The following is a 142313-nucleotide window of genomic DNA, read 5'->3' on the forward strand; positions in this document are numbered from 1 at the left end:
AATTTGCTGTCCAGGTCTCCCCTCTGATCCAGGTCCATCTGAGGGGAGAGTGAGGAAAGAAAGAGCTCCAGAGCCACACACAGCATAGGGGGAGCCAAGTCACGCTCCTCCAGGAACTACTCCAGTGTGACCATCTTCTGCTCAGGGGGCACAGGGCCGCCCCCAGGCCTGGGACTGAGCCACACCCCTCTTCTGGATGCCTCCTGGTGGGGAGTCCTCCTGGCGGCTGAGGGTCCTGTGTCCTGGCATCTTGGGGCGGGGCAGAGTGCTGTGTCCCTGCTGGGCATCAGCTCCTCACTGCAGAAGCTCTTCGGCCTGCGGTGGAGCAGGCCGCATCGGAGGAACCTGGTGTCAGGGTGAGGGGACACAGAGGGACACACGTCAGACTCTCACTCTCGCTCATCTGCCTCCAGTGGGCTCTGTGCTGCCTCCTGCTCACAGAGCAGAGGGAGCCCTGCTGGGGAACCCAGAGCACACTTCTCCCAGGCTGGCATTGGGGATGTCAAGGGCATGCTGGAATTCTCTAGAAGTTCACAGTGGGGTTTAAAAACAAAATAAGGTGCAAGCAATATGCAGAGCTTCTATTAAAGCTGAAATTAGCCACAGCTGTGAGGCCCCACACTCCTTAGCCCTTGGAACAGCGCAGACAGACCATCTTCTGCACCATTAACAAGCTGAAACACCGTAAAGGAATACACTCACCCTGTATCCTATGACCATGATGGATTGGAACTACTGGACCTATCCCCATCTGGAAGCTGCAGGAACCCAGCAGAGCCCATGGAGGCCCAGATCTGCCCCTGCTCTGGTGACTGCCACCTCCTGCCATCACCTTCCAGCCTGGAGCAGCCTCGTGCAGGCGTCTTCTAGATGGAGGGCCAACAGGAAGGGAAGGAAGGCATGGGGAAGATGAGTCAGGGTTCAGACTCAGGCCCCCAGTCCTGGTTCAGGCAGCATCAGTCTGCGGGATGGCTCAGCAGCCCAGGAGACAGCTCCACCTGCCAACTCCTGGCCCATGAAGACATCTGGATGCTCAACTTGCCAGAGACACAGCCTGCTGTTTCACATGCTAGTTAGGAGTCACGTGTCCTGGGATTTGTCCAGGAAGACCTGCGGTCACTAACACAGCAGGTACCATTTATCACCTGATTCCCGTGTGCCAGGCACTTTGCTAGAAACCACAGGTGCATTTGCAAAAGAACAAAACAAAAACCACCCCCAACTCATTCAATTCTCAAAGCAACCTCGCAAGGCTGTATTAAAACAACCTTCAACAGGTAAGGCAAGTGAGGTCACAGTTCAGCCGGTCCCACATCCAGAGAGTGGCAGGTGGCAGTTGAACCCACCGCTGTCTGGCTCTGCAGCCGTCCTTCACACCACCCAGCCCCTCTCTGCAGTTTTAAATCTTTGGCACCCATCTTCATGAGTACACCCGCCCTGGCCCATCTTGTGACACCCTCTCCCAGCATCAACACTCAGGGAGTGGAGGCATGGGCAGGGGCACGGTTGTGAATCCCACTTCCTCAGGCCTGCTCAGAGGTGTCACGTTAGTGGGGGAGCACGCTGGGCAGAGGGAGGGAGGGGGCTCTCAGGAGGGAGCATCAGCTTCCACAACCAACTCCTACAGCGAGGCTGCTTTGGTCTCATTGAGGCTGGGAAGGGCCAGGTGTCCTCTGAATCGTGTACTGTGCTTTTCCACACACAGTGATGCCGATTCTCAGGGAGCCCCACCCCAGAGCCCCCGAGCCAGAACCCCCGGTTCCAGCCTGTGTCCAGGCAGCCCAGGTGAGCATGTGGCAGGCTGCAGTCTGAGAAGCACAGCATCAGACCATGATCTCCAGGGCAGGGCTTTGGTTTCTCTCCAGCCACCGGTGCACAGTGCTCTGTAGACAGAAACAGAGATGATGGGAGGCAGAGACCATGCACATACAGGCAGTCCTCAGGTTACATCGAACTCGACGTACGTCGTTTTGTGGTTACATCGCCATCACCCATCTATAATAATAAAAGCCTAAGTGACCATCACAACCAAAGGGATGACAGAACAGGTTGCGTGGCATAACCAGGCCCTCAGGGGGGGTTAGTGAGGGGTGACCAAACAACTGAGCAGCAGGCTGCATTGGATGACCAGGCCAGCAGAGGGGTTAGTGAGGGCCAACCAAATGACTAAGCAGCAGCCTGTGTGGGGTGACCAGGCCCATAGGAGGGGCAATTGGCACCAAGCAGGCTGGCCGGGTGGGGGGGAGGTTGGGAGGGGCGCAGTGAGGGGCATCCAAGCCTTCAGAGGAGGGCATTGAGCGGCAAGCAGGCTGGCACGGGGGCAATTAGGGGCAATCAGGTTGGCAAGAGGTGACTAGGGCAGCAGAGGTGGCAGTTAGGGTGATCTGGCAGGCAGGCAGGTGAGCAGTTAGGAGCCAGTGGTCCCAGATTGTGAGAGGGATGTCCAACTGCCTGCCAGGGGATCAGGCCTAAACCAGCATTTGGACATGCCCTGAGGGGTCCCGGATTGGAGAGGGTGCAGGCTCGCCTGAGGGGACCCCCATGGACAAATTTCATGCACTGAGCCTCTAGTATATATATATAAAAGTTCCATCATTTCGATGTATGTACATACATATGTGCTTGATGTATTTTATTATTTACTCTATTTACCCCTAGTAAAACTCAGGAATTGTTATCTCTCTTTTAAATTCTTTTTACATCACTGCTGTGTATGTGCTCCCTGTGAGTGACGTCGGTGCTTATGTAGGTGGGTTCCGATTCACAGCGAAAATCCCGTTAACTGGCGCTGTAGGAGCAGATCACCAAAGTAACACAAGGACCTACTGCATTGCCTTCAGGACCAACCACAAGACTAGGGGCTTAGCAAGTATGTGACAAAACTTGCTGTTGAACAGGTTTCCTTTGTTTTTGGGGGGTGGGGAGCAGGCATCATGCGTGCTGCCTAACTCATAGGACACGCTCAATACGTCTCTACTGAGCAAAGAGTTTGTATTCTGTGTCACCAGGCTCTACTATTGCAGGCCAGAGAATTTGCTATGTGGCCAGAGAAAGCTCAACCATGTATGATAAGGGGAACAAGACAATCACGGGAGCACTAAAACCCTCCAAGGGTCCCTCTGTGAGGAGGGGACCATCACCGGTGCACGGAGGCACCGGCTCAGTAACAGGCGCACGTGCAGCTTCAGGAAAGCTCCACGGAGACATGAGGGTTTCCTAAGGCAGCTGACATCCAGGGCTCAGAGCTGCAGAGCAGCGCTCAGCAAACTCGCTCTGTGGGCCCACTCCAGCTCGCAACCCTTTTTTTTGTTGTTAATCCTGATCCAAGGATATTTTTTTCACTGATTTTTAGAGAGAATGGAAGGAGTTAAAGGGAGGGAGGAGCAGGGGAGAGAAACATCAATGTGAGAGAGACACAATGATTGGATGCCTCATGCACAAGCCCTGACCAAGACTGGTGGATCGAGCCTGCAACTGAGGTACATGCCCTAGACTCGATTCCAACTTGAGACCCTTCAGTCCAGGGGCTGATGCTCCAACCACTGATCCACGTCAGCTAGGATGTGCTACTCACTTTGTATGGCCTGGGAGCTGATAAGTCTGTACATTTTAAATGATTAAAACAATTTTTTAAAAGCATGACATTAAAACAACTCTATAGAATTCAAAGGACAGTGTCCATGAGTAAAGGGTCATTGGAGCACAGCCTTGCCTGTTTATTGACAGAGGGCCTAGGACCACCTCCTGCCCAGCGGCAGCAGAGAGTCACTGCAACAGAGACTGCATGGCTTAACCTTCCATGTTGGCACTTCTGCCGCTCCCTGCACAGATAGAGAGAAAGCCTCCCAGGTCTGCACAGTCCTTTTTGGCTAGTGGTTATGTCCCCATCCAGCCAGCTCTGCAGCCAGGTTGCCAGCCCCGCCCCATCCCTGTCTGTGAATTTGCTGTCCACGTCTCCCCTCTGGTCCAGGTCCATCTGAGGGGAGAGTGAGGAAAGAGCCCTCCAGGGCCACACACAGAGTAGGGGGAGCCTGGTCACGCTCCTCCAGGAACTACTCCAGGGTGACCATCCTCTGCTCCGAGGGCACAGGGACACCCAGGCCTGAGGCTGGGCCACACCCCTCTTCTGGATGCCTCCTGGTGGAGAGGCCCATTCTGGGTGGCGGGTACTCCTGGCGGCTGAAGGTACTGCGTTCTGGGGTGCTGGCATCGTGGGGCGGGGCAGAGTGCTGTGTCCCTGCTGGGCATCAGTTCCTCACTGCGGAAGCTCTCGGGCCTGCGGTGGAGCAGGCCGCATCAGAGAAACCTGGTGTCAGGGAGAGGGGACACAGAGGGACACACGTCAGACTCTCACTCTCACTCACCTGCCTCCAGTGGGCTCTGCGCTGCCTCCTGCTCACAGAGCAGAGGGAGCCCTGCTGGGGAACCCAGAGCACACTTCTCCCAGGCTGGCATTGGGGAGGTCAAGGGCATGCTGGAATTCTCTAGAAGTTCACACCGGGATTTAAAAACAAAATGAGGTGGGAGGAAATGCAGAACTCCTGCTAAAGCTGAAATTAGCAACAGCTGTGAGGCACCACACTCCTTAGCCCTTGGGACAGCGCAGACAGACCATCTTCTGCACCATTAACAAGCTTAGACACCGTAAAGGAATCTCACTCACCCCGTGTCCTCTGAGCATGATGGACCGGAACTCCCAGCCCTGTCCCCATCTGGAAGCTGCAGGAATTCAGACTCGGAGGATGGGTAGCTCACCCAGGTGCTCAGAGCTGGTCAGTGAGGAGATTGGATCGGAACCCAAATCCGTGAAAACTCCCAGGCCTGAGCCTCAAACTGCATGATGTGCCCTATGGAGGCAAACCCATCAAGCTTTGAAGAACTTGCTAATTGTCTTCTTTAAATCATATGGATAACCCCAAGCACAGAGCGGAGATTCAAGGGCACTGGAAAGTGCCCAGAAGGAAGGCCGACTTACCCTTCAGGCCGCGAGGTGAGCGGTCACTGGAAGCATCCCTGCGGCTCTCTAAGCTGCCTGGCGGGGACCCTGGGAGGAAAGGACCACCCTGAACCAAAGGGCCGCTGACCCAGTCTAGCCCAGACTACGCCATCCAGTCTGCAAACGAGACAGAACAGAGTGATTCTGCCACAGCTCAGGGAGCGCCCTCAGAAGGACAGACCCGGGTTCTGGAGATGCCCCAGGAGGGGTCCCGCCTCCCCTGAGCTCCAGGCCCCGTGCACAGTGGGCATGGGCTGTGCGGGATGAGAGCCTGTGCTTCTGTGTCTGTGAGGTCTGGGGCTGGGGCTCAAACAGTGTTGTTAACAGAGGAAATTTCAGCCAGAACTCTGGTATAGACCAAACAGGGCGGCTCTGGGAAAGGAAGGGTTGGAGGGTGGGGAGCCCACCCTTAGGACACATGGAACTTCTAGAATATGTGGAAACATGCTGCCTAGACCAGGACAGTGGCACCTGGTGAGGGCGGGAGCCAGGACAGGGCAGAGTGTGAGCGCCCACGTGTGCACAATAGAGCTGGTGCCCGCTCTAGGGGCGGCTTCACCTCGGTGGTCTGAGGGGGCGGGTACTGGGGCCTCAGGAGGAAAGACTCCCCTTCACTGGAGGGTTGTAAGCAGGAGCTGCATGCTTAGGCCCCTAGGGGAGGCAGGGAAGGGGTGTTGAGGAACTGTGGGTCCCCATTCTCACTTCAGCATAACACCTCCACTTTCACCTCCTGTGTGTGTGGGACTTGCACACAGGCCTTACTTGAAGGACAAGCACTGTTGATGGGAACAGGTGTGAGAACCCAGGCTGAGGGGCACCATGCACCGTCCACTCCCCGTGCTGCCTGCGGTTGGGAACTCGAGCGCCCGGAACCGCTCACAGGGGCTGTCCTCTGAAGTCTAGCCCGCGGGGAACATAAGGCTGGAGAGTCGGCAGACCTGGAACATCCACGGGGATCCTGGGCCTTTTGCGAGACAGCCACCTCTGACTCTGGCCCAGCCCCTGAGTCCTGGTCGTGTCCATGTCCTGGAGGAGGGAGGGACAGGTGGACCGTGCCCTTAGGGAGCCTGTGCCTGCCTGTCCTATCTCTCCCCTGTTTCTCCTGCCGGGACAGCCTCACACTCGGGACTCTATCTGACTTAACTTTAAGTCACACTTCCGCCTGCGCAATGACTGGCACTCCAAAGGACAGCAGTGTCCTGGCCTAAGGGCCATGCAGCACGGACAGCTGACACTTAGTGTCCCGGGAGCCCCTCCCCCCTCCAGGGCCAGCTGCACCAAAAGCAGGGCCCTGAGAGCAATTCTCTCCCAGGGGCCTGGGCTCTCCAGGGGCTGGAGGAAGGAAAAGGAAAGAACCCCCACCTGAGGGAGGATGCGGGCTCCCTAGAGACTGAGCCTGCACCAGCAGCTCCTCCCAGCAACGTCCAGTATCCATGGGCCACCAGTCACTGCTCTTCCCTGAGAAGGACTAAGATGCCCCGGGCCTCAGGCCTGCCAGATGCTCTCTGACAGCAGCCCTGGACACCCTCCACACTGACACTTGGGTCTCCATTTTGCAGACAGTTCTAGGTCCACCTGAGCGTGAGCACTGGGCTGCCAGGGAATCGCCATGAGCAGGGCTGGGTGTGCAGTGTGAGGGGCCCTCGGGCAGGCTCCGCAGGCGTCTGGACAGGCCTGGGCTCTGGCTCAGGATGGGATCCAGGCTGAGACAGCCCGAGGGTTAGCCTGGAGGGCTGGGTCTGGAGCCACACAGGCCGCTGGCAGGCCCAGGGGAGGTGGTGCTCCCGGCTCCTGCTGGAGCCCAGGCAGGGCTTCTGCTCTGCCCAGCCTGGGAGACCTGACCCACTGCTGAGTGCCCACAAGGGACACGGAGTAAGCCCGCCCCAGCCACACACGGCACCGAGCCCCTGACACCCAGCAGTGAGTGGCTGCTGTTTCAGTGTCTGGCCAGGAGCACAGAGGCAGACACTGGCCTGCCCTGTGCTCACTCACCTCATCTTCTCCCAGGGGTGCTTCTGATTTGTAAACAAGGGGCCAGGTCCTGAAGCTGCCCCAGGCAGCCTTGAGGGCAGGGACCCTGTCTGTCTTTGCTGGGCTTGTCAAACCACGGTGATGCATGCCAGAGCTTCCAGAACCTGTGGGAGGTAAGATAATGAAAAATCATAACCCCGTGTCTTCTCGTCAGGTTCTAACACCCCGCGACAGTCACTTTCAGCTCTTTCTGCTGTCCTCAGATATTTCATCTCTGGGTTAGAAGCAGAATGTCTTTTTAAGTTTTGAGCTTTATTTCTCCCTTTCTGTTGCGTATTTTAAATTTCCAATTGCTCTTCCCCAAATGCTCCTTTTCATAGCATCCTGCTCTGGTTTCACCGTGCAGAGTGGCTTACTCTGAGGTCATGACGGGCATTTTAAAGCTTCTGTCTCTGAGCCTAATGCCCGCTGGCTCTGTTGCTCTCACATTGGTTTGTCTCTGGTGTTGCAGGCGCTCCTCAGGTGTCCGGGGACCCTGTCCTCTCATGGGCTCCCCCTGGCAAGATGTGACCCCACTGCTCTGCTGGGAATGTCTCCTGCTAGTCAGATGCCTTGAAGAGGATGTAACGTCCCATCTAAGATGCGAGCACACATGGCTACTGGCATCTGGGAGACATCCAACCTGTCCACCCCTTCTGAATCCCCTTGTTTTTCAGTCTAGGACAACTGCCCTCCACTCCATGGACCGGCCTCCAGTGCAGGGACCCTGTCAAGTCTCCTCCCTGGAGAATAAACCTCCAGAGTTGCCTGATTTTAGCCCAAACTCTGCTTCACCTCCGTTCGGGAGCCACTTGGTGCCACCAATTCCTGAGCAGTGGTGTGGGTTCCAGGGCTCAGGCCCCGGTCTCCAGATGGCGGAGTTACCCTCCCAAAGTCGCACAGCTGTAGGCGGAGCCGAGCTCTGAACCTGTGTCTGTGGAACACCAAACCTGCCCACAGCTTCACCCACTTGCTGACCACCTCTCAGTCTGAGAGGCGCCTCCTGCCCCTGTCTTTGGGAAGGACCTCGGGCCAAGATGCTCATCCCTCTTGGTTCTGGAGGGACCCATGACTCACCGTGCCGGGTCATGGAGGTGGAGCTGGAAGGAGCTGTAGTGATGGCTGCGGATGAACTGGCCCCAGAGCCCAGCTCTGATGGCCGGGGCTTGGTGGCTGGGTCAGCAGAGGCATCCGTGCGCTCAAGGCTGCCTCTGGGTGGGGCCACTCCCTTCGGTATGAGGTCCCCAGGGCCTGGGGCAGAGAAGGACAGTGAGAAATGGGGCTGCAAAATCTCATGCCAAGGTGGGGCGATCACAATGAGGCCTAGAAGCAGAGGCAGCAGGGCCCAGGGAGCCCAGGGACAAAGCTGGGCTGTGTGCCCCATGGGCTGGGGTCTAAGGGGAGGCCCTGGCGGCAGCCTGAGCTGGAGGCCCCGGGCGGCTGGCCCTGGCTCTACCCATGGCTCACAGAGTGAGCCCCCAGCAGCTGGGAGAAAAAGGATGAGCTCAGGAGGCTCAACAGAATGTTGGTAAAAGTCCAACATATTAACTACTGGGCCCAGCTGCCGTGTCACTCAATCCCTGATGTAAGAAGACCAGGCCTGTGGCTTCTCAGGACACCCCTGACCTGTGGTCCAGGCCCTCAAGGACCAGGATGTGCACCCTGCCAACAGGCTTCCCTTATGATTTCAGAAAGAAGCTCATTGTCACCCAAAGAGTCATTTATTTAAGGAGTCTTCATCGCTACATGGTGACTTTGACTCAAGAATGATTTTTACCTTCTATTTATTGCAATCTCTGAATTTTCTACTGTGAACATATACGCTTGGCAAAGTTAAATAAAATACTAGTAAAATCAACAACAACATTGGGTGGGGGGAAACATACCTAAAAGACCTTTAACTACCTCCTAGTAGGAGAGTGGGATGGGCTCTCCAAATACAAGTGAAAAATGAATGCGGTTGGAGATCCTGGGAGCATCAGGAAAAAGCTGTTTTGCACAGTGTCCTGCCCCAGGCAGCTGGAGGGCTATGGACCCAGACCCACGCCCACTGTGGGGATTCGGGCGCCTCCACACTCTCCCAGGACCTGACCCCCCCCCTGGGCCTCAGACACCCAGTACCTGGACTCACAGGGAAGTTGTAAGCACCTAAGCCTTGCAACTTGAAATCAAGGGAAAATTTGGATTCTGCAGGATAACCTTGATGAGAAGCAAGATTCAAGTCTGGTGGGATGAATCTGACAGGCGTCCACAGCGTGAGGTCAGCGTGAGGAGCGGCGGAGAGGCGGAGGGGCGGAGGTGCCAGACAGCAGCCAGGGCAGAGAGACCGCGTTTCCAACAGCATGCTGGGCAGGCAGGCGGGGGACCAGCACGTGGCAGCCCAGGAGTCAGAGCGGTGCATGCCACGAAGTCAGTGCCACATCAACTGACAGCAACAGTTCAATAGTCACCCGTTTACTTTTATGGTGACCTTGTGCTTATAGTGACAGTGGTTTTCCACTCACAGGACTGATAAACATCTTCCCTTTTAAAGTGGAAATGGCAAGTTGATTCAAGGGAAAGCATGCAATAAGCATACAGGTGATACAGACTTTGCAAAATGATGGAGATGGTATGAGGATGGCTGGAGACAGAAAACAATGCAGTAACTAAAGGCCTCTGTGGACCAGCGCTCCCGGCGGATGGTGACTGTGAGCTGATGTCCTGTCTGTCCACTGCTGCCCTCACAGCAGCATCCAAGACGTCAGAGGACCTCAGCACGGTCCTACAACGTCACTCTGAGCTGAACCCTGGCTCGGCAACATCAACCCAATTATTTGAGATGCTGAGTGGAGCGGTAAATTCTTCAAAACACAGAACACATCTAAAAAGGGACTGCTCCGCAAAAGCCAAGATTCTGTGCTCTGACACAGGAAGTGGAGAAAAGGGCAGCAGGTTTAAAGTTAGCTGCCCACAAATGAGTCTTAAAACTATCTCACTTGACAGGGACCACAGAGTTTCGGAAGCCTAGTGACCGCTGATCAGTTCTGCGCTGCACAGGGCCATGGTCTCTAAGCTCGCAGGTGCGAGAGAGGGGGCGGAAATGGTCCCAGGGACCTGGGCATGGATGCCCGAGGCTCCCCTCACACTGGCTGCCCTGGAATACGGTCCAGAGGCTGTGACAACTGGTCTCTTTTGAAGTCAGAATCCACGTTGGTACTTTAAGCTTGGCTTGCAATTTGGGTCTGGAGGAGGGGTCCACTATGGGTCATCTGGCCTTTAGTTACTATTTTTCTGTTTGTTTCTTTGTTTGAAATTCAGGCATGAAGGAGGGTACATCAGGAAGACACTGCTGAAGCCAAAGGATTAGGAATCCTCTGTGTCTGAGAAAGGGAGAGGCTAGTCAGAAGCGGGTGCGATGTCAGAGGAGGACCAGAACCTCAGGCGTGTAGAGAAAGCCGGGCGGGCAGATAGAGACTTGGCCTTGTCCTCGATTCCGCGTCTCCAAAAGCGATTCTTTTTGAGCTGAGTTGCTAAATTGTTAAACCCCCGGATAACACGAGAGAGGAAGGAAAAACAGAACAAAATAGCAAATAAATAAAATGAGTCATAACAAATGACTACATTAGCTAAATGTTCTTGGGAGATCAGAGTCTTGTCCTGCCCAGGAGAGTTGGAAACTATACCCACGGCACAACCAGAATCAGGACTCAGTGAACCGTTATGCCCTGACTCCACTTAATTCATTTAGTGGCATCCTTCTGCCAACGCTTTACTGAGCACGTGAGAAGGATTCTATATTGCTCTAGGAGCTGATGCCTTAGACTATTTTTCAATGTCAATGTGTTAATTAAATAAGAATTTTTATTAGTTTAGGACCTGGTTTTCTTACTCCTCCACCCTAACGACAAGCTCCCTGACAACTTGGCTCGCACACAACTAACTCCTGCTCCTGTTCAAAGACCTTGGAACACTTCCTGGGATGCTTCTTGCTGCTGCAACAGGATAGTCTGAGCTGCTCACTGATAATCCTTGTACATCTAACACAGCCTCTCATGGAAGGATGAGTTTGAAATACCTCTGTTTCATACCAAAACCCTGTGAACACATTGAGAATTATTCCCATTTGGATCCCTCCGCATCCTCTCCTGCAAACCTATACTTCGTGACCTTTGAATTATGGAGTCTTCTCAGAGCAGACAATTGGCCTAACTTCCTGAACATGTCATGTAAATGGGCATAACTGGTTTATCTGATTTCTGATTTAGGATTCAAGTCCATAGCAGGACCCCTGTTATTACTCTTTCCACAGCACCAACTGGTGGCCACAGCTCACACCACAGGAGAAACGACCCACTGTGCAATGTTCCAGGCTTGGTCAGCACCTTCAGGGACCAGAGCAGCTTTAACTGCAGGCAGTGCTCACAGTGGTTATGAGTTCAGGCTCCATAATCTGTCAGCCCCGAGTTCAGATCCCAGCTCCACCCCATATCCTCTGGGCAAGTGCTTAACCTTGTCCAGCCTCACTTGCCCAGCCCTGCAAAGGGGATAGGAATCGTGGCTGCCTCACATGGCAGTTGGAACTAAAGGAGAGACATAAAGTGGGAAACTAGCTAAAGGGTGCTGAGCCCAGAAAGAGCACCTATTACATGGCTGCCGTCACTAATATCTACCACTGACCTGCTCACTTATTACATGGCTGCCGTCACTAATATCTACCACTGACCTGCTCACTCACAGATCCGAACAGTTGTTTGTTTTGTTAATCCTCACCCGAGGATATTTTTTCCAGAGAGAGTGGAAGGGAGGGGTAGTCAGAGAGAGAAACATCTATGTGAGAGACACATGGATTGGGTGCCACCCACACACCTCGACCGGGCCGAGCATTGAGCCTGCAACTGAGGTACGTGTCCTTGACCAGAATCAAACCCTGGACTCCAGTCTGAGGGCCGACCCTCTAACCACTGAGACAAACTGGCCAGGGCAGTCAAGCATCTTTTCTCTGAAAGTTTTGCTAGCTCAGCTAGGCTGGTTATCGTTAAGTCAACTTAGAGAATCACGCAAGTAGAAGTGGTGAATGTAAAATAAAAGTTTGTAGCCTGAATGAAAACCTGAGGCCAAGACGCCTCTAGATCAATGTTAGTAAGCTTCATTATCATTTACCTGCATGTGAGCGTTTTACCTAATCAACTCCTATAAAGACTGGGAATGCAAGTATGAGTCCCTAACACTGGTATGGATGCGTGTGCACACTTTGTTTTTTGCGTTTCGAGGGACACACCAGGACCTGCCGTGGTGACTGTCACCCAGAAAGGCATGTGCACAGGTCACACTCAGAAGGCGCTGGTCACGGGCCCTCGGTGCTGTCACAGCCGCTCCTGAGAGGGCCCGAGTCCCAGGCATGGGCTGGTCTCAGGAAGCCCTGGTGTCCTTCATAAATGTAAATTCTCAGGGTGCACGTCTGGCAGGCTTATAGGTAAGTCATGTAGGACATGATATTTAAAAGTAAACTTCAAAACTAAATCATGTTTAAGGCAAGTAAGATGCACTTTCCCCCTCTCCCAAACCTTAACATCCCTGAAATCAGGATGCAGCTTCGAGCCTGTCTCACAGTCACTGTTGGCCAGGTGGCAATTCTGACAAAATCGTCACTGCCACAACCCACTTATCTTCCTTTTATGTGAGCACCCTTGTCCTGACAGCCTCTTAGAGTCCATGAAATACATACAGCACGTGCAACTAGAAATCCACTTCAGAACCTAAGGCGACTCCACACGACAACCCTGAATGACGAGTACAGTGCACCCCGTGGTGGCAGGACTCAAGGCCACATCAGGCTGGAGAAGAAACCAGACCCGCTTTTCAAAGTGACAGAACGATCAGAGCCACAGGAGGCCTTGCTGGAGACCTTGCCGCTGTCCATGACGCGCTCAATGCACCGCGGAGCTCCCTACAGAAACGGCCTATTGTAGGCCTGGAGGAAACCGGGAACCCAAACACATCCGCAGTGGAGCTTGTCTCTGCGGCAACTGTGTGGACATCAGCTCTGGATATGCGAGGCCCTCCCACAGTGTCCATGATGCGTGAGGCTCCTCATGCTAAAGGACCTGAATTGTTCTGGGACGAAAGTGCAGCAACACTGACGGGGTTTACATTTTCTACTTGGGTGTGCACATACCTCAGGAGGCAGATGTGCATGTGTGGAGCATGCCCGCTTCAGGCTCCTACACACACACACACACACACACACACACACACACACATACATGTGCGCACCCAGCATGCACTGGCAGTGTCCTTGGTTCTCCCCTGTCCCTGAGGGCGACCTGAGATGCTCCCCTTCACTTCCTGCCTGCAGCCAGGTCCGCCCCCTACCTTTTCCCTTGCACCCCCTGCGGGCGTCTTGCTCTTCTGTCCACTTTGAGCAGCATGGGGTGGCCTCCAGGGGCTCCAGCTGCGATTGAAGAGGCTGAGAAGTACTGGGCGAGGCCTGGTCTGGTTGTTCTCTGGAACCCCCTTTCTTTCCTTTGATGAATTTCATAATTGCTTTGGCTCCAATCCAGCGCTTCTTCCTGTAAGAGGAAGGTTTTTAGGACACAGCCAACCCTCACTGCCTCCCCGGGTGCCCTACGTGAGCTGGGATTTCCTTCACCAGCCTGGGAAGGCTGCGGTTAATCTGGTTCCGAATGAGGGTGCTCTTCGCCATCCTCGGGGCAGGAACCCACACTAGCCCCTCGGGGAAACAGAACCTCCAACCCAGCTCTCAGCTCTCCATTCCTGTGCCAAGTGCAGGAAGCGGTGCTGTGCTGACCTAATCATGCTGGTTGGCAAAATTCCACCAAAATGCCATTTTCAGAAAGGGTCAGGGACCTCCTCATTTTCCGTTAGAGTTAATACTACGTGGAATAGGCTGGTATACTCTGGCTGTTCCCGGCATTGAGGAGTCTGGGTGAGGGGAAGAGGGCAGGAGAGTGGGCTGCTTCAAGTAGACACAGTGAACCTGGGCGGGAGCCCAGTGGTTGGGGTGTCGGCCTGAGCACTGAAGGGTGGTGGGTTTGATTCCCCCGTCAAGGGCACATACCTGGGTTGCAGGTTCGATCCCCGGCCCCGGTCGAGGTATGTGCAGATGGAAACCAATTGATGTCTCTCTCTCACATCGATGTCTCTCTCTCTCTCTCTCTCTCTCTCTCTCTCTCTCCTCTTCTCCTACCTCCCTCACCTCCCTCCCTCCCTTCTACTCTCTTCTAAAAATCAATGGGAAAAATATCCTCGGGTGAGGATTAAAAAAATAAGTAAATAAATAAAAACAGTGAACGTAAAGGTAATATATTGCAGCTCACAGGCATTCTAATGTCACAAGGACCACAGCTGGGTTCTGATCCTGGCTCTGCCATGAAACAGCACTGTGCTTACACAAGCCACTCCATTTCCTCATCGGTGCCTCAATTTCCCTGTCAACAGCAGGGTCAGGCGGAGGTTCTGAAATTCTGTGGTTCTGTGATTTCTACAGAGAGGCCCTGCCGGATTCATGGGGATTTGACCTCAAGGCTGGGCTGGGACAGGACAATGGGAAGGTCCAGCTCCTGGGCTCAGGCCCGGGCCCAGGGGAAGCCCTGCTGGACGGAGGCCGGCAGTCTCGGGGACTGAGCCGGCCCACCACCGGGGCTGCTGCTCTCTGCAGAAGGGAACTTGTTTGGGAACCTGCCCTGGGGGGGTCCAGTGAACCCAGAGGAATGGAGGTCTGAAGAAAGGGTTCCTGTGCTTGAAGACGGGGATGCGGGTCCAGGCGTCTGACCCAAGCTTCCTTCCCAAAACAGAAACATGGTTTTCTAGGTCCTGCAATCTTGAGACCAAACCTGATACGCCTGTTTTAGTGGCTCTAAAAGCCCAGACTCTCTGCCCCTTAAACAGGCTCCTGGCCAGCTGGCCTTCACCTTCCCTCATAGGGTAACCCTGAGTAAGGAGGGCGGGACCGAAAGAAAGTAAATTCGTTCCGTGCTGGGAGGGACCTGCACACAGGGCAGCTGCCATACAGCGGAAGGTACAGGCCCAACAAACTGGTCACTGCTCTAGATGCTACAGCTTCCCTACTCGTGAAAGAGCAAGCTGCTGTTCCGTGTGTAAGTTACTGACGCTTAGATCAACTCACTTCTTTGGCGCTGGATCATGGAACTTGTGCTGAGCCATGCTTTTTTCTCCAAGTCTTTCATTTTGTCTCTGTAAGTCATTTACTTTGTCTCTAATAGAGGAGAGAAAGAAACAATCTGGTTTTTAAAATTGACTCATCAGCCCCGCCTGGGACCTGGCCCAGAAGGAACTGGTGTGTTTCTGGGACTCAGACATCACAGTGCTCATGGCCACCATGACCACCGAGTTGGGAATATGGGGGTGGAAGCAGGTGACGTGGGTCCAGGATGCCTAGCACATCGAGGGGACCGGCTGAACACCTAGGATCAGGCTGTCTGTCAGGAGAGCAGACCCCGAACCATCTGAAACTCAAGCTGGGGAACCCCGAGGATTCCGGCCAGGTCAGCTCAGGGTGTTGAGCACTCGGGTCAGACACAGGGCTGGGCTAGCTCCTGGGGGTGCAGACCAACGATGCCTTCAGTGGTGTGGAGTGAGGAGGGGGGGGTCTTCCCTCTGTGAGTTAGACGGGCATCACGTGAAAAAGGTCAGTTTAGCAAAGTCAGACCTCCGACCTGGACCCACTGCAATGTTGGGCTTCTGCTCACACTTCCAGGGAAGGAAACTCAAAGCCTTTCGGGGGCCAGACAGAGAAGATAAGGAGCAGAGCTGCCTGGGGGGACCGGAGGGGGGTGGGGCCTGCGGCGAGGCTGAGTGCATGGTGCCACGTGGGACCTAACGCAGGGCCTGCAATCGGAGCCCCGCTCTCCGTGTGGCGGAGCTTCTGATTGCCTTTCCCGAAGGCTCCAAAAGCCCCGATTCTGAAGCAAAATCTCTTAATTTCTAAGTGTGGGAAGTCAGTTCACATTTTCAAAAACACAGAAAGGACCAGAGAGACACCCCTTAAACCTTGGGCTGCGAGAGGGCACCCCTGCTGCTGGGAGAGGGAGCCTGGCCTTCCTGAAGCAGACGGCTTGGCACGCTTTCATTCTGTGCGTCTAGGAGCTCTGCACGCCGTGCTCTCTGTACAGCGTCCCCCACTGGGCCGCCGGCTTCGGTCCTCTTCCTGCCTCTCCTCATCCATGTGGCCTTGACAGCTCAGACCCCTGCTTTCCTTGCTTGAAAGTGAGTCCTCGGCATCGAGGCAGCTGCTCAGGCTCCGTAGGTCATAAGGTGCCCAGGCCCCCCCTAATCCGAGGGCTTTCCTGCGAGTTCACCGCGAAGTGAGCCCCCGTGAAAAGTGATCGCTTGCTAACCACTGGGCCCGTGGTCCCTGACCTGCTCTGCTCCCAGCGCCCTTGGCTCGGCCTCTGTTCTTCTAGTCAGTGGTGTTCTGTTCCCACGGCCGTCCCCCAGCCCCACAAACTCATGGCCCAGCTATCCTAGGGCTGGGGAAGTCTCAGCTTAGAGCAGGCTCAGGAAGCCTGCCCACTCCCTGGCCCCCAGCAGACACTTTCCATGCAAAACCATCATCAGATCATCCCCAAAACAGATTAAGAAACGTCAGGCAGGGGGCAGCGTCTCTGAAAAGCCAACAAAGCCAACCACCCCTACTTGCAGAAATCTAGAACCATTCCAGGGAAAGTGAGAGAAGGATGCGCGGGTAAGATGGTCTGTCCCCTTGCCCTGGGAACACCACTGCACCCAGGGGGTTCTCTGCTGCCCAGAGGGCACGGTCTAGTCCTGGAGCTGGAAGCCACGCCCCCTCTGTTGAAGGGCATCCGTCAGCCCACACCCCTCCCACGTACTGCTGCTGCTCCTCGTGGTGCTGGTCCTTGTCCTCCACGTCCTCCTGGAGAAGCCTCTGGTTCTGCTCACTCAACCTGTGGACTTGGCTCTGCAGGTGACGGTTTTCTCTCTCCAACTTCCCCTTGAGACTGGAGAGCCGCTAAAACACAGATGGACAATGTCTCAAACACCACACACTCCGTGATTCCACTGCTGGGAATCTACTTCCAAAAGAAGAAAAAGGCCACGTACACAAAGATGGCCACTCTGGTATTGTCTGTGTCAGCTGGAATGACCAATGCAGCCAATGCCATGGGCATGGCCAAGCCTTCTGCCACTGCACCTTCCAATCAGGCAGCCGTTGGCCACGTGTGGCCGCTGAGCTCTGAAAACGCAGCCAGTCTGAGCTGAGACGGGCCATAAGTGCAAAATACATAGTAGGTTCTGAGGTCTTATTAACAACTAAACACTAATGTAAAATATGTCATTAACAAGCTGCCCGACGCTGTGGCTCAGGTGGTTGGTTGTCAACCCATGCACCAAGAAATCAGCAGTTTAATTCCTGATCAAGGTACATGGCTGGGTTGCAGGCTTCATTCCCCAGTAGAGGGCATGCAGGGGCAGCTGATTGATGTTTCTCTCAAAAAATCAGTAAAAGCACCATTTAAAAAATCCCACTAATAAACTTTTGGAGTTACATGTGACATTTTAGATATAATCCTATCTAATAAAAGAGTAATATGCAAATTGACCATCATTCCACACACAAGATGGCAGCCCCCATGTGGACACAAGATGGCCACCACAAGATGGCCAGCAGGGGAGGGCAGTTGGGAGGGACCAGACCTGCAGGGGAGGGCAGTTTTGGGGGAGATCAGGCCTGCAGGGGAGGGCAGTTAAGAGTGATCGGGCCAGCAGATGAGGGCAGGTGGGGGTACCAGGCCTGCAGAGAAGGACAGTTGGGGGTGACCCAGGCCTGCAGGTGAGGGCAGTTGGGAGGGACCAGGCCTGCAGAGGAGGGCAGTTTGGGGCAACCAGGCCTCCAGGGGAGGGCAGTTGGGAGGAACAAGGCTAGCAGGGGAGGGCAGTTAGGGGTGACCAGGCCTGCAGGCTAGGGCAGTTGGGGGGGGGGCGTGACCAGACCAGCATGGAGGGCAGATAAGGGTGACCAGATTGGCAAGGGAGGGCAATTAGGGGTGACCAGGTCAGCAGGGGAGGGCAGTGAGGGGTAACCAGGCCTGCAGGTGAGGGAAATTGGGGGCGTGCAGGCTGGTAGGGGAGGGCAGTTAGGGGCTACCAGTCCAGCAGGGGAGGGCAGTTAGGGGTGACCAGGCTGACAGGGAAAGGCAATTAGGAACAATTGGACTGTCAGGGAAGCAGTCAGGCATAGATCAGGCCGGCAGGCAGAAGCAGTTAGGGGCAATCAGGCAGGCAGGCAGGCGAGCCTTTGGTAGCCAGCAGTCCTTGATTGTGAGAGGGATGTCCATCTTCCCAGTAGGATCGGGCCTAAACGGGCAGTTGGGCATCCCTCTAGTGGTCCCAGAATGGAGAGGGTGCAGGCTGGGCTGAGGGACAACCCCCCCTCCATGCACGAATTTCATGTACTGGGCCTTTAGTAGTTAAATAAAATAGACCATTCCATTAATCCCACTGTCTCCTCTTACTTTTGAATATGGCTACTATAAAGTTGAGTATTACATATGGTGGCCTGCATTATATTCCTGTTGGACATCTCTGCTCTAGGAAGGGTTGGCACGCTGTTCCTGTCAAGAGCGAGGCACTAAATATGTTAGGCTTTCCAGGCTCACAGTGGTCTCTGCTGCAACTGTTCAACTCTGTTACTATGGCAGGAAAGGTCCGGAGATACAATGTACAGGCCTGGGTGTGGCTGTGTTTAAATATCAAACCAAAAGTCTTTACTCGAAGACACGGACTTTTAAATTTCATATCACTTTCACTTGCCACCAAATATCATCCTACTTTTGATTATCCCCAACCATTAAACACTGTGAAAGCTATCCTTGGTTCACAGCCTGACACAAGCTGGCGTGGGGCTGGACCTGAATTTGGGGCTGAGGCTGGCCAGCTCCTGCTCTAGAATATCATCGCGGTTGGTGAGCAGGAAAGTCCCCAGTTTGGCTTCATACAAATGGAGTTCCAAACAGTTACTTAAGAAGGACAAGAATGGGAACCCAGCTCACAGATCATTGTGAGAATTCAATGAGATGACACAGAGAGCAGAGTGCTTAGCCAAGAGGATGGAAATAAAACGGTACTCGGCTGTTTCCATGTACCGCCCCGACCCTGCAAAAAGCAAAGATCGGGTGAAAGGTGTTCTGTGCACACCCCTGCCAGTCATGGTGTTCATCCCAGCCACATGCCTCTGGCTTCCCCTCCGCCTCTGTGTGACATTCACACACACCCTTTGAGCAGAGATGCCAATGAGGACTCATTCAGACCAGGCTGAGCCCAAGGCCTCAGCCCAGGGAACAGGCCCACCCAGGGTGCTGTGCCCTCCAGCCCCAGCCTCACCTGGCAGTGGTTGTCCAGCTCCCTCAGTGAGATGTCCGTGCTCTGGAGCTCCTCCCTCAGCCACTTGCACTGCGCCTGCCAGCAGTTCACCTCCCGCTGCCTGTCGTTCAGGGAGGTTTGCAGCTTCTTGGTGTGAGTCTGCAGCTCCTCCTGCTCCCCCTTCAGACCCTTGCACTGGGCCTGCCAGGGGTTCACCTCCAGCTGTGTGTCGTTCAGGGAGGCTTGCAGGTCCTTGGTGTGGGTCTGCAGCTCCTCCTGCCCCCCTTTCAGTCCCTCATACAGGGCCTGCCAGTGAACCACCTCCAGCTGTGTGTCCTTTAGGGAGGTTTGCATCTCCTTGGCCTGGGCGTACAGCTCCTTGCTAAGGGCTTGCTGCTCCATGGTGAGGGCTTGCAGCTTCTCATGCTCCCGCTTCAGCCCCTTGTACCGGGCCTGCCAGCGGTTCATCTCCAGCTGCGCGTCCTTCAGGTTGGTTTGCAGCTCCTTGGTGAGAGTTTGCAACTGCTCCTGCTCCCCTTTCAGTCCCTCATACAGGGCCTGCCAGCGGTTCGCCTCCAGCTGCGCGTCCTTCAGGGAAGTTTGCAGCTCCTTGGTGTCGGCATACAGCTCCTTGGCTTGCAGCTCCTTGGTGAGAGTTTGCAGCTGCTCCTGCTCCTCCTTCAGCCCCTTGTACTGGGCCTGCCAGCGCTTCACCTCCCGCTGCTTGTCTTTCAGGTTGGCTTGCAGCTCCTTGGTGAGGGTGTGCAGCTGCTCCAGCTCCCCCTTCAGCTCCTTGTACCGGGCCTGCCAGCAGTTCTTCTCCAGCTGCCTGTCATGCAAGGACGTTTGCAGCACCTGGGTGTGGATCTGCAGCTCCTCCTGCTCCCCCCTCAGCCAGTTGCACTGGTCCTGCCAGCAGTTCATCTCCAGCTGCTTGTCGTTCAGGCTGGTTTGCAGCTTCTTGGTGTGGGTCTGCAGCTCCTCCTGCTCCCGCTGCAGCTGCTGGTGCAGGAAATGGGCCCTGGTGGTGGAGAGACACAGGGCCGAGGGCTGAGGAGCACTCCCAGGCTCTGCCCCAGTTGTGCAACCTTAATCAAAACCACAGCCTCTCTGGGCCTCAGTGTTTTTTTCACTCGTTAATGAAGGGTTGAACAAAATCAGCAGTTTTCAAACTGTGTTCATTGCGGTTCTATGAGGGAGGCTTCCCCAGGTGCCACACTGTGGGCTGGGGGAGACAGGACAGGCAGGCCCGGACACCACTTCCACAGAGCATCCCTGTAGAAGTCCTCCTATGTAAGGCTTTGGCACAGCTGCCTACTTGGATAAAGGGTTCTTTGATTCAAACACTTAAACACTGAATCAGAACATCTTTGCTTTAAGACTCTATGTCTATGCCCAGCTCTTCTCCCCAATTCCAAGCCCCTTTCTAATTTGAACACCTGAGATAAATAAAATAGGAGATTCTGCAGTGTTACGTAAACTCACTGAAATGATCACCATCATCATCATCATCATCATCAGAACCCGACTGGGATTCCTGGGGGAAGATGTAGATCAAAAGGCTCCTAAGACCAGAGGCTCATGGACTCAATTTGAACAGAGGTGTGTGAAGTTTGGCCCACACAGCTTTTTTAAAAAAAATTTAACATTTATTTTATTTCATTTTAAAGTGTGTATGGTTCTATTAATTGATGTCTCTCCAATAAAGACAACTACAAAAAATAAAATAACATAAAGAAAGCAAACAGAAAAAGATGAAAAGATTCCTCCGTTGTTGTCCTGTGAATACTCCCGGGTTTAGGTTTAAGGGTCCCCGGCCTCAAAAATGTTTCCAGGTCATCCTGGTCCTCTGTCTCGCCCAAATAAGCAGCTTTTTTTTTTTTAAAACAAACAAACAAACAAACAAACAAACAAAGTAGGTAGTTTATCGGCATTCAAAAATTTTAAGTTTCACATCCACATTCAGATATCTTTTCCTCAGGGGAAAAAAAAAGCATAAAGAAAGATAACCTGAAGCCTGGCCTGCCTCCCAGCTGACAGCCTGGGTGTGTTCTCCACCAGGGCCTGGTCTATGGCTGACTCTCCTTCCCCGCCTGCTGGACCTACCAGGCCACTGCAGGCAGCTGAGTTTACAGCCCCACAACACATGTTCAATCAGGGCTGTGCCAAGGAAGGCTTCATATGGTCCCGTCTCTGCGTTGAGGCAAGACCTGAATTTGAATCCTGCCTGTGCCACTAACTAGGAGCATTGACCATGAACAAGTTGTGTCATCTCCCTGAGCCTGTTTCCTCCTCTGTTGCTGCGGTTTTTAAAGGATAACAATAGCTCAGCTAATTCTCATGATTCCCAGTATACTCTTGTATCCAGCCACCGGTAGTATATACACTGTTCTCACCGGTTCCTGGGAGTCTCTGGCCACATTTTGTCTACTGATAAGACATAAAGACGCCTCATGTAATACACTCACAGCCAACAGCACCGTACCTGGGCCCGAATGACCCTTGTGTGCCACTCGTATATTCCCCGTGAGGCCCAGTGCAGCCTTGCATGGGAGAACACTAGACAGTGTTTTAGCACTCCATTTGGGGGCCATTTCATACGAGGAAACGCCCCCGCGAAGCACAAATAGAACACCATGGCACTCAATGGACCACGGAGAGGACGCTCCTTTGTGAGAGCTGGAAGAAGGCCGGGGTCAAAGGCCTTGTTCAACCTCAGCTGCAAATGTGCACATCAGGCGACTCCAGTATCTCCCAAACTGGGCACATCCGTGAAAGGCCACGGGCACCGATTTGGGGGTGACCAGTAGATTTCGGCGAGGAGGTGAATTCACAAATGGGAATGGGTGAATGCTGAGGACAGAGCCTCTCTCCCTCAGGGAGCGCTGGTGTTAGAGGATGCAGGTGCCCATGCCCAACAGTCATTGGCACCATAAATGCGGGAGGGGAGGTAATCCAGACCTAGACAATGTACCATCCCAGCTGCCGGAGTCCTTCCTTCCAGCCGCCAGCTCGAGTCCCCTCTACCTTCTTACCACCAGCTGTTACCAGGGCAGGGTTGGTAAAGATGCACCATCACCAGGGGTCTCCCTTGAGCTCAGCTCAGTGGGTGCTGAGTGAGTGGGTGTGAATGACATTCTGGCAGAGGCGCTGCGGGGGCCTGCTGGTTACCTGTCCAGCTCTCGCTGCAGCCTCTGATTCTCCTCGGCGGCCATGGCGCTCGTCCTCTGCTCCTGCTGCAGAGCCTCCTGCTCCGTGTTCAAGAGCCTCCCCAGCTGCTCCAGCGCCGCCTCATGTTGGAGCTTGTCCTTGTAGCTGTTGAAGGGAAACACACCCGCTAAGAATGGACACCCCGAGAGACTGCCAAGCCTGGGTGAGCGGCTTCTCTCTGTAGAGCTGAGGGAGAGGGGGATAGGTAGGGTGCGGGGCTGGACAGAGAGAAGGGGCAGACACTGGGCCAGCTCTGGGAGTGTCCTCCAGCCCAGGAGCCAATCCCCCTCCTCCACCCAACGTGTCTTCATGGTCCCTTCCAGTCTCTGTCAAAGCAGCCTCCCTCCTTTATCCCACTGGGAACAAAACCACTTTCTGAACTCCACGCCCTTCTCAAAGAAACCACCGCACATACAGCAGAATTCCACCGCCCATAAGAGCTGATCCCGCTCCCCAGCATTTGCCTAGTGTCTTGCTGAGGCAGAGGCAAGGGAAGTACTCAGCAGGGCCGCCTCACACGCACAGGAAGTGCACAGCTCCCTCCTGTGCTGCTCCAAGTGTGGGAGGGCCTCTCTTTAGTGCATCTCTCCCTCTCTCTCCCCCGCCTTGGAGTCCTGTGCACATCACACCTCCCCCAGGCTCTGGGTCCTGCTGCACCTGCCAGGCCATTGCAATCACGATCTGCCTGGGCAGACACTCAGCCCACGCTGGCTGATTACATGCACACACAGCCCTGATTTGGCAAAAACGCAAAGTTAAGATTTGCGTGTTTAAGGCACATCACTTGTACCTTAAAAAAGGAGTATGAATAGTCAGAGGTAAAGGTGACATAAGAATGGCAGAGTATGGATAAGTACTGATGCAGGAGAAGGGAACACGGGGCTTTCACTACACTATTCCGTACACTTCCATATATTCAACAGTTTCTAAAGATAAAAGTAAAAAAATAAAATCAGAAGCCCAGACTTTGAGACTTTGGCAGGTAAAAGGCCTGGGAGCGAGGTAAGGCACGCCCTGAACATCGGCAGCTGTGGTGAACGTTCCCCTCCTTGTTCTTGGTTTGGAGAGAAAAGGAAGAGGGAGTAGGAATCCCCAGGGGAGCTGGGACCCCAATGCTGACACCTGCATTCCCTGAGCTGGGATTAGCTGGGCACACCCTTCCCCCTGGGGGACCCTCCTCCCCCTCAGCCTCCAGCCGCACCAACTCCACATCGCAGGGGACCTGGCTCAGGGCACCCTCGGGGCTGGGGAAGGCCCAAGTCCCTGCAGCCCCAGGAGAAGCCAGGGGCGGCCAAGCTGGTCGATGTGCAGACCCCCGAGGGGGTCCCCACATGCTGACACTGAAGCATGTCACCCCACAGCAGCTCCCAGGACAATTGACTCTCGGGCAGCGCTGCTTTGAGCGGGAAGGAGAGGTCCCAGATCACATTCCTGGACCTGGGGCCATGATGACTGGGGCGCCCTAGCCCCCCAGCCACCCCCACAGGACAGGCCTCCCGCTCACATGGCGATGGGCCTCCTGCAGCAGCTGGTGTCCGCCAGCTGCTCCGTCTTCTCCTCCCTGGGGGCGATGGGAGGACGTGGTGAGGGCTTCCTCAGAAGCACCCGGAAAGCCCACCACCTGGGAGACCCCAGCGGGGAAGGAGAGGGGACCTGGCTTCTGGGCGTGAGGAGGGCGTCTGCATGCGGGGATGCAAAAACACACCCAACTCCAAGGTGAGCTTTAAGTTTTCAATGCCTGCTCTCAGACCACACCACAGACCTGAGCTTTCCTCTGAGGGTGCGGGACAGGGAAGGAGCCCACAGCCAGGCAGGCAGCGAGGCCCACTGGCGGGGAGGTGAAGGCTGGCAGCTCCCGAGATACCAGGCATGGTGCCATCACCAGCTGCAGGAAAGGGGGAGCAGGCCCACCAGATAGGACAGGAGAGTCACATCCTCCCTCCAGCCAAGAGCACCCACACTGGGCCTGAGGGTGAGCAGCAGGCTGCTGCTCTGAGCCTGCCATGTCTGGACTGGCAGGAGCCCTAAAGGCCCAGCAGAACCCTGCTGTGCAGGCCCTGGGATGGGAGTGGGGGGAAGGGAGGGAAGGGGAGGGTGCGAACTACCCAGGGCCCAACAGGGACCCAGCTCAAAGCAGAGCCCAGACACTCCCAGGCACGTGGGAGAGCGCCCCCATTTGCTGCCCCGCATGGCAGTGAACCACAGGTGCTAGCAGGTGTGGTGACACAGGGCACAAGGGCGGAAAGAGCGGGGTCACTGGGGGACTCACAGCTTCTGCCTGATGCTGCGCAGCCTGGCCTTGGTGTCTGCCAGCTCCACCGCCAGGTGCTGCGTGTCCTCGCTGGGGCGGCTGCTGGTGTCCCGCGCCAGGGTCAGGGTCACGATCAGCTACAGAGGGCACACAGAGGGGTGTCACCGGCGTGCTACTGTGCCTGGCACAGTGCCCGCACTACAACTTTCTGAGGGATGACTAAAAGATCGAAGAAGTAAAAGAGAAGATGGCAGCTGAGACTGCAATGCCAGGAGAGGGGCAGGAGAAAGGTGGGGGAGTTTTTAAAACACGAGGATACATTTACTGAGACAGCAGGGCCGAGTGAATGGAGCAGGGCCCCCAAGCTCAACTTCTGTCCTCACGCAGGTGTCTGGGAGGGGACTGGGCCCTGCAGGGAAAGTGCCTTCGCCCTGCCCCCAAGGAAAATGGACCAGGAGGACAGACAGTGTGCGCGCTTGAGAGGAAGTCAGCATGAGGAGCCAGGCCCATAATTAGGGCCCCGGGCCCAAATCCCTCCCCACCTGTCCCCCAACTGCTGGGCCACCCGCAAACACACCTCCCTGCAACTGTCTCGCTCATCCACCAGCCTCCTGAGCTGAAACGCCATGTTCCTCGAGAGGGACTGCAGCTCCTCCAGGGCCATGTCTGGGACCTCCAGCCTCTGCAGGTCAAACAGGCTCTCCTGGTGGTGGGTCACCTGGAGGGACACAGGGGGACGGTGCTGCGGAGGCCGGGCAGGGAGCAGCTGTGGGGTCCCCGAGAGCACCCACCTCCCAAGGCCACGCCCCCTGGGACCTAGGCCACCTCTCCCACAGCTGACCCACCTCACTGACATTATTAACCCTCAGCCACCACGTGTCGGTGGGGGGCGGGCAGGCCCCTCAGACAGCCCAGCCACACTCTGCAGCCCAGCTCTTTACTCACACACCACTGCTGCTGGCACACTAGTTCAAGGAGGACACTGACTTCACACCAGACAGCGCTCCTCACAGTGTGGGAGCTCCCTAACTGTCCCCAGGGATTTCAGTCCCGCACCATCCATGTATCACACAAAGAAGGGGAGCCTCGGGAGTGGAGGGTGAGGAGGGATAGCATCTTATTTCTTAAAATAGAATCTAATGCGAAGATGGCAACATATTAGAACGCTTCTGTCAGAACGTTGGGTCCATGACAATCTTCTGTTACTTTTTGAGGAAACATTTCATAGCCTGAAACGCTTTTCAGGGGAGCCTGTATCTCCTCCCCACAGGCCACACAGGCCCACCTGGTTTCCCCTTTCCGCCGGGTGTGAGCGCAGGCCCCAGCCTCATCCGCACTGGGCAGCCTCTCCTCCAACTGCGACATCACCTTCTTCAACCCAGGGACAGGCCCTTGATGGGGAATCAAACCTGTGACCCTTTGGTCGGCTGTCCAACACTCTAACCACTGAGCCAAACCAGCTAGGGCCTGACCTCACCTTCTCTATCTGAGCCCAGACCAGCCCGAGGAGGCAGAAGGTCTGTTTTCAGTCCGTGTCTTCTCAGGGTGGGAAGGTGAGTGTTGGTGCACTCAGGCCTCAAGAGGGGAAACAAATGGCAATCCACTGAGTGAGGTGCACCAACAAAGTTCTTCCATTGCCCAGAGGGGCAAGTGGAGGGGGAGAGCACCTCAAAAGCCCTGCTACCCTGCTTGGCTGGTTTCACTCAGTGGTTAGAGCACCAGCCTGGGGAACGAAGGGTCTCGTGCTAAATTCCTGGTCAAGAGCACATACCTTAGTTGGTGGTTTGATCCCGGCCCCATGTGGGAGGCAACCAGTCGATGTCGCTCCCTGACCTCAATGTCTTTCTCTCCCTCTCCCTCTCCCTTTCCCCTCTTCCTGCTTCCTTTTCACTCTTTCTAAAAAGCAATGAAAAAATATTCTTGGGTGACGATTAAAGAAACACAAAACCCACAACAAGAAAAGGGGGCCTTTCAGTCCCTCAATTGACATCCACTTCCTCACCTTTCCCACCTCACAAAGGAAACAGTGGGATTCAGCAGGTCTCAGAGAATTCGGAGAAATCTCAGCCTGTGGTACGCGGCACCAGAAAGGCAGGGATGTGGGGCTCCGAGGCTGGGCTCCAGGCCTGCTCCCCCCACCCAGTGCCTGGGGAAGGCCCCTGATGTCTGGAGGGGACCCTGGGATGCAACCCAGCCGAACAGCAGTCACATGAGCAGCTTTTTAAAAAATGTTATATTTTATTTCTTTAAAATATGTTTTTATTAATTCCAGAGAGGAAGGGAGAAGGTGAGAAATGGAAACCTTGATGAGAGAGAAACACTGATTGGCTGCCTCCTACACTCCCTACTGGGGATCAAGCCAACAACCCAGCATGTGCCCTGATCAGGAATCGAACCATGACCTCTTGATTCATGGGTGGACACTCAACCACTGAGCCACACTGGCTGGCCCAGAGGAGCAGCTTTAATTGAAGGCTTGTGTTGCCCCTCTGACTCGGTGAGTCTTTTGTGGGGCCCGGCACCTGAATGTATGAGAAGCACCCAATCATTCTGAAGCCTCACCCCCAGGGCGAGCCCTGAATGTGATAATCATTCAGGCTGCCTTGCATCCTCCCCTTGGTTATTTTAAATATTCTGCTGTCTGAGCAGGGAAGACAGTGAGTAGCAAAGACCTAGTCCCCGGATCCATACATGTTCAAAACACAAGGACACACAAGGAAAATTAAAAGGCAGAATGGCCATAGCCAGTTTGGCTCAGTGGATAGAACGTCAGCCTGGGGAATGAAGGGTCCCAGGCTCCATTACAGTCAAGGGCATGTACCTAGGTTGCTGGCTCCTCTGTGGCCAGGCCCTGGTCAGGAAGCACACAGGAGACAACCAATCCATTTGTTTCTCTCACTTTGATATTTCTCTTAGTGTTTCCTCTCTTCCTCTCTCTCTAAAAATCACTGGGAAAATACCCTTGGGTGGGGATTTAACAAAAGCAGAATGGTCCTCAGGCTAACAGGTGGTCGCTCACCATCACAAATGGCTGAGCCTATTTAGGAAAATGCTGACTTCCCCTCCACTTCAACCAGTCACTTCCCTCTCTTGCCCAGTGCGGACTCAGCACCCACCACCCATGGTGCCTGGGGTTGGGTGCCCATCAGCCCAGCCTGTTCCTGGTGCCAGCTTGGGGCACTGTGTCCAACGGCCCCTGCCAGCCCCACACCTGCTCCTAGGTGCCCCTGCTCATGTCTTTCTCATGCCTTTATCTCACCTGTCCAATGGGACTGAAGGCTGAACCACATCTCCTAAGGTAACTAAATCATACAAGGCTTCTTCTGCAGGGAGGGGGGGATGTCAGGGAAATACACTTTCAGGTCAGTGGCTGCCCCATAGGCCTGGTTTCCAGGGAAACCGCTTCTCTGATGTGACCACCTCTGCCAAGGTCCATGGCAGAGGGGCTGCCCTCAGTGCAGAGCCCTCCCGCCCCCACCCCAGGGCCCAGTCTACAGCGACTGCCCTTCTGGGACTTGGCAGCCTGTGTCTCTGCCACGTCACTGACAGAAACGGAGACCCTTTCCCTGGGAAGATCAGCCATGGGAAGCAGAGCCACATGGGCCAGAGCACATTTTCAGAGCAAATCAAACTCTGAGGCCAAACCCCTTGAGAGTACTTAAAACCAGCCTGGCTCCATAGTAGGCAAGAACAGCAGACAAACGGAGACCTGATTGAGGTATTTTAAAAATTTGTTATATTTTTACCCCATTTGTTTTAGCTTGCTGATGACTACCTTTCCAAACAGGTTCAATACATCTGGTGTATGAAACCTAAAATTAGGACAATCACTAATGGGTGATGTAGTCTTTTTAAACTTTCCCTTGGTGGTGAGAGTCTGCCTCTTGGTTGCCACGGGAGTGGGGGTCCACGGCTAAGCCCCACAAAGCCAGCCACACACCTACCTCCCGGATATGGGCCATGATCCCGGCCTGGGTCTCAATGTCCAGCTTTTGTATTTTGTCAAAAAACTCCCCTTTCCTGTCGCACTGTGGAGGTAACACATGTTAATGGAAGCATTCTGCAAGGGAGGCAACCTGGGCCCACCACAGCCACAGAAATAGTTTCTAATTGAACTGCCCACCAGCCCCTGGCTTCCTCCTTTATAACCAAGAATGTGTCCTCCCTCCTGTCCCTTAGACAGAGGTTTCTCTAGAAGTTGCTCTGACCACCACAGAGGAATCACCAGGGGTACTTGTTTTCAAAAAGCCCATCAGGTTGAAAACGCTGGGGGTGAATCACAGAAATCTGCACGTTAAACAAACTCCAGTGACTCTTAAACCAGATAAGGTCAAGAGCTCCAGGGTGACAGCCTTCCTCTTCAAAGGGCCGGATGGTAGGAACATCTCCGAGTCTGCGGGCCATTTAGTCTCAGCTCTGCCATTGTGCTGTGCCAGCAGCCAGAGATAATACATGAAGAATCCAGTGGGGCCCTGTGCCCATGAAAGTTTTTTCCAAAATCAGGGAGGGTCAGATGGGGCCCCCGGGCTTGATGGAGTTTCTGATCTTTGGTCTATGTGTCCCTATACTGGGGACAATTTGCTAAGGGCACCCTGGGCTGAGGACTCCCCACTTGCTTCTTGTTAAAGGTGCCCTGGGACTAGAATCGGCTGCCACCTAATGAGTGGTCCCTTCTCTCAGGAAGCCGGGATGGGTCATGTTGGACTGAAGGCAGCTTCCCTCCCACCTCACTCACTAAAGGGGAGTCTTTCCCCCAAACCCACACACAAGATGGCCAAGGGCAGGCCCCCTCCACCCTTGCCCAAGCCCTACCTGGACAGCACAGCCCAGCACCAGCACCAGCATCTTCTTCATCTCCTCCATGCTCTTTGCTAAATCAAAAGAGCAACATATTTCAGTAGAGTCATCTCCTCATAAAATCTCACCAGTGATACCCCACTCTGCTGGTGGGGGGGGGGGGAATCAGATAAGCTAAAAAAAATCATTTCTCTACCCAGTGATTTCGACTTGGGTGTACCCCGCCATCTGTTTTCTACGTATGGGCTTGTGTATTATTTAAGCCGAATGAAAATTCTGTACATAAGTATCTGTGGTCCTTTCCCACTCAAGTATGTCACCAATATCTTCCCATGATAATCCACGAACTTCAACATCAGCATCTCTTGTTAGTGTGTTCGGGAAGCAAGCCCATGGCAGAGAGGCGTCTCCACAGGAAGTGCTGAGTGGGCGCTGAGATGAGGCGCACACAACTCCACCTGTTCATCGTGCAGCATTGCAAATACACAGGCCCCGGACGCACCCCCAGCTTCTGCCCACATCCCGCTGCTGTGGGGAAGCACGGGACTTGGTGGGAAAGTCTGTAAGGAGGAACCTCCGAAAGACTGGGGGCCTCTGGGGAGACCTTGCCGAAGGCGGCAGCCCTGCCTTGATTTTTCCAAACAAGTCTGATCCCCGGGTATTTTGCGAGAATCTCTATGTTTAGTCTTTAAAGACCCGACCTTGTAGAAGCACATACTTTCTCAAGGATGCTTACCCTGCTGATTGTATTAGAGGTTCGTTTTAGTTCCAGCTGTTATGACAATAAAAGCCAGAGGAGGCAGGCGAACAGGGTACTTGGTGGCGATAGCCCAGTAGTGCCTTAGCCTCTCTTTCACAGAAGCGCGTGTTAGAGTCATCATTCCTCCGCTCAGGGCACGCCCCTCCTCCTCCTGTTTCTCAGTGTCAGTGTTTGGCTGGAGGCTCCCAAGAGAACCCCAGACAACATACAGACGTCACTTTTGATGGTCTCATGCTTACTTTGCACAACGGCTACCAATTTACTCAACCAACTTCCTTCCAGAGGCTCAAGCTTTCAATGTTTTAATCTAAATGATGCTAAACAACATCTTAGTGGTTAGGTTCTTTGCTTTTTAGAAGAAAGAAGAGCAAGTGATTTTTGAAAAATGTTTTTAGAGGGAAGGGAGAGAAAGACAAACTCGATCTGAGAGAGATAGACTGGCTGCCTCTTGCATGCCTCTTCCTGCTCACACCCTCCTTCCCCATCTTGAGATAGAGTCTGAAACCCAGGCATGTGCCCCAACCAGGAATCAAACCAGCAACCCTTTTGGATGATGTCCAACCAACTGAACCACACAGGCCAGGGCTTAGAGCAGGGGTGGGGAATGTCTGGCCCAAGGGCCATATAAGGCCCCAAAATCATTTGGCCTGGCCCTCCCAAAGCATTAGGAGTGAGTTAATCAAATGTTTGACCAAATATAGCAGCAAATTTTTAAGTTGATAATTTTGTATGGCCCACAAATGATATCATACATACCCAAATGGCCCTTGGCAGAAAAAAGGTTCCCCACCCCGGCTGCTGGTTTGTAAATCGGATTCTTATTTACCTCTTAGGGAAAACTCATCCTTTAAGCTCTTTGTACTGCCAAATTGCCAGGCAGAAAGGCTTTTACCATTTCACTCTCTCACAACCAACATATGATAAGCCCAACTCCCCAGACCCAGACCAACTCTATCATACTGCTCTTCTCAGCTCTGCCAAGAAGCAGGACAAAAAGAAATCACACTTCACCACTGTACACTGTCTCCTTGATTATGGATCTTGATGTGCTTATGAGTGCCAGCCACTTAGATCAACAGCGTCAGAGTACTGGGCTGTAGACCTGGCTGGTTACCAGGAGCAGTGTGACCCCACCAAGCTGTACCCTGTCCCCCAGCCTCAGTTCCCATCTCTGAAATGGAGACAGCTGGCCTGGGTGATGTGCAGAGTGGTTTTGGGGTAAAAAAAAAGTTATCTAGTTTTCCAGCTTCCTCCTCATATCCTGTTCTACTTGGGGAGAAGGAATGTGCCAGAAAAAAACATTGTCTTCTTGGAAGACTTACCCACACTCCCTTGCACTGTGCTAAATGGCCCAAGGTACCACCAAACACCCCTGGGATGAAGAAAACAAACTCGCGTCCCAAGAACGAGTGCTGTGCTTTATTTCAGATCCTGGGCTGTAAGGTGTGTGTGGAGTAATAGGTGACCTCGTCCTAATAGCTCTCAAATGAGAAATAGCTAAAAACAACCTTTCCTGTGATGAAGACACTATGGTTGAGTCTCAGAACTGGGGGCTGGACATTGACTGACCTAAACTGCACCTTCCTTGTCACCTCCCAGCCTGAAGGAGGGCGGAAGGGGTGAGGGCTGGACCACAGGGTCCCCATGGACCATCCAGATCCCACTCTTAACAATATGCTCAGTAAGGGTGGGTGCTGCAGATCCATCCACTACCCGCAAAGACGTCCCTGTGCTAATGAGTGTAGAACTTCCTCAGTGTTTCAAATGGAATAATTTCAAAGACTTATGATTGTTATTTCACTTGAGGCATTTCATTGGCGCCAAGGGCTTAAATCCATAGTCATTCATAAATATAATCTCCATCCTGACTCACTTCTCTATTCATGCTGAGCAGATGATCAGCCACATTTCAGTTTTGATGAAAAAATAAAAGGGAATGAGCATAGGAGTGTTAAAAGCCTCCAATCAGCCCCACCAAAACCTTTCCATGGTCAAAGTGCTCTCGTCCACCAGCCCATGTGCCCATGTGGCCATTCCCCGTCCCCAAATCAGTGCCCACATGACAGGCAAGTGCCTCTTGTAAGCCCTTTGGTGGATATTACAGGCACAGACCCTCCCAGCCATCGCCAGCTCCTCTTCCTACAGCGATTCCCCTCCCCCAGGCCTGTATATGGTGCTGTAGCCAGCAGAGAGCTGACACCCAGCGAGGAAGTGTTTTGAGGGCGTGGAGCAGCAGAAACAGAAGGCAGAATTCATACAGAACATCTTGATGTTCGCGGCAGAGGGTCCAAGTGTACCATACTTTGGAATAACTCCAACTGCTCTGAGTGTCCATGTTCCCAGCCACCGCAGAGGAAAACAGCATGAAAAGTGGAAACACGTGTAGGATAGGCCCACTCATCCACTACTAACAGCAAGAGCATAAGAAAGGCAGAGACTAGAAACCCTGTATACACACACACACACACACACACACACACACACACACACAGATACATATGAGTTCAATCTACAGTCTGACGTGGCTCAATGAAAGAGCAAAGAGTTCCACTCCGTCAGCACTGGCAATTACACACATGAAAATCATGATTCATTCATTCATTCATTCATTCATTCATTCATTCCGACCCATCAGGCATCAAAATAAACCAAACACAAAAATCTGATCCAGTGCACTGTTAGAAAAGTATAGAATTCCTGTTTGCTAAGTTTTGTTAACGAGGGCGGGGGGGGGGGGGGAGTGTGAGGAAAGTTTAAAGGTAGAGAATTTTAGAAAAATCTTCATGGAAAAAAATGATTTAAAATAAGCTTTGGGGCGATAAACAGGGCACTAGGAGATTCAGGTGGAGCAGTGCTGTGTTTGTTCTCACCAGGGTGAGTGGATAAAAACATGTGTTGCAAACAAAGGCATCCTGTGACTTTTCCTACACAGATTCCGATGAAACTTATAAGAGAGCGCGAGAGCGAGCGCGAGCGCGAGAGCAGCAGAAGTTCCCTCACTTTTTATGGGAGGCTGATACCCAATTTCTCTCAGGATTTCAGGGGTAAGGAAAACTGGTATTTTCATAAATCTTTCAGACTGTGGGTTTTGAATAGTTTCAAACGCACAGAAGACTCTCTGGTGGCTCCCCGCCAGCGAGATTGGCTCAGTGACAGTTAAGCAGGCAAATTAGAAACAAACCTACAGACAGCTCCCTTCCAGGCACCCATGTGTTCCGGCTGCTGGGAGCTTTGTCGTAATCAACACCGTCCTCTGCCTCAGACCAAGAACATGGACAATGCACAAGAGCTGGAAAGCGCCCAGGGAACCTGGAGAAGGACCTCTAGTCTGCAGTGAGATCAGGCAAGGCTTCTTAAAGGACGTGACCTCTGAGCTGAGACCCACAGGGTGAGGGGGGAGCGTTAGACACAGTGAGCGAGAGCGTTGCAGGCACAGGACAGCACGTGCAAAGGCCCAGAGGTAAGAGAACATGGTGCTGGTCCGGGAGCCATGGTGCAGGCAGACGCACAGGATGTGGCGGAGGAGATCCACCGCCTGTTTTCCTCCCCAGGAGCCACCTGACAAGCATGAACTAACTCTGACTTTCTGGAAGATGTCCAGGAGCACATTTCATTCGGTCTTTCAAGGTCACAGCGAGTGTCCGAGGATAGGACGTGGAACCCTTGCCCTCTCGGGCCTCAGGGTGCAGTGGCAGACCTGCCAGGACTTCCTGGTGAGACCCACCACGGACTGAAAAGGGCATCACAGGGTCCCCGTGGGAGAGAGATGTGAGTTCCTCCACAGATTCTTCCTTTCTTACCAAAAGGTCCCCACCCTGTGAAGGTGGCCCTGACTCCACATTTACTGAGGAGGAGAGACCCCCAGAGAGGCCACATATGACTCAGCCCCTAAGCCCACCAAAGCAGGGGCCATGGCTGCATGCCCAGAGGAACAAACCCATCCTTTAAACTCTCACCGGGATGACCCCGTGTTTTCACTGTGCTGGCTCCAAGCTGGCAGCCAGAGCTCTGTGTCCAACAGCTGCCCAGAGCCACTGGCACTGGCCAAGCCGCCCGGGGAGGGGGGGAGCTTTCACTCACCAGACAGCGGGTCTTTGCCAATCATCAAAACATCTGGCAAGCTCATTACAATCAGTTGCTTGAGAACTTCCTACGGAAACAAAGAGGAAAGATACCACTGAGAAAAGGAAAGGAAATAAAGAATGACTAACAACATGACAGCTTATCAAGTCACTGGGGGAGCGCAGCCACTGCATGGTAACTGGAAACATGCTGCGTAAGAGGAAGGAATAGTCAGGACATAAATAAATGTGAAAAGTCAGAGCTACCTTTACTTCTGCCCTCATCATAACCAAATAAACATCATGTCTGCATATGTTCAGAGACCTTGGGAAGAAGAGGATACGTTACATGCCAGGACAGCAGCATCAGGTGTGAGTGTCTTTTTAAATTTTTTAAAATATGTTTTTATTGATTTCACAGAGGGAGAGGGAGGGAGTGGAGAGAAATATCAATGATGAGAGAGAACCATCCATAGGCTGCCTCCTACACGCCCCCTACTGGGGGATTGAGCCCCCAACCCCTGCATGTGCCCTGACTGGGAAGCCAACCGTGACCTCCTGGTTCATAGGTTGATGCTCAACCACTGAGACACAGCGGCTGGGCTGTGAGTGTCTTTGAAAAAGATGTCTTTATTTCCGTGGTATGATTTGCTGGTGCAACCAAAGTAAAGAATGAAAATTAAAGAGATGCTGTGTCAGCAGGTCCCTGGTGCAGGCTGTAAAGGTGGAGACTTCTCTCCTTTACAGCAGCGCCCTCCCTGGGAGAGGGATAGACCACAGCCACGCTGCACCCCTCAGAGAGGTGGCTCGGGAATGGAGCTGCCTTCACAGAAGGGTCTTTGAAAGGAGGCCCAGGCACCAGCCCCGGGTCTGGGGGTCTCAACCAGCCCTCCTCGGAGTGTGCGGCTCACCCGGACCCTCCACTGCGTTCCCCAGAGCGCCTCCAGGGCAGGTGGTCTTCCCTGTCCAGAAGGGCCTTGCTGTGTACGACTCAGAAGATAGAAATCCAACTTTCCAGAAGACAAGTAAGGGGGTAGGTTTCACAGGTATTCTTGGCCTTAGACAGTGGTCGCTAGAGAAATTCCTCACCAACAAAGCTCTTCTTATCCCTTTTAAAAATGTTTCCAACTTTTTTCAGGAGTCGCTCTATTGCATAACTCACTGAATGTCTGCATTCAGTGTCCTGCCAGCCAGCACTGATAAAGAAAAGGGGGACCATTACACCATGGGCCCAGCAGAACACCCCAGGACTCTCTGAATCATCAGATTAGAAAGGTGGCCTAGGCACACAGGCTGGGAATTGCAGTGCCATCAAACATTTATGCACTGACTTTATCCTCCCTTCTTGTCATCTTTCTGTGGCTCTTGTCCACACCAGAACTTGGGGGGAAGGGATGGTACCCCATGAGGTGTACCCACTCCCAACACACCAAGCCCCTCTCCACTCAGGGTTGGAGAGTGTTTCCTGGCTATCTGGGGTCCATTGTCACTGCATCAGAGGTGACTAACATTTTCTTAATCATGTCTATGTTCCTCCAACAATGTCAGATGTACATTTCCTTCTATTCTTGGAACTAAAGTTTCCATTTTTCAAATGGAGCATGCACATTTCTATAGATAATTCCAATGTTTAGTCGTCAGCCCCATGCTCATCCAATACAACTGCCACACAGAGCTGACAGGTCTCAAAAGGAAGGCGGAGTGGGGAAAAGGTGCAAGCAGTGTATGGAAGTTTATCTAAAGATATCACACAAAGTAATGTTAGTGTGTGTGCATGTGTATATATACAGTGACACACACATGCACACATACATGCACACACAGCAAGAGTATAAAAATTTGAACTGGATACCCAGCAAATTGGTGATAGCGGTTATCTCCAGGGAGGGGGTGAAGGATAATTGGACTCACTAGAGGCATCCTGGAGACTTCTATCAGAAAAAAAATCTTTCCTTTTATTAAAAAATATATTTTAATTGATTTTCAGAGAGGAAGGCACAGGAAGAGAGAGATAGAAACATCTATTTCTTAAAAAAAAATCTGAAAGCAATTTTTAAAAAACCACATCTATAATCTATAATAATAAAAGGGTAATATGCTAATTAGACCATACATCCTTCTGGATGAAGCTGGGGCTGGAGGGAAGCCATCAGGGTCCCAGATGCCAGAGGGAAGGCAGGTGCCGGCAGCAGGCAGAAGGAAGGCCTACCATTCCACGAATTTTCGTGCATCGGGCCTCTAGTATGTTCATATTCATTTGAAAAAAGGATACTCAGGTGTTCATTATAAACACTGGTACTCTTTGATTTTTCATTTTTCCAAGTAATGGTGGTAAGAAGGGATTACAGAAGATCACGCAACCCCAGACTATTTCTTCTGCTGTTTCCTCGGAGACACAAAACAATATTGGGGTCTGCCGAGCCTTCTAACCAAGGTGAGAGTTCAGAAGGAAGAGGCCAAGTTCAAGGAATCATAAACCACACTTCCTCGAGGTGCCCTTAACTGGAAATCTTGGTGGTCGCTGGCCATCATGGGATGTGGCATATCGGGCCCAGGCCCATCCTCTGCTTGACAGATGAGAACTCAGAGGCCCAGAGAAGGAACGCACCTGAGGGGAAGAGCTCGGAGAACCTCAGCAAACCTCCCATTTCAGAGTCGGTCCTGCAGGTGGGTCCCTACATCCATCTAAGGGTATTCCCAAGTGCCCTCCCCTGATGCCTCAGAAGAGGACAGCCAGGGTGGCAGAAGCGTTGCCTGGCAAACAAGACCAGGGCTGGGTTCCGTGACTTTGCATGTCTCGCTGAAAAGCCACGGGCAGAGGGATACCATTCTACGTGGGGTGATCTCTCACCCTCCCTGGTCAGGGTAAGGAATGTCTGTCTCGTGGGGTGACCTCTCACCCTCCCTGGTCAGGGTAAGGAATGTCTGTCTCGCTTCATCCAAGCCCTCACAACAAGGGGGCACTGGGCGGTACTTCTTTTGGAAATCTTTCTTGACTGTCGCTTCACAACAATAACCAGTTATGCGTACCCTATCATGTCAGGAGGGAGGGAAAAAAGGCAGAATATAAAAGGCAGGGCGTGAAACACAACTCCCCATGCAAACACTGGGAGGAAACACTAAACTGCTCATAGTGACTGTCTCTCAGTGGTGGGATTGTGGGTGGCTCTTATTCTTCCTACTTGTGTGTTTCCGAGCTGTTTGTAAAAAGCACGTATTACTTATATGATCAGAACTTTGCTTTCCAATAAATCGGAAGGAAATACACAGCACAACCCTGCCCGCACCCACCTGTGTCAGCCCAGAGGCAAGTGCCTGCGTCTTTCTCAGAGTGAGCAGGACTGAGGCGGGGGCGCCCTGCGGCCCTTAGCAAGTGCTGCAGCAAACATTTACTCTGGGCCTCGGGGCTGAGGCTGCCACGCACCCTGCCCTGCCCTCAACGAGCTGCCAGCACGCAAGCCGGGCCAGGAGGCAGGTCCTTCCTTCTCCCTGCGATTCTCTCTGGGCCCTGAGGGTGGACTGGCCGTCTTTTCCTTCCTGGGACGGTTCCGTGTTCTGGAGCGCTACCCAGTGCCTAAGAGCAGCAAACTGCCTGCAATTCCACATGGTCCAGCCCCCTTGGCCAGCCCAGAGCTGAGCGGCAGGGCAGCGGACCACCATCACCTGCACCCTCCTCGACCAGCGGGACTAGAGGAAGGCATGCACATGGCCACACAGCTCACCCCGGAGCCTGCCTGCTCCCTGCTGCTCACAGAGAGCCTCAGGAACCTCCCTCCGCTGAGGCCTTCATGGCTGCCGCAGGGAGAGGTGACGCCCTCCCAGCTACACCTGAGGTGGGAGGCCTGCCCGTCAAGGGTCCCACGTTGGCATCTCCCTGGTTTTGATGCCTGTGAAACCAGGACAACAGGCCTTCATCCCAGCAAATGGGGCAAGTGCTGACTGGGACAGACGCTGACAGGACTGCCTCCACCTTGACACCCTTTCCCCCGTCTCCTGCCCATAACCCTCCAAACGGGAAACTCAGTTGCGCACCATCACTCCACTCAGGTGTCATTTCCTCCAAGAAAACTTCCCAGCTGCCCCCACGCAGCCTGAGGTAGGAGACTTGTCTGTTGAACTGTTGGCACCATCCGCCTCCCTGGCACTTAGCACACAGCATCAAAAGCACCTGCTTACCACGAATGGTGCCTGCAGCCAGGAATCAAGGTCCCTCCACACCCAGACCCAAGTTCAATGGCAGCACCACCACCTCCCCTGTCCTTGGCCATCACAAGGGCAGCACTAGCTGAAACCCACCAGCCTACAGCATGCCCGACCCCCTGAGTGTGGCCCCCCTCAGACCAAGAAACGAGGACACTTCAGCCCCATCGTCTGAGCTCTCCCAGGCCCTGCCCAGAGGCTGCTCAGAGTCAGGGTGCTGTGCTGCCAACAGGCCATGGAATGAGCACAGCTGTGAGCTGGGAACAGGGCCAGAGGCGGAGTCTGCCCAAGATCTCAGTGAAACCACAGAATAATCCTGGGACTTGTTGGGCAGTGAGTGTTTCTTCAAAAAATATATATTTTATTTATTTCAGAGAGGAAGAGATAGAAACATCAAAAATGAGAGAAAATCATTCATCGGCTGCCTTTGTATGCCCAAACTGGAGACTGAGCCTACAACCTGGAGCCATGCAGGCCAGGCCAGGGAGTGGTTCTTAAAGCATGTTCCCTGAGGTCCCAGGAACTCACAGAGATGCCCTGGAGGGAAAGGTGGGGGCTGAGCAGAGGGCACTAGGGTCCCCCAACCCGCATCAATCAAAGTCATGGGGCTTCACCTGAGATCTTAAGAAAACTCATATGGGGACACAAGTTTCAGTGCTCAGAAGAAGTGTGAAAACCAGGGCCCAGGTGACAGGTTCAGTCCATATGGCGTCCGAGCTGGTCATATAAAGACCATAAAGATCAGAGATTTCACCCCACCTTCCCAAGGCTGGGGTGGGGATTTTAACAGCCCTTCGCCATCAGGTCCTCCTGCCACGGACTATCTGCGAATGAGATACGGTGAACATGACCAGTGGACACTCTACACGCTGAACTCCAGTGCTTCCCTCCGCACCCTGGGGGCTTATCCCTTACAGTCCTGACCCAACATAACCCTCTTTGGCTCCATATCTCCTTCAACCCCTTGAATTGCTGCTGTACAAAGACTCGCTGAGCTGCGGACAATAACCAGGTCAGTGTGCCCCTCCCAGAACCCATTCCAGCCACTCCCCATGCGACTGGTGCTTGGGGCCACAGTGGCGACTCATCTCTGGGGCCCTCACAGCACCAGACCCAATGCCATGCACACGGCTCAAAAGACATTTGCTGGACAAAGTAAAGCTACCCAACATCTGCCCCTTCTCACAATGCGGGGGGAGGGGGGAATAAAAGGTGCAAGTGAGAACCCTCCAAGTGTCAGCAAGCAGCTGCCTCACCGTGAACAACATCTCCTCTGCGCTTCCTGCGGGGAAACCTTTTGAGTGACGACATTGTCTGGAGCACAGAAGTCCTGAGAGCAGAAGCTGCCCTTACCTGGTAGAAGGTCTTAATGTGTCTGACCAGGATGGTCAAGTTCTCAATGCGGAGGTTCACATCGTTGTTCACATGCTGGTGGAAGCGCTGATTAGGCCTGGGGTCTCTAGGGGAGGAAACAGGAGATTAGAAACGGCCTCCCCCAGCATTTGCCTCACCTCCCTTCCCAGCGCTGGGCAGCCCTCTCCAAGCCCAGGTCAGTGAGAGGCTGAAACCAGTGTGGCTCCAGTCAAACCCGAATTCCGCCCCCGCCGAGCCATGGACCTTAGACAGTACACAACCCTCCCAACCCCATGACAAGCCCTGCTCAGGCCCTTAGTCAATGTCATTTCCATTCCCACTCCCAGCAGCTCCCACAAACCACCACCAAATGCAATGCACACCCAAAAGGTTACACTGTGTGAAAATCGATAATCCACCCCACAATATATTTAAAGATTAAGAGAGTTAGGAACTGAACACGCCAAAATATATGAACCATCAAGAAAGAAAAAGGGGAAACATGGTACATTTTCTGACTTAAATCCATAAAAATCATTAATGTTCTACTTCACATGGGTTCCCCTCCTCTGTCACCAGCCTGGGTCTTGGGCTGGTCCTGTGAGTTTACATTCTAGGGACACAATTCCACTTGGACAAATCACATCATAAGTCTGTGACACTATATGGTGTATGCCACCTAGGAGACAGGCTAACAGTAGAGACTCAAGCAATTCATGTGGGAACCCCCAAAGCCTCATTGACTTTCCACTCTCCAGCAAAAGTCAGGTCTGGTCGTGATGAAACCAGAATTCTCAATCAAGTGACTTATAACTTCACTCATCGACATGTGTTCAGGATATTTCTCAAAATTCTCAGGCTCCTAAAAGGTTTCCTATCTGAAGAGAACACACTCAACAGGAGGCCTTAGCTGCTGCCTCTCCTGCTTTTCATAACAAAGCCCTTCCCCACAGTCACTGTCCCAGGACACAGGGAGGGTGATCATTCAAATGAGGGCTGTCTTCATGGGTTCAGGAGGGCGCTGAGCCTCCTGGGAGCTGGTCTGATGGGAGAGAGGCAGGCCTCTTCCTCTTTCCACAGTAACCTGCTCCCCTCAGTAATTAAGGAGAGATTGGAGAGATATGGAAATCGTTCTCAATGCCATTCGGCTCATTTGAAGCCAATAATTAATACAAAATTGACAAATAGGAAAAAAATCTACAAGTAAATATTTCAAATGTCACTGGAAGTACAACTTAAAAACCACCACCACCACAAGCTGTTTGAAATTCAACCAGGACACCAGCAGCTGACTTGGAGAGGACGACACAGGCTGGGGCTGTGGCAGCCCCGACTGCCCATTTGGGAACAGGAGTGAACGGTCATCCTCAGAATGTCTGGGAATGAGACACGGTGTCTGCCGAGACCGAACTGAGCTCTTTCCCTGGCAAATGAAGGCCCAATTAAAAGTCAGATGGGACCTCCCCAGGAGTGCCAGCAGCCAAAGGGCCTCAGCACACAGGGACGCTCGCTGCACCTAAAAAACACTCCAAGCACTAGGGTAGGGGCCTGGGCTCTGACCTTCTGCTTCTCCCACCAGCTCTGAAGGGCAGTACTAACTGAAACTACGCTCCAAAAGAGCCCTGGCATTTACTACCTGAGCACTCAGACTAATTATCATGATCATTAACCAATACTCCCTCCTTTAAGGCTCTCAGGGCAGAGAAAGGCTATTAGGAATCAAATCCAAACAAACCAACTATTGCTAAGGGAAGTCTATCCCATTCTCCTGCTGTGGGAAAAACAGAGCAAGCGCTGCTGATTCCAACCTGGGCCAAATCAAAACGGTGTCCACTCCCACAAGTACATGCACACCGGCACAGGAATGCAGGCACACGGGCACACATGCACGCGCATACACACACACACACACACACACACACACACACACACACACACACACACCAGTTCTGGGCCTCACTCTAATGACAATGATGATGGACATTTGTTGGGCATTTTCTATATACATGATCTTTTTTAATCCTCCCAGATCTGTGAAATTCCATCCCTTATTACAGATCAGGAAATGGAGGGGTAGAGAGTTTAAGGAATTTGCCCAAAGTAATAAACTAGTAAGTGGTAAAGGGGGATTAGAACTTGCCTGCCTGATGCTAAAGTCAAAGCTCTTAGATGATTTTCTCACAAGACAGTGAAAAATGTGTGCAACGTGAATCAGACACCTTCTTTTCCCTGGGGTACCAGTGGGTACCCGGAGATTCTGCATTTACAGAAGAGCCATTCGGCAAATTTCCCATGCATCTCCATCCACGCCCCTCAATGCTTCACTTTCATTCAGCGATTCTCCTAGACCAGGGCCTCCCCAGAAAGCTGAGCTCACAGGGCTTTCCTGCTCCCAGGCCCTCATGTCACTGGGAGGCCAGGGCTCAGAGACCACCGCAGCCTTCCTCAGTTGCCCAGGTGCAGGCACCTGAGTCCCTGCCCGCCTCCTGGTGGCTCTGAAGTGTTAGGTAACAAGCCCCTTATCTGAGCCCCAGCAAGCCATTAGTATATTGCTGCTCTCTTTCCTCAGGTCCTATCAACCTGGGGAGAACTGATCCAAACAGGTGAACAGCAGGCAGTTGGAGCTCCCAGCATGGACGGTAAAGCAGAACAGCCTTACCTGCTGGTGAGTTCCATTCCTCCACTTGGCAGGAGTGAAAACACAGGCTTAGCTTCAGTACTGTGTCAGATGTGGGGATAAGACTTGGGTCCCAGAGTCTAGTTCTGTCCTAGCCCTCACTGGGAGGGACTAAGGCTATGAATTATCATAATCTAGGAGACTAAGAATGTGGGAGAAAGACTGAAGAAACACAAAGAAATTCGTATGGGCTGCCACAACTCCTTCCTGGATCAGGAGGGTATACACATGAGTGAGTAACTGACACGAACACCTTTTACGTGGCAGGCGCTGTGCTACATGCTCACACATCATCGGATCTAATCCTCACAATCATCTCTTAGGGGGACACTGCACTTCCCATTTCATAGATGAGCAAACTGAGGTGATGAGTGCCACGCCCAGCGTCAGGCAGCTAGGATGAGAGATACCTGGACTTCAGTCCCCGCTGGTTCCCTACATGTGGACACAAGGGCTGGGGATCTTTTTCTATTTTAATTGAGGGGATTGTTACACAGAGTGAAGTGCATACATCTTAAGCTACAGCTTGATGAGTTTTTAAAGTGAAACATATTCCAGCCATTAGATAGAAAACCTCTACCCCTCCCAGTTCTCCTGCACCCCTTTTCCAGTCAATCCCCACCACTTGCCAGAACCTGTCTATGCCACGGGACAACCCCAGGAAAACTCGTTTTCGGCAGTGTTCTTAGAGAAGTGCTGCCAAAGCTAACAGATTTGTCATTTATAATCTAAGCAAACACAGGGTTGGTAAGATTGGTAAGATTGGTAGGGCTTTTGAAAAAAACACATTAGAAATGAAACTTCTCCCTCTCCCACAGCATGATAGCACATGATGTATTAACACAAAAGGAGCTATGTTCTTGGGAAATTTCTTAAAACAGATCTTTTTAGGTAAGTCTACTTAAACCACTTTCTTTTTAAAATTTTTTAAAAATATATATATTTTATTGATTTTTTACAGAGAGGAAGAGAGAGGGATAGAGAGTTAGAAACATCGATGGGAGAGAAACATCAATCAGCTGCCTCCTGCATACCCCTTACTGGGGATGTGCCTGCAACCAAGGTACATGCCCTTGACCGGAATTGAACCTGGGACCCCTCAGTCTACAGGCCGACGCTCTATCAACTGAGCCAAACTGGTTAGGACTAAACCACTTTCTGAATATGCAAAAGCTAACTCCTCCTCCTGCATGGGCCACAAATGAAGCTGATTCTCCATTAGCCAAAGGGTTTATGCCCAAGTCGGACAGCTTAGTTGCAGGTGAGTAGGTGAGCATAAGGGGTTGGTCCACGGAGAATATTAGGATGTTCCCTTTTCCTTCAAGTTCCTAAGAACCACACCAACACTAGTTCCAACACCTCTCCTGCCGTTTCTGAGTTAAAAACAGAGTTAGAGGTAGGAGCCACCACCTCCGTGGGGCAGGCTGTCAGTCAGACAGGCTCTGCAGAATTCAGCAGCAGGAGAGGATGTGGTCCCGCCTGCACACTAACAAGTGCCACCACCCCCAGACCCTGTTTGAGATGCTCCAAATCGGTCCCTCAGCATTCTGACGCCCTGTGCCGCTCCTAACACAGTGGCTTTCAATGCAGGACCTGAGAAGCCACTTAACCGACTGCACTCGCTATGGGGCAACTGAACGTGGAAGATGAAGTGAAGGAGCTCAGAATCAGGGTCCTAACCAGGAGTGAACCCTCAGACACTCTCATTGCTCCTGACCCATCTGACACTTCCTGTAGCCAGACACTGTCTGTTACATTTCCATGACCCCCTTCCCCAGTTTTATTTTTAAAATGTGTACGCTTGAGCCACATTAATACCTGAGTTTGAAGTTAACTGAACCATCTTCACCAAGTGCTTGACAGTCCTTCAGTTCCAAATATCCTTCATCAAACCAACTGCCACCCACTGTCCTGGAGTTCTTCATCCCCAATGAATGGCAGCAAAAGGGCCCGTATCCTGAGGGACCACTGGCCCACGAGAAACCCTCCCACAGCAACTCAGGTTCCTCCATTTCTACACCCTTAAATCACACCTTCTGAGCATCAGTTTTGTCCTTTGCCTGTGAGGACAACTTACATTTCCAGCATGACTTGGTTCAGCAAGATGCCATCCACCAAGTGCATGTACAGGTTGTCTTCCTTGCCTCTGGCAACTGGGCTCAAAGTTTTCACCTGCGAGGAGAGAGTGCAGGCAGAAATCAGGAAATGTCACCCCACGTGCACATTCTGAAGCTCTCCGGGGCAACGGCGAGCAGGGCCCCTGTGGGCTGAAGGGTCACCCAGCGCCCACCCTCGCTTCAGTTGGCACCAAGCCCACCTTTCCCCAGGGCCTGTCTCCCTGCCCCGATCCCGGCTACAGATGTGAGACAGCAGGAGGCAAACTTTCTCACCACTTTTCTCCAGCGTCACAGGACAGGGAAACATGAAAAATAAACTTTTCAACACATTTCTCACGTCGTCTCTGATCTATTGGAGTCACTGTGCCCGTCCCAGCCGGTACACCATCCCACTCAGACACACCCCAACCCTCACCTGTCACCACCTTCCACCAGCTGGTCTCGGGTTCAAACACTACACCAGGATATTTGGGGGAGTGAGTGTTTTTCCCCAGTGGTCCAGCCACATGGGCCGGGTGACCCCTCAGACCCTGTCCACTCCAGACCGGCAGCCTAGCGCCCTGGCGGGATCCAGAGCTGGGAGCACCACAGGGTCCTGTACCTGGTGCAGGGGCTCCAGAGTAGGAAACCCCTTATGCCCCCCGGCCAGGACCCCTGCCCCCAGCTTGGAGACCTGCGAAGACCCGAGTCCCAGGACTGCCAGTGCCCAGGTGGGTGGGCTCTGTGGAGACCCAAGTGGGGCAGGAGAGGAGCCAGGGCACCAGCAATGAGACAAGGAGGCAGGTGCACTCACCCAAGCCACCAGCGGGCTCTGTAGAAAGAGCTCCATGAGCTCCCGGACAGTATCGTCCATCCTGAGGCTGTGTTCACCGTCCATCGCTGCGCACACCGGCTCTGGGCCCACCAGCTCTGTGCCCACCAGCTCTGCGCCACGCATTGCCAACGGCTATTCGCCCCACATTCCAAACGGCTCCTCACCCCACATTCTAAACGGCTCTTTGCCCCACATTCTAAACGGCTATCTGCTCCACATTCAAAAAAGGCTCCTTACCCCACATTCTAAACAGCTCTTGAGCCGCTATTCCTAATGGCTCTAGGCCCCATATTCCAAAGGGCTCTGGCAGGGAACACAGCTGGGCTGGGGGCTGTGGCAGCTCCTGGTCAATGCTAAGTGCTTCAGAATACACCAAAATTATGACACACTCCCTATGAAATTTAAAATCTCTCTGAGCCCATAAAATATAAGGAAATCTCAAGGGTCTATATCTACCTCCTATGTAATTATACATGTAAGTTAAGCACTTAAACATAATTTTGCCAATCTCCATTTTAAATTATTTTTTTCTACCATCCAAATTGCAGAAATTTGATCAGTTCCTTTGAAGTAACCATTCATTCATTTTCTTTTGTTAAGTCCCACCTAGTAGCTCAGCTTGGGAGTTCTCCTCCCCATCCACAGTGAAAGGAGATGCTCCAGTTAGTACCTCATACATTACAACACCTAAACCCACCAGTCAACTGCGTACAAAACGATTTGATGGAATATTAACTAATAAGTAATTTAGAGGAAAGAAAAATGAACAAAATGAAGCTGCATATTTGGGAAACATTTAACATAAAGATCTGAACATAGCTTTCTGTGCAAGGAATATTAAACTAGCACATGCAAGAAAGACATTTAGAGAACAGATATGCAGGTATGTCAGAACAAAATTGAAACATTTAGGCTATCAATCAATGAACTAAAAGTGTTTTAATTATTTTCTAAACTAGTAATGATTTTATTTTGGTTAAAAATTTTATTTTGTTTAAAATAAATTTAAAAGTTTTAAGTAAATGAAATCTTTGGACCTATGATAGAGGGGGACAAAGTACCAATGAGCATTTTTATTAACTATCTAGCTCCAATAAATATTACAAATTACTTAAAGTCCAGGAACAAAAATGAAAAAAATCCCACCTACAGGTGTTATTTTTTCATAACTGCCTAAATCAATTCCTCTTATAGAACCGACCACAAATCTCATAGCCTTCATTTGTGGGAAGCATGATGAGATTTAAAATAATGCAAAACAAAATCCCGTGATCTAAACGGGAAACAAATTTATAAATGTAGTTACCTGAACTGAGAACACAGCAAATTACATATAACTTAGAAATTCTTGATATATTGAAAATTGCTTCTCTTATAATTATGCAAATCAGGATTTGAATAACGGTTGACTATATGAGCTTATGCCAATGAAATATTAACTGGATGCTAAAATTTTAAACTCTCTGCTTCCAAATTTCAGGGCCAAGGTTTCAGAGAAATGCAGCAAAATGTATGGGACTAGAACTGTTTTAAAGAAAACACATAACAGTGACATAGAAAACAGGGAGGCAGACTGAAACCACAAAAGAGTGCGTGCAAGCCAGTGGCTTTGTAATACAGCTTGAAATCTGGTATTGAAATCCCACCTACTTTCTTCTTCCTTCTCAGGATTGCTGAGGCTATTCGGGGTCTTTTTTTATTCCAGATGAATTTTTGGAGAGTTCTTTCTAGGTCTGTGAAATATGCTGTTGGTATTTTAATGGGCAGTGCATTGAATCTATAGTTTGCTTTGGGTAGTATGGACATTTTAATCATGTTGATTCTACCAATCCATGAACATGGTATGGGTGTTTTGAACAAACAAATGGGATTATTTAATTCTATCAAAATGTTAATTTATTGGATGTCTTCAAAATAAAATATAACAACATAGCATTTAAAAATAGCAATACCGTTCATGTTACTGAAGTTATTTAAGCAATACATTCATTCGATGGGATTTTAACACAAATCTGCAGAGACCTGATTTTATTTTTAAGTGACTCAAGAGCAATTCAGTGATTGACCCCTAAGGGCTTCATGCCCCACTCTCAATTCCGTGAGGACCTTCCGACCCCCACAGAACTGGAGGTCAATGGGCGCAGCATCGGGAGAGCTCATGGCTGGGGCACAGAATTCAGGGGATGCCATTAGCTGAAGCACCACAATGGCTTCCCTGGAACCAGTCATATCTGGTGTCCTTCATGCCATGAGTGAGGGTTAAGTGAGAAGTGGACCATTAACTTCCTGTGTTCACGTCCAGTGAATGCCTGGCCTGCTGTCGGTGGTCAGGTCTATGGCTCTGACTACATCTCCCTGAAATTCTGTCCCAGCCAGAACCATCAGGTTGTGGAGGATCCCGGTCTCACACAGGACGGGGAGGAGGTGGGAGACACAGGAGGAAGGCGCCCGGGCTCCATCACACTGTGCAGGCAGGAGCGGGACTGGCCGTGGTGAGGATGAAATAACACCCTGACTTCAGAAGGCCGGCTCCCTAAGCAGCAGGTGCCCGCAGAGCCCGGCCTGCCCTCTGCCCTGCCCCGGCCACCTTCTGGGGAAGTTAAGGGACGACCTGCAATGAGCTCTCCTCCGCAGAGGACCCAGCGCGGACTCCTCACCGTGGGCTTAGCAGCTTCAGGGCCCTGCCTGCTGCCTGCAGCCCTCCACCCACAGGCCCATGCCTGCCTCGTGCTTACCGAGGCCATGAGCACCGGAAAGCCACCCTCTTCCAGATGCCCGAACTCTAACTTCCGCCAGGGGCGGGACTTCCTGGTGGAGATCAGGGAGCAGTGAGGGGCAGGCTGGCGTCCACTGTTGGCAAAGGGCGGCAGCCCTAGACACACGCAGGCGCAGTGTGTCTACTCTCCGAAAGCCGGGTCCACTGACGTGGCGGTGAGTGCAGAGACATGTTCGCACTTCAAGTCAGGCGGGTCTGGCTTTTCACACGTTCATTGGCTCTCAGGTAAGGTGACCAGATTTTAACATTGGTAAAGCGGGACACCATTGACCGGGGGCGGGGGGGGGGGGGGGGAGGTATGGTTCTTGATTAAAAATTTGGTCTATATGGAGCAACAAATATAGTTTTGTAATATATTTTTTAAAATTTCAACATAAGTACAATTTACAAATATAATTTAAAAAGTATGTATAGTATTATTTTATTCTTTGGCATATTTCTCATTTGAGTGAATTTTTTTTAGTAGATTAAGTCCAAACAATGATGGTCAAATTCTAACAACAAACCAACATTGCGAACTTTGATAAGCAGTTCTCGATAATCAGTTCTCAACAATTATTTGTTATTATTAAAGTTTAACATTATAAAATTAACAAAAATAATATAAAACTCATATCCTGGCTAAATAGCCACATGGCCGCTGAAAACTGTATATTCCCTTCCCGTTCTCCCGCCGTTCCCTAGCTTGTCGTGCATTCTTTCCAAAAATCGGGACTTTTTTAAAATGCCGCGGGACGCGGGACAAATTGATAAAAATCGGTACTGTCCCGCCAAAAGCGGGACGTCTGGTCACCTTACTCTTAGGGAATATCCACTTTATATCTTAATAATAAAGTATGACTTCCAAAATACTGTCATGGAAATTCTGGGTTAGTAGTCAAAAGCTGAATTCCAAATGTGTTTCTTCTTTTCTGCTGTAAGCGTCCTCGTCACACACATTCCTCTTGCCCAGGTGAAAGAAAAGCACCCCCTTCCTTGCCATGCAGATGGGTGCCTGTGGGTGGTGAGAGCCGGTCATATACACAGAAATGAAAGGATAAAGGCACCTGAGCATCAACAATACCACTGCCATTCTGGTAATGTCTTCAAGGAAAAGGGTTATATTTCACTTTCTCCCTGTACTTTCTCAGGGTGCCTAGCACATAGTAGGTGCACATGTGGGGTGACCAACTTGTCCCACCGTCTGGCTCTTTGGTCTTTGGCTGGAACGACTGGATTTCAGAAGGCTAGAGAAATGTTTGAGTGTGGTATAAAAGTGAAAGAAAGATCTAGTCTTTAATAAAACCTTGTATTCATAGTTTCAAACTGTAAGCCATCGCACCGTGTGAGAAACGCCAGGACAGAGGACTGAGGGAGGGTTTATCTTCTAGTAATTTGCAATGGAAGGACATCTTTGCCATGGTGCTGGCTCAAAGTGGTGGCTCAAAGTGATGGAGATGTCCCTCAGGAGACAAAGGGTTGTGCCCTAGACCTCTGTCAGCACCACACCAGAGTGACTTCTCAGATGTCCCCACCACTTGACTGGGGCCCTCAGCATTGGGGGCTGTGTCACTGGCACCTGCCTCATAACATAACTTCCGTCCTGGCAGTCCTCTGGGAGTTACACCCTTTTCCGTGTACTTCACAACCAGAGCCACACTCCCCCCTGGCACATATAGCTCCGCGGTGTCCAGCCCCCTCTCTGACCTCATCTCAGGGGGCTCCAGACACTCTGACCTCCTCTGATTCCTTGTGCACATCAAACAGAGGCTTCTTACAGCCAGCCTCCCCCTGTGGAGTGGGTTGATGCTCCTCTCAGCTCTTGACCTCTTGGTTACATCTCAACCTTTGGGTCTCAGTTTATGCGTGTTCTTCTCAGAGTGACTTTCCTGGTCACACGGTCCAAGCAGCTTCATAGGCACCCTAGGATTTTCTCACAGAATCCCATTTGTGTGTGTGTGTGTGTGGCCTTGTCACACTCTGTTCACATGCTCTACTAGTTTAATATCTGTTCTACCTTGTAGACCTTGAAGGTGGTGTCTGGCTCTGTTTTGTTCCCTGCTATGCCCTACAATGTAGCATATGCCAGGCATCACTGAATATGGATCAACTGGATGCAGAGCCCATGGGCTGAATTAGTGAATGAATAAACTGATGACTTCAGAATTATGGTGTCCACAAGAAAAAAATTATAACTGTGTGGTAATGGATATTAACTAGATTTACTGTGTTGATCATTTTGCAATATATGCAATATCAAATCATTAAGTTGTATACCCAAAACTAATATAATGTTACATGTCAACTACATCTCAATTGTTAAAAAAGGAAAAAAGTATGAGGATGTTGATAATATCATTTACGTTATTGATAGTACAGGATTAGAATGTTTTACATTCAATTAAAATATTTTATTATATTTTTACACTATAAAAATAATGTAGAATCACTGCAAAAAATCAAACTAAACAAGAAGATACTACTATACAAACAGTTCATTTTCACTGTCCTCTCTATAATCCCTCTCCTTCATACTCACCAATGTTAATAGTTTTTGTGTGTGGGTATTATTCCAGATTTTACATAAATACATATGTGTTACTTCTTTCATACATGTTTGTGCATGTGTAGATTTATATACTTGTATAAGTAGTTTTTTTTCTGTAAGAGAAAAATGGGAGGCTATTTTACACATACTCGGTAACTTGCTTTTTCTACTTACTACTTTTTTCTACTTAATAAAATATCATGGCCATCCCTCCAGTTCAATACACACACATCTCTTTATTTTTAAGACCTACATAATATTTCATAGCATAGATACCATAGTTCTTCATCTAATTTCCTATTGATGAAGTGGAAGTGGTTTTCAGAGTGTTGCCATTACAAATAACTGTACAGTAAATTTCCTTATATAATTTGTGCTTATTCACTAGATTCTCTCAAAACATGTGGGGAAAGCATGGGCATTTTTAAATAGATTCTACCAGAATTTTCTAGGAGGGAATGTACACCCCCGTCAGCAATGTGCAACCGAGTCCATTTTCCTCTGTCTCAACTAAGAATGGATGTCTTAGTTTCTAAAACTGTTTTCAAATCTCCGCTTCCTTGTGGATGAGGCTTACAGGGAGTCATCCTCCTTCTGGAGTCCTGAGGCCTGAGAACGGAGAGCGGATCCCCTCCCTTCTGACGGGTTGCACAGGGACCTTGGCTAGAACACGTGGGGAGCAGGTGGTGGAGGAAGTAAATGGGGCTGAGGAAGTGAACATGGACACAGAGGCTGTGTTAAGGAGTCTGCCTTTGAATGGCCGTGAGGATACACAACTAGCCGGACAGAAGTCTGGGTCAAGGGCGAGTTTGTGTATGCTGACCTACTTAAAGAAAATGCGTTTTAATGGCCGAATACCTCAGTGTGTCTCTCAAAAGTGAGGGCAGTTCCTCACCTAACCGCAACACCATTGTCACACCCGCCAATTTTCAATGAGTCCTTCATGTCATCTAATAGTCCGTCCAAATAGATCCAGAGACACAGAAACATGGAACAGACTGTGGAATGTCAGAGGGGGCGGGAATGGATGGGTGGGTGGGAAGAGATCGGCCAAAGAACTTGTGTGCATATATGCATAACCCATGGACACAGACAATAGGATGGTGAAGGCCTGGGGTGGGGGGCAGGGGCGGGCTATAAGGGGTCAATGGGAGAAAAAAGGGGATACATGTAATACTTCCAACAATAAAGATTTAAAAGTAATAGTCAGCCCACCTTTATATTTTGAGACCTTTATCTTAATTGAGAGAGGAGGTTTTAAGGAGCACACCCAAAGCAGGGAAAGCATTGGAAATACAGGGGAGAGGGACTGACAATGGACAGATTAGCCTGAGGAGAAAGCAGGTGGTGTTTATCACACACACAGGCAGGGGGTGAGCTGGGACACAGCAGGCAAATGCATGCTCTTAGGGGGTGGTTGGAGGGGAGGAGAGATGGGGTTACAGTGCTGATGGCGCTTCTCTGTGTTGGTCCTCACATATAAAATAAAACCCCTGTCTTTAAAGACCTTGTTGGTAAGTTGAATATATTGCAGATCCCTGCAGATCCCTGTTACAGGTTTCTGGTCTTCTGCACCTCAACTCCAGGAAGAAATTTTTGGGCATTAGTGGCTTGGTGTTAAAACGAGTGATGAAGTAGGACCTAGTTTGAGAGAGAGAGAGAGAGAGAGAGAGAGAGAGAGAGAGAGAGAGAGGAGAGAGGTGTTATGAGATGCCTGCGCCCCTTAAGGGTTAGAATTCAAGTCTGCATTACTTTAGCAGTAGGTGACTAGCATAATATGGAAGTAAAAGAAAAAGTCCATTGATGTTAATTCAATTTATTTTGATTCTCCTTCCCCCACCCTCCAAAAAAGCTGTGGAGTGGACTCAGAGAGTCAAAGTGAAGTAATCTCAGAGATCATGAAATTCAAATCCTAAAAGTGTTTGGGGGTCTCTAAGGTATTGCTTGGCCCATGGACTTTTTAGGTTTCTTGCAGAATATTTTCTATGACTTTTAATAGTAAATTTCTGAACCAATGCTGACAGCTATTTCTTTAATGTATCTATGGCAGAGAGAAAAATTCAAGGTCCTCAGAAGTGTTCATTACATCTGACCAATGTGGGCAGAATTTCTCCTGCTCTTTAGTAGAGTCCCAGCTGCAGTCACGGTAAGTGCATATTCCATAGATTTTGTGTAAATAAAGGTAGGGCTGCTCCTTCTCTCTCTCTCTCTCTCTCTCTCTCTCTCTCTCTCTCTCTTTCTTTCTAGCTGCTTAAGTAGCTTTATTTCAATAATTTGCATGCCATAAAATTGACGTTTAAATGTGCAATTAAATGGTTTTTAGTAAATGAACAGAGTTGTGCACCCATCACCACAATCCAGCTTTTTCAATTCCTCTCATCTTAAGTTGGTCCCTTATCCGTGATTTGCCGTCATTCTTATTCCTGTTCCCAGCCTCGGGCAGCCGCTCTGCAGGCTTCCGGCCTTTGTGGGTTTGCCCTTCCTGGACAGATGATAGAATCGTAGGAAAGGCCGTTTTTGTGGCCCGCTTCGTTCACCAGCACAATGTTTGCCAGGCCCCATGTGTAGCGCGTGTGATGCTGTAGTCCTCTCTGTGCCCGTGTCCATGGTGCACATGCACCGCGTGTGGTTTATCCCTCAGCAGGTGATGGACGTTTGGTCTGTTCCCACTTTTTGACACTGTGAGTTACTGCGCTATGAACACTGGAGCTAAGGTCTTTGTGAGGACATATGTGATTTCTTTTTCCTTGGGTAGATGGTTAGGAGTGGAATGATTGGGTCAAATGGTAAATGCACTTTTAACTTTTTAAGGAATCGCCAGACTGTTTCCATTCCCACCAGCCACATCTCAGGGCTTCAGCTTCCTTCTCCTGAACAAGATTGGGTATTGTTGGTCTCTCATTGTAGCCATGCCAGGGAGTGTGAAGGGCTTTTAATTTGCATTTCATTAATGACTTACGATGTTGAGCATCTTCTCATGTGCCTATTAGCCATTTATTTACCTTCTTAGGGGAGATGTGTATGCATGTCTTTGCCCATTTGCTTACCTCTTTATTTTGAAACTAGAGGCCCAGTGCATGATTGAATCATGCACGTGTAGGGTCCCCTACACGCTTTTGCTTTTGATCACGGGGAGCTGGGTGCCTGTCCGCTAGTGCACCAGGCCTTTCAGAAGCCTCCAGCGCGGCGGAGGCTTCTGAAAGGCCTGGTGTCTGAGCAGACAGGCATCCAGCTGCCACGCTTTTGCTTTCGATCACGGGGAGCTGGGTGCCTGTCCGCTAGGGCACCAGGCCTTTCAGAAGCCTCCAGCGCGGCAGAGGCTTCTGAAAAGCCTGGTGCCTGAGCGGACAGGCACCCAGCTCCCATGCTTTTGATGGTCCGTGGCCGCTGAGTGGGGCTACCCTGCCGTTGAGAGGCGCAGGGGGCGGGACTCCCACCCCCTGCGCCTCTCAACAGCAGCGTAGCCCCCCATAGTGGCAGCGGATCCGTGCCTTTCAATGGCCGGATAGGCCACCCCGAGTCCCGCCCCCCAGCCTCCCGCCGCCTAATCGTGGGCGTAGCGGAGTGATGGTAATTTACATGTTACCCTATTATTAGATAGGATAATTATAAACCACAGGAAGTTGCAAAATAGTAGAGGGGTCCTGCACTCTTTTTGCTCCAGAGGTAACATATTATATAACTTTAGTACATAATTCAGTACATGATCAAAACTAGGGAATTGACATCATATTCAGACCTTATTCAGGTTTTATCAGTTTAAATGGATGTGTGTGTGTGTGTGTGTGTGTGTGCGTGTGCGCGCGCGCGCGCGTGCACGCATTCTAGGAAGTTCTCTGTGTGTAAATTTGTGCAGACACCACAGTCAAGGGACAGAACTTCTGTATTACCTTAAAGCTCTCCCTCATGCTTCTCCTTTATAGTCACATACACCACCCCACCCCTGTCCCTACACCTGATGACCACTAACCTGTTCTCCATCTCTATACTTTTGTCATTTAAAAATCTCTCTCTATATAAGCCTAATATGCTAAGTGTCCAACCATTCAACTGTTTGACCAGTTGCTATGATGCACACTGACCACCAGATAAGACGCTATGACCAGGAAGTTAGCTTCATGCTGGGGTCTGGCTGATCAGGACTGGGCGAGATGGGCCAGACATGCCCTGAAGCCAACCTCCCATGGTCCCTCCCTGGCCTCTAAAATATTTCTTCTAATCAATTTCCTTTCAATTTTCATGAATTCGTGCACTGGACCATTTCTACATATATATATATATATATATATATATATATATATATATGTCTAATATACTAAGTGTCTGACCATTTGACCATTCAAATAGTCACTATGATGTCCACTGACCACCAGGGGGCAGATGCTGTTATTGGTAGGTTAGCTTGCTGCTGGGGTCTGGCCAATTGGGACTGGGTGAGATGGGCCAGACACACCCTGGAGCCCTCCTGTGGTCCTTCCCCAGCTGGCAAATCTCCTGCAGTCCCTCCCCAGTCAGCCAGTCCCAATCGGCTGGGTAGGGACTGGGCAAGATGGGCTGTACACATCCTGGAGCCCTCCCACAGTCCCTCTCTGGCCAGCTAATCTCCCACGGTTCCTCCCCACCCTCTAAAATATTTCTTCTAATTAATTTCCTTTTAGTGTGCACGAATCTGTGCACTGGGCCTCTTCTCTCTCTCTCTCTCTCTCTCTCTCTCTCTCTCTCTCTCTCTCTCTCTCTCTCTCTCTCTCTCTCTCTCTCTCTCTCTCTCTATCTATATATATATATATAAAGCCTAATATGCTAGTAAGTGTCAACTGTTCGACCAGTTGCTATGATGTGCACTGACCACCAGGGTGCAGACGCTTCAACCCGTAGGTTAGCTCGATGCTGGTTCTGGCTGATTAGGATTGGGTGAGATGGGCTGGACATGCCCTGGATCCCTCCCACGGTCCTTTCCATGCCAGCCAATCTCCCACTGCCCCTCCCCAGCCTCTAAAATATTTCTTCTAATTAATTTCCTTTCAATGAGCCTCTAGTGTTATGTAAAGGGAATGCTATAGTATGAAACCCCCGAGGTGGGCTTTTTGCAGTCAGCATAATACCCTCGAGATCAGTATGGGTTATTGCATGAGTCAGTACTTTGTGTTTTTGTAATTTAATCTTCAGCTGCGTAAAGTTTCAAGGGAGTGATGATAAGACCCAGATCATTTTGTCTCCATCACCAACATACAGGCAAAGGATGACTGCACCAGTGGAGGTAAACGCAAGCACTTTTCTTGAGAAGTTGAATATCATTATGTGTCATAATTTGCAGACTTTAAAATAAAATATGTGTCCTTTTTTAGAAGATAGACCCCATGCTGTTCCAGGAAAGCAGTGGAAACCTGGTGCTGTACACAGGAGTGGTTTATCACACACAGAGGCAGTGGCTTCCTCCTTAGCTATGACTTGGTAATGTTGCTTCAGTATGATATTTAATATCCGTTACTTGTCTGTAGGATTTGGCAGAAGGTATTCTAAGAGTTGACAATGAAGTGTCCAATGTAGGTTGGCCTTAAGTTGGAGGTGTAAGACTTACCGCCTTGGATGGATTGGCACTAGGAACATGGCACAGATGGTGAACCTGCAACAAGTATAGGTAGATAGTTTTAAAAGAGTTAAGCTGAAGTTCAACAAAAAAGGTAGTTTAGAAATTGGCATATGTGTAGCTTTGCTAAATCTCAAAGGTTTTGTAAGGACTCATTATATTACATGTATACTATGTTGGCTGGGTTTTTATCAGTTGTAAAATTTGCACACATAATCATGTAAATTTTACAAATTTCAATTATGAGGTTTAAATACGTATACAGAGTTTGAAGAATAATGCATGAACATTCATATAAGCTCCACCCAAGTTAAAATATAGGGGCTGCCAGTATAGTTAGTCTCCTGGGAGTCTTTCCTGACTCTATCCTCATCTCCCTGCCTCCCTCAGATAGATACTGTCCTGACTCTTACAATAAATCAGTCCCTTATTTTCATTACTCGTTGTTTTGCAATTATGTAGGGGTCACTAAAGTGTGAATTGTTTAGTTTTTCTCATTTTGAATTTTTATATAAATGACACCATATCATATGCTCTTCTCTGACTTGATGTTTTTGCTCAACACTGTGCTATTTATAGATTGATCTGTGTCAGGTGGCTGTTGTTTCCTTATTCTATGTTGCATGGTATTCCATTGTATGATACCAAAACCTTTACTCTTTAAGTAGCCACTAGGTTGTTTGTGTTGTTTCTTCTAGTAAACAATGCTTTCATTTTTTATTATTTAACTAGAGGCCCGGTGCACGAAATTCGTGCACAGAGAGGGGTTGTCCCTCAGCCCAGCCTATACCCTCGCCAATATGGGACCCCTCAAGGGATGTCCGACTGCCCTTTCACAATCCAGGACTGCTGGCTCCCAAATGCTTGCCTGCCTGCCTTCCTGATTGCCCCTAACCGCTTCTGCCTGCCAGCCTGATCACCCCCTAACCACTCTGCTGCCAGCCTGTTTGCCCCCAACTTCCCTCCTCTGCCGGCCTGGTCACCCCTAACTGCCCTCTCCTGCAGGGTTGATCACCTCCAACTGCCCTCCCTTGCAGGCCTCTTCCTTCTCAACTGCCCTCCCTTGCAGGCCGGGTGCCTCCCAACTGCCCTCTCCTGCTGGCCATCTTGTGGTGGCCATCTTGTGTCCACATGGGGGCAGGATCTTTGACCACATGTGGGCAGCTATATTGTGTGTTGCAGTGATGATCAATCTGCACATTACTCTTTTATTAGATAGGATAGAGGCCTGATACAGGGGTGAGGGCCAGCTGGTTTGCCCTGAAGGGCGTCCTGGATCAGGTGGGGGTTCCCTTGGGGCGTGGGGCGGCCTGAGCTAGGGGCCTGTGGTGGTTTGCAGGCCGGCCACGCCCCCTGGCAACCGAAGCAGAGGCCCTGGTATCTGGAATTTATTTTCCTTTTACAATTGAAACTTTGTAGCCTGGAGTGGAGCCACGCCTGGGGCTCCCTCCGAGGCTGGTAGCCATTTGTGTTGGAGTTATAATTGAAACTTTGTTGCCTTAAGCGGGTGGGCCCGGGCAGGGTGTGCGGAAAGCTTTGCTTCCCCTGTTGCCGGCGGCAACCCTGGCCTGCTCTCCCAAGCTCCATTCCACCGCCATTTGTTTGAATTTGTTTACCTTCAATAATTGAAACTTTGTAGCTTGAGTGGAGGCTTAGGCCTGGCCAGGGCAGGTGGAAAGCTTGGCTTCCTCTGTTACCTAGGAAACCTTGCTCTCTGTGGCTGTAGCCATCTTGGTTTGGGTTAATTTGCATGCTCGCTCTGATTGGATGGTGGGCGTGGCTTGTGGGTGTGGCTTGTGGGTGTGTCGGAGGTATGGTCAATTTGCATATTTGTCTATTATTAGATAGGATTATTTTTAAAGAGGATATGTTTATTGATTTTTATACAGAAAGGAAGGGGAAGAGAGAAACATAGATATGAGAGAGAAGCATTGATTGGTTGCTTCCCATACACTCCCTGACCAGGGATCAAACCTGCAACCTAGATATGTGCCCTGATTAGGAATCAAACCTACAACCTTTTGGTGTATGGGACGACACTCCAACCAACTAAGCCACCTGGCCAAGGCCAGTAAACAACACTTTTAAAAAATTATAGGGGGAGACAAAATGGCAGCAGAATAGACGGACCTGTCCCGAGCCTTGTCTCAGAGCAGATAGAACAAGCAACTAAATCAAATAACATCCACCCTGAATTGGTGAAGTACTCACAGTTGGTGAGACAATTTGCAGGTAGGAAGGGTAGAGGACACCTGGAGAATGGTAAAATCAGGGATCTGGGCTGGAAAGAACTGTAAGACCTCCGAGCCCAGAGGGTCAGAGGGAAACCTTACAGCACCAAGGCCATGTTCCTTGAGTCAGGCATAATGTCTGGCTGTGGAAAGGAGGTCTGTAGGACTGCTGGTCACAGGTATTCTAGATCTGGGTCCACCGCCACGAGAGACTGAGCCCAGAGGGGGCATTCTGGATGGCTGCCCAGGTCATGCCAAGCTGGGAAGAAAGGGGCTCACAGAGGTGCAGCTCTTTCCCCTCTTTTTAGTCTTTGCTTTTGTTCACTGTACTTAGTTCATAGGACCTTTCAAATACAGACACTCACCTGTGGCTGCGGTGCATGAGCAGCCCACCCCGGTCCGAGGAGCAACCCACCCCTGCCCAAGGGGCAGCAGCTGCTCGAGCATCCTGCCCCCGTCTGAGGAGCAGCAGCCATGAGAGCAGCCCGCCCCTTTCTGAGGAGCAGAATCCACGTGAGCAGCCCACCCCTGTCTGAGGAGCAGCAGGTGTGGGAGCAGCCAGACCCTGTCCAAAGAGCAATCCCCCTGACCCAAGGAGCAGCAGCCGCATGAGCAGCCCACCGCATGTGAGGAGCAGGAGACGTGCGAGCAGCCCACTCCTATCTGAGGAGCAGTAGCTATGTGAGCAGCCCACCCTTGTATGATGAGCAGCAGTCCTGTGAGCAACCTGCTCCTGTCTGAGGAGCAGCAGTCTGTGAGCAGCCCGCTCTTGTCAGAGGAGCAGCAGTAGCGCACAACCTGCCCCCATCCTAGGAGCAGCAGCCCCATGAGCAGCTCACCCCCATTAAGGAGGAGCAGCCACATGCAGCCAGCCCCTGTCTGAGGAGCAGCAGCCCCGTGAGCAGCCCATCACCATCTGAGGAGCAGCAGCTGCACGAGCAGCCTGCCCCCACCAGCCAGAGGAGCCACCACGGCTGTAAACAGTGCCCACCAGAGGAGCCACTGCAAACTGAGGAGAAGCCACTACCACGACTGCCCAAGGAGCAGCCACTTCCCAAGAAGCCACTTCAACCCAAGGAGCAGCCCCTGCACGACACAACACCTAGATCCTTTGGTGAGAGCAAAAATGGGTAGACAAAGAAACCTCCAAAGGAAAGAAAAGAAACCACCAGAAAGGCAGCTAAGTGAAACAGAGGCTTGCAATATGTCAGAAAAATAATTCAGAATAAGGGTCATACAGTTCATGAAGTGGATGGAAGAAATAAAATCACCAAATTATGTAAGAATCAAGAAGAAATAAAGAGTGATATAGCTGAAATAAAAAACACCATGCAAAGTTTCAACAGTAGACTAGGAGAAGTGGAGGAGCAAATTAGTGAATTAGAAGATAGGGTATCAAAACACACCCAAACTGAACTCGAAATTGGAGAAAAAAAATTAAAAGACAGGAGGAGAGCCCAAGGGAGCTTTGGGACAACATAAAATGAAGCAACATACGAATAATAGGGGTGCCAGAATGACAGGAAGAGGCACCAGGGTTAGAAAACCTATTTCAAGAAATAATGTCAGAAAACTTCCCTGATGTGGGATGAAAAAAGTCACACAAGCACACAGAATCCCAAACAAGATGAATCTCAAAGACTCACAGCAAGACATCATAATTACAATGGCAAATGTTCACGACAAAGAGAGCATCTTAAAGGCTGCAAGAGAGAGACAGAAAGTTATGTACAAGGGATCTCCCATTAGATTAACAAATTATTTCTCAACAGAAACACATCAGGCCAGAAAAGAATGGAAGGAAATTCACAAAGTGATGCAAAGCAAGGGACTAAATCCAAGAATACTCTATCCAGTAAGGCTATCATTCAAAAATTGCAGGGGAAATAAGGAGCTTCACAGACAAAAAAAAAGGCTAAGGGAGTTTATCACTACCAAGCCAGCAATGCAGGAAATCCTAAAGAGACTGGTTTAAAAAGAAGAAGTAAAAAGGGAAGAAGGAACATAGGCACAAAAAATAAAAATGGCTACAAACAAGTACCTATCAATAATAACTGTAAAAGTAAATGGACTAAATGCCCAATCAAAAGACATTGAGTGGCTGAATGGATAAAAAAAATGACCCATATATATAAGCTGTCTACAAGAGACTCCCCTCAGAACAGGGACCCACACAGACTGAAAGTGAAGGGATAGAAAAATATAGTCCACACAAATGGAAACGGAAAAAAAAAAAAAAAAAGCTAGGGTAGCAATACTTATATCTGACAAAATAGACCTCAAAGTGAGGGCTATAACAAGAGATAAGGAAGGCTACTTCATAATACTAAAGTGATCGATACAACAAGAGTATATAACCCTGATAAACATATATGCACTCAATGCAGGAGCACCAAATACATTAAAAAAAACACATGGAAGATATCAAGGGAGAGATCGACAACAAAACAATCATAGTAGGGGACTTTAATACTCCACTGACATCACTGGATAAATCCTCTAGACAAAAAATCAGCAAAGAAACAGCATTTTATTTATTCACTAGCTGTTCCTGACCACGCGTTGCTGTGGCTCAGTCTGGTTAAATGGAAAAGAAAGAAAAGAGAAAGAGCATGTTTCTAATATGTTTAATTTCACAATATTGTGGGTATACAATATTTTTTGTTGTTCCATTGTCTGTGCAGATATAGAGATTGTCTGGTTTGCCGACTCTAGAACACGCAACATATAATTGTCCATGTGAGAAGCAATCCGTGTCTAGATCTAAACCACACAATTCTAAAGATTGGCCCTGAGCTTTGTTGATGGTGATTGCAAACGCCAATCGAATTGGGAATTGCAATCTCTTAAATTGAAATGGCATATCCGTTGGAATCACAGGAATGCCAGGAATGAGGACATCTTCACCTTTGAAAGGTCCTGTCAAGATTCTTGCTTCTACCACGTTGCTCATTAATTTTTTTACTGCAAGCCGCGTGGCGTTGCAAAGCTTTGGCTGGTTGATATTTCGCAACATGATAATTGGCACGCCGATTTTCAATTGCAGTACGTGCGGTGGCATCCCTGGCAGATCGAGTGACATCCCTGGCAGATCGAGTGAATTCAAAAATTCTGTTGGATAATTAACCGCTTCATCTGCTTCCACAACAGTGTCGACAGACTTGTATGTGACTGCCTCGCTGTGAATGTTAGACTGAATGATATTGTGAAGTTCGTAGATGCCTTTGTTCTTGGCCACAAGAATAGCTCGTTCACTCAGCCAATCGTGATTCTTATCATTGGTTTGAATATTGGGAAATACTTTTTCAACCAATTCTTCTTTTGAAGTCACTAAATTGCAGGAGTTATGAGGTAATGAGATTCATCCTGAAGTCAGATCAACCGGCACCTTTCCGTTCCCAATTTCCAGCAATTGCTGTGAGAATATCTCAGCTGTTCAATCATCTTGCAGCTGGACACGCATATTTGTAGTTAATTTTAACGTCTTTACATGTCGCCACAAAGTAGAGTATTTCAGGCAAGCATTTATTTCGTCCGCTGGTGTCGATGGAGGAATTACAGGTAACGTTTGCCTGAAATCTCCTGCAAGCAATATTAATGCGTTCCCAAATGGTCTGATGTTTCCAAGCAAATCTTTCAATGATAGATCAAGAGCCTCGAGCGATTTTTGGTGCGCCATTGTGCATTCATCCCAAACAATAAGTTTGCATTTCTGCAATACTTTTGCCATGCCGAATGCTTTGGAAATGTTGCACATGGGAGTTTCAATGAATTGCATGTTCAATGGCAATTTCAAAGCGGAATGAGCAGTCCTTCCACCTGATAGCAATGTCGCAGCTATTCCGAATGATGCAAGAGGCTAAGGCTATGTCATTTTGGGATCGAATTGCTGCCAGAATCAATGTAATTAGGAACGTTTTACCGGTTCCTCTTGGCGCATGTAAGAAGATTTCTCCAACCCCGTTAATGACAGTGTGCATTATTTGATCATAAATGCCTTTTTGCTCAAGCGTTAGCTTAGGAATATTTGATTGCACATACGACAAAAGATCACCCGTGTTGTAATTTTGTTCACGACACAATTCTACATCGAATGAACAGCAACAGATCGATTGAGTGATGGCATTCCCAATTGATTGATAACTTTGTTCATGATTTCTAAGCACAAATCTTCTCTCATTATCAACATTTAAATGGAATCGTAAAATTGGAAATTTGGAAATCGTAAATAGATCATAAATCGGAACCATTGAAATGGAATCGTAAAATATTTAGGATAGCTTGTGTTGCTTTTACGTCCAACAGATGGCATTGTTTTACACAAAAAAGCATGTTTTTACCTGTCACAGGTGTGACATCTATATAATTGTAGGTATAAGGCATATAAAAAAACGTGCATATTCCAATGTAATGTTATGTCAAAATTTTAAAGCTATTAGTGTAGAACTTTCGGAGATTTAAGATTTTGAACAAACGAACATTTACATTTTTATTTATATAGATTTATTCATTTTAAAATATGTATATATTTTAATTTCAGAGAGGAAGGAAGAGGGAGAGAGAGAGAAACATCAATGATGAGAGGGAATCATTGATGGGCTGCCTCCTGCATGCCCCACACTGGGGAATGAACCTGCAACCCTGGCACGTGCCCTGATCAGGAATCAAACTATGACCTCCTGGTTCAGAGGTTGATGCTCAACCACTGAGCCATGCTGGCTGGGTGAGAAAATTGCCATTTTAATTTGGTGAGATTTACCAGCTGTTTTCGGTTTTGTTTAAATAATTCTTACATTATTATGAGATTGTTATGCTATATCCTCTTCCAGATGTTTGAAGTTTTTGTTTTATGCTTTTAACTAGGGGCTCAGTCCATTAGATTTGTGCACTTGGGGGGGGGTCCCTCAGCCCAGCATGCACCCTCTCGCATTCCAGGACCCCTCGGGGGATGTCTGCCTGCCATGGAGGCAGGAGAGGCTCCTGCCACTGTCACTGCACTTGCCAGCCAAGAGCCCAGCTTCTGGCTGAGCTGCACTCCCCCTGTGGGAGCGCCCTGACCACCAGGGGGCAGCTACTTTGTTGAGCTTCTGCCCCCTGTTGGTAAGTGCGCATCATAGTGACCAGTCATTCTGCTGTTTGGTCGAATTGCATATTAGCCTTTTATTGTATAGGATACTTGGTGCACATGCCTTCGTGTCCCAACATTTTCTCTGGAATAGTTGGAAGACTTTTGAACTTTCAAGCATCTCCCATCTTTCCTCTGTCCTCCTCTCTCCTCCCACACTTACACATTTTTTTGCAATACCATGAAATGATACAACCTTGTCCACCCTCAGGAGTTTTAAAGGTCTCCTTCAGTGTGGAAGGTGAGGATGGTAAGCAACAGAATACTGATGAAATGTGACTTGAACAACAGAAATTTGTTTTTCTCACAAAATAATGAATCCACAGGCAGGTGGATCCAGGATTGAATTCAGCTGCTCAGTGAGGTCATGGTAAGCGTCTCTCTTCCCACTGTTCCCTCATGGCCACATGATGGCTGCCCCGGCTAGAAGGTGGCCACAGCTCCCATCATCAAAGAAAGGAGAACAGTCCTCTCTTCACTATTGTGCTTTTCATCAGGGAGGAAAACAGCTTCTCAGAAATCAACTATGAGACTCTCTTACATGAGCCCTTGGCCAGAACTGTCCCAACTGCAAGGGACATGGGGCAGTTTACTGTCAAACTGCTCCTGAAGGAGGTGCCTCAGCCCCGGAGAAGGAGGAGAAGGTGGTGAGGGGAAGGGCAGTTGGGAAGTGTCTGAGGGTGAGCTTCCTGTTTCTGCTGTGGACACTAATGGCCCCGTACATTTCTTCTTGGATTTGTGAAGGAAAGGTGACCCGAGATTCAGGCATGACTGTTTCAAATCAATGTTCTAGTATCCTAAACTACTCCGTCCAATATGGTCAATATTAGCCACATACAAGTTTTAAAAATATATTTTTGTTGATTTCAGAGAGAGGGAGAGAGAGAGAGAGAAGAAACCTCAATGATGAGAGAGAATCATTGATTAGCTACCCCCTGCACAGCTCCTATGTGGTATCAAGCCTGCAACCCAGCCATGTTCCCTGACGATGAATCAAACCGTGACCTCCTGGATCATGCATGGATGCTCAACCACTGAGCCACACCAGCCCTGAAGCCACATATAACTTTATAAAATTAAATTTAGATTGATTAAAATTAATTAAAATGTAAAGGTCACTTATACATTGAGGTTTCCATTTTTGGATACCTAGAGAGTGCTGACTTGGTGTATAGACCGGCTGGTTTCCATTCACAGGAAATAGAAACAAAAGGAAATGTGTCTCCCTCAGAGCAAGAGTGTTCACATGAGAATGAGCACCTTTGGCTGATTCAGCCACATCTTTGCATGGGTCTCTCTGGTACAGCTCCCCTCCTTCTGAAACACTCACCTACAGATGGCATTCTTTATCTTTTTTTCTAAAAAAGTTTTGATGATGGTTTTAATTTTAATGATAGATTGTTCCAGTTGTGTCAGTCAACTATGGCCCTTCTGGTAGAACCAGGGGTGTGTACCATGTTTCCGTACCATCCTGTGCCAGTGGGACCATTGCTCTTCCTAAGATGAATTTGACTGCGAGTTAAATTCTGGGCTCAGGGAGGAAGGAAAATGATTAAGGAAGTGTTTAGTGGAGGGAGTTGTTTTGAATCATTCCTGTTGCAACCAAAGCAATGCTCTTTTAAATTTTGTAAACAGCTACTCTGGTGGTTGTTGCTGCTCAAATAGCAAATCAAGCTACACACTGAGGGAAGTGGAATGTAGCTCATTATGTAATTTTTACTTGTAATGAAACCACTTCAAGATGTGAAACAGTGCTTGGGAACTGAACGCGAGGCCCTTCAGCCCACGGGCTCTAACCACTGTGCCAGACGGCCAGGACTTGCCACTCATTTTTGTATGGCCTGGGAGCTAATAAGTCTTTACATTTTTAAATGATTAAAACAATTTTTTAAAAGAATGGCATTAAAAAAAAACTCTATAGAATTCAAAGGACAGTGTCCATGAGTAAAGGGTCATTGGAGCACAGCCTTGCCCGTTTATTGACAGAGGGCCTAGGACCACCTCCTGCCCAGCGGCAGCGCAGAGTCACTGCAGCAGATACTGCATGGCTTAACCTTCCATGTTTGCATTTCTGCCGCTCCCTGCACAGATAGAGAGAACAGACTCCCAGGTCTGGGCTGGCCGCCAGCACAGTCACTTTCTGGCTAGTGGTTATGTCGCCATCCAGCCACCTCTGCAGCCAGGTTGCCAGCCCCGCCCCATCCCTCTCTGTGATTTTGCTGTCCATGTCTCCCCTCTGGTCCAGGTCCATCTGAGAAGAGAGTGAGGAAAGAGCCCTCCAGGGCCACACACAGAGTAGGGGGAGCCTGGTCACGCTCCTCCAGGAACTACTCCAGGGTGACCATCCTCTGCTCCGAGGGCACAGGGACCCCCAGGCCTGAGGCTGGGCCACACCCCTCTTCTGGATGCCTCCTTGTGGGGAGGCCCATTCTGGGTGGCGGGTACTCCTGGCGGCTGAAGGTACTGCGTTCTGGGTTGCTGGCATCCTGGGGCGGGGCAGAGTGCTGTGTCCCTGCTGGGCATCAGGTCCTCACTGCGGAAGCTCTCGGGCCTGCGGTGGAGCAGGCCGCGTCGGAGAAACCTGGTGTCAGGGAGAGGGGACACAGAGGGACACACTCAGACTCTCACTCTCACTCACCTGCCTCCAGTGGGCTCTGCGCTGCCTCCTGCTCACAGAGCAGAGGGAGCCCTGCTGGGGAACCCAGAGCACACTTCTCCCAGGCTGGCATTGGGGATGTCGAGGGCATGCTGGAATTCTCTAGAAGTTCACACCAGGATTTAAAAACAAAAAAAAAGGTGGGAGGAAATGCAGAACTCCTGCTAAAGCTGAAATTAGCAACAGCTGTGAGGCACCACACTGCTTAGCCCTTGGGACAGCGCAGACAGACCATCTTCTGCACCATTAACAAGCTTAGACACCGTAAAGGAATCACACTCACCCCGTGTCCTCTGAGCATGATGGACCGGAACTCCCAGCCCTGTCCCCATCTGGAAGCTGCAGGAATTCAGACTCGGAGGATGGGTAGCTCACCCAGGTGCTCAGAGCTGGTCAGTGAGGAGATTGGATCGGAACCCAAATCCGTGAAAACTCCCAGGCCTGAGCCTGAAACTGCATGATGTGCCCTATGGAGGCAAACCCATCAAGCTTTGAAAAACTTGCCAATGGTCTTCTTTAAATCATACAGATAACCCCAAGCCCGGAGCGGAGATCCAAGGGCACTGGAAAGTGCCCAGAAGGAAGGCCGACTTACCCTTCAGGCCGCGAGGTGAGCGGTCACTGGAAGCATCCCTGCGGCTCTCTAAGCTGCCTGGCGGGGACCCTGGGAGGAAAGGACCACCCTGAACCAAAGGGCCGCTGACCCAGTCTAGCCAGACTACGCCATCCAGTCTGCAAACGAGACAGAACAGAGTGATTCTGCCACAGCTCAGGGAGCGCCCTCAGAAGGACGGACCCGGGTTCTGGAGATGCCCCGGGAGGGGTCCTGCCTCCCCTGAGCGCCAGGCCCCGTGCACAGTGGGCATGGGCTGTGCGGGATGACAGCCTGTGCTTCTGTGTCTGTGAGGTCTGGGGCTGGGGCTCAAACAGTGTTGTTAACAGAGGAAATTTCACCCAGAATTCGGGTATAGACCAAACAGGGCGGCCCGGAAAAGCGAAGGGTTGGAGGGTGGGGAGCCCACCCTTAGGACACATGGAGCTTCTAGAACATGTGGAAACACGCTGCCTAGACCAGGACAGTGGCACCTGGTGAGGGCGGGAGCCAGGACAGGGCAGAGTGTGAGCGCCCACGTGTGCACAATAGAGCCGGTGCCCGCTCTAGGGGCGGCTTCACCTCGGTGGTCTGAGGGGGCGGGTGCTGGGGCCTCAGGAGGAAAGTCTCCCCTTCACTGGAGGGATGTAAGCAGGAGCTGCATGCTTGGCCCCTAGGGGAGGCAGGGAAGGGGAGTTGAGGAACTGTGGGTCCCCATTCCCGCTTCAGCATTAACACCTCCACTTTCACCTCCTGTATGTGTGGGACTTGCACACAGGCCTTACTTGAAGGACAAGCACTGTTGATGGGAACAGGTGTGAGAACCCAGGCTGAGGGGCACCATGCACCGTCCACTCCCCGTGCTGCCTGCGGTTGGGAACTCGAGCGCCCGGAACCGCTCACAGGGGCTGTCCTCTGAAGTCTAGCCCGCGGGGAACATAAGGCTGGAGAGTCGGCAGACCTGGAACATCCACGGGGATCCTGGGCCTTTTGCGAGACAGCCACCTCTGACTCTGGCCCAGCCCCTGAGTCCTGGTCGTGTCCTGGTCCTGGAGGAGGGAGGGACAGGTGGACCGTGCCCTTAGGGAGCCTGTGCCTGCCTGTCCTATCTCCCCCTGTTTCTCCTGCCGGGACAGCCTCACACTCGGGACTCTATCTGACTTAACTTTAAGTCACACTTCCGCCTGCGCAATGACTGGCACTCCAAAGGACAGCAGTGTCCTGCCCTAAGGGCCATGCAGCACAGGCAGCTGACACTTAGTGTCCCGGGAGCCCCTCCCCCCTCCAGGGCCAGCTGCACCAAAAGCAGGGCCCTGAGAGCAATTCTCTCCCAGGGGCCTGGGCTCTCCAGGGGCTGGAGGAAGGAAAAGGAGAGAACCCCCACCTGAGGGAGGATGCGGGCTCCCTAGAGACTGAGCCTGCACCAGCAGCTCCTCCCAGCAACGTCCAGTATCCATGGGCCACCAGTCACTGCTCTTCCCTGAGAAGGACTAAGATGCCCCGTGCCTCAGGCCTGCCAGCTGCTCTCTGACAGCAGCCCTGGACCCCTCCAAACTGACACCAGGGTCTCCATTTTGCAGACAGTTCTAGGTCCACCTGAGCGTGAGCACTGGGCTGCCAGGGAATCGCCGTGGGCAGTGCTGGGTGTGCAGTGTGAGGGGCCCTCGGGCAGGCTCCGCAGGCGTCTGGACAGGCCTGGGCTCTGGCTCAGGATGGGATCCAGGCTGAGACAGCCCGAGGGTTAGCCTGGAGGGCCGGGCCTGGAGCCACACAGGCCGCTGGCAGGCCCAGGGGAGGTGGTGCTCCAGGGCTTCTGCTCTGCCGAGCCTGGGAGACCTGACCCACTGCTGAGTGCCCACAAGGGACACGGAGTAAGCCCGCCCCAGCCACACACGGCACCGAGCCCCTGACACCCAGCAGTGAGTGGCTGCTGTTTCAGTGTCTGGCCAGGAGCACAGAGGGACTGCCTCCTGCCCTGTGCTCACTCACCTCATCTTCTCCCAGGGGTGCTTCTGATTTGTAAACAAGGGGCCAGGTCCTGAAGCTGCCCCAGGCAGCCTTGAGGGCAGGGACCCCGTCTGTCTTTGCTGGGCTTGTCAAACCACGGTTATGCATGCCATAGCTTCCAGGACCTGTGGGAGGTAAGATTATGAAAAATCAAAACCCCGTGTCTTCTCGTCAGGTTCTAACAGCCCGGGACAGTCACTTTCAGCTCTTTCTGCTGTCCTCAGATATTTCATCTCTGGGTTAGAAGCAGAATGTCTTTTTAAGTTTTGAGCTTTATTTCTCCCTTTCTGTTGCGTATTTTAAATTTCCAATTGCTCTTCCCCAAATGCTCCTTTTCATAGCATCCTGCTCTGGTTTCACCGTGCAGAGTGGCTTCCTCTGAGGTCATGACGGGCATTTTAAAGCTTCTGTCTCTGTGCCTAATGCCCGCTGGCTCTGTTGCTCTCACATCGGTTTGTCTCTGGTGTTGCAGGCGCTCCTCAGGTGTCCGGGGACCCTGACCTCTCATGGGCTCCCCCCTGGTAAGATGTGTCCTGACTGCTCTGCTGGGAATGTCTCCTGCTAGTCAGATGCCTTGAAGAGGATGTAACGTCCCATCTAAGGTGCGAGCACACATGGCTACTGGCATCTGGGAGACATCCAACCTGTCCACCCCTTCTGAATCCCCTTGTTTTTCAGTCTAGGACACCTGCCCTCCACTCCATGGACCGGCCTCCAGTGCAGCGACCCTGTCAAGTCTCCTCCCTGGAGAATAAACCTCCAGAGTTGCCTGATTTTAGCCCAAACTCTGCTTCACCTCCGTTAGGAAGCCACTTGGTGCCACCAATTCCTGACCAGTGGTGTGGGTTCCAGGGCTCAGGCCCCGGTCTCCAGATGGCGGAGTTACCCTCCCAAAGTCGCACAGCTGTAGGCGGAGCCGAGCTCTGAACCTGTGTCTGTGGAACACCAAACCTGCCCACAGCTTCACCCACCTGCTGACCACCTCTCAGTCTGAGAGGCGCCTCTTGCCCCTGTCTTTGGGAAGGACCTCAGGCCGAGATGCTCATCCCTCTGGTTTTGGAGGGACAGTGACTCACCGTGGGTCACGACTCCTTTCACAGGGGTCACTTAAGACCATTGGAAAACACAGATATTTACATTTCGATTCATTAACAGTAGCAAAATAACAGTTACGAAGTAGCAACGAAGTAATTTTATGGTTGGGGGTCACCAGAACATGAGGAACTGTATTAAAGGGTTGAGGCATTAGAAAGGTTGAGAACCACTGGTCTAAGGGGTTAAATCTTTTAAACATTTATTTTTTATTGACTTTTTACAGAGAGGAAGGGAGAGGGATAGAGAGTTAGAAACATCGATGAGAGAGAAGCATCAATCAGCTGCCTCCTTCACCCCCGACCCCCCAGGGATGTGCCCATAACCAAGACACATGCTCTTGACCTGAGACCTTTCAGTTCGAAGGCTGATGCTCTATCCACTGAACCAAAGTAGTTAGAGCATAAGAGGTTAAATTGTTTACCTTCTATGGGAGAGTTCAAGGCACTGGAAGCCCTTTAACTCAGGGAATGTTTTTTTGTTTGTTTGTTTTTCCTGTTAATTCCATGTAATACCTGAAGCTGCTGCTGTTTCTTCCCATGGCTGCAGGTGTCTAGGGACGTGGTTGGCACACTGCGGCTCTTTGGCCCCTTGAGTGTGGCTCTTCCACAAAATACCACAGCCTGGGTGAGTCTATTTTGATGAAGTGGCATTAGAAGAAGTTTAAGTTTTAAAAATTTGGCTGTCAAAAGAAATTTCAATCTTTGTACTGTTGATATTTGGCTCTGTTGACTAATGAGTTTGCCGACAATTGGTCTAGGGCATCCGGCCTCCCCAGCCTGCCTTCTCCTGGCTCTGTGGGCTGAGTCTGCCTAGTAACCAGCTCTAAATCACCAGGGGGGCTGCTGCGGACTTCAGCTCTGTCTCTCCTCCATTGGGCTCCTGGGAGTTTAGTTGTTGTTGTTTTTTCCAAGTCATGCCTGCCCCTGTCCTGACTGCTTTTTCTCTTGCTACTAAAACCTTACTCTGTTCTTTTTATTATATACATAATCTTTATGAATTTAATACTTTCAAATTAGCCTTCAAATTTTTTTCTATGTTCTTCAAAAATGCATAACTATGCCTTAGACTTTCTATTAAGTATCTTTACTTTAATATTTTTTTCTGTCACACTATTAACAACTTTTCTTTCTTTTATTCTTTAAAATGTTTAGAATTCTTTATTTTTAGCAATAATTATCAAAAAGTAACAGTCAGAATTTCCTGGATTAATACTTATGTACACACTTTAAATGTACTTTTACTTTCAAGAAAATATACCTAGACCTTCTGTGATATAGCTAAGAGCAAGTAAATTAAAATTTGTCTAGTAAAAACTGCTATATTTTTCCTTATATAATTTCAAGTATATTGTATCAGTCTAATTTAGTATTGGAAGGGTTAAAAAGAATAAAACGGGGCAGAGAAAGATTAATTGTGCTCGCAGAAAACTTGCAACCTTGAGTCTAGTACAGTTCAGATAAGACACCTGGCAGGCTACAGACCAGACCCCTATGCAGTAGAGCGGTCTGCAGCCAGTAAAAATGAACAAAAACCCATCTTTCCCTGCTTCATAATGAACTGCTGACACCATCCCCTTTCTGTATTAACAATTTACTCTGTCCTGAAATAAGGCAAATGGTCTGAGATCCTATATATTTAGGCTTTTTATATTTAAGGGTACTTTTTTTTTCCTGTAACAGTTGCTTTCCCTCACAGATTTTTCCTCTTTACTCTAAGCCTCTAGAGCAGTGGTCTGCAAACTGCAGCTCATGAGCGGCTCTTTGGCCCCTTGAGTTTTTAGCAAAGGCCAGCTTAGGAGTACCCTAACTAAGTTAATAACAATGTACCTACCTATATAGTTTAAGTTTAAAAATTTGGGCTCTCAAAAGAAATTTCAATCATTGTACTATTGATATTTGGTTCTGTTGACTAATGAGTTTGCCGACCACTGCCCTAGAGGATCTTAAATCCTCCTCCTTTACTGCTCTTGATTTCTCCGACCATCGTCCTGTCCCTCAGCCCAGGGCTCCTCTATCTCAGCAGGCTGAGAGCATACCACCCTATCCAGCAAACCTCACCGCCACCACCCCACACCCACTCCGGAGCAGTTAATTATGAAAAGTCTGGCAGTCTTTCTCTCTAGCCCTAAACAGGCCATGAGAAAATGTACTAATCTTAACCTAACAAGCCTTAGCAGAGCAGAAAAGAGTAGTGGTCTAGTCTTTGTTTAAACTTCTCTGGGCTACACCCTTCACAAATTTATACCTTTAAATTAACCCCAGAATTCCAAAATTTCAATGTAATACAGTAAAATCACAAACATAGACAGAAATTTCATTAGCTAAGTGGGCTGATTCTCTCTCTGACAGAGAGAAAAAAAAAGAGAGAGAGAGAGAGAGAGAGAGAGAGAGAGAGAGAGAGAGAGAGAAAGAAAGAAAGAAAGAAAGAAAGAAAAAAAAAAGAAAGAAAGAAAGAAAGAAAGAAAGAAAGAAAGAAAGAAAGAAAGAAAGAAAGAAGAAAACGGGGAAAAAGGAGATCCCAGCAACTGCTTGGGGTTTTTTGCAGTCTGCCAGAGCACCTAGCCTTACTATACACAATTAGGCTTCTCTCTAAAGCAGGGTTTGCCCTACCTTTAAACAAATTAAACAACAGAAAGAGAAAACAAATACTCTCATGTGTACAGCCAGATGGTACAAAGTAGCTTTCACTTCACACAGACTCTCACACTTACTTTATACACCAGACAACCTGAGTTTTCTACCAGATATTTACTCAGAGTTTAAACAGTCCACCTGATTCCTGATTAATTTGCTTCTGGGGAGGTGATCAAGCTCCCCCTACCACTCACTTGAGTGGGCCTGACTGACTGGGGCCCCTACCTTACCAATTCACAGGTCCAGAAGTGTCCGTCCACTCTCTCCAAACGCCAGCTGGGTCCTGGGCTGAGGTCCGGAGCGCCTAGGGTCCCCTGGTTCAATTCTGCTAAATCAGCAGAGCACGCCTCCCGAATGCCTGTCCGGCACTCCCAGGCCCCAAACCCGGTCTACTCACAGGAGGCCTAAAAGGCCAAGCACAGTGATTTACCATATTTCATGGAACCATTAATGTGTCAGAAGACCGGAGAAGAACCAAGCAATGCTTGGAGAGATGGAGTTACACTTTATTATTATTGTTATTATTATTATTATTATTATTACTATTACGTGCAGGTCGAGAGAAAACTGTATTTCAAATTCTGGGCCCCAACATGGAGGAACTTTCCCTATTTATATGTTTTTACCTTCTTTGCCTCCCAAATATGGGGTGTTTCCGGTCCCTTTTGTAAGTTCTTAAAGAGCACTATGTGCTGTGGCTTTGCGACCTCAACCAAAGGCTTGGCCTGGCGCCCGCAATGATAACTTCATCTGGAGAAGATTTATGGCCTCTCTGGAATGGGAGTAGTCTTATTTTCCTTATTATTTAAGCAAACAAGCATTTACAGAAGCCAAAATAGCAGGGTTAAAATTTCAAACAGCAGTTTTTATATAAGATGGATGCTTCAACGGGAGTGTCTGTTTGCCTGGACACGGACCGCAGTGCTGGTCTGGACTTTCAGGGGAGCCTGGGGAAGACAGGCCGGCCCTGCTGGCAGCATGGGATCAGCCACGGGAACAGCTTCGGACACCAGGGCCTTGGATGAGCTTCCTTGTTCAACGGTAACCTGTGCTCCTTGTGGTACATCGTGGCTGGAGGAGGTGCTACTGTCTAGGACGCCGGGACTCAGTGGGCTGGAAGCCCACACTTGGTGGAGAGTTTCCATCCTGCAGGACTGTGGGAACACAGTTCTGGCTCTGGAGCCCCCAGCAGTGTTGCTCTGTGATGCAGCCCTGAGGGACTCGTCCAGGGCCGCATCGGGTTAAGGTGGGCGTTTGGTAACTGGCTCTGGTATCCGATTTGGTCTCCCCCTGGCAGAGAGCCTGCCGAGCAAGCAGCTCAGGCATAACTGCAGGGGTTACTTTTTCCATCACAAAACATGCTTTCTATTAAACAGACAAGCCTGCAATCTAAATTCTGCTTCCATATGCAAGCATATAAAGTAACCTAGGAACACAATAAGAATGAAACTACAGGCAGGTGTGCAATGGGGAGAAGTCCCTCTCCCTTTCCGCTTTACCCCCTCGCGCTCACAGGCAGCCCCCAGGACAGGCCACGCCCACCCTGCAGGGAAGCGTTTCATCCCTCTGTCAGAAATCAGGGACTTTGCGTCCTGTAAAATTTACACTGAAGAGATCAGACCATGCAGAGGGCTGCCCCTCAGGCCCCTTCATATCTGCAGACCTTTCCGTCACCCACGGAGACCCGCCCTGCCTGCCTCGGCTGTGGGAGGGAACACACCACTGGGTGCACAGGCTGGGGGTTCAGGGTGGGTCTCTCCCATGCCATCCCAGGCGGCTGCCAGGCTCTGTGAACCCTGCCAGGCATCTCCTTCTGAGGAGGCTGCAGGCTGGCTGCCAGCTGCTGAAGGAACATAAACGGTTACATTCCAAAAGGGGGGGAGGGTGGGGAAAGAGAGAAGTCCTTCCCTCTGAGCCCACAGGGTCTTTCCAGCCAGGCCAGCTAACTTGAGTGTCTTGTGCTTCCCCTGGGCGGTGGTGATGCTGGGAAAACACCCTGGGTGTGGCATGGAGCCAGCAGGACCCTTTCCTGGTGAGAGGACGGGAAGCCCTGCCTGGTGCGGGGGAGAGGGTCGACAGGCGTGTGGGACCAGGTGAGATGGGCAGATGTGTGTTGGCGTTTTTGTAGGGAGAGTGATGTGGATGGTGTTCACCCAAACCTCACAAACACTTGGCATCTTTATTTTTTAACTAGAGGCCCAGTGCACGAAATTCGTGCAGTTGGGGGGGGGGGCCTCAGCCCAGCCTGCACCCTCTCAAATCTGGGACCCTTTGGGGGATGTCTGACTGCCGGTTTAGGCCTGATCCTTAAACCGGCAGTGGGACATTCCTCTCACAATCCTGGACCGCTGGCTCCTAATCACTCACCTGCCTGCCTGCCTGGTTGCCCCTAACTGCCCCCCACCCTGCCGGCCTAATCGCCCCTCACTGCCTCTGCGTGCCAGCCTGATTGCCCCTAACTGCTCCCCCTGCCAGCCTGGTCGCTCCTAATTGCCCCCTCCCCGCCAGCCTGGTCACCCCTTACTGCTCCCCCTGCTGACCTGGTCACTCCCAACTGCCTCCCCCCCCGCACCAGCCTGGTCACCCCATGCAGCCTGATGTCCAGTCATTTGGTTGTCCCTCACTAACCCCCCTGCTGACCTGGTCACCCCATGCAGCCTGCTGTTCAGCTGTTTGGTCATCCCTCACTAACTCTCCTGCTGGCCTGGTCACCCTACACAGCCTGCTTGTTCAGTCATTTAGTCGTCCCTCACTAACCCCCCTGCCAGCCTGGTCATAGGCAGCCATCTTGTGAGGGCGTGAGGGTCAATTTGCATATCACCTCTTTATTATATAGGATCTATTTTTATTGATTTAAGAGAGGAAGGGAGAGAGAGAAACATCAATGATGAGAGAAAATCCTTGACCAGCTGCCTCCTGCACTGCCCTCCCCCACTTCCCCCCCCCCCCCCCCAACTGGCCTGTGCCACTTGGAAAAGGGTTAAATAACTGTCTTATCCCAAAGCAGGCGCAGTTACCCACATGATAGTGTTACAAGCATTTCCCTAGCTCCTGCTTTGCCCTCACCTGCCATCTGCTCACCCCTTGATAGCAGCCGGGGATCAAAGGGGAAGGCCTCCTGCCCCTCCGCCAGCAGTTGCGGGGGTCCCCGGGATGGGCAACAGAAGCAAATAGAGAAGAGGTGCCTGTGGTCGCCAGGAGGGGCGCAGGGCCACGGAGCGGAAGCCATGGGGCGGGCGGAGCCTGCAGAGCGTGTGAAGCTAGAACTGAGGGAACAATGGGGTGGGGGCAGGGCCCGCCTGCCAACCTTGCGGGACTCTGCATTGCACGGCAGGTGGCGCCCCCTGTTTATTTCTCTCGTGTGTGACAAGTGGCCACACGTGAGGACCTAAGACCACAGCATCTGTTACCCCAAAGCCTGGAGCTCCACGTCCTGCAGGCAGGGCTGGTCTGCGCTGAGTCCCTTGCCACCCAGGGGCAGCGGAGTGGTTCTCCCGGGGCTCGGGGGGCGGGGGGTGGGTGGAGGAGAAGCGGCTCCCAGGGTGCTGGGGTGGGCAGGACTCAGCTCCGCACAGGCCCCACAATCTCAGACAGACAAAAGACCTCCCGGGTCCCCAGGCTCCGTCACCCTCACTTCTGTCTTCCTCTCCCACTTAAAAGGCTCATGTGGCCAGAGGCCAGGTACCGAGCTCACCAGGTGATGGCTCCGGGTGCCCAGCAGGGGCAGAACAGGAAAAACGAGGCGCTCGCCCCAGGGGCCTTCCTCCCAGCATGTTGCTGCTCCTGCGGTTTGGACCCCTGAACTCTCCTCCCTAGAGGCCTCCCTTGCACATCAGCTCCAGGCCCAGAAAAGCAGCAAAACCAGACCGGGACACAGTGGCTGCCTCAGGCCCAGCTGCATCGGTCACGACCCTGCCCCGGCGCTGACCCAACCATGGAGACCAGGACCCTGAAGACCACCCTGGGAAGCTGGTGAGTGTTCCATTGAGACCGTCCCTGCGGCCTCCCCTCCTCATGCTTCTGGGATAAATAAGGGCAGAACAGGAAGAACTGATCATTGGAGCCTCAAACATGAAGGAGGGCTGAGTCTGGGAGGCCGGCGAGTCCTGTGCTCACTGCTGCCTGCAGGAGCCTGAGAGCACGTCCGTGTGTCTTTCAGGGGCGCCCGGGACCCTCAGCGGAGCCTCCTGTGTGCAGAGGTCCCAGCGCTGACCCCATCCTCCAGCCAGGGGTGCCCTGGGCCTCCTCGCCCAGCTCGCCGCGCACCTGGTGGCACTGCGACCTTGCTGAGCCGCTTGCTGAAAGTCAGTTTGGGCCACTTAACAAGACACTGCCCTGCCCTGCAAAGATCCCCCCCTCCCCTCCCAGCAGCTCCCGAGCCGCCCTGCCGCGAATGTCCATGGCAGCGGTTCCAACACTGCAGCTTGAAACAGACGATCCGACCCGAGGGACCCTCCCGTCCTCATGGTCACACTGTGTCCGGTCAGGCCCGACCCAGGGATTCTGACTGCATCGGTCTGGGTGCCGCCTGGGCAGCAGTGACTTTAAAACCACCCAGTGACAGAAGCACAGCCCCTGCTGAGACACACATCCCCCTCCGTCCCTCCCCACCCCGCTGTTCCTTTGTGGCTTTTATCTGCTCACTGATACTTTGTGACTCTTCCAAGCTCTCATCCCTGACCCTTTCTTCTGGGTCTCGGCTTGTCCTCTGTGCGGGCTCTCGGCCTCTGGGGCTCCCTTACAGCAGTTTGCAGAGAGGTTCTCTGGGGGGCGATGGCGTCTTTAGGAGTCTGGGAGGGTGTCAGTTAGACAGGTGGCCATGGCTGGATGCCCCCGGGGTCAGGCACAGCCTCAGCGAGGGGCCGGGCGGAGACGGTTCCGTGGGGAGGGCAGGGGGCTGGGGTAGTTGAAGGGCCTGCCGCTGGCCACCTACCCGCCGGGCTGGGCGGCCATGTGGCTGTCAGATGGCAAACGCGTCCCTGGACTTGTCAGAGGCTTTGGGGGCTGGGTACGGACTTGCTCTGACCAATGGGCCCTGTTGCTGGGAGGCAGCAGAGGCCTCACACCCCTGCGGTGGGCTTGCTCTCCTGGGCTCAGGGGGTCTTTGGCCACCACCATGGCAAGGAGCCCTGCAGCCACCATGGAAGGCGCACAGCCAGGGCACGAGAGTGCGGCTCTCCTGGCCCGTCCGCCCAGATGACCACGAAGAGCAGCCATACTGACCCGAACGAGGACTGCCCGCTGGCCCGCGGACTCTGGGAAAGTGATGTTAGTTCGGGGACTGAGACCAGGGTGTGCATCAGAGGCTTCCTGAGTCCAGCCCAGATGTCCGGGTCTTTCAAGGAAAACCGAGGTCACATTTGTACGTAAGCTCCAGTTTTTAAAAATGTCCATTAGTAGCCAGGCGTTCATAGAGCGCTCTGGGCAAACCCGCACCTCTGGGGGCTGCCCTGGGCCTGCAGGTGATGGTCTTGCTGCCTAGGGGCCTGGCACGTTTCCACCGCCCCTCGTGCCAGCTTCCCCTCCACAGCTGCTCCTTCGTGTGCGATGCCCACAGTGCCCGTCACAACCTCAGCCCCTGGCAGTCTTTCCTTATGGACATAGAGGTGGTGGGTATCTCCAGTGTCCTGGGCCCCGAGGAGGGGAAGGGGAGGGACCCCTGACTTTGGGTGAGGTGGAGGTGGCTGGTGGGAGCAGTGGACAAGGCATCCACCTGTTTTGCCAGAGAAGAAGGTTTTGCAGGGAAAGTTGGAAGACAAGCTGGGAGGGACAGAGGGGAGAGTGTGAGTGTGTGCCCTTCATGCTCGGGGTGGGGGGGGGGGCACCCTTGATCTTGTGGGCATTCCAGGCAGTAAGTCCTCTGAAGCTTTGAACGGGGTGGGGGCAGGGGGCGGGGGAGGTGCGTGGGGAAACAGTGCTGAGTCTGCTCCAGTGCCAGTGCTGGAGGAAGGGAGGAGAGGAGGGAGGGAGGGGGCAGAGAGGCAGAAAGATCAGAGGGGCTGTGTTTATAGCAACAGAGGGAAAAACTGACCTGGGGCAGAATTTAACTTAAAATGATGGTAACTTCTCTTTAAGTTATGGCTAGGTATGCTCATTTTCTTATATGCGTAAAGAAGACATATTGGCATTTTTCAAAGCACTCTATCAAGGACAATGAGTTTGGACAGAAATAGTGCAGGGAAGGCCTGGGATAGGGTGGGAGGGGGTAGAGGGAGTCAGTGGAGGAAAAGGGGGAATCTGTAATACTTTCAACAATAAAGATAAATTAAAAGAGAACTATGTGTGTGGGTAAGGATCTTGTTGCCTGACTTGAAGGCATCTGGGGCTCACGTTGCTTGTTCCTGTGCTGGAGCTCTCGGGGAGGAACTGCCTTGGTCTCCACCCAGAGCATCTGGATCACTGTCTCCCTCCCTCTTCTCCCTCCTGCTCTCTCCCTGGGCGGCGGCGGGGGGGCGGGGGGGGGTGTCTAACTTACTCCTCCTCCTCAGCATGAGCCACACAATGTGGGAAGGGGGGGTTCTGGGGGGGGCTCAGTGGTTAGAGTGTCAGCCCATTCACCGGAGTTTAATTACTGGTCAAGGGCACTTATGACCTGGGTTGCAGGTTTGATCCTTGGCCCCAGTTGAGGCGCCTGCAGGAGGCAATCAATCGATATGTCTCTTTCACATCTCTTTCCCCCCTCTCTCTCTCCCTTTGTCTCTCCCCCCCACCCCCACCCCATTTCCCCTTTCACTCTATCTAAAAGCAATAGAAAAATATCTCAGGTGAGGATTTAAAAAAAGGTTGGAAGGGTGGGAGGAGAAAACACAAAAAAACAAGTACATATTTTATGCTTCAACTAGGGGCCCAGTGCATGAATTCATGCACCTTGAAAGGAACTGTGGGCTGAGAGGCTGCGGTGGGCACAGGAGCGGGTCTTGGCCCATCCTCTACGTCACCTCTTGGCCCCTGGTCTCCTGTCTGCCAGCAGCCCTGCTCCTGCCACTGCAGGTCTCATGGGCTGATGGCACAGGCCCTGCTCGCAGCCGCTGACAACGTGGAGTGATTGGGACCGGTGCCAGTAGTGGGTGCGAGTGGGGCCGGTGCTGTCAGCGGGTGCGAGTGGTGGCTGCTGCCCCGATTGCCCCTTGGGAGCAGGGGGAGATGGAGAAGCCCTCAGGGGTGATTGGGGCCAGCAACTGGTGCTAGCACCCGCTGATGGCACCAAGCGAATTTTCAGTCACCACCAGAGGCTCGCCCTGATGACAGTGACCTGCGCCCCACCTTGGTTTGGTGCCCGGGCTCACCTGCGCCACCATCCCGCTACGGCAAACGCCCACCATGTTCCGCACTCTGCTGCCTGCTGCTGACACCTGCCATGTTCCGAAAGTGCCCCCTGCTGGTTTGCACACATCATAGCGACTGGCTGTTCCACCATTCAGTCCATTTGCATATTAGTCTTTTATAATATAGGACTAGCGTTCCCGTTGCAGGAAAAATCCTGCAATAGGATTTCCTGCTGCACTCTACCCCGCCTCCGCTCCTCCCTTGTCGCCCACCCCGCCTTCTCCGCCAGCCCATCTGCGTTTCCCTTCTCCCCCGGCCCCGCCTCCGCTCCTTCCTTGTCGCCTGCCCCGCCTTCTCCGCCAGCCCGCCTGCTTTTCCCTTCGCCCCTGGCCCTGACTTCACTCCTCCCTTCTCCTCCCCCCTCCCCCCCACCCCGGCTTGCTTGCTTCTTCAAAGCTTTACTCCCTTCTGCAGCTCTTGGCTTCTTTCGATGCTGTCTTGATATGCAAATTAGCCACCATCTTTGTTGGAGTAATTTGCATATTCATCCTGATTGGTTTGGTGGGCGTGGCTTGGGTGTAGCAAAGGTGCGGTCAATTTGCATATTTGTCTATTATTAGATAGGATAGTGAGTTTTATTGATAAAACAATGTCTATACAGGGTGGGGCAAAAGTAGGTTTACAGTTGTGACCATGCGAAATACAGTTTATTTTCATGTTGTTATTTATTAATTATTGTATTATTTTCCAGATGAGCAGCTGTGAACCTGCTTTTGCCCCACCCTGAACATCACTGTGAAGTGCGAGGCCTGGCAGGATGGCCCACTTCCATGCACTGTGATGCCATTCTCCCATGGCTTCCGCCAGCAGCATCTGCTCCCGGGGGTGCAGGAAAAAGAAAAGAAAAACTTTCCTCTTTGTGGTGAGAACTTTGTGATTTTCTAACAACTTCCTGACCACAGTGCTAGCTCCAGTCATCATGTTGCAGGTTCCATCCAGCATCCCTGTGGCTGCAACTTGTGCCTTTTGGCCCCTTTCTCCAGTTCTCCCTCCCCGCCGCAGAACCACCAGTCTGATCTCTGTCTGAAAGTTTGGTTGAGGTATTTTGTGGTTGCTATTTTATTTTATTTATTTACTCATTTATTTATTCATTTGCTTAAGAATCCACTTATATGTGAGATCATATGGTATTTGTCTTTGTCTGTGTCATTTCACTTGGCATAATGCCTTAAGCTTCATCCATGTTGTCACAAGTGTAGGACTCTCTTGTGAAGGCTGAGTCACATCTGTTGTGCGTATGTGTGTCACCACGTCCTTGTCCCTGCCCTCGCTGATGGACACTTAGTAACTGGCTGCTGTGACTGACAGGGTGCAGACTCCTTTTAGAACCATTTCCCGCTGCTTTTGGATGTGCTCCCCAAGGCAGAATTGCTCGGTCAAATGGCAGTTCTAGTGTTGATTTTTTGAGGATCCTACACACAGTTTTCCACAGTGGCTGCACCAATGTCCATTCCCACCAGCAGTGCCCGTCCAGGGCATGTCTGCCCAGCTCGCTCTGTCCCACCTGCTGCTGCTCCTGCTGCTGCTGGGGCACCTGCACGGCCCTCGCTGTACCTGTCTCTCACTTTTGCTGTGAACATAAAACTGCTTGGGAAAAAGTCTTAAAAAGTAAGACTCCTAGGTTTTCTGGTGAGTGTTTTCACATAGGACAACATTTCTGGAAAAAGAGTATCAATGTTAAGCAAGAAATGCCTCAAGTGTGTTACTACTTGTCTTTTTGTGGATCAGAACTATTTTACTGTCTTTTTGAAAATATAGAGATTCGACCCTTGTTTTTGTGTATCTTCTCTATGCAGTTTTGTTCTCTATTTCATGAACTGTTCCTTTAGTCGCTATTACTCACTTCTTACACTTCTCGTTCAGTTTACTTCCTTCAAAGTGTCTTGGTTATGGACTTCATTCCAGTCTTCTGTCCCCTCGCGCATGCACTTTAAACTAAATTTCCTTCCAAACACTATTTTGGCTGATTCACATCTTTTAATTGTGAAGCTTGATCACATCATTCAGTTTCACAGGTGGTCGGATTCCTGTAACAACTTGTTTTTATTTTCAGTTGTAGTAAAAACCACCTGACATAACAGGAACCACATAACCGGCTCCAGTGTGTGTGACAGGGTGAAGCACAGTCTCGTGTTGGGCACAGACTTCCGGGGCTGGTGCGTTAAACAATCTCCTCACCCCCTCACCCCCTTCCCCGGGAAACCCTCATTTTACTGTTTGTGTGAGTTTGACAACTTTAGGTACCTGATTGTCGCTGTAGAACAGAAGGGATTTTACCCGCCCCCAAGGTGGAAATCAGGGGGGGACCGGGTGGCCGTGGGAGCTGCGGTGGCGCTGCCTTCCCCACAGGCACCGGCGGGGGTAGATTCTTCGCTTCCAGGCCCTGCTGGTGCGGGGAGGCCCGGAGAGGCCCAGCTGGGCACCAGGGCCCAGGCTCCTGTCGGGGCCCAAGACCAGTTCCAAGACCCACGAGGACTCAGCAAAGCACAGGAAGCAGCAGCGCTGGGAGAAGAGATCACAACCGGGTGGGGGAGGAGGTGGGAGGTTTTCATTGAACGGGGGGGGGGGGGGGGGGGGCGGGGTAAGTGGTTCCCAGCCTGGAGGCTGCGGCAGGACTCACGCCCCTCCTCTCCAGCTAGGGGTGTGCGCGGTGTGTGCATGCATTGACTTTTGTCTTGTGCCTTTGCTGACCTTATTGGTCAGTTCCTGGAGTTGCCATGGTGATTCAGGGGTGGGGTTTGTCTCAGTTACAGGAAGCCGGACGGGCCAGGGGAGCGGCCAGAGGACGCTCAGTGTGGGCCCTTCCAGACGCTCCAGCCCGGACCGACGCGGGGGGAGGTGTGAGGACCGAGGGAGGCGTGAGGCCTCGGCTGCCTGGGCTCACCCCCGCCTCACCCCGCAGCTAGTGTTGGGGTGCAGCCCAGTGGAGCTCTTTGAGTAAAGTGCCAGAAGGGAAACTTGAAACTTCCCTCCCGAAGGCTGATGCTCACTGAGGAGCATTCCCCTGTGAGAGGCTCGCCTGTCTCCTGTAAGTGGAGTCACGTTATTCGTCCGTGGGTCCCGCTCCTTTCCCTTAAGGTCCCCAAGTGCCCCCGTTCCAGCCCCGCAGGCCCAACCTGCCTTAAGGCGGAACACTGGCAGTCGTGTGCGTCCCACGCTGCTGTCCACTCGCCCATCCTGGACACTCCTGTCGCTTCCATCTTTTGTTGTGAAAAACGCCACAGTGAACATGGGTTTGCAAGTATCTGTTTGAGGTGCATGTTTTAATCCCTTGACCCGGAAATGAGGCCTCCGAGTCCTGTGGTAGTTGCGTGGGAAGCATCGTCAGAGCGCCCATGCTGGTTGCTCCGGAAGCTGTGTGATTCCGCGCTCCCGCCCAACGTGCCCCAGGGCTCTAACCTCGACGCTCTGGCCAGCACTGGCTTCCTGGGTTTTCTGGGCATCCCAATGGGTGTGCGGGGATGTCTCATTTGGTTATATTTTGCATTTCTCAGATGATTAGCAATGCTGAGCATCTTTACATCTGCTGTAGAAACAACCAATGCAAGTACTTTGCTCATTGAAAAATCAGGTGGCTTTGTTGAGTTTTAGGAGTTCAGTCTGTATTCTGGATATGAATCCCTCGTGAAATATATGATTTGCAAATATTTTCCCCCATTCCATAGGTTGTCTTTTAATTCTGTTGATAGTTGTCTTTGAAATACCAGTAGTTTCATTTTCCTAGCCCCTGGTTTGGTTGTAATATCCTAGAAATCATTGCCTAATTTAATCTCATTAAGCCTTTTCTCTATATTTCCTTCTTGGAGAAAATATAGGTCTTTTATTCATTTTTTAAAAATATATTATTTTTATTGATTTCAGAGAGAAAAGGAGAGGGGGAGATAGATAGAAACATCAATGATGAGAGAGAATCATTGATCAGCTGCCTCCTGCACTTTCCCTCTTGGGGATCAAGCCCACAACCCAGGGATGTGCCCTGACCTGGAATCAAACCATGACTTCCTGGTTCATAGGTCAACGCTCAACCACTGAGGGCCTTTTATTCATTTTGCGGTAATTTTTGTAAACGCCTATGAGAGTCCGACTTCATGCTGGTCTACGTGGATGTACTCTTCTCCCACTGCCCTGGGAGGGAGAGACTCTCCTTCCCATTATAGAATCTCCAGGTCTGTTCAAGGCCATTTGCCAGGTGCATAAGGACTATTTCTGGGCTCTATTTCCCCCATTGGTTTATATGTTTGTCTTTCTGCCAGTGCCACACTGTTTTGATTACTGTAGCTAATATGTTTTTATTTTTCATTTTCCCATTGATTCTTAGGGAGAATGGAAGAGAGAGGGGTAATACAGAAATATCAGTGTGAGAGAAACAAATCAATTGGTTGCTTCCTGCACATGCCCTGACCGGGGCCGGGGCTGGGGAGGAACCTGCAACAGAATCAAACCCGGGACCTTCGGTCTGTGGGCAGATGCTCTATCCACTGAGCTAAACCTATAAAGTTTTTTTAAATGAAAAAATATGAAACCCATAAACTTGTTCTTTTTTTATCAAGATTATTTTGGTTATTCAGGGTCCCTAGAGATTTCATGAGTTTTTCTATTTCAGCAAAAATGTCATTGAGATTTTCATGGCAATTGCATCATCTCTGTAGATTGCTCTGAGTAACAGTATTAAGAATTCCAATCCATGAACATGATGTGTTTCCACTTATTTATACTTTCTTTCATTTTTTTCGACCATGTTCTATTGTTTTTATTTTAAAGTCTCACTTCCTTAGTTAAGTTTATCCCTAAGTGCTATTTCTTGATGCTATTGTCAGTGGGATTGATTTCCTAATTTCCTTTCAGGTTGTTCATTATTGGCGTATAAGAAATGCAACTGATATTTGTGTGTTGAGTTTTATCTTGTGACTTTGCTGAATTTATTTATGTTTTAATTTTTTTTTAGTAAAATTTTTATGGTTTTCTACAAATAAGATTACATCATCTCCAAAGCAGAGACAAGTTTACTTCTTCATTTCCAATTTGGATGCCTTTTACTTCTTTTCATTTTTTTCTTAATTGTTCTGGCCAGAACTTGCAATACTATGTTGAATAGAAAAGATGAAATAAGGCATGTTTGCCTTGTTCCTGATCTTAGACTAAAGGCTTTGTGTTGAGGTAGTTTCCTTTTATTCCTAGTTTGAGTATTATTATATTAAATTGGTGTTTAATTTTGTCAAATTGTTTTGCATCAATTGAGATGATCATGTGTGTGTTTTCCTTTATGCTGTTAATGTGGTGTGTTACATTGATTTGCATACGTTGAATCATCCTTGTATTCTAGGAATAAGACCCACTTGGTTATCATATATATGTGTGTGTGTATACACACACACACACACACACACACATATATATGTGTGTGTGTATATATATATGTGTGTATATATAAGTGTATATATATGTGTGTGTGTATATATACACACACACACATTCTTTTTATTCCTGCAACCCAGGTACGTGCCCTTGACCAGAATTGAATCTGTTAGTGTTTTAATGTGGTGTGTTACATTGATTTGCACATGTTGAATCATCCTTGTATTCTAGGGATAAAACCCACTTGGTTATCATATATATTCCTTTTATTCCTGCAACCCAGGTACGTGCCCTTGACCAGAATTGAACCTGGAACCATTTGGTCCTCAGGCAGACGCTCTATCCACTCAGACAAACTGGCTAGGGCTCTTTTTTATCTTAGTCCTTCCAGCTAAAGATTTGTCACGTTTGTGAATCTTTTAAAAAAATCTGATTTCATTGATTTTTCTGTATTGTTTTTCTATTTTATTTATCTGTAATCTTTATTGGTTCCTCCCTCTGCTAGTGTTAGATGTCGTTTGTTCTTTTTTTAGTTCCTTAAGTTGTAAAGTTTTAGATTTGAGATGCTTCTTATTTTTAATATAGAAGAAGCAGCTGGAGTTAGGAACTTTCTCTGCAGCATTTTGTTGCCTCCCTTAAGTTTTGGTACTTTGCATTTGCATTTTCATTAATTTCTAAGTATTTTCCAATTTCTCTGTGATTTCTTCGTTGATCATTTGTTTAATAATTGTGTTATTTAATTTCTAGAAGTTTTTTGTTTACATTCTGTTATTGTTTTCTAATATTCTGTTGTAGTCAGAGGGCATCCTTTGTATTTATCTATATTTAAAATCTATTGAGGCTTAAAGTGTGGTATAACATATTATCTACCCTGGAGATGTCCTGTGTGCGCTGGAGAATATGTGTGTACTGTTGTTGGATAGAGTGCACTGTAAAGGGTATTTGTTTGCTAGATCAGCTGGTTTTTGTGTTAAGTCTTCTATTTCTTTACTTACTGGTATCTTCTGCCTGGTTGTTGTTGTTTTCATTATTGCAATAACCAATTATTATTGTAGAACTGTTTGTGTCTCCCATTAATTTTGTCAGTTTTTGCTTCATATATTTTGACAGTCTATTATTAGCTGAGTAAATAGTTACAATTATTATATACTAGTGGCCTGGTGCACGAAATTCATGCATGGGGGGGAGGAGGTGTCCTTCAGCCCGGCCAACACTCTCTTTAATCTGGGACTCCTCGGAGGATGTCCAACTGCCCGATTGATCAGGCCTAAACCGGCAGTTGGACTATCCTCTCGCAATCCAGGACCACTGGCTCCTAACCGCTCACCTGCCTGCCTGCCTGATTGCCCCTAACTACTCTGCCTGCCGACCTGATCTCCCCCAACTGCCCCCCCTGCTGGCCTGCTCGCCTCCAACTGCCCCCCATGCCAGCCTGCTCACCCTCAACTGCCCCCCATTGCTGGCCTATTGCCCACAACTCCCCTGCCGGCCTGATCACCCCCAACTGCCCACCCTCCTGGCCTGATCACCCCTAACCACCTCTGCCTTGGCCCCACCACCATGGCTTTGTCCAGAAGGGCTCCTGGAAGGTCTCCCAGTCTAATTAGCATATTACCCTTTTATTAGTATAGATTCTTGTTATATTAGCAGATATCCTGCTAATCTTTAATAATAAAAGTGTAATATGCAAATCAACTGAACAGCAGAACGACCGTCCAGATGACCATACTATGACACCCACTGGTGCCAGGCCACCCAAGGAGGGTGCAATGCGATTGGTCCAGGACCTGCCATTGCTCCATGATCACACCGCAGAGGGAGGACCAGGCCACCGGCCCGGTGGAGCGATCAATGGGGGGCTCCATGATTGCCTAAAAGAGGGAGGCCCAGGCCACTGACCAGTGGGCTGGGGTGGGTGGGTGGGGCCTCTCTCTGCAGGGCCGAGATCGATCAGCCACAAGCCTGGTTGATGGCTGCGAGAGCAGCAGCGGTGGTGGGAGCCTCTCTCATCTCTTCGGCAGCGCTAAGGATGTCTGACTGCCTGAGGAGGGGGCCTAAGCTGGCATGTGGACATCCCTCGAGGGATCCTGGGCTGCCAGAGGGATGTCTGAGTGCCTGAGGAGGGGGCCTAAGCTGGCATGTGGACATCCCTCGAGGGATCCTGGGCTGCCAGAGGGATGTCTGAGTGCCTGAGGAGGGGGCCTAAGCTGGCATGTGGACATCCCTTGAGGGATCCTGGGCTGCCAGAGGGATGTCTGAGTGCCAGCTTAGGCCCGCTCTCTGGGACCAGCAGGTGGACATCTCCCGAGACTGTGAGATGGTGCAGGTTGGGCTGAGGGACCCCCCAAGTGCATGAATTTTCATGCTCTGGGCCTCTAGTGAATGTTATAAAACATTTTGAGGGAGAGAGCACATTCACACCACTTTTATTACATTGCTATAATTGTACCATTTTATTATTAACTAGAGGCCCGGTGCATGAAATTTGTGCACGGGGGGGAGGGGGGATGTCCCTCAGCTCAGCCTGCACCCTCTCCAATCTGGGACCCCTCGAGGGATGTCCGACTGCCCATTGCTGGAATCGGGCCTAAATGGGCAGTCGGACATCCCTCTCACAATCCAGGACTGCTGGCTCCCAACTGCTCACCTGCCTGCCTCCCTGATTGCCCCTAACCGCTTCTGCCTGCCAGCCTGATTGATGCCTAACTGCTCCCCTGCCAGCCTGTTTGCCCCTAACTGCCCTTCCCTGCAGGCCTGGTCACCTCTAACTGCTCTCCTCTGCAGGCCTGGGTTCCCCAAAACTGCTCTCCCCTGCAGGCCTGGGTTCCCCCAACTGCTCTCCCCTGCAGGCCTGCTGACCCCCAACTGCCCTTCCCTGCAGGCCTGGTCACCCCCAACTTCCCTCCTCTGCCAGCCTGGTCACCCCTAACTGCCCTCCCTTGCAGGCTTGATTGCCCCCAACTGCTCTCCCTTGCAGGCCTGGTCCCTCCAAACTTCCCTCCCCTGCTGGCCATCTTGTGGTGGCCATCGTGTGTCCACATGGGGGCAGGATCTTTGACCACATGGGGGCAGCCATCTTGTGTGTTGGAGTGATAGCCAATCTGCATATAAGTCTTTTATTAGACAGGATAGAGGCCTGGTGCATGGGTGCAGGCCAGCTGGTTTGCCCTTAAAGGTGTCCCGGATCAGGGTAGGGGTTCTCTTGGGGCGTGGGGCGGCCTGGGTGAGGGGCCTGTGGTGGTTTGCAGGCTGGCCATGCCCCCTGGTGACCCAAGTGGAGGCTCTGGTATCTGGGATTTATTTATCTTCTACAATTGAAACTTTGTAGCCTGGAGTGGAGCCAAGCCTTCTGCTCACTCCATGGCGGCAGTTGGGATTATTTATCTTCTATAATTGAAACTTTGTAGCCTGGAGTGGAGGCCTAGGTCGGCCAGGGCTGCAGAAGCTTGGCTTCCTCCATCGCCAGGGGCAGCCCTAGCCTCCTTCTCTCTCCAGCTCTATGGATGCCACCATTTCTGTTGGAATTTATTCATCTTCTATCATTGAAACTTTGTAGCATTGAGTGGAGGCCTAGGCCAGCAAGGCAGGTGGAAAGCTTGGCGTCCTCCATTGCCAGGGAAACCCAAGCATCCCTCCTGCTCTCTGTGGCCGCAGCCATCTTGGTTGGGTTTATTTCCATATTCGCTCCTGATTGACTGGTGGGCGTGGTTGGTGGGCTTGTGGGTGTAGCGGAGGTATGGTCAATTTGCATATTACTTTTTTATTAGATAGGATTACTAGAGGCCCGATGCACGAAATTTGTGCACTCAGGGGGTGTCCCTCAGCCCAGCCTGCACCCTCTCCAATCTGGGACCCCTGCGGGATATGGCCTAAACTGGCAGTCAGACATCCCTCTCACAATCCGGGACTGCTGGCTCCTAACTACTTGCCTGCTTGCCAGCCTGATCACCCCCTAACCACTCCCCTGCCAGCCTGATCGCTCCCAACTACCCTCCCCTGCTGGCCTGTTTGCCCCCAACTGCCCTCCCCTGCCATCCTGATCGCCCACAACTGCCCTCCCCTGCCGGCCATCTTGTGATAACATGGGGGCGGCCATCTTATGATGATGTGAGGGCATCACTCGAGGGCACAAAGGCCACCTAGGCTTTTATTAGTATAGATTGCTTTAATCTTTTATACCTACTTTATTAATCAAACTTTATAAAAGGTATGAAGTAACCATTTTGGAAGTCTCAAGTCCACTGAAGTCTTGCACTTCCAGGGACAAGCTTAGAAGGCACATTGTGGTTGATGTCAGTCAATTTCAGTCCTCGGTACGATAACAGTTCCCACAATCACCCAAGCACCATGTTAGGCAAGTCTACATATGTCCCTGAAGCATCATGCACACAGTTTGTGGAGGAGCCAGACCTGGGGAATAAAACAGCATCCTCCAAATACCAGTGCTCTGATCAATGCTTGCTGCTGACAAGCAAATACAAGCAGACAGAGAGCAGGTGGTCATTGTTCTTGTGCCTTCCCCCATTGTTGCAAGCCCCTTCCTGTCTATATAAAGTGATTCCCAAGGGCTTTAAAGGGCCAGTGCCCTTTTCGCCATTATTTTTCTCGTTTTTGTCTTTTGAGACTCAGACATTAAAGACTAGGACATACAAAAAGCAATTACACCTTCAGGAAAAATTAGAAAGTGGTCATACATGCCCAGGGAAAGGTACAGGCTCAGAAGAGATTTGGAAAGACCTTAAGTCTACACCTTAGAAAGATCTTTGGCAGAGACAGTCTAATACAATAAAACAACAACAACAAACCAGAACACTCTAAGGAAGAGGGAGAGTCTGCCAGAGTTATTCACATCATTAAATTCAAATGTCCAGCTTTCAACAAAACAATTACAAGGCATACAAGATAACACAAACTATGGCCCCTTGGAAGGAAGAAAATAAATCAACAGAAACTATTCCTGAAAAAGACCTGATAGCAACTCTACTAGACAAAAACTTTAAAACAACCACCTTAAGGATCCTAAAACATTAAAGAAGGATGTGAAGAAAGTCAAGAATGTGAATTATGAACAAAATGCAACATCAAAAAAGAGATATAAAACCTAAAAAGAAATGGAAAAATAATTCTAGAGCTGAAAAATACAATAACTGAAATGAATTCATTAAATGTAATCAAAGGTAGATCTGAGCAAACAGAAGAAACAATCAGAATTTTAAAATAGCATAATAAAAAGTATCTAATCTGAGGACTGTAAAGACAAAGATTGAAGAAAAGTGAACAGAGCCGAAGGAACCTGTGGAACACCAGAAGGAGACGAGAAAGAAAAATGAGCAGGAAAAAATACTTGAAATAATGGTAAAAAAAAGTCCCAAATTTGATGAAATACATGAAGATAAATATAAAAAGGCTCAACAAATTCCAAGTAAGATGAATTCCAAGAGAACCACTCCAAGACACAATAAAATCAAACTTTCAAAAGAAAAGGACAAAGAGATAACCTTGAAGAAACAAAAGAGAAGGGACTCAACATACAAGGGGTCCTCAACAAGAGTAGATTTCTCAACAGAAACTTCAGAGGTAAAAAGGCAGTGGGCCGCCCTAACCGGTTTGTCCCAGTGGATAGAGCGCCGGCCTGCGGACTCAAGGGTCCCAGGTTCGGTTCTGTCCAAGGGCATGTACCTTGGTTGCGGGCACATAACCAGTGGGGAGTGTGCAGGAGGCAGCTGGTCAATGTTTCTCTCTCATCAATGTTTCTAGCTCTCTGTTTCTCTCCCTTCCTCTTTGTAAAAAATCAATAAAATATATTTTAAAAAAAAAAAAGGCAGTGGGCCAATATTCTCAAAATGTTAAAAAAAAAAACAGCACCCTGCCATCCAGCAATTGTATAGTCAGCAAAATTGTTCTTCAAAAGTGAAAAAGAAATTAAGACATTCCCAGATAAACTAAAGTAATGCTCAAGGGAGTCCTGCAGGATGAAATAAAATGACATTCAACAATAACTCAAAGCTATATGATGAAATAAAGAATTATCTTACCTAATAATAGACAAATATGTAAATTGACCGTACCTTCGCTATGCCCACAGCCAATCAGAGTGAGGGAGTATGCAAATTAACCCACCAAAGATGGCGGTTAATTTGCATACGAAGGCAGGGCGGGCAGCACCATGGCCTGCTTCGGGGGTACGGGTCCATCGGAGGCGAGGAGGCCCTGAAAGCAGCGCCAGACACCGCCCACAAGGTACCAGTCCATCGGCAGGGGAGGCGGTGGGGTGGGCAGCGCCAGACGGCACAGGAGGGGTCCATCGCAGGCCCCAGGAGGGGCAACGGCCTGCCTAGCCGCTCCCGGAGGTCCCTGGGAACATTGCAGGCATGGGGTTGCTGAGACACAGACATGGGCCTCTGGCCACAGATTCATAGCTTCGCGGCGATGAGGGCAGGGATCTGCCTCATCTGCAGAGAGACAGAGGTTCTGCAGTGCCCCCAAGATGCAGGTGGGCCCAGCCAGGGATCAAGGGGCATGGAAGGACTCCTGGGCAGAAGGGCAAGGACCCTCACTCCTGAGGCCGGGGTTGAGGGGCGGTGCTACCTCAGTGGAGGGGTGCTGCACTGCAGGGTACTGGACTGACTGACGTGATTCAGAGAAGCTCCCAGTGCTAACGGGCCTTGCTCAGGTGGCCTTCACACTTCAGAGGCGGCGACTCCTGCTCCTGCCTTGACCCAAAAGCAAGCCCGGGACACCCTGCCCCATGGCAGAGCATGCCTAGGCAGTGAGTGTGAAGCCTTCCACCTGCTCCGGAGAAGCGGGGGCAGTAAAGAATGGGGGGCAGGGGACATGGAGAGGAAAGAATGTGGAGCATCCGCAATGAAGAGGTGCTTGAGAAAGAGGCTTGGAAGCCTGACTGGAAGGTTTATTCTGTTTGCTGGGCAGCTGCCTCTTAGGAAGCGCAAAGAGCATGGCTCTGAGGGCTCCCTGTGTGCTGAGTCAAGTTCCACAGCCAACTGGAATTGGCCTCAGTTTCCTGGTCTGTAAAATGGATGAAGCGTGTCCCAGTGCCTTCACTGAGCTTTGATGGCCAATTGAGATACTATATAAAGAAAATGAGGGAAGAAGTGAGAAAGAAAAGGAAGGACGAGCAACCCAAAAGAAACACTGAAAGGAACCTGTAAACCCATTGTCACTTAAATAGGGAATATAGTCAATAGTGTTGTAATGATGGTATGATGCCAGGTGGGTACTAGAAATATTGGGGAACACTTTGTAAAGTATATGATTGTCTAACCACTATTCTGTAACTAATATAAAACCTGAAACCAATACAAAATAATATTGAATGTAAAGAAATGAAAATTGGAGTGAAATTTTTATAAATTTCAAAGTTTAAATAAAAGCTGTAAAGGAAGGAAGGGGAGAATAAAAATAGTGTTTTTCATTTTACCACTTAATTAAAAAGACAGTTGTCTTTATATGGCGCTTTTATACTTTTCTAAGTCAGTATCTCATTTTAATTTCCGGGCAACTTAAAGACAAGATAATTATTCCCTCCACTATTCAAAGAAAAGAAATCTTGGTGTCTGGTCCTAATGATTCAATCGTCAAGCCCTTATTGTACAGCAGGGTTAGTAAAATTTTCTGTGCAGGGTTATATCTTTACTAATAAAACCCTTGGGGGTGATCAGGCCAGCAGGGGAGGATATTTGGGGGCAATCAGGCCCGCAGAGGAGCAGTTAGGTGTCAATCAGGCCAGCAAGGGAGCAGTTAGGGGGCAATCAGGCAGGTAGGTGAGTGTTTAGGAGCCAGCTGTCCCAGATTGTGAGAGGGATGTCCAACCGCAGGCATGGGGTTGCTGAGACACAGACATGGGCCTCTGGCCACAGATTCATAGCTTCGCGGCGATGAGGGCAGGGATCTGCCTCATCTGCAGAGAGACAGAGGTTCTGCAGTGGCCCCAAGATGCAGGTGGGATCGGGCCTAAACATGCAGTTGGACATCCCCCGAGGGGTCCCATATTGGAGAGGGTGCAGGCTGGGCTGAGGGACACCCTCCCCAGTGCACTAATTTCGTGCACCGGGCCTCTAGTTTACTCAATAAAGGTAAATACATGGCAGTAATATTGTAACAACAGTTTTTGTTTTCTATATGATTTAGGAAACTAATACATTTTTTAAAAGTACTAATCCAAAAGCTAGTATTATTGTAACTTTGGTTTATAATTACACATTTTGTTATCTACATAATATGAGAGAGTAATGCATTTATTTGTTTACTAAAGGCCTGGTTCACAAATTCGTGCACAGGTGGGGTTTCTCAACCTGGCCAGTGACTGGGGCTGATTGGAGCCATCTCACTCAGTCCTGACTGGGACTGGTGGCCAAGCTCCCACAGCCCCTCCCCCTGAAGGGGCCATTGGAGGTTGGTTGGCCAGAAGGAGGGGCCACGGGAGATTGGCTGGCCGAGGGGAAGAACCGCAGGAGGTAGGATAGCCAGCCCTCCCATCGGGGCTGATCAGGGGAAGGGACCATGGAGGTTGGCTGTGGGAGCTGACTGACCACCAGGGGGCAGCTCCTGCATTGAGCATCTGCCCCCTGCTGGTAGTGCACGTCATACCGACCGGCTGTTCTGCCATTCAGTCAATTTGCATATTAGCCTTTTATGCCTGTGGGATCAGGCCAAAACCAGCTCTCTGACATCCCCCAAGGGGTCCCAGATTGCGAGAGGGCACTGGCCAGGCCAAGGGACCCCACCGATGCACGAACGAGGCTGGGGAGGGATGTGGGAGGGTGGCCAGCCAGGGAGGGACCACAGGAGGGCTCCAGGGCATGTCCGTCTGTCTCGCTCTGTCCCGATCAGCCAGACCCCATCAGCAAGCTAACCTACCGGTCAGAGCATCTACCACCCTGGTGGTCAGTGCACGTCATAACGAGTGATTGAGCAGCCTTAGCATATCATTAGCATATTATGCTTTGATTGGTTGAATGGACAACTGGACACTTAGCATATTAGGCTTTTATTATATAGGATGTTTTTTAGGCAAATCATGTAAAAAGATAGAAGTTTGTGACATCAACAACCAAATAGGGGTGGGCATGGAACTATGAAAGGAGTAGAGTTTGTATATTATTAACACGTTAAATGCCCTGTCAGTCACCGGTGACTGACACTATACTTTCCATCCCAAAGACAAAACAGGTTGGGCGCTTAATGTGTTAATGTTAAGCTGGCATAATTCAAATGAGATTGTTATAACTTTAGGAAATTAAATATAAACCTTGTGGTAATCACAAAAAATAGCTATAGAACATATATAACAGGAAATAAAAAGCAATTTAAATGTTCCACTATGGAAAATAAACTAAACATAAAAGAAGACAGTAATGCAGAAAATGAAAGAAAGACTTATAGAAAACAAACAGTAATATGACAGAAGTCCTGGCTCATCAGTAATTACTTGAAATGTAAATGGCTTAAATTTCCTAATGAAAAGACAAAATCTGAAGAATAGGAGGAAAAATCCATGATCCAATTATATGCTGCCTGTAAGAGACTCACTTCGGATCCAAAGACAAAAGGGTTTGGAAGTGAAAGGATGGGGAAAATACTCCATCCAAATGATAACCAAAAGACAGCCAGGAATGGCTGCACCAGAGGTTCCCAGCGTGAGGCACATGCCCCACAGGAAGGCAGTTTGATTGTTAAGCGGGGCAATTTGAGAATGAGTTACTAACAGTGCATTTCTTGCCTTTCTTATTGTTGTAGGGGCCTCATACACAGTATATAAAGACATGTGTGATACATTTATGCATTTCAGTTCAGTTCTCTTTTATATGTCTGGAAACTTCATTTGCTATTTTTTCATATCACTTCATATTATTATTATTTTTTAAACAATTTCTTAGAGATCGTTTCCTCAGTACTTTAACTGTCCTTTTGTTCTTTTATTTTTCTCTTTCATGGATGCTATGTTCTTTGGAAGCTTGTTTAAACCAAGTTCATGGCCTTTTAGGCTTCTTCCATGTGAATAGGAGTTCACTTTTTGAATAATAAGAATTATATGTCACGGAGGGGCGGGGGTCATCAGAATTTTAGAGATGCATGGCCCAAAAAGGTTGGGAACCACTGGGCTACACTAATATCAGACAAAATAGATTTTAAAAAGGTTATATGAGTCAAAGAAGAACATTATATACTAACTAGAAGCCTGGTGCACAAAATTTGTGCATGGGAAGGGTCCCTAGGTCTGGCCAGTGATCAGAGCTGATGGGGGCCTTTCTTCATTCCATGCTGCCTCGTGGTGGTCAGCGCACATCATAGTGAGCGATCGAACTCCCGATCTCTGGTCGAACTCCCAAGGAGACACTTTGCATATTAGCCTTGCATACGGCCTTGCAAGGCCTGATCACCCACAACTGCCCTCCCCTGCAAGCCTGGTCCCCCCAAACTGTCCTCCACTGCAGGCCTGGGTCCTCCCCAACTGCCCTCACCTGCTGATGTTTTATATGATGTTTTATATGAATGATGTTTTTATATGATGTTTTATATAAAGATGTTTTATATGAATAAAATGGCATGCCACAATATATCCATGCATGTCCTGAAGGACAGCCTCAGTGCCTCCCAGCTTGGCAATTATGAATAAAGCAGCTATAAGCATCTATGTGCAAGCTTTTGTGTGGGTACAGGTTTTCAGCTCTTTTGGGTAAATACCAGGATGTACACTTGTTGGGTCATGTGTAAGAGTGTGCTTAGTTTTGTAAGAAACTGCTAAACTGCTTTCCAACACGGCTGTGCCATTTTGTATCCCCACCAGCAATGGCCTGGAGCTCCTGTGTGTCCGCATCCCAGCGGCTGTTGGTGCTGGCGCAGGTCCAGGTTTGACCTCCAGTGGGTGTATAGTGGGTCTCGTTCCTTTCCCTTTCTCTGACGGCATGCGATGAGGGCACCTTCCCATATGCTTCATTGAGATCGTTAGTGAAGAGGTCTTTTGGTCATTTTTTTCAAACAAAGAGGCCATTTATTGAAGAAAACCAGTTATTCATTTGAAATATATTCTCATGCTGTTTTAAAAACTGTATTTTTAAATTACAGTTTAGATTCATTATTAATTTGTGTACAGCTTAGTGGTTATTTCAACTAGCCACTTAGTGCCAAACATTGTCATTACAGTATTATTGATTCTGTTTCACATGTTCTAGTTTGTACTTCTCAGTTTGGTCATTTTAAAAATCAGAGAGTTTGTTCTCTTATTGTTATACTAGAGGCTTGATGCATGAAATTCATGCAACGGTAGGCCTTTGCAGTCCCAGCTGCTGTGGCCCTTGCAGCCCCAGCTGCCTTATGGCTCCAGCTGTCTCATGGCCCTGCGGTCCCGCCCCCTCTTCCCCGCCCACCTGCGTCCGCCACCACACACCCCTGGTTCCCCAGTTCTGCAAAGCCCCCCGATTGATCACCCATAGAGGGTGGCCTGAGCCTCCCTCTTTGGGCGATCATGGAGCCTCCCGATTGATCGCCCTGCTGGCTGCCCCCTGGTAGTCAGTGTGTGTCATAGCAACCGGTCGTTCTGCCATTAGGGTCAATTTGCATATTACCCTTCTATTACATAGGATTCTTCTAATGCTGATGCGAAATGATGCCATGTCTGTGTGATGAGATGAAGTGCGGAGAATGACACAGATGTTGTAAGCTTGGTGGTAGGCCACTAGTGTCTGTCAGATTGTGTAACAAAAAGAGGATCATCAAGCCAGGATGCCATGTCTTCCACCTACAAATTTAAAATATTTTTCCATCTTAACTGAACACTTAGACACTGTGGCTATAACTCCTGCAGTGTGAGGTTTGACAGCAAGACTAGCATAAATTTCTTTTTCTTTGTTTGCAGTTTCATGGATAGAAGATTTGTTCTTACTGTAGATCTTGGGAACCCCAGTATGTGATTTCTTCCTTATTAAATTTAGAACTTTTATATTTTCATTTTTAAAAAGTGGAAGCACTTCACGGCTCTCTTTGGCATGTCTGAATTGCCGCAGCACTGCTCTGCACTTTGGGACCATTGTTAAGTAAAGTGAGGGCTCCTGGAATAGGAGCACTCGATACCAGGACAACCTTGTCATCGAGATGGTGACCAGGACTGATGGTGGGTAGTGTACACAGTGTGGATGTGCTGGGCAGTGGGATGGTTCATGTCCCAGGAAGGATGGAGCGAGTTGATGTGTAATTGTATCCCACTACTCAGAATAGTTCAAAATCTAAAACACGACTTGCTTATTTCTGGAATTTTCCATTTACTATTTGGAACTGCTATTGACCGGGCAGCTGAAATTGCTAAAAGGGAAACTGTGGGTACTGGGTGACTGTACATTGTTTGATCGTGTCTCCTAAGTCCTATTGAATTTAGTTCTTCCCATGTCTCCTTTAGCTCGAGCATCTTAAAGGTGATTGTTTTGAATTCTTTGTCATAGATATATGTGTCTTTAGGATTGATTTCTGGGGGTTTATTTTGTTCTTTTGATTGAGTATGTTTTTCTTTGTCTTTGTATGCCTTGGGATCTTACTTTGAGATTTGGTCATTTGAAAAAAACTGTCACTTCTCCCAGTCTTTACAGCTATGCTTTGTACCAGAGAAAACCTTCACCCATCAGTCCAGCTATAAATTCAAAGGCCCACTCAAACCTTTTCCGGGGAAATGACCTCTGTGGTCTTGTTCATGCAATTTCCCTGTTAAAGAGGTTGTCCCTGTTTTGTTTTCTGTGTTTCTTATTGTTGACTAGAGGCCCGGTGCACGGATTCATGCACCAGTGGGGTCCCTCAGCCTGGCCTGTGGAGGTCGGGCTGAAACCAGCAGTCCAACATCCCCCGAGGGGTCCCGGAATGCTAGAGGGCACTCTGCAAAGTTGCTGTCACTTGGAAGCTCCTGCACTGAGCATCTGCCCCCTGGTGGTCAGTGCATGTCATAGCTACTGGCTGGTCAGCTGGTATGCCAGTTGCTTAGGCTTTTATATATATAGATTTTAGAGAGAGAGGAAGAGAGAGGGAGAGAGAGAATAAACGTTGATGTGCGAGTAAAACATCGATAGTTTGCCTCCACTGGGGATTGAGCCCATAACCTGGGGTCCCAATGGCAACCCTTTGCTGCACGGGACAATGCCCACACGAGCCGCCTGGCCAGGGATGTGCCTGTTTTAGTTTGGTTTAAATCAGGAATGTCTCATCTCTTGCTCACACTAGTGCCGCCCTGCCGGCCTGCAGGCTCTCTGGTGCTCTACGTCTGTTGATGCAAAAATCACTTACTTTCTAATTCCCTATCTTATTGTGATATTTCTTATCTGAGGGTGTTTTTATTGGGGTAGATTTGAGTTTGAATTGGCATAATGTATTTATTTGAAATCTGTGTTTCTATTGGTCCTTCACCAACGGGCAACAGCCAGTGGGCTCAGGAGCCTGTTCAGTTGTACAAGTCTCTTCCCAACATTGCTGGATACAAAAGCGTCTTCATGTTTTACATAGGATCATCGCACCAACTGCGCTGTGCTAGCGTGCTTCTTGCATCTCTTATGTGCAGTTTGTTTTAATACATATTTTCTTGATTCAAACCAGACTTCCTCCACAGGAGTCCAAGGACATTGCTCAGGTATGATAAAACACAGAGCATGAACCCTGTATTAATAGATTTGAGGTATCAGAAGGGATACAAATAGATCGAGCATAATATGCTAATCACTCATTTTAAGAGATTTGAGGGGAGAGGCCACGTTAAGGACAGGTTGAATTGGTCTGTTTGTGCTAGAGTTAAGTAACCAAAATATATAGGTGGGATTTACCTGCCAAGATTATGGGGGTGGTTTGAAGGAAAGTAAGAGGTAGAAACCTGAGTGCAAGGTCAAGTGCCCTGAGGTCAAGCCCTCTCTCCCTGTGCTGTTTATCCAGGGAGCTGGCAGGCTCTGAGGCCGGGGTCATGGGGGTCGGGGGAGCTGGGGCACAGCCCAAGAAAGCACCACGTCTGATCAGGCCTGCAGAGCCGTGCTGTGCCCGTGCCAGGGGAGGAATATAGATGTAAAGGCATGAAGGACAGAGTTCAGACCGGACACATGCCTGGTAGTCAAGTGTGAGGCAACAGTCCACTTGGGGCCCTGCTGACTTCACAACTTTCGACAGTGGGGTGGGCTAGCCATTTAGTAGAACATTATTAAATGTCACCTGAGCATGGGTGGGCAGTGGCCAACTCCTGGCCAGCCTGGGCTGGTTCAGGGTCCGGGACGGGCGAACAGCCTGTGGTCAGTGTGATTGTGATGGAAGCCTGTGGTGAGACTGAGCAGGACAGGAAGGAAGAGGCTTGGTGTTGAGAAATCAAACCCCAGGCTTAGAAACACTGGAGTTACGTTTCAAACTAGGTTCCAGCACTTCCCATAGAGGAACTTACTAATGCCTCTTACCTGCAGGGTTAGTTTCCATTGGGACATAAGGCTGCACCCAAAGGATTTTTGTGAAAATAAAAGGTCTTGTCCGTCAGATCTCTTTCTGGTGATAGAAATCGATATATATAAAAGCTTAAATGACCGTTACAACCGAATGACCAGAATGACTGGTCGACCAGTCGCTATGACGTGCACTCACCACCAGGGGCAGGCGCTCAATGCAGAAGCTGCCCTCTGGTGGTCAGTGTGCTCCCACTGCCAACCTCCTGCAGCCCCTCTGCCCAGCCGGCTAACCTCCACGGCCCCTCCCCCCTGCCTGTTGGCCTCTTCGACCAGCCAGCCAACATTCTTCTGTCCCTCCCCTCTGCCAGCCAGCCCCCTGATAGGCCCTGACTGGGGGGCCGGCTGGCCAACCTCCCAGGGTCCCTTCCCCTGGCCAGCGGCCCTGACCTCCCCTTTTCCCCTCCCCCCTCCCCCCCCCAATGGACCTCAATCGCCAGCCAGGCCGAGGTTCCCCACCCATGCACAAATTTGTGCACCAGGTCTCTATCTATATAAAAGGCTAATATGCTAAGTATCCTTCCCACCTTCCGACCGGTCACTGTGATGCACACTGACCACGAGGGCACAGATGCTCAATGCAGGAGCTGCCATGACGTGCACAGAGAAATGACACCGTGGACCTGGCACCCAGAAAGCAACATTCAGCTTCCCCCAAGTGGGACACATGCCCTGCCACCATCCTGGAGCGACAGCCCACCAAATCGCAGCTGATGCTGCCAAGACCCCATGGCGCAAAATGCAGCCCATAGCCCAGCCCGGAAATGGTCGCTGTGAGTGCCAGGTAATGACATCAGGTAGCAATGCCCAGCTTCCTCTCCCTAGTGACTAGCTTCCTTGGAGTTCCAGGAACACAGGTGGAAACATTTCACACTTTAACCAAATGTCTGTGAAGCGTTTTCCCGTGCCTCATCTCATTTGATCCTCACAGAAGTCCTGGAGTAGGTAGATAGGAGACTCAGTAGATTCCTATTTTCTTTTCATTAGCCGGAAAATGGAGATTTAGAAAGCTTAGAAACTTGACCCGACTGAAAAGAAGTAAGAAATGATGGACCTTGAAAATGACTTCAGGTTTTCTCACTGCTCAGAATATAGTCAGACACTGCTACAGTTTAATATTTTACCCTTTGTTCTCCCTGTGTGATCTACAATAATAATCTGCGTTGTGTTGATATTTACTGCTGTGTTGCTGATAATTACCTGAAAGAGAAGTTGGGGTGCTTCACTGAGCTGGAAAAAGTTTAGCTAAATCAGAAAGCAGGTCTAATGAAGCAAGTTTATTCTATGTCTATAAAAGGCTAAGTTGACTCATGCATGCGCGGTACGTATAAAGCTCTTGCTGGTGCCAATCACATGTGTGTGTTTTCATCTGTCATTGTCGATCATAAATTTGGTTGACACTTCTATTATAGAGAAAGGGTGAATAGCGATATTAAAATATTTCTTCCAATTAATTTCCTTTCAATGTGCAGGAATTTGTGCACCGGCCACTAGTGTTTTATAAAACGCGCAATCCAAACGATAGGCCCAGTCACATGTGCTCCTGAGCCCTAGAAACCTGGTTGGTGCGAGTGAGGAGCTAAAGTTTAAATGTTAATTAATTAAATAGCCACGCGTGGTTTTTCCCACCTTATTGCACAGCTAGCTACAGATGAGAGCCGTTAGAGGGCTCTTTAGGATATAAACAGTTGGCTTTTCAGAATTTTCTTGAGTGAAATGTTCTTCCAGTTCCTTATTTCTGTGCAGGGTACGTGCTGTTTGGTGTGCAGTGAAGCATATTGTCCCTATCTTGGAGAAAAATACACAGAGGAAATTTAAACAAGCACAGTAAAGACAACATAGACAGACAAGTAACAGCACAATATGCTTTAATATTAATAAAAAGGTGAATTATACCAAGTGTAGAGGAGTCAGAGGGACAGTCTCTTCAGGAGCAGGAGGTGCGGGGACTGGGCACGCTGCCCGTGTGCAGGGCACAGAGAAGGAGGGGATTCCCGGTGGAGGCCCAGGACAATGAAGCCAGTAGTTCAGGAACCTGACAGATGTGAACAGGCTCAGTGGGAGGCTGACTGGCTGCAGTACGAGGCGGTTTGGAAAATGGGATCACCTGTATCACATACAGTTATAGCTGCCTCTGAATTCATGGCTGAAAACCTGGATGCAGCTCTCAGACAGGGAAACGTGGGCATTATTGGAAAATGCAGCACTAGGGGAATGTAATCAGAGTTTCACTGCAGGAGAAGAGCCCTGGCAGGTGTGATGAGCAGAGAAACGCGTCAGAAAGCCCACACTCGCCTAGACGGGAAGCACAGGTTTTGGCGGGAGGGGGCCATGGAGGTGGCAGCATGTAGGGCACGTGGCACGTGGTGCTGCATGTGAGAAGGTGACTGTGGAGGCACTCAGAGCGTCAGAGTAAGGTGGGCTGAACAGTAGCACTTGTGGGTGGAAGCGAGTCCAGCCAAGTGCCCAGGTAGTGGCAAGAGATGGGGAGGAAGGTGTTCTAGCCTGAGCCCTGGGGTGACCTGGAGACATCAGGGGGAAGCAGCCACTGGATGGGCACCTGGCTGTCAAGCCCATTGCTGGAATTAGTCGCTGTTTACACATTTCAGTGCGGCATTAAAATTCAGCTTGGCCCTGGCCGGGTAGCCCAGGTAGCAAGAGCATTGTCTCCATTATGCCAAGGTTGTGGGTTCAATCCCCAGTCAGGGCACATACAAGAAGTGATCAATGGATACATAAGTAGAACAGCAAGTCGATGTTTATCTCCCCCGACCCCACCCCTCTAAAATTAATCAATAAAAAAAACCTACCTTTAACCAACACTTCATCTGAAAACTTGAGTGTGTTTTATGTGACTAGAGAATTTTTAATGTTAGCCAGCACATGACCTGCAAGCTTCAGCAGAATGATCATTAGCACCAGTGTCACGTGTGTAATAGGAGTTTATTGAACCTCCTCCCGACAGTTCCCATCCCCACCGTCCCCAGTCGCTGCTAACTCTGATCTTCCCTTTGTAGAGTGAGCAAAAGCAAACATGACCAACAACTGGTCTGAGAACCCGGGCCCAATGCGGTGTGTCTGGGGAATGAAACTTCTATCGGTTGTTGCCCAGTGAGCTGGGTAATAAACTAAAACACTTTCTCTCTCTCTAGAACTGGAAGTGGAAAGTTAGACTTGTCCCAGCCATTTTCCGCTGATAGTCTTCGTCAAACCGCTCGTTCTGAGCCACGGTGAAGTGATTCCTCCAGTCTCCGACGGCCCCTGAAAGAGGTGTGGGAGTCAGAGCTGCTCAGGACTGTGCTCTCTGCCCTGCTCTTGGGTGCGGTGTCCACTCACCCTGCAGGAGGGCAGGTCTGGGTGCGGCATTCCTCCTGCCAGCCTGTCCCTTTCCGTCCAAGGGAAGAGGACGTCTGTCTGATTGTGGGGCCAGGAGAGCCTGCTACCCCTGAGCCACGTTGTGGTGGGGGTGGGGACCTCACGTTAAAACCACAGGCCTGGGGGCTTTCCTGTCTTTTCCCTGCCCTCTTGCATGTCAGGCAGCATCGAGCTATCTACACAGTGGATGCTTTGCTCCATTGGACTGAAGTCAGCATTTCCACCTTATCATCTAGAACTCTGGAGGGGAGTGAGATAAGGCATTGGGTTTAGACACTAAACCTTACTCTCTAGTTGTGGCTAAACATTGATTTCATTTCATCTGTGGTCTCTTAAATACTCCTTCCCCAGCATCATTTATTATGGACCTTGTTTTTCTTATCCATGGAAACCTCCCCACAGGCCCTGGGGTCCTCGACAGTTCTTTTAGGGTCATGACCAACAGAGAGAGAACCACCTTTCCTCATGAACGGAGAGACCGAGTGGTCCATGACCTCAGCGGGGACTGTCGAGTAGTTTGCCATGGGATTTTGCTTCATGACATCAAACGAAGTGTGATAGGCAATTTTATCTAGGACGTTGTCATCCAGCTTTTTTCCAATAAATTCTCCCAGCTTCCGAATTTCATGCTTTGGATTCTGTGATCAGAGTGAAAAGAAACGTGAAGATTTGATATAAAATAGTTTTTAAAATATTGCATTGAATTAATAATATTGATAAGTAACATAAAATAATAAATAATCCTGCCTCACAAATGCTCAACTTTCCAGAAATGACTCATTTTAATACGGTGACACAGATTTTTAAAAATTAACTGTAATTATTAAGCTTTTCCTGTTCTGAGATGGAAGCACCGCTGAGGATGATGTGCAGTGTGTGGGGAATGCTCTACTAAACTTATTTCCAAATGCCCTGCTCGGGCAGTTACTGGAGGGTCTTGGTCGGCCACGTGTCCAGCAGGGAGTCCGTAGCCCAGTGATGAGAACGAAGGTACCGCAGAGGCACGAGGCAGGCGATGAGGCCTGACCAGGGGAGGCTGCCGCTAGCTCTGCCTTTGACAGAAACGCGCCCAGACATTGCTGTGTGGCCGAGGATGGAGAGGACCTGTTACACTCAGGGGGCGACTGAGAGGCGCCCATGGCTGACGACTCCGGGCCCAGTCCCTCCGCCCCGTGCGTAGGTGTCTCAGTGCCTAAGGGAGCCACTGTTCTCTCATCAGAGGGACGAAAAGCCCTGGGAGATGTGGCCGTGGGACGTCCCTGTTTCTAGAAGGAGTGAGGGAGGGCAAGTGGAGGAGTGTACCCCACAAAGGTATCTTCTGTTTTATGATGAGCTTCTGCTTTAAAAGGGTGGATGTTTAATTTGCCCAGGCTGGGGACTCAGTGATTAGAGCCCCTACCTGTGAACTGAAGAGTCACGGGTTCGATTCTGCTCAGGGGCACATACCTCAGTTGCAGGCTGGATCCCTGGCCCAAGTCAAGGCAGGTGTGGGAAGCAGCCAATCCATGTGTCTCTCACATCGATGTTTCTCTTTCTCCCTCTCCCTTCCACCCTCTCAGAAAGCCAATGGAAAAAAAACATACACTTGGGTGAGGATTTACAACAACAACAACAACAAAAAGTGCTTAATTTAATTGGCCTCCTACAGACTAGGGATCAGCAAGAGTGCTAAAAACTGTGAGCTTTGTGTGACTGCATTCAGGGAATATTCCAGAATATGACCACAGAACATGCAAAAGGGTTTAGGGACTCTGAGGTTAGACTACCTGTGTATTAGAATACTAGAAATATAATAAGCTATTTGTTTTAAAAAAAAACCATAGAGTGCAATTTAAAACAAAACAAAATAAGAATATAGACACGGGGAACAAACTGGGGTTGCAAGGGGCAGGGCAGGGCTGGGAGGAGTGGGTGAGGGGTCAGAGGTACAGACTCGCAGCTGTCTGCTCAGTCAGTCAGGGGTGTCTGTGCAGCAGGCGGCTGTGGTTAATGATACTGTGTTGCATACCTGAAAGTTGAGGAGCAAGTAGATCTTAAAGTTCCAACTACAGGAAATAGTTATAACTCTATTTGGTGCAGATGTTAAATAGACTTACTGTGGTGCTCATTTTGCAAGGAGTACAAATATCAAGTCATCCTGTTGTATACCTGAAACTAACACTATATTACACATCAATGATCTCAATTAAAAACATAAAAAAAGCCGAAACCGGTTTGGCTCAATGGATAGAGCGTCGGCCTGCGGACTCAAGGGTCCCAGGTTCTATTCCGGTCAAGGGCATGTACCTTGGTTGCGGGCACATCCCCAGTAGGGGGTGTGCAAGAGGCAACTGATCGATGTTTCTCTCTCATTGATGTTTCTAACTCTCTATCCCTCTCTCTTCCTCTCTGTAAAAAAATCAATAAAAATATATTAAAAAAAAAAAAAAATAGAGCCGAAACCGGTTTGGCTCAGTGGATAGAGCGTCAGCCTGCGGACTCAAGGGTCCCAGGTTCGATTCCGGTCAAGGGCATGTACCTTGGTTGCGGGCACATCCCCAGTAGGGGGTGTGCAAGAGGCAACTGATCGATGTTTCTCTCTCATTGATGTTTCTAACTCTCTATCCCTCTCTCTTCCTCTCTGTAAAAAATCAATAAAAATATATTTTTTAAAAAAAAACATAGATGCCGAAACCGGTTTGGCTCAGTGGATAGAGCGTCAGCCTGCGGACTCAAGGGTCCCAGGTTCGATTCCGGTCAAGGGCATGTACCTTGGTTGCAGGCACATCCCCAGTAGGGGGTGTGCAAGAGGCAGCTGATCGATGTTTCTCTCTCATGGATGTTTCTAACTCTCTATCCCTCTCTCTTCCTCTCTGTAAAAAAATCAATAAAAATATATTTAAAAAAAAAAAAACATAGAAAATGATGCTTTTTTCACTCTCGATATTTTATATCTGGCAATAAAGCCAGAATTTGAATTCAATAATTCTGACTCTAAATCATTAGTATTTTCCCATTATACCATCATTTCTTAAACTGTTCTTGAAATTGATGTTCCTCAATGAAAAAAGTGTGTTAGAAAAGCGTTTCCCTCCTAAGCAGAATGTAAAATAGATGTGCTGGAAGGCGGGCGAGGGACCAGCAGCAGGAGCTGCGGGAGACGTGCGAGGCGGGAGCCAGGACAGCCGGGGGCATTTCGCACGGGGCAGCTACCTCCAGTGAAATGAAGCCATTCTTGCTCCCTTTCACTCTGCGAGGCCCTGATGTGCCCCCACGCTGTGATGTAATATTTCATGGTCAAATAGGAACACTGCTGCCCCTCACCATCTTCAGGTCCTCGTAGAAGAGGTAGAGGATGCGGTGTTGGTCTCTGGCTTCCCACCATCCTTTCACGTGGTCGTGCCATGAGCCCCAGCACACTGCAAGACAGGGCGGGGCCAGGGCGTGGGATGGGGGGAAAGGGAGTGGACCAGGGCCAGGGGAATGGGAGGGAGGGAGGGGAGAGGGCAGGGGAAAAGGGCGTGGGACGGGTCCAGGGGAACAGGATGGGGCCAGGGGAATGGGACAGGAGACAGGGCGTGTGACAGGGGACAGGGCGTGGGACGGGTCCAGGGGAACAGGATGGGGCCAGGGGAATGGGACAGAGCAAGGGGAGTGGAGAGGGGCCAGGAGAGTGGGGTGGGGCCAGGGAATGAGGTGGGGCCAGGGGGTCCCCGCTCACCAGCTGACACTCCACGAAGGAGTGAGCTCCCAGTGTCAGGTGGTGATCCCCTCACATCCAAGAAGGCAGCCCCATGGGTACTCAGGAAATGGCCCTTTTTATGGTGTTTGAGGCTTAGAAAGGGGTTCAGAGCAGAAGGTTCATACCTTTCCCAGACAGAAAGCTCTCAAAATACTCTTCCCAGGTCCCTGGGGCCGGAAGCGCTTTATTCATCCTGTGGAAATGGTAGTAAGACACCAGGTTGTCCTTGGGGTTTCTTGCCACATAGATTATCTGGAAGGAGGGAGAGAAATAGCCCATGAGGCCGCTGCGCGATGGTTATTGCCCACAAGCTACGTCGGTCCGTCCATCCTTCCGGACAGGGTCTTTGGGATGCTGATCCCGGTGAGGTGGGCGTGGGAGATGGAAAGCTCATAGCCGTGTGCATGCGGTTGTGGTGAAGAGGTGAACCCTTTAATAAGTGAAGTGCTTTCCGAGGAAATAGAGTGAAGACCAGAGCATAACTCAGATTTCCTGCTGCTGTTTACCTTACAGTTTTTCTCCAGGAAAGACGGAGGCAGTAATTGGAAGGGAAGGTGTGTTTTCAGGGTCCGTGGCGAGGGCATCGCATTAGCTTGTTCCAAGCCTGTAAAATGATTTTGATCATTTCCCATATTGTTCTCTGTGCTTCAAAACACTGCTGCGTTCATTGTTACCACCTCAGGGCCAACTGGACAAGGTAAGGCAGCTCTGTGCTCTGACCTGCGAGGATGTGTCTAACCTGTGAATTAATGTTCTGGCTTGAACAATGTCTAACCATTACAAACAGCAAACCAAACGAATAAGAACCCAAAAAATCCAAACCTGTTGACCAGGAAGTCACTGAGGCTCCTCCTGGTGGAGTAAAATTAATGTCTAATTGGAGGATCAAAATTTACCTTCCTTCCGTATAAGCAGTGACTCGTTAGAAGAGATGGCTGGAGTACAGCATTGGCCTGATACAGTGTTTTGAAAAGACAGAGTCACAAAACCCATCATCACTTGTGCGAATGTCTGGAGTTGTGAGAGGCTATTTGACAGTCAGCATTCTGAGTCTGCATTTAGGAGTGCAATCAAGTGAGGTTATTCCACACTCACCCGATCCTATGGACGGGATGATCCATTCGATGAAAGGAAACCGCACGTGAGTAGGTGCTCGTTGAGTTCTGTCAACATCACCATCATTCAGTATGAAGTCCACTATCTCCTGAGTCCACGTTGTCCCTTGTTAATAAGCAGGAGGTGGAGAGGAGTAGACCGTTAGTGTACTATATCCTTAAGATGGTCAAGTGCATGTTAGACATCTGTGTGCATTGTGAAACCTGATTTATGATGGAATTGAGAAAACATCATTCTTTACACCTTGTTTTACCATAGTATGATTTTTATGAAAAGGCTACAGTGTGCAGTAGACTTATGTGTGCAGTTCATTGTTTCCTGCCTCAGCCATTCCCTGGGAGCTGTCCTGTTGACTGAGCTGCACTGTTCCTTAGGAGAACAGCTCTCCGATCCTGCCTGCAGATTTTGAGGGCTGCTGAGCCGGTCAGCAATGCAGAACCACAGTTCCCCTAATCATCCCCAAATCAGCCTGGGTCCCTTTCCTGCTCACTCACACAGAGCGGCTTTGGTCCAAGGCCCACAAGGAAGGCCTGCCTTGGGAACAAATCAATCAACAAGCCTAGAGCCCGTGCGTTCTTTGCCGAGGAGGTAAAAAGAAATGTGCGTCACTGGAAGAATTAAACACTTAAAACTTGTTTCAGTTTCAGTTTCCACTGCGATTTGCTGTAGCCCTCACTGCCCAGCCAGCAGCCCTCCACTCAAACCCAGATCATCTCTTTATTTCCCTATAAATGCATTTCCCGCCCCCTCGCGGCTCCCCTGCTCCGCCCCACCTGCTTTAGGGTAGGTGCAGATGAGCAGGTCGTCAGGCCTGGCCTGGAAGTCCCAGATCTGGTCCCAGTTGTCGCAGGTGGGCGTGGGTTGAAGGATTCCCTTCACGTAGTCCACAGTTATGCGCTCTGTCCCATCACATTTCAACTCCTCCATTCTGTTCAAGGTCATTGGTGTCAGGAGTCAGAGTGCTATTCCCACAGGCTGCGGGCTCTTGTCAGCACAGAGCTGTGGCCTGATACCCTCCAGGCAGCGCCCTCTGACCTCAGGCCTCCTGGGAGCCTGTGCACTGGGAAGGGAAAAGCCGCTGGCCTGCTGGTCCCGCCCGGAGCCAGGCCTGTTGTTTGGGACTTTGCACTCAGGCACTTCCTGGCCTCGGCCCTCCCCCAACTGCAACACCCCAGGCCTCGCCAATCAGGATCGCTGAGTGCTGCTGGCCCTGCCCTCCGCTTCCTGGCCTCGACCCTCCCCCCTCCCCCGACTGCAACACCCCGGGCCTCGCCCATCCTGAGCGCTGGGTGCTGCTGGCCCTGCCCTCTGGCATCAGTGCAGCAAGGGTCAGTGCCAGGTCTCATGTGTCATCTCTGTGTTCACAGAATAAGGCACAGATAGGCCAGCTGTTTCTGAAAGGTCCACGCTGAGTGAAGAGTTGGAGAGGATCTGCCTGTGGGATTACAGTATTGAGCAGCTTCCCTGATGGCTGGAGGGCAGAAACCTAAAGGCTCCGCTGCAGGTTTTAAAGACTAAAACAGACCGGCCTATGAGAGAAGGTTTCTTCCTGCTGGAGGCCGTTTGGTGTTCATACCAACAAGAGTCTCTTCAGGGCTCTTAGCACAGTTTGTCCCAAAAGCAAACGAGTAGCAGGGGGGTTGTGTTAGGACTCGTCCCATCTGCTTCCTCCTTCTTGGGGCTCGTTTCCCTCACAGCCTCCGGCTTGTCTGGGCCCCCGGCTCCTCTCCCTGGAGCAGCCTGGCTCCTGTGGGAGCTGCTTTCCTCCTTCTCCCTCCTGGCCCACCCTCTTCCTGGCTGACCAGCTACACAGAGGCCAGGCTCCTCTCCATTGTTCCTTTCGATGCTGAGTGCTATTGGTCACCAACTAACCTTCCTGCCTTCCTGTGATGCAATAGAACAGACATCTCTCTGCTCCTTGTTTCTTTTCCTTACACAGAGCTCCTAACCTTTGGAAGTTCCGGTGGTTGGAGTGCCCTTGGTTATTCATAAGGAGGCCCATTCCACCATACCTGGGCGTATGCTAAAGAGGGGGGCCAGGGGCCCTGGGATAGTCTCTGAGCTGGAGCAAGTGGGCTGACCACACCAGGAAGACAGTGCATGATGAGGGTGGGAACTTTTTCAGGCCCATCCCCAACCTGCAGGGAGGGGAGAGGGGCTAAGGCCCCAAGAAAGCTCTGGCCACTGAAGCATCAGTGGGTGGTGAGCATGTGATGTTCTCGGGGGCGGGGGGGGGAGGGGGAACGACATGCCCAGTGCCATGGGGAAAGGGCCTGGACACTCTCTGCCCCTCTCCCCAGACCTTGAACTATGCACCTCCCCACTAGACTGCTCCCGACCGCATCCTCATGGTAAAGCTGTGAGCATGGTGCCTCTGTGATCCCTGCGATCCTGCTGGTGGATTAGTGAACTAGGGGGTCACAGGAACTCCCGCATGAGAGCTGGTTGGTCATCGGTGCGGGTGAGCCTGGGGCTGGCTGACACCAGAGATGGGCAGTCTGTGAGCAACTGTCCTTGACGTATGGGGTCTGCACACCGGCAGGTGGTCGGTGCCGACTGAATGGAATTAGGACCCTGGTTGGCGTCGGGGATTGCTGTTGGCATCCCAGCAACCCTCAACGGCTCTCAGAATCCATTCTGTCCCCAGAAGTCAGGAAGTTCTGTTCTTGCTTAAATCCTCCCCCCAAACCTTCACAAGCTCCCGTGAGGGCCTTCGTGCAGAGGCCTCCCTGTACCCAGGCTAAGCCTCTCCCGCTGCCTCTCACGGGGCAGCCCCAAGGCCATGCCTGCCTGGCACCAGCTCCCTCTGGGGTTGCAGACACCACGTCTCTCTGGCGTGCTCATTGGCTCTGCAGGTCGCGCATGTTGAGTTCTTTGGCTTCCTTCTCGGCTGCTCTAATGTCTTCCCACCACGCCCCCTCTCTGAGAGCCCCCCCTGAACTCAGGTCCCCGTGCAGGTCCCACCTTCTTTCCTTCGAGGATGTTTCCCGACCTGGCTGTGTGAGTGGGCATGGCACTTGCTTATTGCAGTCTACATGGTTCAGTTGTGCAGCATTATACAGTCCAGCTGTGTTGTACTCACTCCAAAGTCCAGCTCCCATTTGTTACCGTACAGATGGCCCTTTACATGTTTCACCCTCTTGCACCCCAGCCCCAGGCCCAGCCCCTGATCTGTTGTCTGCCTCTATGAGTTTGTTCGTTTGTTTTTGGTTTCCTTTTAAAAAATATACCAGGAATGAGTGAGATCATATGACATTTGCTTTAGCTTTTCTTTTTTTAATTTATCTTTATTGTTGAAAGTATTGTAGATTTCCCTTTGATTATTTTTTAACCATTGACCCCCTCTAACCCGCACCTGCACTTACCAGGCCTTCACCACTCTATTGTCTGTGTCCATGGGCTAAGCATACCTGTATATATAAAAGGCTAAGTGTCCGTCCATCCGACTGGTAGCTATGACACACACTGACCACCAGGGGGCAGATGCATCACGCAGGAGCTGTCATGTTGCGCACTGCCCATTTAAAAATAAACAGCACCACGGACCTGGCATTGACAAACCAACATTCGGCTTTTCCCAAGTGTGACACAGACCCCGCCACCACCCTGAAGCGACACCCCAGCAAATTGCAGCTGACACTGCCAAGACCCCATGGTACAAAATACAGCCCACAGCCCAGCCCCACTCAGAAACAGTCACTATAGGTGCCAGGTAACAACGTCACATAGCAACGCCTGGCTTCCTCTCCCTAGCGACTAGCCTTCTTGCAGTTTCTTCAGCCCAGGGACACAACTTCCTTTATAGCCAGGTGCAAACATTTTACAGTTCAACCAAATGTCTGTGAAGCATTTTCACGTGTGTCATCTCATTTGATCCTCACAGAAGTCCTGGAGTAGGTAGATAGGAGACTATGGAATACTATTTTCTTTTCATTAGCCAGAAAATGGAAATTTAGAAAGTTTAGAAACTTGACCCGACTGAAGAGATTTAAGAAATGGTGGACCTTGAAAATGCCTTCAGGTTTTCTCACTGCACAGAATATAGTCAAACACTGCTGCAGTTAAATATTTTACCCTTTGTTCTCCCTGTGTGATCTACAATAATAATCTGCTTTGTGTTGATATTTACTGCTGTATTGCTGACAATTACCTGAAAAAGAAGTTGGGATGCTTTACTGGGCTGGAAAAGTTTTAGCTACATCTCAAAGCAGGTCTAATGAAGCAAGTTTATTCTATATATATAAAAGGCTAAGTTGACTCGTGCATGCGCGGTACATACAAAGCTCTTGCTGGCGCCAATCACGTGTGTTTCGATCTGTCATTGTCGATTGTGAATTTGGTTGACACTTCTATTATAGAGAAAGGGCGAATAGCGATATTAAAATACTTCTTCTAATTAATTTCCTTTCAATATGCATGAATCTGTGCACCGGGACACTAGTGTGACTCTAATATCACTAGAGGCCCGGTGCACGAAATTCGTGCACGGGGGTGAGCGGGGGGGGGGGGGGGGGGAGTGTCCCTCAGCCCTGTCTTGGCCTGCAAAGACGCCAGCATTCCTCACCCCGGCCTCTAGCCAGAGGTTCCTCCCCTCCTTCTGCACAGCCTCTGGGAAGATGCTTGTCCTGGGGCCTCCTCAGGGCCCTGGCCCACAATGCCCTGCAGTTTGGGTACTCAGGGGCTTGGGCTTTCAGGTCTGGCTTCCTCACCTGGCATGGTGAGCATCAGCTGCCATGGGAGCCTTGCCTTAGGAGTCACCCCCTTGGACCATACTACTTGTGAGTGTGTGTGTGGGGGGGTGGCCTCTGTGGCAGTGATTTGATGTCTGTAGCATGCCCGCTGACACCCACCACCGCGGCACCACACTGGTCCCGTCTGGACTGCTGGCAGGGGGCTTCCAGTCTGCGACTGGGGCTGATGGGCTGCGACTGGGGGCTGCAGGTGGAGAACCCCGGCACCCATAGGGCTGTCAGCATCAGGAACTGGAAAGATCCATTTTTCTGGTTCCTCCCCTGCCGCACGGATGCTGAGCTCCGGGCCCCACAGGCCCGTTCATTCCCGCCGCACGGTCAGCCGGGGCAGGGACGTGGGCTTGCTGCCCCAGAGGCCCCTTCTGTGCCGCAGCACAGCCATGGTGCAGACGCTGAGCTCGCACTGCCGCTGGCGACGCACTGGCGACGCGAGCTCAGTGTCCTGCCGGCCCCATTCAGTCCCCACTCAGTGGCGCAGCAGCCGATGGCGTTGGCGAGAGGTGCGGGGGGTGGGGACCCCCCCGCACCTCCCGCCAGCCCAATCGGCCACCCCGGCCACCCTGAGTCCCACCCCCCGTGCCTCCCACCCAATCGTGGGCATAGCGAAGGTACAGTCAATTTGCATATTACCCTTTTATTATGTAGGATTACCCAACCACCCCACTCCAGCCTTCCCTCTGAGGTTTGAGAGTCTGTTCTGTGCTTCTATGTCTCTGAATCTGTTTTGTTCATCAGTTTATTTTGTTCATTAGATTCCACATTTGAGTGAGATTGTGTAACACTTGCCTTTCTCTGACTGGCTTATTTCGCTCAGCATAATGCTCTCCAGGCTCCTCCATGCTGTTGCAAATGGTAAGAGTTCTTTCTCACAGCTGCATAGTATTGCACCTCCTGGTGGGAATCATGAAAACATGATACAGACCGAACCCCAGAGAAGACACATTTGTTTCTTTCTGGGGAGAGGTCAGAGCACTGCCTTCTGTGTCCCTCTCCCGATGTTTTAAAAACAAACTGTGTGAGAATGTGTGTTGCAACTCCAAGTGTATGTTGACATAGTCCTTAGTGACATGGGACTTGGTGCCCAAAACTTGAGTTCTCACGTTGGGTTTCATAAATTGGAAGTGCTTATGCTGTCCATCATGAAGCCCAGTGTCAGCGAGAACACGAAAGTGGGAACAGACTTACAGGTCTCTGTTCTCCATCCCCTGCCCCAAGCCCCTGGAGGGCAGGGCCTGTGTCTAGTTGCCCCTCTAAGCGCTGCATCCACAATGTCACTTGTGCCTTGTTAATGAAAGTGTCATCTTGGGCTGGTATCCTCTCCCTCTGTGTGACCTGCCTCAGCACCCCTGGCCTAGCAGCCTCGGAGCCACTCCATCCACAGCCAGAGGAGCCCTGGCACAGGAGGCCGCAGCACTTTCCAGGTGTGGCTCAGAGACGAGAACAGAACACTGAGTCTGGGCAGAGCTGGCAGGGGGTCTTGGGAGCCGAAGAAGCCAGGAGAGGCTGTGGGTGTATAAGGATGAGTCATTATTGCTGAAGCCAGTTGCCAGCCATCAGACAGAACAGTCCAAACAGCCAAGTCCATGCAGGCAGGCAGCAGACACCGGCTGGTGAACATACCTCTTCCCCATAAAGCAGCATCCATCCCTGTACCCACAGCTTTAGCTGGGCAGCCGCTCGCTGCCTCCTAGACTCACCTCCTCACGTCATAGGGCACCCTCTCAGCTGCTCTCTCCAGCAGGCTTCCCACTCCATCCCAGCTGCTCTCTCCAGCAGGCTTCCCACTCCATCCCAGCTGCTCTCTCCAGCAGGCTTCTCACTCCATCCCAGCTGCTCTCTCCAGCAGGCTTCCCACTCCATCCCAGCTGCTCTCTCCAGCAGGCTTCTCACTCCATCCCAGCTGCTCTCTCCAGCAGGCTTCCCACTCCATCCCAGCTGCTCTCTCCAGCAGGCTTCCCACTCCATCCCAGCTGCTCTCTCCAGCAGGCTTCTCACTCCATCCCAGCTGCTCTCTCCAGCAGACTTCTTCTAACTCCAGCCAACTAGCCTGGTCAGTACCCACTATTTACACAAAGGCTTCGTGCCAACAGTGACGTCAATCACACTGGCCACAGAAGGGCACAGTGTACCGTGTGTCCTTGCACCCGCTCATGGTATATTGGCCTGATGAGGATTCCCAGGCTTAGAGTCCTGAACATCCCATTGAGGCGCATGCCCAGCTCGGCCTGTGGCCATTGTGGTGTATTGACAACAAGGCATCTGTGCTCCACTGGCCTTGACTATCCAAGGACCTGGCATGGTTCCCATACCGGGCATGTGCCCTGACTGGGAATTGAACCATGACCCCCTGGTTCATAGGTCAACACTCAACCACTGAGCCACACTGGCTGGGCCTAATATTTTTAAAAATAAATTTATCAACCAGGTAATATTTTGGCATTGAGAGGAGAACTAATTTCTCTAAAATGATAGATGTCTGTTTATACCTATTGTAGAGTGCTACTCTACCCCTTCAAGTTGGGAGGTTACCAGCATTAATTAATTAATCGCTTAATTTAATTACATATTGAACCTGGGCAAGGCTCTGCCCAGCCCGGAAATCACCTGCTGGCTTCTTCCATCTGATGGCAGAGCTGATGCCGTGCACACGTCCGGCTTTCCCGAGCCCCTCTGTGTGCTCTGGCTCCAGCCCCGCCACCCTGGCAGTTGAGCCTCTGGGTGCTGCCTCCGCTCCTACCGCACAGCTGATTGAGTGTGGGGGGGGGGGGGGCTGGTCAGGGTCTCTCCTGGGCATTGACGCACAAATACAGAAAGAAGTTGTCAGTCTGTCGTGAGAATGGCCCATAAAGCTAACTAGTGAGAAGGCGGAAAACGGGCAAGAAGGTTCTCTTAGTGCCTGTGTGTGGCCTCTGAGAGTTCTATCTGAGACAACAGCAACACAAACAAGGCAGACACAGCCCCGCCGTTTCACTCAGGGGTTAGAGCATGGCTGCAGGCTCAGGGTCTCGGGTGCAATTCCAGACAAGGGCACTTACCTCATTGCAGGCTCGATCCTCCGCACGGTTAGGGCAAGTGCAAGAGGCAACCAATCGAAGTGTCTCTCTCACTTTGTGTTTCCCTCTATCTCCCCCTGCCTTCCACCCTCTAAAAATCAGGGGGAAAATATCCTTGGGTGAGGATTACCCAAAATATAAGAGAATTAGGGGGGAAAAGCAGGACAAAAATGAATCTAAAAGCTTTACTTCTCTCAGTGGACTGGAATTAAAGTTAATGAAAACTGTTTCTCTTTTTGCCTTGACTCCTAATGCGCCCAGCCTGGGTTCTGACCAACCCTGGGGACTTCTCATTAGCCTTTGTTTGGGTGTAGGTATCTCTTGCTATACATGGTGCCTTTGGAACTTCTACTGAAACACAATAATATGGTCCCAGCCCCTTGCATGTGGAGGTGAACGCCTGTGGAGCTGTGCATCCTGGGAAGGGAGTGCAGGTGCCTGCTGGGGACTGAGCCCACAGGACAGGGGAGTGACTCTCCCGCAGAGGGAGGGCTCAGTGGGAGACTGAGAAGTTGGACAGTGGTCAGAGTTCCTGCAGATGGGAGGCCTCCATGCAATCCGTGGTGATCAGGTCAGCTCAGGGTTCAGGACGCACATGGCTGAACGTGAGGACGTCCACCTTTGTGATCTTGGCGACACCACATGAGCCGCAGAGCTGGTATGCTCCCCCCTGCCCCCGCCCCCCCCGCCCCCCCGTCTCCGAGCGTCCCACACCTGCACACGCTTTGTTGTAGGTGGAATTAGGACCCAGGTGGCTTGGAGAGTCCCATTTCTTTTCCTGTTTACTAATGAGCTTTTCCTTCTCTGTTCACCGGTTTTTCTTACCTTTTGTTTCTCTGGAACTGCCTGGTCATGGCAGGTGCAGGTGTCCCGCCCAAGCCCTGGGGGTGCTTCCTAGTGGATGCAGGCCCAGCCCAGCAGCTGGCCGCAGGTGCCTCACTCAAGCTCAGCCCCCAGCCTCCTGCCCCTCTGCCTCAGGGCGCCCGCCGGGAGTGAAATAGGCCCCTTCGCTCCCCACCCTGGGCCACAGCCTCCAGGCAGAACAGCTGCTGAAAGCCCGGCCCCCCTCTCCCTCCCCCAGTTATTTCCCTGACCCACACTCCTGTGTGATCCTTCCCTTTGGTCATGCTTCCTCCTTCCTCCTAATCGCGTGCCCAGGAGCCCTGACCTCTGCTCCTGCTTCCAGGGAATCTGCCTGAGAAACTGGTGCACCTACCACTTGCAGCAAAAATGGATGCTTCAAAGTAAAACACATTTTTCCTTTCATTTTGGACTTTTCCTCTAGTTCCTGATATTAGCCATAGCTTCTGAGCTTTATGAGAGCATGAGTGACTAATGTGTCTCATTCGTTTAGAATTAACTGGTGACTTCAATGGAAAGAGACCTAGCACTGTTACAGAGAACTGGAATACATCAAGCAATGCTTGGAGAGTTTGGAGTCACACTTTATTATTATTACGCGCGGGTCCAGAGAAAAATGCCTTTCAAATTCTGGGCAAAGCTACAAGCAGAACTTTCCTTTTTATTAAAGAGCCAGCCCTCTGTGTGCTTAGTGGTTATCTGGCTGCTGGCCTTGAAAATAATACAGTTCAATCCAATTAAAAAATACACCTGGCATGGCATTGAGAGCATGGGCGTATCTACCATATTTTCCGGCATATAAGATGACTGGGCGTATAAGACGACCCCCAACTTTTCCAGTTAAAATATAGAGTTTGGGATATAGCCGCCCTATAAGATGACACCCAGCATATAAGACGACCCCCGACTTTTGAGAAGATTTTCCTGGGTTAAAAAGTCACCTTATACGCCGGAAAATACAGTGGTCTCTGGCCTACAAGATCAGACGGCTAAGTTTATCTTCCTCATATTCAAGCAGGCAAGAAATCAAAGTTATTATTATTATTTTTAGAATAAGAGGCCATCTAAAAAAATAGCAGAGAATTCCAAACAGTAGTTTTACAAAATAGGGGTTAACCTTCTCAGCACTTGGCCATGGGAGAGGAGTGGGGGAAGAGAGATCGGCTCCCCTCTCTCCTGAATGCCCCCCCCCCCGCCCCTTTTGGGCTTTGCTGTTGAAGAACTACTCCCCTGGGTCTTGAAGGGTCGCTGGGCCTTAGGGAACCGCTGAATGATGTGACCTTGTGAGGTTTTAGAAACACAGTTGACCCTTAAACAATGCAAGGGTCAGGGGCGCCTACCCCCGAGCAAACACCTGCATTGACTTCTGATCCCTCCAAGCCAACTCCCAGTTGCCTGCTGTTGACGGGAGCCTTACCAATAACAGTCAAGTTGTTGCAGAAGACCAAGAAGACCAAGAATGCTTCTGAGGAAGTTGGAGGGACACTGTTTAATAACGCCAGCGGACTCAGGGAACAGCCTTCCAAATCTGAGTGAAGGAACACGCATGGAGTCCTCCTTTATATCTCCCTCCCTGTGATCTTTGTCCCACAGCATGGATTATGCTTCCGGTCCTTTTCTCGGGCCTTGCAAGAAGGCCCCCAGGTGTTGGGGGTCTCCAGGCCATATCTGGTGGTCTGGCCTGGCGTCAGAGTTAGGAGCCTTCCCTCTGGCCAGTGCACTGTCCACATTCCAATGGCCTCTGTAACCGGTTCTGCAAGACCAGTGTCTGGGAAAGAGGCATTGACTTAATTATAGGCTATCAGGAATGTACACTGAGCTTACTGGCCTGGACTCACATCACTAGCCCCAAATATCAGGGTTACATTGGAATTAGCCCTTTTTGCCTCCTCAAAGTAACGCACATTTTGTATGTTACATGTTACAGACTGTGTTCTTCCAATAAAGTGAGTTGAAGGAAAATGTTATTAACCAGGTAACTGCTTATACGTTCAAAACAGAAACCATCCCCACTGTGTCTGTAGACGCTTATGGCGTACAAAGAGTTAAGAAAATCATAAGGAAGAGAAGATATTTTATAAAAACCTGGGTATACGTGGACCTGCCCAGGTCACACCAGGTTTGCTGCAAGGTCACCTGTAAATGGTTAAGTAGGCAGCCTGCGCAGCGGTGATGGGAAGAGGACCTGCCTGTGCGGGCGGGTGCAGCACCAGTGGCCAGGGCAGGGCTGCCGGGAGATGCCCGGTCACGTCCCTGGTTTCCTCCTATTCCTGTGGCTCCATCCCACGGGGCTTTTTCTTCTCTATTGAAACTATTGAAACGGGAGTTTTTAGGCGTGAAAAAGACAGGTGTTTAGGAACTTTCAGAAATTTTAGAAATTAAGGGGACCATGACAAAAATACAGGGCTGCAAAGTAGCAGAAGGTATATTTCCATAGAATGGGGAAGCTGAAAAGCTGCATCAGGTGCATTTCCATAGAATTAGGGAGCTGGGAACAGCTGAAGATCTATATTTACAAAATAAAGGGAAGGAGCCCCTCATCCAGAATGAGAAGAAAGCCCAGGGGGAATAGGAAAACAATAAGGAACCCCTATGAGGTTCCACCTTTGACCTCAGAAGTTACTATAGTCCAAGGAAATTGTGACCAATCAGGGGAGATATCAAGGCACCAGGATCTGCAGCCTTTATAGGCCGCAGGGAAAAGGGACTCAGTGGGACTCTTCCCCTCCCCACGCAGGAGTCTGCATTTGTTCTTCAATACATTTCCACCTTTGCTATACCACCTTCCATCTGTGGATTCATTCTTCGACTCGGATGGACAAAGAGCCCAGGAACCATCCTGCCCAGGGGAAATCCGCCTGTTCCAGTCCAAACTCCCACTTCTCTATGACCCAGTGCCCCTCTCAGTCCAGGAAGTGAGCACCACAGTGAAGGAGTTAGAGCAGAATTAGGTGGAGAGGTGGGGGTGGGAGAGGGAGGAATGGGCTGAAACAAACAAAATGTGTTTTGCAGGAAACAGGATGCAGAAAAACATGAGGGATAGCAGAAACACAGGGTGCTTTGAAACAAGGATGTTTTTCTTGCAAGTGACAAACAATGTTGCAAAAAGGCCAGGAACCAATCAGAGAGCGCCGCAGCAGGGAGCAGCTGACACTAGAGGCCAGCAGAAGGCTGGGGGCAGCCCATGTGAATCTCCCTCTGGGAGATAAGACCCCGGGACAATTCCTGCTCACAGTTCCCACATCAGCAGTTTGTTTGAAATACAGTCACCTGGGCCCATGCTACAGTTCTAGCCTTTAGGGGAAGGGCAGCTAAAAGAATGGAATCTGTCGTTTAATAAGCTATGCACATAAAAGACTAAGTGGCTGTCCGACCAGCGGTAGCTATGATGCGCACTGACCACCTGGGGGCAGACGCTCAAAGCAGGAGCTGCCGAGCTGCAGTGACTTGGCAGCGGTGTTTCTCAGGTGATGCACCCCGGAACCAGAGAGGAGGGAGCCCGATTTCTTGCAGGGCCGTGCATTTCCACCCTCGGCCATGGGTTATGTTGTTGCTGGGGCACTGTGGGCCCTGAACCTGGTTTACTGCTGAGCTGCGGTGGTGACAGTAGACACCCTTCGAGCTGCGGCGCCGCCCCAGGTGCGCTGGCCAGGGAGGGACCACGGGAGGTTGGCCCCAGGGCGTGTCCAGCCCATCTCACCCAGTGCCACCCCACCAGCCACCTTCTAACTAATTTCCTTTCAATGTGCATGAGTCCATGCACCGGCCACTAGTTCACTGTGTTAGCTGTAGAAAAGCAATTGTTCTTGCAGATCCTGGGGCACTGGGGGACGTGCTGCAAGAAGACAAGCAGGGCTCTAAACATAAGGCATCGGGAGCCCAGGGCGGGCTGTTACTCAGAGAAGAAGATACATTTTAAATGCAGGTCAAAGGCAGGGCCTATCTCAAGGGAGATCGCATTCTGGGCCCATCTTTGTGGGTTCCCGGGCCCATCTTTGCGGGTTCCCGGGCCCATCTTTGCGGGTTTCCGGGCCCATCTTTGCGGGTTCCTGGGCCCATTTTTGCGGGCTCCTGGGCCCATCTTTGCAAGGAGGATGGTGGAAAACAGACCCTGTGACTCACTAGTGTTAGACTTTTCCCACCCTCTCTAACCCTATGGTAGGGGCTGGTTTGAAATGAAATGTCAGATCAGTTTCTTTCAGGGTATTATGCCTGCTGTGCTCTCGGATTGAGGGCCATCTGAGTAGAACACCACAAAGATTCAGCTTTGTCTCTTCACATTGACTCACTCAGGTAGCGAGGGGTAGCAGGGCCTCCCTGTCCGTGTCACTGCTGGCTGCACCTTCCTGGGGGAAGGAGCCTTGTTTGTCACCTTTTGATGCTTCCCTTTTCCTAGCATGAGTAAGGCACTCAGTGCATGCCTGTCATCAAGTGAATGGAGTTGGTCTTTTTTCTAGGTAGGATTGTATTGTACTTTTCAATCCTACCTAATAATAGACAAATATGCAAATTGACCATACCTCTGACACGCCCACAAGCCACGCCCACCATCCAATCAGAGCGAACATGCAAATTAACCCAAACCAAGATGGCTACAGCCACAGAGAGCAAGGTTTCCTAGGTAATAGAGGAAGCCAAGCTTCCCGCCTGCCCTTGCCAGGCCTAAGCCTCCACTCAAGCTACAAAGTTTCAATTATAGAAGGTAAACAAATTCAAACAAATGGTGACAGAATGGAGCTTGAGAGAGCAGGCCAGGGTTGCCGCCAGCAACAGGGGAAGCAAAGCTTTCCACATACCCTGGCCGGGCCCACCCACTTAAGGCAACAAAGTTTCAATTTAACCCCAACAGAAATGGCTGCCGGCCTCGGAGAGAGCCTCAGGCTTGACTCCACTCCAGGCTACAAAGTTTCAATTATAGAAGGAAAATAAATTCCAGATACCAGGGCCTCCGCTTGGGTTGCCAGGGGGCGTGGCTGGCCTGCAAACCACCACAGGCCCCTAGCTCAGGCCGCCCCACGCCCCAAGGGAACCCCCACCTGATCCGGGACACCCTTCAGGGCAAACCAGCTGGCCCCCACCCCTGTACCAGGCCTCTATCCTATCTAACAAAAGAGTAATATACAGATTGACCATCACTGCAACACACAATATAGCTGCCCCCATGTGGTCAAAGATCCTGCCCCCATGTGGACACAAGATGGCCACCACAAGATGGCCAGCAGGAGAGGGCAGTTGGGAGGCACCCAGCCTGCAAGGGAGGGCAGTTGAGAAGGACCAGGCCTGCAAGGAAGGGCAGTTGGAGGTGATCAACCCTGCAGGAAAGGGCAGTTAGGGGTGACCAGGCCAGCAGAGGAGGGAAGTTGGGGGCAAACAGGCTGGCAGCAGAGTGGTTAGGGGGTGATCAGGCTGGCAGGCAGAAGCGGTAAGGGACAATCAGGAAGGCAGGCAGGCAAGCAGTTGGGAGCCAGCAGTCCTGGATTGTGAGAGGGATGTCCGACTGCCCGTTTAGGCCCGATCGGGCCTAAACAGGCAGTCGGACATCCCTTGAGGGGTCCCAGATTGGAGAGAGTACAGGCTGGGCTGAGGGACAACACCCCTCCGTGCACGAATTTCATGCACCGGGCCTCTAGTTCAAATTATAACAGAAGATGGGAAGAGGCTATGTAGACGGAACAAATTCTTAAATGGATATTGCGTATTACATGCTGTGTATTGAGGTTAATCTGAACACTTACAACCGCAGAGAGAGGAGGGAAATGCTGGATATTGGTGCTGGGTAAATGCAGTCACATTGGGCTCATCCAAATGAGCAAATCATACATTGAAGAGTAAGAATGTCCAGGGCATTTTTCTTAGCCCTCCAGGAGGTTGCAGAAGCTGCCAGCGGCCTGTGGAGCAGCATGCTCCTCTGCCTCACAGAGCCTGGTGAGAGCAGGTCTCATTCCCACGCTCTAGTTTCTAGAGCTCCATGCAGAACAACAGCGGGTGCCAGCCTTGTTCTTCTCAAAGTGCTCGTTACACTGCTTGTTCTGAGCTTCAGTGAACTGACTTTTCCAAACTCCCAGGACTCCTGAGAAGAGCAGCGTAAGTAATATTTTCATGAATTTTGACCATTTTTTTTGTTTGGGTAATCCCTTTCCTCCCAATACTTACATTTCTCCCATAACATCAGCCCATCTTCCTACTGCATTGAATGAGAAGTGAAGCTACAGGTCATACTCCCCAGGGCACAGTGAGGCCCTTGTAAGCAGAGAGCTGTGCTCTGAGCACTGGGGATGGGCTGCAATCCAGGTCCTGGTTCTCTTACTCTCGGCTTTGCACCCTGACCTCTCTCACCCACAGTCCTTTGTGGCCCCTCAGGACACCTTGTTGCAGAAGACCAAGAAGACCAAGGACGCTTCTGAGGAAGTAGGAGGGACACTTTAATAACGCCAGCGGACTCAGGGAACAGCCTTCCAAATCTGAGTGAAGTAACATGCATGGGGCCCTCCATTATATTTCCCTCCCTGTGCTCTTTGTCCCACAAGCATGGATTATGCTTCCGGTCCTTTTCTCGGGCCTTGCAAGAAGGCCCCAGATGTTGAGGGTCTCCAGGCCATATCTGGTGGTCTGGCCTGGCGTCAGAGTTAGGAGCCTTCCCTCTGGCCAGTGTACTGTCCACATTCCAATGGCCTCTGTAACCGGTTCTGTAAGACCAGTATCTGGGAAAGAGGTAGTGACTTAATCATAGGTCATCAGGAATGTACACTGAGCTTACTGGCCTGGACTCACATCACTAGCCCCAAATATCAGGGTTACATTGGAATTAGCCCTTTTTTGCCTCCTCAACCTCACAGTCTATTTAAGTTCACTGGATCTCATTTTCTTGTCTTCTCTTTCCGGATCGCTGAGCACTGATGTAAGTGGCTGCCTCCTCAGAGTAGCTTTATTCAGGCAGAATTCATAGTTGAATACAAGTGAGAATTCTCCTTTCCAACCTGAATTATCATTGCTGTTAACATATGAATAAGTTCAAGCAGTCTATACTAATAAAGGGGTAATATGCTAATTAGATTGGATGTCTTCCAGACGTCCTTTCTGATGTTTTTCTAGACAAAGCCACAGTGGCTGCAAAGGCTGAGGGCCGGCAGCTGTGGCGGCTGTGAGGGCCAGTCCAGCGCCGAGGTCCCTTTTGCAGAGACCACGGGAGAAGGTGCCGCAGGAGAAGGCAGAGGAAGAATGTGGCAGTTAAGCAGTTATGGGGATCAGGCCAGGAGGGGAGCAGTTAGGGGCATCAGGCATGCAGACAGGTGAGCAGTTAGGAGCCAGTGGTTCTGGATTGTGAGAGGGATCCCATATTGGAGAGAGTGCAGGCTGGGCTGGGGGACACCCCCCCCCCAATGCATGAATTTCATGCACTGGGCCTCTAGTCTATCTATATAAAAGGCTAATATGCTAAGTGTCTTTCCCACCTTCCCACTGGTCGGGTCACTATGACAACTTGCTTTATAGCCAAGTGGAAACACTTTATACTTTAACCAAATGTCTGTGAAGTGTTTTCCCGTGCCTCATCTCATTTGATCCTCACAGAAGTCCTGGAGTAGGTAGATAGGAAACTTGGTGGAATTCTATTTTCTTTTCATTAGCCAGAAAATCGAGATTTAGAAAGTTTATAAACCTGACCCAACTGAAGAGATGTAAGAAATCGTGGATGTTGAAAATGACTTCAGGTTTTGTCACTGCACAGAATATAGTCAGACACTGCTGCAGTTAAATATTTTACCCTTTGTTCTCCCTGCGTGATCCACAATAATAATCTGCTTCGTGTTGATATTTACTGCTGTGTTGCTAACAATTACCTGAAAGAGAAGTTGGGGTGCTTCACTGAGCTGGAAAAAGTTTAGCTAAATCAGAAAGCAGGTCTAATGAAGCAAGTTTATTCTATATATATAAAAGGCTAAGTTGACTCGTGCATGCGAGATACTTAGCTCTCGCTGGCGCCAGTCGCATGTGTATGTTTCCATCTGTCATTGTTGATCGTGAATTTGGTTGACAGTTCTATTACAGAGAAAGGGCGAATAGCGATATTAAAATATTTCTTCCAATTAATTTCCTCTCAATGTGCATGAATTCGTGCACTGGGCCACTAGTATAGTATAAAGGAGTGATAGGGTTGTTTAACTTTGGTTCATGCTTATGCAATAGAGCATTCATATTTTTGGCTTCAATAACTAAAAATGGTCAGAGATACCATAGAAAGCGATTTCTCTCCTGATTGCTCCATGCTATCTGATTCATTTAAGCCAAGCATGTCAAACTTGCAGCCTGTGGGCCACATGCGGCCCACAATGAATATTTTTGTGGCCCAGCCAATATAAAGGTATGTAAGAAACGTTTTAATAAAAATGTAGTAACTTAATTTTTACAATATTCTGTTCTACATAACTAGGGATCTAGTGCACGAATCCATGCACCTTGAAAGGAACTGTGGCCACAAGGCTGCGGTGGGTACAGGGTGGGTCTTGGCCCATCCTCCACGACCCCTCCCAGCCCCTCCCGCTGCAGCCCAGGTCCCCTCTCTGCCGCAGCCCCACTCCTGCCTCCACCTCTCACACCCACTGACGGCGCCGGCCCCACTCGCACCTGCAGCCAGCACTAGCAGCAGGTGCGAGTGGGGCCGTCGTCAGCAGCGGGTGTGAGTGGTGGCTGCCGGGCCCAATAGCCCTTCAGGAGTGGGGAGAGGTGGAGAAGCCCTCAGGGGTGATCAAGGCCGGCAGCCGCTGCTCACGCCCCTTGATGACACCAAGCGATTGGGGCTGGTGCTGGGGGCCAACAGCAGGTGCAAGTGCGGCTGGTGCCAGCAGCAGGTGCGAGCACTGGGCAGGACCTTGGCGCGTAGGAGCAAAGAATTTTCAGTAACCACCAGAGGCTCGCCCAGATAATAGCGACCAGTGCCTGGTCTTGGTCTGGCTCCCCCACCTACCTGCTCCACCATCCCATCGCAGCCGGCGCCCCCCCATGTTCGGCGCATGCCCCCTGGTGGTCAGGCACGTCATAGCAACTGGTTGTTTGTTCCTCTGTTTAGTCTATTTGTATGTTAGCCTTTTATTATATAGGACTAGAGGCCTGGTGCATGAAATTCATGCAATTGGGGGGGGGGTGTCCTTCAGCCCAACCTGAACCCTCTCCAATCTGGGACCCATCAGAGGATGTCCAACTGCTGGTTTAGGGCTTAAACCGGCAGTCAGACATTCCTCTCACAATCCGGGACTGTTGGCTCCCAACCGCTTGCCTGCCTGCCAGCCTGATCACCCCCTAACCACTCCCCTGCCAGCCTGATCGACGCCTAACTGCTCCCCTGCAGATCTGGTCGCCCCTAAGTGCCCTCCCCTGCCAGCCTGATTGCTCCTAACAGCACCACCGTGGCTTTGTCTGGAAGGACGTCCAGATGGATGTCCAAAAGATGTCTGGTCTAATTAGCATATTATCCTTTTATTAGTATAGATAACATATATGCCCCTAGAAAGTTATATTATTTTACATGCTTTAAATTATACAGTACATTCAACCTCTTTTACCCTGTTTTATTTTCCCCTTCTTTTTCTAAATATATCTTACTGATTTTTTTCACAGAGAGGAAAGGAGAGGGATAGAGATTTAGAAACATCGATGAGAGAGAAACATCAATCAGCTGCCTCCTGCACACCTCCAACTGGGGATGTGCCCCCAACCAAGGTACATGCCCTTGACCGGAATAGAACCTGGGACCCTTCCGTCCGCAGGCCGATGCTCTATCCACGGAACCAAACTGGTTAGGGCCCCCTCCCCCCACTTCTTTTTTTTTTTCTTTTTAGATTATCCACATTTGTAGATATGGCATTAATTCATTTACCATTGATTTTTAGAGAGAGTGGAAGGGAGAGGGATAGAGAGAGAGAAACATCAATGTAAGAAAAATCCCTTCATTTGCCTTTCTTAGGAGCCCTGACCAGGGATCCAACTTGAAACCCAGATATGTGCCAGGTATGTTCCCTGAACTGGAATTGAACCTGCAACCTTTTGGTGCACAGGACCACATTCACACTCAACCAACCTATCCACTTCAGCCTGGCTGTTATTCAATTTCTGGAATTTTATTTCAATTAATTCTTGCAAAGTCTGTGGTTTAGGTAATATTCACATTATTACCTAAGAGAAAAAAACAACAACAACCTCTTTGTTTTGAGACAGTATTCTTCCCTCATTGCTGCATTTTCCTGCCAGCCCTAGAAAGGCTCTTCACAGCAGTTTCACTGGTATCTAGAGTCAGAAGCATTCTCCTCACCACTACCCTCTCCAAAGCCTCCTCTGCACTGGTACTGAGACTGTCCTGAAGGGCGCAGAGGCTAGGTAACAGAGACAATGACAGGATTTGGACTACTGGAACCACCGTATTCACCTTTCCTCTCCATGCTGGAGAAGGCTGGGCCAGCAACTTCCAGTAGCATGGAGCTTCTGAATAGGCTAAGGTTTGCAGCACTAGCTCTTTGAACACCGTAAGTGCTTCAGTCTCTCCCTCTCAAGAGCTGCTGTCGCCCCTGAGGTTATAGGGCTGCCCTGAAAGTCCTCCTGTGCGCCTCCCATAGGTGGCAAACATGGCAGTGGACTCGGCGATGGAACTGCTATTTTTAGATAATTTAAACACCCCAGCACTGAGGTAAGACTTTGCTTCTGATTCTGACTCTGCTTCTCGACTGTGGGACATGTACAAAAAATCCTTAGACATGCTTCGACTTTCCCTCCTGCCAGTGGCCTTAAATTCTGCATGTATACACCCGCTCCCCGCAGCTGGGTGTGGGCACGTCTGAGGGAGAGCATCAGTAGCCAGGACATTTCTTGTGTTATCTTAGGCTCCTGCATCTTTGGTTGAGTTGACTGTTCTGCTTGCTTTGCTCCCCTCCCCCTTACCCCCGTCAACTTTGGGCCTTGAAAATATCTTGGTTCTCAGGTTTAGCTCAGGTGGTGTTTGGGAGGGTCTCAGACTGCCTGTGTTGTTGTTGTTGTTGTTTTCAAAATATACTTCTTTATTGATTTCAGAGAGGAAGGGAGGAGAGAGGGATAGAAACATCAATGATGAGAGAGAATCATTGATCGACTGCCTCCTGCATACCCCACACTGGGGATTGAGCCAGCAACCCAGGCATGTGCCCTTGGCCAGAATCGAACCTGGGACCCTTCAGTCCACAGGCTGATGCTCTATCTACTGAGCCAAGCCAGCTTGCCTGTGTTTTGACAGCAGTTCCAGAGACCAAGCAGGTTGCTGGGGCCTGATGCGGCGGGGATCTCCCTTTCCCGTGGCCAGCACGGAGAGAGATGAAATGGGTTCTTGGTAGAGGCGGCCGGGGATTAAGAAACAATGAAATAAAGAGAGACACAGAAATAGATTCAAGCTGGGTCCCGGGTGGGTCGCTGACCTCTTCTGCTGGAGAGACAGACGACTGCCCTGAGCCACGCAGCACATTTATTTATTTTCCAATATACAAGGGGGTTTCACCGGAAAACTTAGGATCAAAGGAGCTTGGGAGGGCCCAGGTCCTATTCATTCCCTCTTTCCCGGTGCTAGACTGGATTTACATCTCAAAGCCCCTCTCCCGGTACCTGGACAAAGGTAAGTTAGGAACTGATAACACCCCTGCATTCTTGGGGGGCGTGTAACCGAGACAAGACTCTGCCAATGCCTCGGGCTTGGTTAACAACAATTTGAAGAATGTCCCTGTGTCTTCCTAGGGGGCCCTCTACATCTCCCCCATTTTTAATTTTTAAAAGAATCTTGCATTTACAGACCAGAAATAAACATATAAGAACAAAAATGTTTGAGTCCCAATTTCAATGTCCAAAAGTTCTGAGTCCAAGTTTCAATGTCCAACAGTTCCTCATGTGTACATGTCAGCAACGATGTCTGGATAGTGGACAAACTGTCGCGATGCAGGTCCGACCTCTGGTTTGGTCCTGGGCAACCTGCAGCGACGCACAGCTGCTGACTGCTAGCATGGCAAGGTGTCGTCTGCGTCCTCCAACTCTGGACTATTTCTCCTCTTGTCTTCATGGCTGGATGATTCCTGTTAATTCCTCTCTATTACAGGAATCCACATGGTCTTGGAGTTGTTTTCTGAAAATACACAAACATATTCTCGACCAAAAGTTAATAAAGGGATCTTTTCTATAAATTTTTCTTGGGATCCTTATTATTTTTTGCCCAAACAATTTTTCTTTGGCTTATTTTGACACCATGTATGTTTTTCATGGGTGTCCTGATGTATGAAAATTAATTTTCAAAGTAAAATTTTTTATTTTTCTAGATGTAATTTACTTACAGAATATTTTCCTTACATGGCATTTTTCCACTATCCCCCCCTTTTTATTTAATTTTTTGGAGGCTTTTGGAGAATTTTATAATGCAGTCTTGATAACTTTAAATTTTTGCACAAAAATATGACTGCTTTAGGTTCATTGCATGTTAAGTAATTTTTCCATGAAATGAGCTACCAATAGAAATTTTGGTTGATACTTTAGGAGCAGCTTTTTGTACAATTAAATTTTCTTGAATATTTACTTATTTTAATTTAGCCAATTAAATTAATCTGAAAACTTGGTTTTACTGTCAAATTTTAACACTTTAACAACAATCTTAGTTTACCCTGTAAATATTAATGGAAAAGATTATTTTGCATCCTTGAGAAAGCCCTGATCATTCCTGGATTTAGATATAGGGCAGCTGCCATGGGCCAACTCTCTGTTGCCTGGGTCCCAATCCAAGCCAGGCCAAGTCTCTTTGTTATCTGGGTCTCTTTCAGATCTGAGCTGGGCCAAGTCTCTGTTCGCTGCCTGGGTCCCGATCTGAGCTGGGCATGGGAAGCACGAAGCAGCCATGGGGCAGGAGACCTCCCTCAGAAGGGGCGAGTGTTCAAGCCCCTGCCATGTTGGGGGGGTGAGGTTCTGTGCCCCACCTCTGTTGACCCCCAAGTTCTCTCCTGATGGCCCCTCTGCGACTGTGCCTGTCTTAGGTTGTTCCTCCCTTGAGGAATCTTACCCGTCATTGGCTAACCAGCCATCCTCCGGGGCCAAGCAGGGTGATGTGAGGTTCAGTTCTGTCTCCTTGGTAGCCTATGCCCCTATGGCCTCCATGCCCAGCACCTGCCTTGGGATCCCCTCGCCTGCTGGCAGGGCCCCAGCACTGATCACATCTCTTGGGGAACCCAGGTTTCTTCTCCATGGAGGGCCCAGCTCACGCCACTGTGCAAGAGACAGATTTATGTATCAGCCACCATGAGGCTTCATCCTCAGCATGAACAGAAAACTCAGGCAACAGCTCTGGGCAGTTGGATTGTGAGAAGAGGGTCCCTCTTGGCACAAAAGGCAAGAAGGGCCAATATAGAATGCTCAAGTGCCTTCCCAAGGGGCCTTCCACACAGTGGAAGGGATTAAATCCTTTCATGTCCTTTTAAATTGCTGCCAAACATTAAAAAAATTAAATTTTTAAGTTTGTTTGGGATAATTGTACAATATGCTGTTGTAAAATATCAAAAATTATAATGACATTGTAGAAATAACATCATGTAAGGATATTCTTTGTTCTAGGCCATGGACATCAATTTAAAGAGTATCCATGTGCATTCCCAGATGCCTTTAATATTAGCAATGTTTGTGCCACCAAAAGGCGTCTTATTCTCTTGACCAAGCTGTAAACATCCTGAAGTTCCTCTTTTTTGATAAGCAAATAGGGAGCTCTCCACTAAAGCCATTGTAAGTAAAATCACCTTGGGAAGAAGGAGTTATATGCTTGTCGGAGCTCCCCCCGACCATATTGGTGTTGTTAGTAAATATTGGCACTGAATCTCCAGTCCAGGTGGCTGGATTGGCCATAGGAGGGTCTGGAACATAAGTCCAGTAAGTTTCTGCTGCAGCCATACTTACCTGGCAGCTGACAAGTGCCATCATAGCAAGAAAAAGGATGGAGGGGGTTACCTGAGCCCCCTGTTCTTTTACCACTTGCCAAGCATCAGTGGGCAGCTTCTTCAGTTGATCCCATGTGGGGACACTAGCTTCTCGGGTGGTCTTAGCCTGCTGCCTTACTCTTCTCTCCTTCTTTGGGGCTGGTGGCTGGGCTGGCATCATCGGAGGTGTATGGTCCAGGTCCATGGTGGTGACGCACTGCTCGCTCTGGCACCCAGATGGGGTTAGAAGCACCTTCTGGGAAGATACAAACATGCCCTCTTCCCCACATCATTACTGGATCTGGCCCTTTCCACTGTCCTGTTTGCAAATCCTTCCATCGTGCCATACCGGCAGATGCCACAGCACCAGGAGTTTGATGCCTCTCAGCAGCTGTGTGACCTTCATCGTCACAATTTAAAAAATTTAAAGTGTAAAGGGCATGATTTAACTGATTCTGTGGGGTAGGATTATACCTCTCTCCCCCTTTTTGTTTTTGTAATTGAGTTTTTAAGGTTCTATTAGCTCTCTCTACAATTGCCTGTCCCTGGGGATTATAGGGAATTCCTGTTTTATGCATAATTTGGTATTGCTTACAAAATTGCTGAAAGGAGGAGCTAGTATATGCAGGTCCATTATCTGTTTTTATTTCTAGGGGCCGTCCCATGACTGGAAAAGCCGCTAGGCAGTGGTTAACTACATGCTTTGCACTTTCCCCTGTTCGAGGAGTAGCAAAAATGAAACGTGAGCATGTGTCTATAGAGACATGGACCCACCGAAATCTGCCAAATTCAGGCACATGAGTAACATCCATTTGCCAGATTTGATTAGGTTTAAGTCCTCGGGGATTTACCCCTAATGCTGGCACAGGGAGGTGGATAACACACTGAGAGCATTGCTTGACAATTTGGCGAGCCTGCTCTCGGGAAATATGGAATTCCTTGCGCAAGGCAGAGGCATTTTGATGATGCAGGGCATGCGAGGCCCGTGCCATGGAAAATGGGGTGGTCTCCTCTACTGAGGCAACGAGACGATCTACTTCCTCATTACCTGCAGCCAAAGGACCTGGAAGGCCAGAATGAGATCTAATATGGCCAATAAAACACGGGAATTGCCGTTTTTGAATAACTCCTTGCAAGGTGATAAACAGATGGAATAGCTCTTCAGAGTTTGTATGCCCAATGGTGGCAGTTTCAATAATTGTAGCCATTCCAACTACGTAAGCACTATCACTGTAGATGTTGACAGGTTCAGAGGCAAAGTTTTCCAAAGCATAAATGAGAGCTTGGATTTCTACTCGTTGTGCAGAGGAATAATTTGTCTGAATTACTTTAGAACATTTTACACTATGAAATCCGGCTTTCCCTGAGCTGGACCCGTCAGTGAAGACGGTTAGTGCTTGGGGGAGAGGTTGCTGCTTAACTATTTTTGGAAAGATAAAAGTTGTAACAGACAAAAACTGTAAAATCTTATTAGCAGGATAATGATTTCCAATTTGACCAGGATAGTTAGCAAGAGCTGTTTGCCAATTAATAGAGTATTGCCATAGCCAATTTTGCTGTGCTATGGTAAATGGCACTGTAATGAGGGAAGGTTCTTGCCCTCCTAATTGAACTAGTCTGTACCGTGCTTTCGCTATGAGCTGAGAAACCAAATCATGAAAAGGTGTTAATACTTTCGTTGGAGAGTGGGCCAGGTGGAGCCATTCTATTACTCCTGGGTCCTGCCAAATGACTCCCGTTGGAGTGTGAGTAGTAGGGAAAATTAATACCTGAAGGGGTTTAGTTAAATCTACTCTTGCAAGCTGAGCAGCTTGAAGGGCAGCTTCTACTTTGGCTAAAGCAATACCAGCTTCTGCAGTTAATTGTCTAGGAGAAGATGGTGAGGAATCTCCTCGAAGAATACCATACAAAGGAGCTAAATCTGCAGTAGTCAATTTTAAGGAAGGACGGACCCAATTAATGTTCCCAAGTAACTTTTGAAAATCATTTAAAGTTACTAATGAATCTGTCCGAATTTGTAAGCATTGAGGACGCACAGTACGTCCTTCAATTAAACTGCCTAGATATTGGAAAGGAGAACTTTTCTGTACCTTTTCTGGTGCAATACACAGTCCCATAGTTAAGAGAGAGTGTTGTAAGTCTGCAAAAGCTTTATGAAGAGTGTCCACATTCTCATGAGCCAATAGGATGTCATCCATATAATGGATGATGTATGCCTGGGGGTGCTGCTGCCTTATAGGGCGGATAGCTGCATCCACAAAATCCTGGCATAACGTAGGACTGTTAGCCATTCCTTGCGGCAGCACTTTCCAACAGTACCTCTTTGATGGCTCTTTAAAGTTTATTGCAGGGACACTAAATGCAAATCGTTTACAGTCATCTGGATGCAAAGGTATAGTGAAAAAACAATCCTTTAAATCTAGAATGAGTAGTTCATAATTAAGAGGAATAGCAGTAGGTGAGGGCAGCCCTGATTGAAGGGGGCCCATAACCTCCATGGTTTTATTTATTGCTCGGAGATCTTGTAAAAGTCTCCATCCACCTGATTTTTTCTTAATTACGAAAATAGGTGTATTCCAAGGACTATAAGTAGGTTCAACATGACCAGCTTCAAGCTGTTCTTGTACTAGAAGCTGTGCAGCTTGAAGCTTCTCTCCAGTTAAGGGCCATTGGTCAACCCAAACAGGGTCATTAGAGAGCCAAGTAATTTTTGCAGCAGTCTTCTGGGTCGGAGAGACGACCAAGGCCCTTAATGAAAAGGCTGTGGCTCCCTGTATCCTAGCCCTCTTCTCCCTTGCTGGGTGGACATGGGGATAGGAGATAATCTGCCTTGCTGCCTTTTGCCTAGTCCTTTAACGGGATAAAATCCTTGATTTAACATTTGAGCTGTAATTGCAGCCTTGGGACTCATTAGTAATACTCCCATTTGCTCTAGAATGTCCCTTCCCCAGAGGTTAATAGGTAAATGATCAAGCACATAAGGTGTAAAATATCCTGTATTTCCTTCTAAATCTTCCCATTTGATGATCTGGGCACTCTGTTGAGGCTGAGAGACTTGGCCAATGCCTTGTAGATTGGCAGTGGCTGTATTAAGAGGCCATGTAGGGGGCCAGTGCCTGGAGGCAATCACAGAAACATCTGCCCCCATATCTATTGTTCCTAGGAAAACTTTCCCATTTAATTTTAATTCTAGCTCTGGGCGCCCTCTTTTAACTAGCTGCGCCCAGTACATTTGATTAGAGGATCCAAATCCTCCTTCTCCCCGAAGCTCTGTGGAGAGAAGTTTCCCTGCTGTACAATATGGCAAAATTATAATCTGGGCTATCCTAGTTTCTGGAAAAATTTGAATTATGATATTTGCTGTCTGTGCCATAACTTTAATTTCACCAGTACAGTCTTGATCTATTACACCTGGTAAAACATGAAAACCTTTCATAGTTAAACTACTTCTCCCTAAAATAAGTCCCATGGTGCCCTTAGGTAATGGTCCATAAATCCCTGTAGGGATTGCTTGTGGTCCCATATCTGGAGTTAGTACATATTTGGCGGTGGGACAGAGGTCCAATCCTGCACTCCCTGGGGTGGCGTGGAAGAGTTCCTTGACAGTGGGCCTATCGGCAGGCCGGTATGGTACGGCTGTGCCGGGGTGAGTGACAGTGCCCCTACTGTTTGGTGGGGCCGGGGTCGGCCCCACTTGCCGTTTCCCTGATGTGGGTCAATAGACCGACCATCATTGTCTGTCTGGGAGCGGCAGCCACTGGCCCAGTGTTTCCCCTTGCGGCAGCGAGGACAAAGACTTGGCTGCCGAGCAAGGAGACTAGGAGAACTTTCCTGTCCCCCTAAGGCAGCCCTTTGCCTGCAATTCTTTGCAAAGTGGCCTGGTCTCCCGCAAGTGAAACAAGTCCTTTTTTCTTTGCTCCCTGAATGGTCCCTCTGCAGAGACTCCTTCAATGCAGCAGCCAAAGTCACTCCCTGAACATAGGCAGGCCCAATATCAGCACAAATGCGGATGAACTCAGAAATTGACCCCCTTTTCCTGTAGGGGCGTAGAGCCTCCTGACATGTTCTATTGGCATTCTCAAAAGCCAGTTGCTTCACTAGTAGGGATCCCGCATCGGGATCTCCAACCATTCTGTCTACTGCCTGAAGCAACCGTGCCACAAAGTCTTGATAGGGCTCCTCTGGCCCCTGTATGATTTTTGTAATGTCCATGGTCTTTTCTCCCTTAGTGGGCAACTCCCTCCAAGCCTTAGTGCCACAAATATTTATTTGCTGATAAGCTTGCAATGGGAACATCATCTGAGCCTGTAAGCTGTGATATGCCCCGGTTCCTATTAACATTTCAAGAGTGAGAGGCACACCATGTTGTTGATTTCTAGCCGCCTGCTCTGCACTAAGTTCAGTCCAATTGGATTTCCACATTAAATAATCTCCGGGGGAAAGACATGCCTTAGCCAGTGTTTGCCAGTCTCGAGGAGGCAGAGCTTCACTAGTTACAGTGTCAAGCAAGCCCAAGACAAATGGAGAAGTGGGGCCATACATGGAAACAGAGCTTTTAAATTCCTTCAGGGTTTTAAAAGGAATAGGCTCATGCACTCTCAGTATCTGCCCTGGGTTGGTAGGGTCTGGCCTTTCTACGACCGGATACATTGAAAGTCCTGTAATATCCTCTCCCGCTCGTCTTGCCTCCCGTAAGGTCAGCTGTAAAGGGGACAGTATTGGCGCAGAAGTTGAGGTTTTCACATTTGGCTGTGCGCCTGCTTCTGGCCGTAAAGGCCGGGTGGCGAAAGCCATTTTTGCAAAACTGTGAGCAAGATCTTCCTCATCATCTGAATCATCCCGCTCACGGTGATGCTTGCCTCTCTTTTCCTTAGGCTCTGGCTCCCACTCATCTTTGGGAGGTAAATCTTTGTTAGATGGGCTCTTAACCATAGATGGTGGAGCAGCTGCAGGAGCAGCGGGTGGAGGTGGGGAAGGTGGGGGTGAGTAGAGTTCTCTTTCCTGAGACCCTGAATTACCCATATTTTTACACCCAGTTGATTCAAAATTCTACAACAATCCACTCCTTCTTACCTTAAGTCTGTGGTGCGCGCACACTTCTAGGAGCGATCCCTTGCCTCTTGCCTCTCGTTGGGCGCCAAAATGCTGGGGCCTGATGCGGCGGGGATCTCCCTTTCCCGTGGCCAGCACGGAGAGAGATGAAATGGGTTCTTGGTAGAGGCGGCCGGGGATTAAGAAACAATGAAATAAAGAGAGACACAGAAATAGATTCAAGCTGGGTCCCGGGTGGGTCGCTGACCTCTTCTGCTGGAGAGACAGACGACTGCCCTGAGCCACGCAGCACATTTATTTATTTTCCAATATACAAGGGGGTTTCACCGGAAAACTTAGAATCAAAGGAGCTTGGGAGGGCCCAGGTCCTATTCATTCCCTCTTTCCCGGTGCTAGACTGGATTTACATCTCAAAGCCCCTCTCCACAAAGGTAAGTTAGGAACTGATAACACCCCTGCATTCTTGGGGGGCGTGTAACCGAGACAAGACTCTGCCAATGCCTCGGGCTTGGTTAACAACAATTTGAAGAATGTCCCTGTGTCTTCCTAGGGGGCCCTCTACAGCAGGTCACGATGGTATCGTGATTCCTAAATCCCTCCTCTCAGGTCCTTTTTCTAACGGGAATTAGGTTGTCCTGATGTGACAGTCATTCGGTTTAGGATTCACCCATTAGGACATGACATATTTGCATGGAACAGCTTTTGCGTGGAGGATACCTGTGAGGGGGGAAATCAGCGGTGAAAGGAACCAATGGTGGATTTGGAACCCCCAGACAGGGAACCTCGCTCACTCCCCGCATGTCTCCCCACTGCACTCCCTGCATGTCTCCCTCAGTGGTCGGCCTGGGCGTGCAGGAGGCTTGGCTTCCTTCGTCACTCAGTGACAAAGGAAGCCAAGCCTCCCGCCTGCTCTGCCGGCCACGGCTGCGGCCTACACTGCCATCTTTGTGGCTATGGGCACCGCCATATTTGTGGCTATGGGCATGGCCACCTTTGTCGCGGAGTGACAGTTAATTTGCATATTACCCTTTTATTAGATAGGGTTAGAGGCTCAGTGCACAAAATCCGTGCACAGGGCATGATCCCTCAGCCGGGCCTGCACCATATCCAATCCGGGACCCCTCGGGGGATGTCTGAGTGCCATTTTAGGCCCTGCAGGATCGGGCCTAAACTTCTCACTACCTAGGAACACTGGCTCCTAACTGCTCACCTGCATGCCTGCCTGGTTGTCCCCTAACTGCCCCCCTGACAGCCTGATAGCCCCTAACGGCCTCTGCCTTGGCCCCCGCCACTGTGGCTTTGTCCAGAAGGACGTCTGGTCTAATTAGCATATTACTCTTTTATTAGTATAGATTAATAATGAATTATAATGTCCAGTAATGACTGGTTATTATAATCATGCTAATTCATTTCCCTTATGCGCCTTATGCGCAGGCGCACCATTTCTCTCCACTAATACCAGCAGCAAATATTTTAGCAGCCGATTGTGACGTCATTAGTCTTGGACTAACTTGTTTGGTGTGCACAACAGGAAACATTTCACTTTGGGAGTGTTACAGAGATTCAGATCAATCAAACAATGCAGGAGAGTTTGGAGAGATGCACTTTATTCACCGCAGTGGGCTTAGAGAAAATGAATTCAAATTCTAAGCCAAGCTACAAGCAGAACTTCCCTTTTTATTAAAGAGCCAGCCCTATGTGCACTTAGTGGTTATCTCACAGCTGGCCTTAAAAACAACACAGTTCTATCCAATTAAAAAATGCACCTGGCACGGCATTGAAATTATGGGCATATCTAGTCTCTGTCCTACAAGGTCAGACAGCTAAGTTTATCTTCCTCGTTATTCAAGCAGGCTAGAAAGCAAAGTTATTTTTTAGAATAAGAGTCTGTCTAAAACAACAGCAGAGAATTCCAGACAGTAGTTTTACAAAATAGGGGTTTGCCTTCTCATCCTTCCCCCCTCCCCATGGCCCTTGTCCCACAAGCTTTTCAGCCTGTGGTACAATAACCACGGGATGTAATGGTGAACAGGGGTGTCGAAACTCTTTTACTGCTTTCTGCTGTAAAGGGGCACCGTCCAAAGGGTTAACATCCCGTTTCTTCCTCTTGGAGAGGTTTGTAGGGAATTCTTCTGGCTTGTAGGACCATTTGAACTTTAAAGGCATTCTAGACAGGATGAGATAAAGCGAGTTAACAAATTTGGAAGACATGGTCCTAGGGTTATGGCTATGAGTAGCATTAACAGTGGTCCTGTCAATGGAAGGAGTCATTTCCAGACTCTCCCCCGCCCCCCGCCCCCATGCAGCCCAGGTCTCAGATAACTCCTGTCTTATTTTTGAAGCTCGATCAGCTAGTTTCTTGGCCCCATTCTTTACAATACCAGACTGGTTAGCATAAAAACAGCATTCTTCCTCAAGGAACAGGCACAGCCCCCCTTTCTCCGCTGTGAGAAGGTCTAGTCCTCTTCGCTTCTGGAGAGTAACAGCTGCCAGTGAGTCAATCTGATCCTGTACTGCAACAATACCTTGAGCTATTTCCTCTAAACTGTTAGTAAGGTCTTTGGATAGACTCTGATAGTAGGAGAGGGAAGTTGCCAGTCCCCCTATTCCAGTGCTAACCCCTGCTGAAATGAAATGCCAAGTGTTATAAGGAGAGGGATTAGCTGGCCTGCTCTTAAGGGGCAGAGTGTAGACCTGTGAGTGGTCGAGATTAAGAGAATTCAGTCACAGTGAAAGAATTAGCCTTAGCTTCATCGTGTTCCTTTGCTGTGTAGGAAGCAGTGAATTTATGGTGTCTCTGTGTTCCAGCAAGGGCAGAAGAGCTATCCTCCTGGGACTAGCCTCGGGTTCTGGCAGCACTCATAAAAAGACAAAATGAGAATTATTAGAAAGATAAAAACAATAATTATCCAGAAATACCAGAGCATTTTCAATTTAAGAAAAGATAAGAAAGAAAGATTAGTGTAAGGAAGAATTCAGCAGGGCATTTCTGAATCCCTTAGAGCAGGTTGATCAGCCAGGTCTGTTGTTTTCTTGAGGGTGATCCACAGGGGGTGTTTCTGGTCAGAGGTCACCTTCCACTCAGGCTGTATGTCGCTCGGCTGGTGTGCTGCTTTCACCCGAGAGTGGTGAATCTAGTTGTTCAGTCCTGCAACCTTGAGAGCTGTGGGAGTGGTTAGTATGACTGGGTAGGGTCCCTTCCAAATTGGCTTAAGAGGTTCTTTTTTCCAATCTTTTACCCAAACCTGGTCTCCAGGTTTATAAGGATGTACAGCTGTTCCTAGAGAGATGGGTAGTCAGTCAGTAACCTATCTGTGGATCTCAAAGACAGTTTTTCCAAGTCCTTGTAGTTGCTTCTGGATTTCTAAGTTCCCTATTTCCCCCAAATCTCCCTTTGGCCGAATTAAGGGAGGGGGTCTACCATATAGAATTTCAAAGGGAGAGAAACCTACCCTGGCCCTCGGGGCACAGCGTACCCGCAGGAGTACAAGAGGCAAGATACCTGTCCAGGGTAAGGTTGTCTCTTGGCATAGCTTAGCCATAGCCTGCTTTAGAGTCTGGTTCATGCGCTCCACTTTCCCTGAACTCTGAGGCCTGTAAGCTGTATGTAGGTTCCATCTAATTCCTAAAGGCTTAGTTACCTGTTGTACTATTTCTGCTACAAAGGCTGGCCATTATCAGACCCTATGGTCAGAGGCATTCCATACCGAGGAATTATGTCCTTCAGCAATGCCTTAGTGACTTCTCTCGCCTTTTTAGTGCGAGTGGGATATGCCTCGACCCAGACTGAAAAGATACAAACAAAGACTAGTAGGTATTTATTTCCTCTGCTAGGCCCTATTTCTGTAAAATCTATTTCTAAGTCCTCAAAGGGAGCTTGCCCACAGCGCTGAACTCCTATCGGTCCCACAGGACCCTGTTTGGTATTGTTCTGAGCACAGAGGAGGCAACACTGAGAGACTGAGGCACACAAGGAGGGAAGACGGGCAATTAGGTAATATCTGCCTAACAAAGTTTCTAGAGCAGTCTTTCCTAAATGAGTAAGTTCATGCTGCTGGAGGACTACCTTATGGGCTAACTGTTCTGGGACATAGACCCTATGATCTGGGAGTATCCACCAACCTTCTTTTGTTCTTTTGCCACCTTCTTGCTGGGCCCATTCCTCTTCCTGAGGAGTGTAGTTTGGAGGTTCAGGTAATTCGGGGCCAACATGATCCGTGACGGTGCCACTTGTTCTTTAGCAGCCAGCTTGGCTGCGGCATCAGCACGCTGGTTTCCTTCTGACACTGAGTCTTTCCCTTTCTGATGACCTTTGCAATGAATGACAGCTATTTCTTTAGGCTCCCAAACTGCTTCTAGTAACTTTAAAATCTCATTTTGATTTTTGATTCTTTTTCCTCCTGCCATCAGAAGCCCCCTTTCCTTGTATATAGCCCCATGGACATGCAGGGTAGCGAAGGCATAGCATGAGTTGGTGTAGATGATGGCACGCTTATCCTTACTGAGTTCCAAAGCTCTGGCAAGGGCCCAAAGTTCTGCCCTCTGCGCTGACCATCCTTCAGGCAGGGCCTGTGCTTCAATTGTCTCACAGTCTGATACCACTGCATACCCGGCTCGTCTTTTTCCTTCATCTAAGAAGCTGCTGCCGTCTGTGAACAATACCAAGTCCGGGTTTGGCAGGGGCCTGTCCGATAGATCTGGCCGGCTGGAGTAAACCTCCTCTAGGACTTCCAGGCAATCATGCTCAGGGGCCCCTTAGCTTCCATTAAAGTAATAACAGAATGAGGTACTTTTACATTTAAGTTTTGTCCCAGGGTAAGCTTATCTGCTTCTTTGATTAATAATGCCGTGTCTGCAAGGGCCCGGAGACACAGGGGCCACCCGGAGGCAACTGGGTCAATGTGCTTGGAGAGATAGGCTACTGGTCTTTGCCAGGGTCCAAACTCCTGGGTTAGAACTCCTAGGGCTACCCCGCTGTTCTCGTGAACAAGAAGATTAAAGTCCCGTGTCACATCTGGTAACCCAAGTGCTGGGGCCTCAGTAAGCTTTGCCTTTATGCTGATGAAGGCTTTCTCCTGCTGGGGGCCCCATACAATGGGTGCCTTCTCTTCCCCTTTTAAAGCTTTATAGAGGGGCTTGGCCAGATCTGAAAACCCTGGGATCCAGATTCGACAGAACCCTGCTGCTCCCAGGAATTCCCGAATCTGTCGCCGGCTGCTAGGGACTGGGATGGCACATACTGCCTGCTTCCTTTCAGTCCCTAGCCTTCGTTTCCCTTGGGTGATTCGGAAGCCTAGATACTTGACTTCCTTCTGACAAATCTGTGCCTTTTTCTTGGACACTCGGTAACCCGTTTCAGTTAACAGTCTCAGGAGGGCTCGTGTCCCTTCCCAGCACTGAGCTCGTGTGGAGCTGGCCAGTAGGAGGTCGTCTACATATTGGAGTAGAACACACCCCAAGTCCTGTCCTGGGAACTTAGACAAATCAGATGCTAGTGCTCCACTAAAGAGAGTAGGGGAGTTTTTAAATCCTTGTGGAGGTCTGGTCCAGGTGAACTGCTCCTTGGCTCCCGTATTTGGGTTTTCCCACTCAAAAGCAAAAAGCGGCTGGCTGATGGGGACTAATTGGAGGCAGAAAAAGGCATCTTTCAGATCTAGGCATGTAAACCATTCCGCTTCTGATGGAATAAGTCCTAGAAGTGTGTAGGGGTTAGGCAGTGTCACATGCAAGATTGTAACAGTCTCATTAACAGCCCGTAAATCCTGTACCGGGTGGTAGTCATTAGTCCCAGGCTTTTTGACAGGCAAGAGGGGAGTATTCCATAGTGACTGGCATCTTTTAAGGAGTCCCCACTGAAGTAGCCTGTCTAAGTGGACCTGAATTCCTAGGAGTGCCTCCCGTGGAATTGGATATTGTCGGATTTTGACAGGCTGTGCCCCAGGCTTTAAGTCAATTAGTATCGGGGCATGGTCTTTGGCCAGGCCAGGGGGATTTCCTTCTGCCCAGACCAGCGGGAATTCCTTCTCTAATTCAGGCTCTGAAGGTGAGGCCTTTGACTGAGGGGCATAAAGTCTCCATTCTTCCTCCCGGGGCACTGCTAAGGATAGGATCATTGGAGAAGTCTCCTCACTCAGGCGAAGCTGTGCTGAGCCATTTGGAGCAAAAGTGATTTCTGCCCCCATTTTGGCTAAAAGGTCTCTACCCATCAGAGGTACTGGACAGTCTGGCAAGTACAGGAATTCATGAATTACTCGGTGGCCGCCAAGTTGGCATCGGCAAGGCCGGCAGAATGGTCTACAGGTCTGGTCCCCAGTAGCTCCAATAATGGTGACCTCCTTCCCTGAGAGAGGCGCTACTTTCTGCGTGACTACTGAGTGCTCCGCTCCCGTATCAACCATAAAGTCCACAGTCTGCCCCCCAATTTTCATTCTGACCATGGGCTCGTGGGGGCCCAGCTGAAAAGAGC

General features: G+C 50.0%; 2 protein-coding genes and 2 long non-coding RNA genes across 7 annotated transcripts; all 4 read right to left on the reverse strand.

Annotated features, from left to right (window-relative positions):
• Positions 1-3685: 3685 nt before the first annotated feature.
• LOC114229846 (uncharacterized) lies at positions 3686-14022 on the reverse strand. Of its 3 annotated transcripts, none has more exons than XR_008558583.1 (8): positions 13361-14022; positions 9206-10518; positions 8084-8257; positions 6989-7131; positions 5759-6022; positions 4976-5044; positions 4664-4847; positions 3686-4306 (listed from the first exon to the last, which is right to left on the reverse strand). It is a non-coding gene; the product is annotated as an uncharacterized LOC114229846 (long non-coding RNA). The 3 variants fall into 3 exon arrangements; XR_008558581.1 differs by having other exon boundaries at positions 9138-10518; XR_008558582.1 differs by having other exon boundaries at positions 4976-5113; positions 9138-10518.
• A 1121-nt stretch (positions 14023-15143) lies between these two features.
• On the reverse strand, positions 15144-42656 carry LOC129151817 (protein Daple-like). The gene is made up of 10 exons (XM_054727947.1): positions 42640-42656; positions 39981-40086; positions 34447-34516; positions 29622-29680; positions 28754-28837; positions 25387-25527; positions 24828-24946; positions 22520-22663; positions 16858-16997; positions 15144-15224 (listed from the first exon to the last, which is right to left on the reverse strand). Exons 1-9 carry the CDS (start codon positions 42654-42656, stop codon positions 16928-16930), a joined length of 810 nt encoding a protein of 269 aa, XP_054583922.1. The 3' UTR covers positions 15144-15224; positions 16858-16927.
• Positions 42657-66108: 23452 nt separating this feature from the next.
• On the reverse strand, positions 66109-69170 carry LOC129151864 (uncharacterized). Of its 2 annotated transcripts, none has more exons than XR_008558570.1 (5): positions 69072-69170; positions 67868-68131; positions 67086-67154; positions 66774-66957; positions 66109-66415 (listed from the first exon to the last, which is right to left on the reverse strand). It is a non-coding gene; the product is annotated as an uncharacterized LOC129151864 (long non-coding RNA). The 2 variants fall into 2 exon arrangements; XR_008558569.1 differs by having other exon boundaries at positions 67086-67222.
• Positions 69171-102890: 33720 nt separating this feature from the next.
• LOC103304481 (sulfotransferase 1C4-like) lies at positions 102891-109309 on the reverse strand. Its single transcript, XM_008161359.3, has 7 exons — positions 108952-109309; positions 108158-108283; positions 107569-107666; positions 107188-107314; positions 106645-106739; positions 103799-103979; positions 102891-103227 (listed from the first exon to the last, which is right to left on the reverse strand). Exons 1-7 carry the CDS (start codon positions 109118-109120, stop codon positions 103115-103117), a joined length of 909 nt encoding a protein of 302 aa, XP_008159581.2. The 5' UTR covers positions 109121-109309; the 3' UTR covers positions 102891-103114.
• Between the last annotated feature and the right edge of the window lie 33004 nt (positions 109310-142313).

Source organism: Eptesicus fuscus, chromosome 16 (genome assembly GCF_027574615.1).
Source record: "Eptesicus fuscus isolate TK198812 chromosome 16, DD_ASM_mEF_20220401, whole genome shotgun sequence".
Lineage (NCBI taxonomy): Eukaryota > Metazoa > Chordata > Mammalia > Chiroptera > Vespertilionidae > Eptesicus > Eptesicus fuscus.

Bases quoted from the DNA above. Each gene is read 5' to 3' on its own strand.
- LOC129151817 (XM_054727947.1), bottom strand. The intron at 24,947-25,386 runs GTGTGTTTGCGG...TGCCCTCTGTAG, and splicing joins AGCGAGACAGTTGCAGGGAG to CTGATCGTGACCCTGACCCT. The intron at 22,664-24,827 runs GTGAGTCCCCCA...TCCCTTCAACAG, and splicing joins CGCAGCATCAGGCAGAAGCT to CTACAAGGACAAGCTCCAAC.
- LOC103304481 (XM_008161359.3), bottom strand. From the start codon at position 109,120: ATGACCTTGAACAGAATGGAGGAGTTGAAATGTGATGGGACAGAGCGC. The intron at 107,315-107,568 runs GTAAACAGCAGC...CCCTCCTTCCAG, and splicing joins TCCTGGAGAAAAACTGTAAG to ATAATCTATGTGGCAAGAAA. The intron at 103,980-106,644 runs GTGAGGGGCAGC...CTCTGATCACAG, and splicing joins TCTACGAGGACCTGAAGATG to AATCCAAAGCATGAAATTCG.